Raw genomic sequence first — 144,179 nt, 5'->3', positions numbered from 1 at the left:
GGTCACAAGAATATGCTTCTGCTTTAGCAATAATGAAGCTGGATGACAGAGAGAAGATTGTGCTTGATATGGTGAAGAAGCTCCGAGCTTATGCAGATGCCATGCATGGCCCAACACCTGCCAGAATTGTAGCTGTAGAAATATGTCTGCAGAAATTAGAAGATAAGATAGAGGAGAATCACAAGAAACTCAGGGAGGAAATTAAAGAGGACTTTCTCCAAATCTCGGCTGTACAGATCAAAAGTTCTGATCCCAAATGTAGACATTCTCCAGATGGGGAGAGAAGACAGATCCCACAAGCTGAGCTGTTTTTCCTGCGTGATTCTGCAGAAAACATGAAGAAGTGGAATGGGAAATCTACTGTTGCTCTGGCAAAATGGCTACTTGAATTGCAGGACAGCAAGATGTAGAGAGGAAGTTCCACCAAAAAGGAAGCAGCTCCAGTAGCCCGTAGCCAAACTACCAGGTATGATGATGATAACATATCTGATCCCCTTGAAGGAACATCCAAGACATATGCTCAGGGAAAGAAGAATGACCACGCTTAGAGGGGCCCTGCCTCTAGCCAGGTAGAGGCTGGGGAAAACTATAATTCTTGAACTGTGTGGATTTGTTGACCTAGCACATCTGAACCACAAGAATATGAGGCCTTGGTCGACACTGGTTCACAATGCACACTACCCCCATCAAGATGTGGGGACAGAATCTGATTCTATTGCTGGTGTGACAGGGGGATCAGATTTGACTTTGGTGGAAGCTGAGGTAAGCCTCATTGGAAATGAGTGGAAGAAGTCACAGAATTCACAGAATCACTAGGTTGGAAGAGACCTTCAAGATCATCGAGTCCAACCCATGCACTAACATCTCTACTAGACCATGTCACTGAGTGCCACATCCAGTCTTTTTTTAAACACATCCAGAGATAGTGACTCCACCATCTCCCTGGGCAGATCATTCCAGTACTTTATTATTCTTTCCACAAAAAAACTTCTTCCTAATATCCAACCTGTATCTCCCCTGGAGCAGCTTGAGACGGTGTCCTCTCATTCTGTCAGCTGCTGCCTGGAGAAAGAGACCAACCCCCACCTGCCTACAAACACCTTTCAGGGAGTTGCACAGGGTGATAAGGTCACCCCTGAGTCTCCTTTATTCCAGGCTAAACAACCCCAGCTCCCTCAGCCGTTCCTCACAGGGTTTGTGTTCCAAGTCCCTCCCCAGCCTTGTTCCCTCCTCTGGATGTGCTCAAGGGTCTCAACGTCCTTCCTAAACTGAGGGGCCCAGAACTGGACACAGCACTCAAGGTGTGGCCTCACCAGTGCCAAGTACAGGGGAAGAATGACCTCCCTGCTCCTGCTGGACACACTATTCCTAATACAGGCCAGGATGCCATTGGCCTTCTTGGCCACCAGGGCACACTGCTGGCTCATGTTCAGTCAGCTGTCAACCAGTGTCGGATCTTCCTCCTGTACCCCCAGATCCCTTTCTGCCTAAGCACTGTCCAGCCACACCACCCCCAGCCTATAATGATGCAGGGGGTTATTGTGGCCAAAATGCAGGACTTGACACTTGGAGTTATTAAACTTCATCTTACTGCACTCTGTCCATCCATCCAATCATTCCAGGTCTCTGCAGAGCTCTCCTCCCTTCCAACAAATCAACACACGCTTCCAGCTTAGTGTCAGCCGCAAATTTACTAATGAAGGACTCAGTGCCCTCATCCATGTCATCAATAAAAATACTGAACAGAACAGGCTGCACAGACCCCTGGGGGACGCCACTGGTGACTGGTCCCCAGCTGGATACAGCACCATTCACCACCCCTCTCTGTTCCCAGCCATCCATCCAGTTCTTAACCCAGCAAAGAGTGCTCCTGTCCAAGCCACGGGCTGCCAGCTTTTCCAGGAGTGTGCTGTGGGAGACAGTGTCAAAGGCCTTGCTGAAATCCAGGTACACAACATCCACAGCCTTTCCTACATCCACTAGGCGGGTCACTTGGTCATAAAAGGAGAGCAGGTTTGTCAAACATGACCTTTCCCTCCTAAACCCATGCTGGATGGGTCTGATACTCTGGCCATCCTGTAAATGCACTCAGTATAAACTGCTCCCTTACCTTACCAGGTGCTGAGGTCAGGCTAACTGGCCTGTAGTTACCATGATCCTCCTTGCCTCCCCTTTTATGAATGGGTGTCACACTGGCCAGTTTCCAGCCATCTGGAACCTCATTAATGTCCCAGGACTGATGGTAAATGATGGAGAGAGGCTTCACAAGCTCATCTTCCAGCTCCCTCATCACCCTGGGATGGATCCCATCTGGCCCATAGATTTATGAACATCTAAGCTGCTTTGCAGTTCTCTGACTGCCTCCCCATGGATAACAGGGGGACCATTCTGCTCCCTGACACCATCTACTATCCCAGGATGATAGTTGTTCTGGGGACAAGCCATCTTCCCATTAAAGACTGAGGCAAAGAAGGCATTAAGCACTTCTGCCTTCTCCTCATATGTAGTTACTAATTTTCCTCCCTCATCCAGTAAGGAACAAAGGCTGGACCTACCCTTCCTTTCACCATTAACATATTTGTAAAACCATGTCTTATTATCTTTTACAGAAGTCACCATTTTTAGTTCAAACAGAGCTTTGACCTCCCTAACTTTTTTCCTACATGCTCTAGCAGCTCCCTTAAGTACTTCTTGAGAGACCAGACCCACCTTCCAAAGATGATACATCCTCTTTTTATTCCTAATTTCCTTCAAAACCTTGTTGCCCATCCAGGCTGGACGTTTGCCTTGTCGACTTGCTTTGCGGCACACAGGGACCGTTTGTTCCTGTGCCCTCAAGACCTCTGTTTTGAAGCACTCCCACCTTTCCTGAACTCCTTTGTTTTTAAGGGCTGCTTCCCAAGTAACTCTCTGAATAAGTCTCCTGAATAGGCCAACGTCTGCCCTCTAGAAGTCCAGTGTAAAAGTCTAATTTATATTCCTCCTCGTTTCACCAAATACCGAGACCTCCATAATTTCATGATCACTATGCCCCAAGTGACCTCCAACCACCACATCTCCCACCAGTCCATCTCTATTTGCAAACAGCAGATGTAACATAGCCATTCCCCTGGTGGGTTCACCCACTAGCTGCATCAAAAAGTTGTCCTCCACACACTTCCTGGACTGCCTTTTTTCAGCTGTATTAACTTCCCAGCAGATATCTGGCAAGTTGAAGTCTCCTACAAGAACAAGGGCTGAAGATCCTGAAACATTCTCTGGCTGCTTAAAGAAGAAGTTGTCCACCTCTTCTTCCTGGCTGGGTGGATGATAACTGACTCCCAGCAGGATGTCAGCCTTATTAGCCTTGCCCTTAATTCTTACCCACAGGCATTCAACTTCATCGTCATTGGTTTCAACATGCATGGCATCAAAAGCCTCCCTAACATAAAGGGCCACCCCTCCACCTCTTCTCCCTTTCCTGCCCCTTCTGAAGAGCTTGTAGCTATCCAAGCAGTGCTCCAGCTGTGAGTCATCCCACCATGTTTCTGCAATGATAACTACATCATAGCTCGGCTGTTGCACCATGGCTTTCAGCTCCTCTTGTTTATTACCCATGCTGTGTGCATTGGTATACATGCACCTCAGCTGGGCTACTGATTTCACCCCTACCTCACGCTTACCACCCTTGGGCCTGCTTCCAGAGAGCCCAGCTGCATCCCCTTCCCCCTTCAAACTTAGTTTAAAGTTCTCTCAACAGTGTCTGCCAGTTCATGAACTAAAAACCTTTCGCCCTTAATGGAGAGATGAATCTTATCTGATTCCAGCAGGGCAGGTACCATGAAAGTTGCCCCAAGATCAAAAAATCTGAAATTTTGCTGATGACACCAACCCTTGAGACACTTGTTAATGATATGAGTTCTCCTATTCCTTTCACCGTTTATCTCAGCCACCAAGGGGACTGAAGAAAAGACTACCTGTGCCCCTGTCCTATCAACCACCTGACCCAGTGCCCTAAGGTCCCTTTTAATTGCCCTGACACTCCTCAATCTCATCACTGCCAGACTAGAGTATAAGCAGTGGGTAATAATCAGAGGGCTGGATCAGCACAGGGAGTCTCTCAGTGATGTCCTATTGTGACTGTTGTTGTGAAACACCCTGTTGTGACTGGCCCAGAGCCCCACACATTTTTGGCATAGACTTCCTCTGAAATGGGTATTGCAAAGATCCATTTTTGTGCTGGGAAGTGCTTTGCTTGTTAAATAAACAGGTTTTTTCCTACTTCTTTCTGAGGAAATATTTTCCTGAACCAGGTGGGTGAGGGACTGCTTGAATCTGTTTCCTAGAGGGACCTCATTCAGATGTTTCCTCCCAAATTTGCCCTAAACCAGGACAGTGACTCAATTACCCTTCTAAAGTACTTAACAGAAGAAAAGTTGCTCCGGTATTTACCACAAATTCAATGTTATCTTTACACAGCTTAGCTGTAACCAAAGACTCTGTGGGGTGAGAGGCCCTAGGTTCTCCTCATTTTGATTCCTGTTCCACAGTCTTTTGGGGTGTTTATTTTTCAACACTGGACAATTATTTTTCCAATGTCCTTTTTATTTGCAATAGGCACACTGATCTTTGTCCAGAGGGGAAGAAGCTCTCTTGGGTGACTTCTCCTGCTTAACCCGCTTACTATTATGGTGTGATGGTGTCTAACCTTGCTCCCTCATGTTCCTCTCCAGAGGAGCCACCTGAACTAATACTACTGTCCATTTCTGCTTGACAGGATCTACAACACCATGGAAACCAATCAGCCTCAGCCCGACTCCCTCAACCAGGCAAGACATCATCTCTTGAGCCCATCCGCAGGTGAGTGGTGTTTCCATGGAAACTGAAGCACACCTTTTTACCTCTGAGAGTGGCAGAAGTGCTGCCCCCTTGGTGGAAGGTCCCCTCTCTGCCCTCTCAATGGGAGGCTCTGAGCCCACTGTAAGAGACAGTCTGAAGTTTGCTTCATTTGTCCCACGACCATCACAAGAAGATCCCGATGTACCCTACTTGCTTCTTACCTGGTCGGCTTTGAACAGGAGCTCTGACCCGGCCGAGGTAGATGCTTGCCAGGTGACTGTCGCAGGTGCACTGTACCATGCTGTGCTGTGCTGTGCTGTCACAAGTGCCAGTCCAGACATATCGGCGCCTTCTTCTCTGGACACACAATGGTTCATAAATCTCCCTACCTCATGGCCAGATGTCATTCACTTTGACAAAAGACTATAAGAAGGGGACTCTTTGAAGAAGCCCCTTGAGATCTCCCCACAGAGGGAAGACTCGTCCATTGGCAGAAATCCACGAGGACACCCATCTACTGGCTGACGACCACAAGGATGCTGTCCCATCCATTGGTAGCTATCTCCCTTCCCTTCTTTCCCCCTCTTATTCTCTATCTCTTTGTTTCCTTAAACTCTACCGTCTATCGCATAACTATGTCGTTAGCACAAAATAAAAGTGCTCTGCTGTGAGTATTCTGAAGTATACTGTTGTCCTCTGCTGTGTTTTTTGTACCTTGAGATCAAAACGAAGCATCATGACCCCCGCCTGTATTGGCAGAGGTGGGTGGGTGACACCACCCTCTCGATGGGAAGCTCTATGCCCAGCCTCTAGAAGCTCCCATATGGTGGGCTCTGTGCCCACCTGTTGGAACCCAGAAGCCTGAGAGTTTTGAACTTTCTGTGCTTTCTGACACTGACCCCCAGGAGAACACTGCTTTTGACCTGAGGCCTTGGAGAAGGCTTCAAAATTTGAGTGATAGAGTTAGAATAATGGGTTTGTAGTTAGAATAGAAGTGTGTAATTTCACATTGTGAAGGGTTTGGAATTTGGGGGTTTTTAGAATATAGTAATAGGTACGGAACAAGATGGAAGATTTTGGGTGGTGTCTGTTTTTGTTCTTTCTCCTTCTTCTTCAGGTAGTAGTTTTGAGTAGGACAGTTAGTGTTGCACTGCAGGTCACAGGAGTTTGGTTATTGGGTCAAAAATATAAATAGTATAGGTGTTAATTCTCTATTGGACTGTTTATCTTTAAGAGACCTTGTAGCTAGCTAGGTTCACCTCCATTTTGCTTGCTTCTAGCTGGTAGCTATAAGTGTTGTTGAACTTTCTCTACTTTAGATAAAATTTAAGAAACAACCAAGCCTGAACACAAGAAAATTAGTTTCCTTCGTGTTTTTTAACTCTGGCTCTGAGTGAAGACAGAATATACTTAAGACAAACCACTAATTAAGTGGTGCAAATACCACACAGTTACAGTGGTGGACTGAGAGCAGGCTCTTTCTTTTCATCCTTTTTTCCCTTTTTTCTTAAAAGCATCGCATGATATTCTTTCTTAGGTCTTAGTAGCCTTTCCTGATGTGATAAAATCATAAAAAGCCTAGCATACTCTAATTCTCCGAAATACGGCTCTTGGCATATGCAACACATCAAATTTGAAATTAATTCCTCATCTAAATTGCCAAATTCAGGCCATGGTTCATTGTTTGCCAATTTATAAGTTGGCCACATTAGTTCTGAGAGTCTGATAATTCAGATTTTGAAAGCAATGAATTTTTGCCTGTTAATCGCTGACAGTTTTTCAACATTAAGTGTAAGGGAGAGTGTGAGTATTTGATCCATATCTTCACATGAGAAGATACACTCTATGTCTACTTATAAACAGGAAAGACCACAGAAATAAATCAAAACCACCTCACTACACACTAATAAGCAGGGAGTGAGAGAGAACAAGAAAAGGAACATATGGGACCTGAACTTACAACCTCCGTACCAGCAATGTGGGACCTAATTCATTATGCCACCCATGGCCCCAGGCCAAAACTAGCCACTGCAGTGATAAAACACCACTCTTTTGGAGTGCATCCCCTCCTAAAAACAGAGAATGGGGGTAACAACAAATGAATGAGAAACCACTCCAGACTCTCTTGTATCCTTACACACAACAAACAAAACTATAAGAGATCTCTTAACACAAAACCTAAGTGCTATATGTGGGCTTATTGTTCCCATGACACAATGTTATGCAGGGATTCTTTGTTTTTCTGAATAAGGCAGAGAGATAGGACTTCCAGTGTCCTTAGAAAGGACACTTATTTTTCTTATCTTCTACAGAAAACATGAGTTCTTGTTCCAGGTATTGAGAGCATGGCTAGAAGTCACAAGATTTATGGTTATAAGGTCTCTTAAGGATTTATTAACCAATAAAACACAGCCAACAGAGATATTTACATTATTAGGCCAATACTAAGAATCTTCGTCTAATTACAGTGTGACTTTTCTGAGCCAAACCTCTTCTGACACACAGACCTATTCTAAGACTTCTTGTCACCTTTGCAACTACTTTCATTCTTTCTATATCTTAAACTCTATAGCTAAACTTTTTTCAACTTAACATGTCTCTGCTTTAAGCTTTAAGTCTACGTTCTTTCTTCTAGCACCTAAGCTTGGAAGCTTTTCCCAAGGCCTCAGGTCAAATCCTGTGTTCTTTTCTAAACTTTGATTTACAGGCCCAATGTTCTGAGAATTCCTTACATTTTGAATTCCAACATCTCCTCCTTCTCTTTCCACCAAAAACACTCCTTGGATGGATTTGTCAATCATCCTTCACATGCATTGGAGCACTGTTAGAAGTTTAACTATGATGACCATCAATATATACATGCCTATCTTTAAAATCTCTTTCATCCCTGGTGCAAGGTTCAATTTATCAGCCATGTCCCATCATTAACTGAGCTTAGCTACACTTTCCTTCAGTTGCTGTATACTTTTATGAATGGATTCTGAATGATCAGATAGGTTCATGGAACAAATTCTATCAAAATCTTCACACCCATGTCCATGCACTAGTGAAAGGAATTCTATTGCTGCTCTGTTTCGTAGAGTTGAATGTCTTACCTATTTGACATCGGATAACAAACCACTCAGTGTGAGAGAAGTAGCATTGGTCTGCTTACTTAACCAGCAACCTAACCAATCCAATTACTTTAGGGCTACTGCCAAGGCAAGTTGAGGTAAAAGTACAGATGCTGAAAATATTTTTCCAAAGCCCAAGGATTCAAAATCATCTTTACAGTCTGATTTATACACATGGATAAACCTTTTTCCTGCGTGTCTATATTCTTTATTCATATTTACACTAGGTGTCAGCAAAGTAAGCCTTCCAATGCTACATGGTGTTTGATGGAATGGCTGACCAAGCTCTATCCTCACAGATGAAAAACATTCCCCATGGTAATTGTAAAGGGGTACAACTAGGTGCTGAAAACATAACTGAGATATAATTACACTAAGAATCCATATTTTTGTACATATCTTTGTGCTTTCATGGTCATGGGTGTGTTGCTGTGCTCGATGCATTCTTTGCTGGAACCCACTTTGGTCCTAAACCTGTGGAAACACAAGCATACTCTTTGCCCAGGTTATTTGTGGAAATGGACCTTCAGTTTGTCTTGTTTCTGGGTTTCTGGTCAGTTCTGCAAAAAAAAATTAAATAAGACACTGTTTAAACACATCTGAAGCGCTATTTAACACCAACAGAACAGACAGTTGGGGATACAAGCATCATAAAGTCACTCTAAGACACCTCTGTCTCCCCCTTTCTTTTGATTTCAAAAACAGCACATATGAGTCTCAACAAAAATATGAAAGGAACAACAATACAAAATGATATATGTAGTGAAGCCAGGTACAACAGTAAACAACATCTCAAATGATAGACACATATATATGAAATTAGGCAACCAGCAATCTTTGAAACACTGTGTCATCACCCCAGAGTCTGCAAAAAGCTGAAAAGCCTCAATTCAGTGAGGAATTAGATTACTATCTCCAGATAATGAACATCAAATTCACCCTAAAATTAGGTTCAGCTGTCATACTGTCAAATTGCCAAGTCAAAGTGACTCAGATATTGTTTTTATGCAGAAAACACCTGGGTCTGTTGACAGTTTCCCATCCAGGTAGAGCTAAGGCCTGGCCACAGCCTAAACTCTAATTGGAAGGGAATTCCCTGTCACATTTTTTAGAACAAAACTTAAGAACAGAAACTGTGAGGAAAGGTCTTGAGGTGAAAAAATTATCAAATCCATTTAACAAGTGGTTCCCTCGGAAGTTTTTCTCAAGATAGAGATGCTTCAAACATAGCAAGCTTCTGGAGTGCTTCTGTAATAACAACTGAGAAAAATCACAAGACTAGCAGTTCAGAGGCATCTTACAATGAAGCTCAGATAACTTTTCTTGGAACTCTGAAAAATACTTAAAATTATGAGACAGCACTGGGTCAAGTAATAGGAAACCTGCTGAAACAAGAAAAGGGACCAAAGAATGAGAAAAACCAATGCAGGGACCAGCTAGAGAGTCAGCCTGGTTGAGGAGATGATTTGCAGCTAGAGAACAAAAAGGAAGGATCCTGAAATGACACATCTTTTAGACAATTACACAAAGATATCTTAAAGTACATAAGAAGCTGGCTATAAATACAGTAATATCATCTTATGTTTAATGCCTTTTATAAACTCTGTGAATTCACATTATATAATCAATATATCAGTGTTGGAACCCTGAAACCTGGGAGTTTTGAACTTTCTGTGCTTTCTAAAACTGACCATAAAAGGAGCACTGCTTTTGACTTGAGGCCTTGGAGAAGGCTTCCAAAATTGAGTAACGGAGTTACAATCACTAGTGTGTAGTTTGAATGAAGTCTGTAATGACCTAGTGAAGGGTTTGGAATTTTGCGTTTTAAAAAAAAGTAATAGGTATGGAACAAGATGGAGGATTTTGGGGACGTGGCTCTTTGTTGTATTGCACTAAGTAGTTTGTTTTGTATTACATGATCTCTGGGTATTGTATTGCACTAAATAGTTTGTTCTGTACTCCCCCAAGTTTGTGGTGGTGTTTGAGTCCTCCCCTCACCCCTCCCCATCGGTTGTATCCCATTGGTTATGGTTCTGTTCCTCTCCTCCCCTTCCCCTGGGTTCAAAATCACCCACCACCTTCTGTTTGCTCTCTCTTTTCCCTTGGAAGTTGGTCTTCAATAAAGTGGGACTGTGGTCCCAGGAGAATGAGCCTCCTTGTCAGTTACCTTTGTCCTTGTCAGCATTTTTCATCTCCCACAGTCCAGAGCTAGCTGAGCAGACCCAGGGAGAAAAGAAACTGACAGCTCTTCTTCCTTCTTGTTCCTTCTTCTTCTTCTTGTTTTTAGATAGCATTTCTTGGTTAGATAGAGCTATGTAGATAGAACTAGATAGAACTAGATATGACCTTCTGATTGTGAGACTGATAATAATTAAATTATTATTAATTTTATTAATTATTATTAACGTTAATAATTAAATTATTAACCTTATAACTGCATACATACTGCCTCAACAATCTTAACATGTTCCCAGATTCACAATACATGCTATGGAAGGTCAAATGGAAAAGAGCTCTCACTAAACTGAGAGAGACCTATGCTAGAGGTCCAAATGCAATCCTCACATTAGCAGAATTAGCAGGAGGTGATTCTCATGATTAATCAGAATATCAAGCAGTGGTCCTGCCTCAAGAACTAATCACAGATATCAATAAAGCAGCTCAAAAAACCATTCTGCAAATCCAACTGCTGGAGTTCTAGAGGGCATTCATACAGAAGTCAAGCAAGGAGTATTGGAGCCATTCACCTCTTGCCTAGATCACTTGACTCAAGTAGTAACAATCATTTCTCCCTTTGTTGTGCAGAAATCTATCAGAGGATGGGGAAGAGACATCCTATCACAATGGAGAACAAGAATAGAAGTAGATTTTTAATAGGGGTCGCTGAGGCACTCACCACCCTGAAATTAACCTGGAAGACAGACAATCCTGTCTAGGTGGACCAGTGGCCCCCAGAAAAAGAAAAAAGTGGAAACTTAGTGGAAGAACAGTTGCAGAAAGGCCACATCAAATCAACAAGTAGTCCCTGGAATTCCCTAGTGTTCGTCATCCATAAGAAAACTTGAAATTCATGGAGACTGCTCCATGACCTTAGAAAAATCAACAAGGTCATTGAAGAAATGGGACCACTTCAGCTTGGACTTCCATCTCTCTTGATGATACTGAGAGACTGGCCACTTGTAATTATTGATTTTAAAGACTGTTTTTTCCACATTCTACTTCATCCAGACAATGGTCCTCAGTTTACATTTTCTGTCCCAAGCATCAAAAAGGAAAAACCTTTGCAAAGATATCATTGGGTGGTCCTTGCTCAAGGACTCAAAAATTCACCAATGATTTGCCAATGGTTTGTGGCACAAGCCTTGTCTCCAGCACAAGAGAAACATCCGCAAGCAATGTTCATACATTCCATGGATGATCTGCTCATTGCAACGCCAATGCAGAAAGAAGTGAAAGAAGCTCGTGACAGCGTAATTGCAGGAGTTCAAAAGACAGGACTGGAAGTCTCTACATCAAAAATCCAAGAAGTCTTGCCATGGAAATTCTTGGGATGGAGAATCACAGAGCTAGCAACCAGGCCACAGAAGTTACAACTGAGAACCAAAGTCCAAAATTTGCAAGATCTACAGCAGCTTTTGGGAGAAATCAATTGGATCAGACCAATTCTGGGAATCACCAACAATTAACTTGTGCCACTTTTCGACTTACTGAAAGGAGACTGTAACACCAAGTCTCCAAGAACCCTCCAACCTGAAGCTCAAAAGGCCCTCGACAAAGTTGCTGAAGCCCTCCAACAAAGACAGGCACATTGTTGTGCAATGTCACAACCATACTTTCCTGCAATGCTAGGAGAAAGAATGCAACTTTATGGTCTCATATTTCAATGGGACACCTTAAAAAAAGATCCTTTGTTAATCATTGAATGTGTTTTCTTATCCTGCAGATCCCCAAAAAAAATTTTCACAACATTAGAAATGACAGCCCAAATCATAATCAGAGCCAGAGCAAGACTGTTAGCAATGACAGGCAACGATTTTAAAACAACTTATCTGCCATTGAAAAAAAGAATATTTTGATTGGGCATTGCAAAAATCAGAGGAATTACAAATTGCATTGCTAGATTATTCAGATGTTTGTTCAATTCATTTTCCAAGTCACAAATTGCTACAAGCAAAATTAAGTTTTAGAGAAAAACCCATATTGAGTGAAGTTCCATTGGACACATAACTCTATTTACTGACAGTTCAGGAAAAACACATATATCAGTCATAACATGGCAAAATGCAAAAACAAAGTCATGGGAGTCAGATATTGAAGAAGTAGAAGGTTCTCCTCAGATTGTGGAATTGGCAGCAGTGGTCAGAGCATATCAGTGATTTCAGGAGCCCCTCAGTTTAATTACAGATTCAGCTTATGTAGCCAATGCAGTCAAAAGAATCAAAGGGTCATTTTTAAAGAACGTTGATAATGATGATTTGTATCATTATATGTCATGTATGCAGCAAATTTTACAACACAGAAAGATCAAACACTTTATATCTCACATCAGGGCACATTCTTCTTTCCCAGGATTTTTGGTGGAAGGGAATGCAGAAACAGACAAATTAATGATGTCAATTGCAGACACCTTGCCAAACATTTTTGAGCAGGCAAAATTGAGTCATGCATTTTTTCATCAAAATGCACAGGCACTTATGCGAGCATTTCAAATTTCCAGAGTTCATTTGAGAGCAATCATTAAGTGCTTGTCTGGATTGTCAACTCATGTAACCTCCTGTATCCACTGGAGAAGTGAATCCAAGAGGATTGCAGAGTCTGCAGTTGTGGTGAACAAACATCACAAAATACTCACCTTTTGGGAGATTAAAAAATATTCATGTATCAATAGACACCTTTTCAGGTGCAGTCTTTGCCTCCTTGCATACAGGAGAAACAGCGAAACATGCATGTTAACATTTTTACAAGCAATTGCTTCATTAGGTGTGCCTCAAGACAGCAAAACAGAAAATGGGTCAGCCTACACAGTCCAAAGGCTCGAGACATTCTTAATGAATTGGGGTGGGGGTCACTCCTTTGGCATCCTTCATTCTCCCACAGGCCAGGCAATCATTGAGAGAACACACCAAACTTTAAAATCCCCTTTGGAAAAACAAAAAAAGGTGGGGAGGCACAGGCTACACCTCAAATGTGCTTGAACAAAGCGTTGTATGTTTTACATTTTTTTTACAGTTCTTTTGCAGAACCAAATCCACCAATCATCATATAGTAGGACCCACATCTGATCTGTAAGTTAGAAAGGGTTAATGAATAAGGATTGTTTTGAGAAGTAGTCTCTGACCAAGGTTGTTGGCATGGAGACTGAGAAGAGAGGAAGGAGAAGAGAACTAGAAAAAAATCCCCACAGATGTGGAAAGTATTTTTAGAAAGACTTTGGGAAGAATAGGGGCATAAAACTCTCTGCCAATGATTGCTATGTTGACTAATTGTGATCAATAAGAAATTTTAAACCATATAGAGGGTATAAAAAGATGGTGCATAGTTGTAATAAATAGGTGTTAGCGTCCTGAAGTATAGTGTTCCTTTTGTGTGTCACGCCTGCCTATACAGTGACATTATCAGACATTTTCCCAACAAGATACAGGCAAAATTAAAGGAAAATCCTTTAGTTTTGATCAAAAATCCAGAGATGGGAAAGATTGAAGGTCCATTTCCACTAATAACCTGGGAGAAAGGCCATGCTTGTGTCTCCACAGGTTCTGGTCCGAAGTGGATTCCTTTGAAGAACATGAAACCCTATCGACTGTAGACACATGCAGACGACACCAGAAGCAAAGAAATGAGCACGCAGATGTGAACTGCAGTCTCAGCGACAAACATCTTTTATCCCACATGCAGAAGCTGTGAATTTTGGGTTTTATGCTAATGCAAAAGGTGTGGGAATCCTTGGTATTGTAGAGCCTTGTTGCCAAGAGCGTGGTTTGGATCATGTTGCAATTCAGAATTTTATGCAAAGTATAAGGCCTTTCAAAAAGAAATAACTTAGTGCCCTTCATTCGGCCTTGAATCAGAAAGAAAACCAAAGAGAAATATGAAACTAAATCAAACATCATACTTGTGCCTTATTAGTTCATTATTTTCCTTAAGTAACGTGACCATGCCCGTGAGTCAACCAGAAAGTAACTCCTGTGGGAATTACTGCATGACTTTCATCCATAAAATATAATAATTTTGGAGCTGCTAATTCATACTGTGTCCCTGGGGGTAACAATTCTGGGTCACTGGGGAAGTGGCTGATGATTTTGCTGATAGGATCTGACTCAGGTTCTGCAAGCATTCTACCTTCAGAGGGGTTTTGAGTGATTGAGTCACTGCCACTACTTGTGTCTTCATGTGGTGATCTTACACGTTCTTCTTGGCATTTCTTGAGAGGGGTTTTCCATCTATATCTGTCTTGGAGTGACATTGACTTGCATAATGTCTCCCTCTCCTGCATCTGGAGCACCGACCCAGTGGCTTTATGTTTTCTGGGGATTCTGAACAAAATTTGCTTATATGTCCAGGCTTTCCACATCTAGAGCATGTTTTGGTGACTCTTGTTTGCATTACAGCTGTGGAATTGTTCATTTGAACAGCTGCATTCATAGAACCAAGGGCTTTTATAAGTCTTTGGTCTGCCGCTTCGCTAAGAGCTGCAAAAGCTTTTTCAAGCCTCTCTCCTAATGCATTTGCTAGTAACGTTGCAATATGCTGTGGAGTACCTATCTTGCAGCAAGCTTCTATCATTTGAGGCAAAGTTGGTTGTTCATCAGGTAAAGCTCTAATAACCTGTTTGCATTCTTCATTGGCATTTTCCAAGGCAAGGATTTGAAGGAGATGAGGATAAGCTACATCATGACTACACTGCCTTTTGATGGCTTGTGTGAGACGGTCTATGAATGAAGTGTACGGCTCTAATGTTCGTTGTCTTATTTCTGTGAATATACTTTCTGGGCTTACTGCTGGCTGGATTTGTAGGATTGCTTTCTGAGCTGCATCTTTGATGTCAGTGATCACTGCTCGAGGTAGGTCAGCTGCTTGATCTTCAGGCCTATCATATGGTGCATCTCCTGCCAAATGTGCTATTGTAAGAGCAGCATTTGGACCTCCAGCATAGGTTTCCAACAACTTATTGAGAAGCCTTCGCCATTTTATGTCCCACAGAATATACTGTGACTCTGTTAAAATCACGGAAGCAAAGTATCTGCAGTCATATGGAACTAATTCATAATTATAAAAGGTCCCCTCCAATAGTTGTTTAAAGTAGGGAGACCCTAGGCCACTGTCTTTAATTGCTTTTCTTAAATCTTTGATCTCATCATATGTCATAGGTTCCCCTGTTGGATTTGCATTCTGTTTTCCATATCTGACTGGCATGACTGTAAGTTGTTTGGCCATTTCAAAATCCCTATCCTTCAATGCTTTCCTCCTTATTTCTAGCCAATTGATTGTATTTATGCTGTCTTCTAAATGAACTCTTGATTTAAAATTTGAGGACTCCCTCATATCTGAAGAAGGTAAATTTGGCTCTTTCTTCAGAGACAGTTGAGCTATATTCTGTAAATCTGCTTCGCCTGTCTGTGTTTCTTTGAAAATCTGCAAAATTGTCTCTTCTCCCTCCTCCATTGCAATAATAGAAGTGGCCAGAGGTGGTGCTGCAGCAGGAGGCCTTTGGTCTCTTTGGTCACAAAATGGCATCTGCGACAATGCGCATGTGTAGCACTGGGGGCCGCCATCTTGTACAGAACATGTGTGCAGGGTGCCGCCATTTTGCTGTATGGAACACGCGTGCAGGGCGTTGCCATTTTGCTGTACAGCACTTCTGTGCAAGGCATTGCCATCTTGGTGTAAGGAAGCAAGTACACATGCCCTGGAAAGCAAGGAATTTTTCTTGCCAGGACCATGTTTAAAATTCGGGCTTATGGGACTTTCTGCCGAATTTTCAGGTTGGAATTCAGAAAAACTGGTGGCTATTTCATGATCATTGTCCCCATTGCCATGAATTTCACGCATGAGGTCGGGGCGGCCGCCTGTGGGCTTGGTGTTGCTGGTCATGGGTGTGGCGGGGCCAGATGTTGGAGGGGGGCAGGAAACTGCGGCAACAACAGAGGGGGTGTCCCCGGATACTTCTAAAACCCTTTCCGAAATAGAATGGCTGTTCATATCTTCATTAAATTCAGCATCCAGCATAACAGATGTCTTAATTTGTTCTTTGGGTACAGCTCTATGATTAGATTTGAACATGTTTCTGTCTCTTTGAAATTAAATCCCCATTTTAAAAACCACCATGAGCTCACCAGAATCTGATGATCCCTTGGCTCCTTGCCGAACTGCCCACAGCACGTGTTTGGAATGTCAGGGTTGTCCTGGAGTATGCATTTTCTTTCAACTACCTCTCTTCCTGCAGTTCTTCAGGGTCTCCGATACTTCACGCAATTACTGGCTAGTAAACTAGCCAGTTTACTTTGCAACTGTTCCGTTTGTCTTCAGCCTATGTTGTGGCTGCTTTATAATCAAAGGGGTAAGCTTACCCAAGTTTGGGCACCAGCTGTGGGCTTATTGTTCCCATGATACAATGTTCCACAGAGATTCTTTCTTTTTCCAAATAAGGCAGAGAGATGAGACTTCTAGTTGCTTTAGAAAGTGTTTTATTTTTCTTATCTTCTACGGAAAATGTGAGTTCTTGTTCCAGGTATTGAGAGCATGGCTAGAAGTCACAAGATTTATGGTTATAAGGTCTCTTAAGGATTTATTAACCAATAAAACACAGCCAACAGAGATATTTACATTATTAGGCCAATACTAAGAATCTTCGTCTAATTACAGTGTGACTTTTCTGAGCCAAACCTCTTCTGACACACAGACCTATTCTAAGACTTCTTGTCACCTTTGCAACTACTTTCATTCTTTCTATATCTTAAACTCTATAGCTAAACTTTTTTCAACTTAACATGTCTCTGCTTTAAGCTTTAAGTCTACGTTCTTGCCTCTAGCACCTAAGCTTGGAAGCTTTTCCCAAGGCCTCAGGTCAAATCCTGTGTTCTTTTCTAAACTTTGATTTACAGGCCCAATGTTCTGAGAACTCCTTACATATTGAATTCCAGCAGCTAACAACAAAATACCGCTTTTAACTTATTTACTCACGTGCCTCAGTGATGGATTTGGAGGATTCTTGGACTCCAATGCTACCCGGACCGTAGCCACACCCTCAAAAATTCCAGTGGTGTCGTAGCTGGGTCTTATTCAGTCCAGAGAATTCTACAGAGGCCCTGCTAAACCTTCACAGTTGCCAGAAACTGATGCCTTTTTTGGGACTACCTGAAAACAGAGGCCAGACAAAATGAAGAGAATAAAACCGGGTATATCTCGGGCAGACGAAGCACCCCCAGGGGCTACACCCCAAATAGACAATGGATCTCAAGTTTTCCCATTTTTATAAGTTTGTTCCATTTGCATATTAGCGTTCAATCTTACAATTACAGCTTCAGGTAATATAGACATTTTACCCCCAGTTTTCCCTGCCCCAACTCACTTTTGTTTCCACTTGCCCTTGGTTACAATGTAAAGATGAGCCCAAAAGTATGTATTCTATCACCATCTCCATAAATTATTGAAATCAAAAGGGGCAGCATTTTTCTTGCCTCCTTCCCCCAGACTATCTCCTGTTAATAGGCTCATCAATGTCTTGCCCCATGACTCATAGATAACTCCCTCCAGGAGCCATTTCTGTTTAATGGGCAAAGACCCACCATATGACTTCATAGAATGGCATCAGCCCATTGTGAGATGCTCTGCCCAGGGGGGAGGAGCCAAGCATCTCCACCTGCATATAATGTGGGTTTTGGGACAGAACGAGCAGCCCTTACCCACTGGTTTCCAGAGGACAAGAGCTACCAAGACCTTTCTACGAGATCTTCAGCAAGAACACTTCATCTGGACTCCTACCACCACCCTAATTAGCTGAGTGTCAGGTTGCATTCTGACTCTGTCAGTGGTTTTCTTTTGTATTATTGAATGTATTTTATTTTTAATTTCCTTTACCTGTTAAATTGTATTTCTGACTTGGAGTCTCTCCCTGGTTTTGCTTTCAAACTAGTAAGCTTGTAGAAAATGGGACACATGTTTCAGGATCACTAGCCCTTATTCTTATAGGTGACTTCAACCTACCAAACATCTGCTAGGAAGTTAGTGCAGCAGGAAAGAAGTAGTTGAGGAAGTCTTAGAGTGTGTGGAGGACAACTTTTTGTTGCAGCTGATGACTGAGGCCCGCAGGGGAGGGACTGTGTTAGACCTGTTGTTTGCAAATAGGGATGGGCTGGTGGGAGATGTGGTTGGAGGCCACTTGGGGCATAGCAATCATGAAATTATCATAGTGATCTGCTGTAGTTAGTGTTTGTGTTACCCCAGTTTTCAGTTTCATAATCAGGGTTCTCTGATAAAGCTTGCTTCCAAAGCCCTTCCTATGTTGTTCCAAGTTGGTTTGTCCATAAGTTGTATCCACCCCGATGTAAACCACTCCCTTTCTCCTCCCCTTTGCTCTTATTGCAACTGGCTATGTAAACCACTCTCCTCATCCCCCCCCCCAAGGTAATCCCATTGGCTGGCTGTTTGTACCCATCCACTGGTTTTGGCCTGTTTATAAACCACTGCAGAGCTGCTCTCTTGCTCTTTTGCTTATGAGTCTCTGAATTAAAAGACCTTCTTGAATATCAGGTGGAGAGCATCCACTGACTCTTTTACTTTTCTCCCTGCTGCTGGTAAAGTTATTCCCACTGTAGATCCACAGCTCTGAAGTTTAGCCCCTGGTGAATTTATCCTGGAGTTTTCCCACACATCTTAGCATGGCTGCTGATGTTCTAAAAGAGCTAGCTAAAGACTCCAGTGGTTGCATCAGTGATCATGAAAATATTGAGAGTTCTTAATATTTGGTGAAATCAGGAGGAACATTAATAAGACTTTTACAGTGGACTTCTGGAAGGCAGATTTTGGCCTATTTAGGAGACTTATTCAGAGAGTTACTTGGGAAGCAAGTAAAAATAAAAGTCTTAAAATAAGAGTCCTGGAAAGGTGGGCATGCTTCAAAACAGAGATCTTGAGGACACAGGAACAGACTGTCCCTGTGTGCCAAAAGATGAGTTGATGATGCAAACGTCCAGCCTGGATGGGCAACAATGTTTTGAAGGAAATTAGGAATAAAAAGAGGATGTATCATCTTTGGAAGGAGGGTCAGGTATCTCAGGAAATATTTAAGGAGGCTGCTAGGGTATGTAGAAAAACAACTAGGGAGGCCAAAGCTCAGTATGAACTTAAAATGGCGACTTCTGTAAAGGATAATAAAAAATGTTTCTACAAATATATTTATGGCAAAAGGAAGGATAAGACCAACCTTTGTGCTTTATTGGATGAGGGACGAAACTTAATAACTGCAGATGAGGAGAAGGCAGAAGTGCTTAATGCCTTATTTGCCTCAGTCTTTAGTGGGAAGATGGCTTGTCCTCAGGACAACTGTCCTCCTGGGTTGGTAGATTGTGCCAGGCCTGATCCTTCAGTTCCAACTAACACTGAGTCAGGCTCGAGCATTGTGGCTATCTGTCCCAGTTGCCAGTTCCAAGCCATGCCATCACTGGATACTGGGGTTAACCCCCGAGGCCTTGGAAGCTGCAAAGCATGGCAAACAGACATTACATACATTCCCAGTTTTCGTTGTCTTAAGTTTGTACACATAAGCATTGACACATATTCAGCTGCAGTTTATGCCTCTGCCCATGCAGGAGAAAGAGCTGTGCATGCCAAAAAACACCCAATGCAAGCCTTTTCAGTGCTGGCGATCCCTAGGGAAATTAAAACTGACAACGGCCCAGCGTATGCATCCAAGGAGTTCCTAGAGTTTGTCCAGTAGTGGGGAGTGGAACATAAAACTGTTGTCAACAAGCTTAGGAACTACAAGAGTATGATCAATGGTCCGATGCAGACTCATGTCTCTGCAGTAATTAAAAGCTTCCAAGAAGAGATGAGGGACATGAGGAAGCAGGTGAGGAGGAACAGTTCCCATACAGCACCAGTGCTAGTCACAGGCCCCAAAATCAAAGCCCAATGTCCCCCACTAGGGAGAGAGGGTACAACCCATGAGCTGACCTGTGGTTCTTTCTGTGTGACCATGGGGAAGAAATGAGAAGGTGGGATGGGAAACCCCTTCTGTCCTGGCAACACAGGTATGTTGATTCAGAGAGGGAAACACTAACTGAGGGAGTTCCACTAAAGTGAAGGTAGCCTCAACCTCCCATAACCACGGTGCAGGGTATTACAGAAGGGAGGGTGATCTATCATATCCCCTTGAGGGAACCTCCGTATGTCTGCCCAGGAAGGAAATAATAACCAGGGCTAGAGGGGCCCTGCCTCTAGCCAGGGATAGGCACGGGAAAACTGGATCTTTTGGATGGTGTGGATCCGATGGCCTGGCACATCAGAGCCATAGAAACATAGAGCATTAGTTGATACTGGTTCACAGTGTACCCTAATACCATTGGGACACCTGGGGGAAGAACCTGTTTCCATTGCTGGGGTGACAGGGGGATCACAGGAACTGACTTTGCTGGAGGCTGAGGTGAGCCTGACTGGGAAGGAGTGGCAGAAACATCCAATTGTGACTGGCCCAGAGGCACCGTGTATTCTAGTGTCCTGGTTTACAATACAACATACATATTCTATTACCATCTGAGAAGGGTGATCATCCTTATCTCTGTGGGAAATGTCTTCTGTTGATGGGCCATAACTGATAAGGGTGATCATCCTTATCTCTGTGGGAAGTATCTTCTGTTAATGGGCCATTGAGTCCTGCTGTATAACTGATAAGATTACATCATCCCACTGGGAGATGCTCCAGCCGGGAGGAGGAGCCAAGCCTTTCCTACCTAGATAAAAACTGAGGTTTAGAACGCCAAAGGCAGCCTTTTTCCACTGGATTCCAGAGGAAGAACCAGGTTCTTTTATCCTCATCATCGCTGGATCCTTTGGAGGAAAGCTGCACCAGCACCCTGACTGGCAGGCTATCAGGTTGTATTCTGACTCTGTCAGTGGTTTTATTTTTATTATTGCATGTATTTGGGTTTTTTCTCTTTTTTTTTTCCTCTTCCCTATTAAAAATTGTATTACTGACTTGAAGTCTCACTGGTTTTGCTTTTCAAACCAGTACATTTATTGGCGCCCAATGTGGGGCACGAAGGTACTGAGAAAAAAGTCAGCATTACAATTTTGAATTGTGCCAGCCACCTATTCACCATGATTCTCAACATGCTTACGTGGGTTTTATATCTTACTCTCTATATTTTTCCGCACATGGGGAACTATCTGCCGGTTGTAATGCTCCTGTGTAGACCAGGATATGGTATAAAAATTGCTTTATTGGTCTATTATGTCTATTGCATGATAACCTCTGAGGCAATGAACATCATTCGGAATATATACTCAACTTTGTTTGTTTGTCCTAGTCTAGGCTGCTACAACTGGGGTCTCAACAACCGCTCCCAGCCCCTGGGAGGAGGGGAAAAGGATGATTTTTTTCCAATCTTTCAGGCCTGGCACAGCAGTTTTTGGAAATGTTGAGTTCTCTCTGGATGCCAAGGACAGCATAATATTGTTGTTAGTTCTGCTTTGTCTTCTCTGCACAGCCTTCACAGCCTGCAACATGCTTAGAAACAAAACACTACATGGTATAGTGCAGCGTATTCTTGAGGAAGAGAAAAAAAGAAACTAATTTACTGTGTCCATGTCTGCACAGACTGTCACAAAGGAGAAAAGAGCCAAAAGAAAAGCAACAGCATCCGTCTCTACGCAGACTTTTATCCAGGAAGAAGGAACCAAAAGTGCCATCAGCATCTCCACACAAACTGTCACCGAACCAGAACAGCCCAGACCAGTAGCAGTTGCCCCCGTTCAGAAGAAGAAATCAAAGAGCAAATCAGTTCGCATAGTCACTGATGAGGACATGGCAGGACCTTCGCACCCAGCAGAAGAGACAGAGCCAGAAATCATCACTCGCTCTCTATCCCTGGGTGAGCTGCGTGACCTGCGGAGGGAATTCACCCGCCAGGCAAACGAATCCATCCTGACCTGGCTGCTCCGCATCTGGGACACTGCAGCCAATGACACTGTTCTGGATGGAAGTGAGGCCAGGCAACTGGGATCTCTGTCCCGAGATGTGGTCATTGACCAGGGGATCGGGAAAACCCAAGAAACCCTCAGCCTCTGGCGGCGACTGCTGACAAGTGTGAAGGACAGATACCTTTGTAAAGAAGATCTCCAGGTGCACCAAGGAAAATGGAGCACAATGGAACAAGGTATCCGATGCCTGAGGGAATTGGCTGTGCTGGAGATCATTTTCTCAGAAGATGAGAGATTTCCTAAGAGCCCAGACTGTGTCCGGTGCACGTCACAGATGTGGTTGAGATTCACACGGCTTGGACCAGAGATATACTCCCGTTACCTGGCAACACTGCAATGGAGGGAAGGTGAGGACATGGTAGGCGTCTTGGCCAATAAACTAAGAATTTATGAGGACACTGTCACTGCCCCATTTCGTACCCATGTCTCAACCATGGAAACAAGGCTGGTTGAGCAAGTCCAGAGCTTGATTGAAGAGGGCCATCAGAAGCTTAAAAAAGAACTTAAGGCAGAAAACTACCAGATCTCACCAGAACCAACAAGAGTCTCTGCCATTAGGAGCCAGCGTTTCCCAGCCAGGGAGAAAGGACACACTCCACGAAGTAACCTCTGGTTTTTCCTTCAGGAGCATGGAGAAGACATGAGGAAGTGGGATAGAAAACCCACCTCCTCCTTAGCAGCCCGGGTACGTGAACTGAAAAGAGGGACACCGAACACAAGAAGCTCATCTAGAGTCAATGCTGCTCCAGTCTCTCGTGCACAGAACTCCAAACAGTATCAGAACGATGATATGACTGATCCTCTTGAAGGGACCTCAAGAACCTATCTACAGGAAGAGAGCAACGTGTACCAAGACCAGGAATAGAGGAGCCCTGCCTCTAGCCAGGTAGAGGAGAGGGACAATCGGATCTACTGGACTTTGTGGATCCGATGGCCTGGTACATCCGACCCAAAAAAACATAAGGCTTTGGTTGACACCGGCGCCCAATGTACCCTGATGCCATCAAGGTATGTAGGAGAAGAGTCAATCTCTATTTCTGGGGTAACAGGAGGATCCCAGCAGCTGACTGTAGTAGAGGCCGAAGTGAGTTTAACTGGGAAAGGGTGGCAGAAACACCCCATCATGACTGGCCCAGAGGCCCCATGCATCCTCGGCATAGACTATCTTCAAAATGGGTATTTCAAAGACCCAAAGGGATATCGCTGGGCTTTTGGGATAGCTGCTGTAGAGACAGAAGACATCAGAAAACTGAATACCTTACCTAGTCTCTCAGATGACCCCTCTGCTGTGGGACTACTGAGAGTTGAAGAGCAACAGGTACCAATCGCCACAACAACACTACACCGTCGGCAATACCGTACTGACAGAGACTCTGTGACTCCCATCCATGAGATGATTCGTAAACTGGAAAGCCAAGGGGTGATCAGCAAAACCCACTCACCCTTCAACAGCCCCATCTGGCCTGTGCGCAAGTCTGACGGAGAATGGAGATTGACTGTGGACTATCGTGCATTGAATGAAGTGACTCCACCGCTGAGCGCTGCTGTGCCGGACATGCTGGAACTCCAGTACGAGCTGGAGTCCAAGGCAGCAAAGTGGTACACCACCATTGACATTGCCAATGCATTTTTCTCCATTCCTCTGGCAGCAGAGTGCAGGCCTCAGTTTGCTTTCACCTGGAGGGGCGTGCAGTACACCTGGAACCGACTGCCCCAGGGGTGGAAACACAGTCCCACCATCTGCCATGGACTGATCCAGGCTGCACTGGAAAAGGGTGAGGCTCCTGAACATCTACAGTATATCGATGACATCATTGTATGGGGGAGCACAGCAGGGGAAGTCTTCGAGAAAGGAGAGAAGATTATTCAGATTCTGCTGAAGGCTGGTTTTGCCATTAAGCGAAGTAAGGTCAAGGGACCAGCTCAGGAAATTCAGTTTCTAGGAGTCAAATGGCAAGATGGACATCGTCAGATCCCAACAGAGGTAATTAACAAGATCACCGCTATGTCTCCACCAACCAACAAGAAGGAAACACAAGCTTTCCTAGGTGCCATAGGCTTTTGGAGAATGCACATCCCTGAGTACAGCCAGATTGTGAGCCCTCTCTACATGGTTACCCGCAAGAAGAATGATTTCCACTGGGGCCCTGAACAACAGCAAGCCTTCACCCAGATCAAGCAAGAGATCGCTCATGCGGTAGCCCTCGGCCCAGTCAGGACAGGACCAGAGGTAAAGAACGTGCTCTACTCTGCAGCTGGAAATCATGGTCTATCCTGGAGCCTTTGGCAGAAGGTACCTGGTGAGACTCGGGGTCGACCACTGGGATTCTGGAGCAGAAGCTATAAAGGGTCTGAAAACAACTACACTCCCACAGAGAAAGAAATTTTGGCTGCCTATGAAGGAGTTCAAGCAGCCTCTGAAGTAATTGGCACTGAAACACAGCTGCTTCTAGCACCTCGACTACCAGTACTGGGCTGGATGTTCAAGGGAAAGGTTCCTTCCACACATCATGCCACTGACACCACATGGAGCAAATGGATTGCCCTCCTCACTCAGCGCGCCCGTATTGGAAATCCGAATCGCCCTGGGATTCTGGAAATAATTACAAACTGGCCTGAAGGTGAGACTTTTGGGTTATCTTCTGAAGAAGAGGAGCAAGTGGCACGTGCCAAGGAAGCCCCACCATACAATGAGCTACCGGAGACTGAAAGACGATATGCCATCTTCACTGATGGTTCCTGCCGAGTTGTAGGCACTAACCGAAAATGGAAAGCTGCAGTATGGAGCCCCACACGACAAGTTGCACAAGCTACCGAGGGACAAGGTGGATCGAGTCAGGTTGCAGAGTTAAAAGCTGTCCAGCTGGCTTTAGATATTGCCGAACGGGAGAAGTGGTCAAAGCTCTATCTCTACACTGACTCATGGATGATAGCTAATGCTCTGTGGGGATGGTTGGATCGCTGGAAAAAGGCCAACCGGCAGCGCAGAGGGAAACCCATCTGGGCTGCTGAGATTTGGCAGGACATTGCCACCCGAGTAAAGAAGCTAACCGTGAAGGTTCGACACGTGGATGCGCACGTACCTAAGAGTCGAGCTAATGAAGAGCATCACAACAATGAGCAGGTGGACCGAGCTGCCAAGGTAAAAATATCACAGGTGGATCTAGACTGGCAGCACAAGGGAGAATTATTCCTAGCTCGTTGGGCCCATGATGCCTCTGGTCATCAGGGGAGAGATGCAACATACTGATGGGCCTGTGACCGAGGGGTGGACCTTACTATGGACAGCATCTCACAGGTCATCCAGAACTGTGAGATCTGTGCCACAATCAAACAGGCCAAGCGGGTGAAGCCTCTGTGGTACGGTGGACGATGGTCAAAGTACAGGTATGGGGAAGCCTGGCAAATTGACTACATCACCCTTCCCCAAACCCGCCAAGGCAAGTGCTACGTACTGACCATGGTGGAAGCAACCACAGGATGGTTGGAAACCTACCCTGTGCCTCATGCTACTGCCTGGAACACTATCTTGGGCCTAGAAAAACAAGTCCTTTGGAGGCATGGTACCCCTGAAAGAATTGAGTCAGACAATGGAACCCATTTCAAGAACAGCCTTATCAACACCTGGGCCAGAGAACATGGTATTGAATGGATATATCATATCCCTTACCACGCACCAGCTGCCAGGAAAGTTGAACGGTGCAATGGACTCCTTAAAACTACCCTGAAGGCACTCGGTGGGGGAACCTTCAGAAATTGGGAAATGAACTTGGCAAAAGCCACCTGGATGGTCAACACCCGAGGGTCCATCAATCGAGCCGGTCCTGCCCAATCTGAAACCCTGCACACAGTGGACAAAATCCCTGTGGTACACATGAAAGGTATTTTAGGAAAGACTGTTTGGATCAATCCCACCACAGGCAAAGGCAAACCAATCAGTGGGATTATTTTTGCTCAAGGACCTGGTTACACTTGGTGGGTAATGCAGAAAGATGGGGAAACCTGCTGTGTACCGCAAGGAGACCTTATTTTAAGAGAGAACTGTGTGTAGGGTTTCATTCTGTATTATATGTATATATATATATAGGGTATTGGTTTGAGTATAATGTAGATGGTAATAGAATAAGGGGTGGATTATGTCCTGGTTTACAATACAACATACATATTCTATTACCATCTGAGAAGGGTGATCATCCTTATCTCTGTGGGAAATGTCTTCTGTTGATGGGCCATAACTGATAAGGGTGATCATCCTTATCTCTGTGGGAAGTATCTTCTGTTAATGGGCCATTGAGTCCTACTGTATAACTGATAAAATTACATCATCCCACTGGGAGATGCTCCAGCCGGGAGGACGAGCCAAGCCTTTCCTACCTAGATAAAAACTGAGGTTTAGAACGCCAAAGGCAGCCTTTTTCCACTGGATTCCAGAGGAAGAACCAGGTTCTTTTATCCACATCATCGCTGGACCCTTTGGAGGAAAGCTGCACCAGCACCCTGACTGACAGGCTATCAGGTTGTATTCTGACTCTGTCAGTGGTTTTATTTTTATTATTGCATGTATTTGGGTTTTTTCTCTTTTTTTTTTCTCTTCCCTATTAAAAATTGTATTACTGACTTGAAATCTCACTGGTTTTGCTTTTCAAACCAGTACATCTAGGCATAGACTTCCTCAGGAATGGCTATTACAAAGACTCAAAGGGACTCAGGTGGGCTTTTGAAATAGCTGCTGTAGAGGCAGAGAGCATTAAGAAATTGAACACCTTGCTTGGACTATCAGAAAAACCATCTGCAGTAGGACTCCTGAAGGTGAAGGAGCAGCAAGTGCCAACTACCACCTCGACAGTGCACCACCGGCAGTACTGGGCAAATCGAGATCCCCATCCCCAAAATGATCCATGAGCTGGAGAGCCAAGGGATGATCAGCAAAACCCACTCACCCTTCAACAGCCCCATCTGACCTGTGTGCAAGTCTGACAAAGAATGGAGATTGACTGTGGACTATCGTGCATTGAATGAAGTGACTCCACTGCTGAGCGCAGCCATGCCGGACATGCTGGAACTCTAATGATGCCTTAAGTTTTAAGTGTTTCTGTTCTGCTTGAGTGTACAGCTTTTAGTTTTATATTAAGGGTTACTAGGATCTTTTCACAGGGTGATGAAGACAAAACTGCCCTATTCCAGTTGGGACTCAAGGATAATCTCATCAAACTTCAGGCCCTAAGCATCAACAACATGAAAAGAGGACGGTGGGCAAGCAAGCAAGCAAGCAAGAAGGATGAAACTTCATGATTTGAGGCTATTAACTGGACTTCTGCATGCAAATGGAATAAAGCCTATAAAAATATGAAATCTTATGACCAAACCCTCTTTTGCTTCCATCTTGTGTGGAGAGCTAGGCTGAAAGTATAGTGCAGGAGGGAATCTTTCCCAATGACTTGCAGCTGTACTGATGGTTACCAAGGAGTGGAAACATCTGTGTCTGGCTAATTGGTTTTTGAGGATATAAAGGAGTGGGTTAACTGGCCACCAATTATAGTCATTTGCAGTTGGATGTTGAGACCAGGCGTCTGCTAGAGGAAGAGAGGGAGTCTGCTGGCTGTGCTGTGAGGAGATAAGGGACATGCAGCCATGTAAGGGACAGATTTGATAAGATGTTGTGTGAGGGAGAGTTAGGGTTAGGCAGCTGGGAATGGGACATCTTGGGTTCAGCCAGTCATGCAGAATGAAAGAAGGATCAGAGATATGTGGAACTGCCTATAAGAAAATGAATCAGTACAGTGTGAAGATGCCAGTAAGAGGAGAAGTCAGAGTTATCAAAGAGTGGTCTATAAAAGAAGTCAGAGTTGTGTAAGAAAAAGCTCTGTAAAAGAAAGCGTGTAGAGTTTGCAAATAAAGGACTGGTGGGAATGCCAGTTAAAGGGTTGGTGGTGATACCAGCCCTGTCCATCTCGATTTAACTGTGACAATCTTGGAGCCATCACAACAAGGCCATGACTGTGGCACTGGTACTGCCAGGGTGTAGCCTTTGAAGGTCCCTCAATAAATATTCATTTATTCCTCTTAACTCTGTCTAGCCTCTGTTCCAGCTCCTCTAGGCATCACCAATGTGAGCTGGAGTCCAGGGCAGCAAAGTGGTACACCACTAAGGACATTGCCAATGCAATGTTTTGCTCCATTTCTCCGGCACCAGAGTGCAGATCTCAGTTTGCTTTCACCTGAAGGGGTGTGCAGTACACCTGGAACTGACTGCCCCAGGGGTGGAAACACAGCCCCACCATTTGCCATGGACTGATCCAGGCTGCACTGGAAAAGGGTGAAGCTCCTGTACATCTGCAATACATTGATGACATCATTGTGTGGGGGAACATGGCAATGGCAGTATTTGAGAAAGGAGAGAAGACCATCCAGATTCTGCTGGAAGCCGGTTTCGCCATCAAGAAAAGCAAAGTCAATGGTCCTGCCTGAGAGATCCAGTTCCTGAGAGTAAAGTGGCAAAACTGACAATGCCAGATCCCCACTGAGGTCATCAACAAGATTAACACAGTGTCTCCACTGATGCAAGAAGGAAACACAAGCTTTCCTAGGTGCCATAGTTTTTTTGAGAATGCACATTCCTGAGTACAGCCAGATTGTGTCTACCTGGTCACCCGCAAGAAGAACGATTTCCACTGGGGCCCTGAGCAGCAGCAAGCCTTTGCCCAGATCAAGCAGGAGATCGCTCATGCTGTAGCCCTCAGCCGAGTCAGGACAGGACCAGAGGTGAAGAATGTGCTCTACTCTGCAGCTGGGAAAAATGGCCTGTCCTGGAGCCTTTGGCAGAAGGTGCCTGGTGAGACTCAAGACTGACCATTGGGATTCTGGAGCCGAAGTTACAGAGGGTCCGAAGCCAACTACACTCCTACAGAGAAGGAAATCTTGGCTACCTATGAAGGAGTTCAAGCTGCCTCAGAGGTGATTGTCACAGAAGCACAGCTCCTCCTGGCACCCTGACTATCGGTGCTGGGGTGGATGTTTAAAGGAAAAGCTCCCTCTACCCACCACGCCACTGATGCTACATGGAGCAAGTAGACTGCCCTCAATACACAGCACACCTGTATTGGAAACCCAAATCGCCCTGGGATTTTGGAAATAATTACTGACTGGCCGGAAGGTGAAAACTTTGGTCTCATGGAAGAAGAAGAACAAGAGCAAGTGACAAGGGCTGAAGAAGCTCCACCGTACAACCAGCTGACAGCTGAAGAAACACGCTATGCTCTTTTCACTGACAGTTCCTGTCGCATCATAGGGATGAACCGGAAATGGAAAGCAGCCATATGGAGCCCTACATGACAGGTCTCCCAAGCCACTGAAGGAGAAGGTGGATCGAGTCAACTTGCTGAACTCAAAGCCCTTCAATTGGCCCTGGACATTGCTGAAAGAGAGAAGTGGCTGAAGCTCTACCTCTACACTGATTTGTGGATGGTAACTAATGCTCTGTGGGGTTGGCCGGAAAGGTGGGAGAAGGTCAACTGGCAGCATAGGGGAAAACCAATCTGGGCTGCTGGTGAGTGGAGAGACATTGCCACTCGGGTAAAGAAGCTACCTGTGAGAGTCCGTTATGTAGATGCCCATGTCCCCAAGAGTCAGGCTAATGAAGAGCACCAAAACGAAGAGCAAGTAGATCAGGCTGCAAGGATAGAGGTGTCACAGATAAACTTAGACTGGCAACACAAGGGAGAGTTGTTCCTGGTTCGATGGGCCCATGATGCCTCAGGTCATCAGGGCGGAGATGCTACCTATAAGTGGGCACGAGACCGAGGGGTGGATCTAACCATGGACAGCATTTCTCAGGTTGTCCATGACTGTGAGACATGTGCTGCCATCAAGCAGACCAAGCAGAAGAAACCTGTATGGTATGGGGGGCGGTGGTCCAAATATAAGTATGGGGAAGCCTGGCAGATTGACTACATCACCCTGCCCCAAACCTGCCAAGGCAAGTGCTATGTGCTGACCATGGTGGAAACCACCACAGGATGATTGGACACCTACCCTGTGTCTCATGCCACTGCCTGCAACAGCATCCTGGGCCTGGAAAAGCAAGTCCTTTGGAGGCATGGTGCCCCTGAGAGAATTGAGTCAGACAATGGAACCCATTTCAGTAACAGCCTTATCAACACCTGGGCTAGGGAACATGGCATCGAGTGGGTGTACCACATTCCTTATCACACACCAGCGGCTGGGAAAGTTGAACGGTGCAATGGGCTGCTTAAAACCATCTTGAAGGCACTGGGTGGGGGGACTTTCAAGAACTGGGAGATTAATTTAGCAAAGGCCACATGGTTAGCAAATACCTGAGGTTCCACCAACCAAGCAGGCCCTGCCCAATCGGAGCCTTTACAAACAGCGGATGCAGATAAGGTTCCAGTGGTACACATGAGAGGATTGTTGGGAAAAACTGTTTGGGTTAATTCTGCCTCCATGTCCTGGTTTACAGTACAAGATATATATTCTATTACCATCTGAGAAGGGTGATTATCCTTATCTCTGTGGGAAATATCTTCTGTTAATGGGCCACTGAGTCCTACTGTATAACTGATACCATTACATCGTCCCATTGGGAGATGCTCCAGCCAGGAGGATGAGCCAAGCCTTTCCTACCTAGATAAAAACTGAGGTTTAGAATGTCAAAAGCAGCCTTTTTCCACTGGATTCCAGAGGAAGAACCAGGCTTTTCCCACATCATTGATGAACCCTTTGGAGGAAAACTGCACCTTCTACAATACCCCTGCTTCAACTGAACCACATCTGTAATCCAGGAGGACTGTAGCCACCATTTACTTGGACTGCACCAACACCCTGACAGACAGAGTGTCAGGTTGTATTCTGACTCTGTCAGTGGTTTTATTTTGTATTAATGCATGTATTTTTTTTTTCCTTTTTCTTTTCCCTATTAAAAATTGTATTACTGACTTGAAGTCTCACTGGTTTTGCTTTTCAAACCAGTACACTCCAGCAAAGACAATCCCATCTGTGGGGTTGTCTTTGCCAAGGGACCAGGATGCACCTGGTGGGTGATGAAAAAGTATGGAGTGACCCAATGTGTAACTCAAGGAGACCTAATTTTAAGTGAGAACTGGGTGTAAGGTTTCATTCTGTATGTATGTGTGTATATATATATATATATATATATGTATTTGTAATAGTGTGTGATGTAGATGGTGATAGAATAAGGGGTGTATTATGTCCTAGGTTACAGTCCAGGATGTGCCGAAAATCTGTTCTATCACCACCTTCATGAACTGTTAATGGGCCCATCATTTCCTTACCATGACTCATAGATAACTCCCTCCCGGAGCTATCTCTGTTAATGGACAATCAAGGACCTACTGCAGGACATATAGAGTGATATTATCCCATTGTGATATGCTCTGCCCAGAGGGAGGAGCCAAGGATTCTCACCTGGATATAATGTGGGATTTAGGCCTTTACCCAGTAGATTTTTCACAGAGGACAAAGGCTACCAGACCTTCTCTACAAGATCACTGCTTCAACTAGAATGTTTTATCTGGACTGCTACCACCACCCTAACTAACAGGGTGTCAGGAGGAGTTAATCGTCACCATGGGGCCTGGTGCTAAGGAATCTGCCATCATCTCCTTGTGTGCCTCGGAACTCTGAGCTGCCTCCTCCTGCCCTGCTGGAGCTTGGATGGCGCTGTCCCACTGTTGCTGCTTCCTCAGCACTGCTTTGGGGCTTTTCACTACATTGTGGCCCTGCACTGACCTGCCCGTCCAGGACATCCCTGCTTTTCCAGCTACAGCTTCTCATCTCACCCACCAGCCCAGGATTTTCCATTGTTCCAGCTTGGTGCTCTCTGAGTTCCACACTGGAATCTGACTGCCCCAGGTTTTGTAAAGCAAAGCCCCTCAAGCTCCCTAGTTCTGTTTGCTTTTAATGCTGTAGTTATTATTGTTGTTTGTTTGTCTTGTTATACATATTAGTAAAGAACTGTTATTCCTATCCCCATACCTCTGCCTGAAAGCCCTTTTAATTTTCTAAATTATAATAATTTGGAGGGAGGGGATTTGAATACTCCATTCCAAAGGGTGGCTCTGCCCTCCCTAGCAGATACCTGTCTTTCAAACCAAGACACAGAGAAACTGACCAAAGAAATGTTTGAGCACCTGCTCCTGAGCAATGCCAACCTGCATTATCTCTGGATAGCTACAGTAGGCAAATATCAGTCCACGCCCCATCTCACAAACTGTTTAATAAGGAATTCCACCTCATTCCTTGTGAGAAAAGGAGCCGTAGGCCACTCAAAGCTCTCATGGTGTTCACTGATGCATCTGGAGCATCCCACAAATCGGTGATGACTTGGAGAAATCCACAAACTCAAAATTGGGAAGCTGAGGTTGAGTTTGTAGAGGGATCGCCCCAGATAGCTGAACTGGCCCCAGTTGTGAGAACCTTTGAGAAATTCTCAGAGCCAATTAACTTGGTAACCGACTCAGCCTATGTAGCAGGGGTGGTATCTAGAGCAGAGCAGGCAGTTTTCTAAGACATTGAGAACGAGCAGCTCTTCAGGTTGCTCTCCAAACTATTCTATTTAGTTTCACATAGAGAACACCCATTCTATGTGATGCATGGAAGGTCACACACCAATCTGCCAGGCAAAATCACAGAAGGGAATCATAAGGCAGACTCCCTTGCTGCCCCAGCTGATATAGCACGTCTCCCTGACATTTTCCAACAAGCAAAGCTGAGCCACCAGCAATTGTTGGGGGTTGGTTCTTTCCCTTTTCCCTCTGTGGAATTTTCCCCATTGTCATGCTAAGATACCCGTTGACTAGGCCCTGGTAGCAAGGGGGAGGGGAGAGAAGAGAGAAACCCCATGAGATTCAAACATCCAGAAGAGGAAACAGAAGGCTCTGGCTCAGCCCATTTCGGACGAGAAGGACAATCGCCGCCTCAGTCCCCTCACTGCCATCCCAGCACCGGGATCCATCCTCACTGCTGTTGGACCCTGCACTTCCATTTTTCTCACCTTAACCTGCCATCATCCAGCACCCTGCTGAGCACTGGGACTGACACCGTGAGCAGAGGGCTCTCTCTCCATCTCTCTCCATCTCTCTCCCCCCCGTGGCACAGCGCTACCCTCACCCCCAGCCCTCCTGCAGCTCTGCGGGACTTGCCTGCCCCCAGCACCGGGAACTGCAGCTCAGGGAAAAGGTGCCTGCAGCCAGAAAGGACTGGGACTGAGTTACTGTTCTGTTTGTGGGTAATTTCATAGCTGTTGTTCTTGTTTGTCTTGTTAGTGATACTAGTAAAGAACTTATTCTTATCCCCATATCTTTGCCTGAGAGCTCCCTTAATTTCAAAATCATAATAATCTGTAGGAAGGAAGGATCACATTTTTCAGTTCAAAGGGAGGCTTCTGCTTTCCTTAGCAAACACCTGTCTTTCAAACTAGGACAGCAATACCATCAAAATGTACCAGGTTTGATCCATCAACTCCAGCTAACACGGAGTCAGGCTCGAGCCATTTTGGCCACCTCTCCCAGCTGCCAGCTCCAGGCCATGCCTTTGTTGGGTGTAGGGGTTAACCCCCGAGGCCTTGGCAGCTGTGAGGTGTGACAGACAGACATAACACACATTCCCAGTTTTGGCTGCATCAAATATGTATATGTAAACAATGATACATATTCGGGTGCAGTTTATGCCTCTGCCCATGCAGTAGAAAGGGCTGTGCATGCCAAACAACACCTAGTGCAAGCCTTTTCAGTGCTGGGGATCCCTAGGGAAATCAAAACAGATAATGGCCCAGCATATGCATCCAAGGAGTTCCTAGAGTTTGTCCAGCAGTGGGGAGTGGAACACAAAACTGGCATCCCCCACTCCCCCACAGGCCAAGGTGTGATCGAGCATCCCCAGCAGATGCTCAAGCTAGTCCTGGCTAGACAGAGCAATTCAACTGTGTGGATGTCTCCACAGCAGAAGCTCTGTAAAGCCATGCTTACTATCAATTTTCTGAACTATTCCTTTGAAAATATGAGTCCACCTGTGGTTTGTCACTTTAACAGTGGCAATCAATTCAAACTGTCCCAATGTCCACCAGTTTTGATTAAGGATCCAGAAACTTGGGAAACCAAAGGTCCCTATGAGCTTGTTACCTGGGGGCGTGGTTATGCATGTGTATCCACCCCCTCAGGCCCTCGGTGGATTCCCCAGAAGTGGATGAAACCTTTTGTCCTGAAACAGCCAGCTCCAGCAGAAGGGGATGAGAAGCAAGTTTCAATTGCTTCAAAAAGAAGACGCCACCAGGAAGAAGAAAAAACATCTCCTTGAAATTTGGTTAACCTCCAGCAGACACACTAACTTTTAATATGCTTTAAAAAACGTTTGTTCTTTTTCTTTTAGAGAAAACCTACCTCCCACTCAACCCAGTGATGAACCTCATCCAAGTAGTCATATTCTGAATCAGAATGAAACCGATGTCTTTCTTTTAACTTATTAAACAAAAAAGGGGGAGATGTTGTAATGCACATTCATGATTTTATATTGCACTGAAAATGGTTTGTTCTGTTTCCCCCTCTCAGTCTGTCGCGTGATTCTTCCCTTCCCTTAACGCCTCCCTTTTCCCCCTGGCCAGCCCTGAGTGGTTGTGACCCAGGGTTCCTCTGCCCCTTACCGAGGTTCGAAAAAGTCCTGCGTTTCCCATGCTCTCTCTCCCTCTCTCTTCCTGGAACCCTTCAGGTTAACAAACTTGGATTATCCCAGGAAGGAGAGCCTCCTCTGATCTTTTGCCTATGTTCATGCTGGAAAAACCTCTCTCTCTGACCCGGAACTAGCCAAGGCAGGTCAGAGAGACCTAAGGGGACTCTAGCAGGAAGGCTCTGCAGAGAGACCTGGAATGTTTGGATGGATGGACAGAGTGCAATAAGAAGAGGTTTAATAAGTCCAAGTGCCTAGACCTGCATTTTGGCCACAATAACCCAACGTCATAACCCAACACAATAACGATGTTATAGCCTAGGGATGGTGTGGCTGGACAGTGCTCAGGCAGAAAGGGATTTGGGGCTACTGGTTGACAGCTGACTGAACATGAGCCAGCAGTGTGCCCTGGTGGCCAAGAAGGCCAGTGGCATCCTGGCCTGTATTAGGAATAGTGTGTCCATGTTGTGGGTTGGTTTCTTTCCCTTTTTCCCTCTGTGGAATTTTCCCCATTGTCATGCTAAGATACCTGTTGACTGGGCCCTGGTGACAAGGGGGAGGGGACGGGAGGGAAGAGAGAAACCCCACGAGATTCAAACAGCCAGAAGAGGAAGCGGAAGGCTGGGCCTCGGCCCATTTCCCCCGCGGAGTTCAGACGAGAAGGACGATCGCCGCCTGTGTCCCATCCCAGCGTCAGGAAACCACCATCGGACCCTGCCCGGCTGTCTTCTCGCTGTGAACTACCACCATCCAGCACTTTTCTGAGCACCGGGACCCACACCGTGAGCGGAGAGCTCTCTCTCCATCTCTCTCTCCCCCTGGGACAGCTCTGCCATCACCCCCAGCCCTCCTGCGGCTCTGCGGGACCCGCCCGCCCCCAGCACCGGGAACTGCAGCTCAGGGAAAAGGTGCCTGCAGCCAAAAAACACTGGGACTGAGTTACTGTTCTGTTTGTGGGTAATTTCATAGCTGTTGTTGTTCTTGTTTGTCGTGTTAGATATACTAGTAAAGAACTGTTATTCCTACCCCCATATCTTTGCCTGAGAGCTCTCTTAATTCCAAAATTATAATAATCGGAAGAATCACATTTTCTTTCAGTCCAAGGGGAAGCTTCTGCTTTCCTTGGCAAACACCTGTCTTTCAAACCAAGACAGTCCAGCAGGAGCAGGGAGGTCATTCTTCCCCTGTACTTGGCACTGGTGAGGCCACACCTTGAGTGCTGTGTCCAGTTCTGGGCCCCTCAGTTTAGGAAGGACGTTGAGACCCTTGAGCACATCCAGAGGAGGGAACAAGGCTGGGGAGGGACTTGGAACACAAACCCTGTGAGGAACGGCTGAGGGAGCTGGGGTTGTTTAGCCTGGAATAAAGGAGACTCAGGGGTGACCTTATCACCCTGTGCAACTCCCTGAAAGGTGTTTGTAGGCAGGTGGGGGTTGGTCTCTTTCTCCAGGCAGCAGCTGACAGAATGAGAGGACACCGTCTCAAGCTGCTCCAGGGGAGATACAGGTTGGATATTAGGAAGAAGTTTTTTTGTGGAAAGAATAATAAAGTACTGGAATGATCTGCCCAGGGAGATGGTGGAGTCACCATCTCTGGATGTGTTTAAAAAAAAGACTGGATGTGGCACTCAGTGACATGGTTTAGTGGAGGTGTTAGTGCATGGGTTGGACGCGATGATCTTGAAGGTCTCTTCCAACCTAGTGATTCTGTGATTACCCCATCAAGTGGCTGGGAGTGGGAGAGATCCTGGGAGGGGTTATAACCATGTCAGCTGACCCAAATTAACTGAAGGGATATTCCATACCATATGGCATCAACTCAGATAAAAAAAGCTAAGGGAGAGAGAAGTATGGGGGGGCATTTGTGATTTTTCAGTGTTTGTCTTCTGGAACAACCACTAGATATGCTGAAGTCCTGCTTCCCAGGAAGTGTCTGAACATCACTCACTGATGGGAAGTAGAGAATGACTCTTGCATGTGCAGACTCTTTCCCTTCACTGTAATAAAACTTCCTTATCTTACCCACTGGTTGTTTTCCATCTTATGCTTTCCCCTGTCCCCCTGGGAAGGAGAGTGATAGAGCAGCTTAGTGGGCTCCTGGCACCCAGCCAAAGTCAAACCACTACAGGCTTTTTTGGGGTAATAATCAGGGGGCTGAATTAATTCAGGGATTCTCCTGTAGACTTAGGAAATGTTTAAGGATGTTGGCAGGTCATGTAGGAAAAAATTAGAGTGGTAAAAAACTCAATTGGAATTTATTCTGGCCACTTCTGTGAAGGGTAATAAAATATATATTTATTAATACATTAATGGCAAAAGGAGGGCCAAGGACAAACTCCATCCTTAACTGGATGCAGGGGGCTGTGGGAGAGTAGGAATGGGGCTGTGGCTGAGCCTGATCCCTAATGGGGTACAGCTGTATAAGACAGGTGACCAACATTGAAGAAACAAGGGATTCTGATGTGTCTTGACTAATCACAAAAGAGTAAAAGGGCATACATGTGAGACAAAAAAGTATAAAAAGTCATACTAGGGACTAATAATGGCCTGATGCTTGCCATTTTTGGTGTCAGTTCAGTGTCCACAGTCAGGGGGATAGAGTAACTAAAGATGAGGAAAAGGCAGAGGTACTTAACATTTTCTTTGCCTCTATTTTCAACAGTAAGACAGGTTGTCTGTAGGACAGCTGTCCTCCTGGGCTGGTAGATGGGGTCAGGGAGCAGAACAGCCCTCCAGATATCCAGCAGAAAGTGGTTAGAGACCTGCTGAGCTACTTGCATGCTCACAACTCTATGGGACTGGATGGGATCCATGCTAGGGTGATGATGGAGCTGGCAGGTGAACTTTTGAAGCTGCTGTCCATAATTTTTCATCAGTGTTTGCTCACTGAGAAGGCCATGACTGGAAGCTGGCCAATGTGACACCCATCCAGAAGAAGGACCAGAAGGAGGATCCAGTAAACTACAGGCCAGACGTGACCTTGGTGCCCAGCAAGGTTATGGAGCAGATCATCTTGAGTGCCATCACACAGCACCTACAAGGTGGCCAAGGGCTCATGGCCAAGCCAGCATGGGTTTACAAGGGGCAGGTCCTGCCTGATCAACCTGAGCTCTTTTTATGGCCAGGTGACCCACCTGGTAGATGCAGGGAAGGCTGTGGATGTTGTGTACCTGGATTTCAGCAAGGCCTTTGACACTGTCTCCCACAGCACACTCCTGGAAAAGCTGGCAGCCCGTGGCTTGGACAGGAGCACTCTTTGCTGGGTTAAGAACTGGATGGATGGCTGGGAACAGAGAGGGGTGGTGAATGGTGCTGTATCCAGCTGGGGATCAGTCACCAGTGGCGTCCCCCAGGGGTCTGTGCTGGGGCCTGTGCTGTGTAATATCTTTATTGATAAACTGGATGAGGGGAATGAGTCCACCATGACCAAATTTGCAGATGAGACCGAGCTGTGAGTGAGTGTTGATCTGCTGGAGGGTAGGAGGGCTTGGCAGAAGGACTTGAACAGGCTGAATAGGTAGGCAGAATCCAGCAGTATGAGGTTTAACAAGTTCAAGTGCCAAGTCGAGTCCTGCACTTTGACTACAACAACCCCATGAAGCACCACATGCTGGGGACAGATTGGCTGGGCAGTGGCCAGGCAGAAAGGGACCTGGGGATGCTGATTGACAGTCACCTAAACATGAGATAGCAGTTTGTCCACGTGGCCAAGGCTAATGACATCCTGGCCTGTATGAGGAATATTGTGGCCAGTAAGACCAGGGAAGTAATTCTTCCCTGTACTTGGCACTGCTGATGCTGCACCTTGAGTGCTGTGTCCAGTTTTGGGCCCCTAATTTAGGAAGGAAGGATGTAAAGATGCTGGAGTGTGTCCAGAGAAAAGCAACAGAGCTGGGGACGGGTTTGGAGCACAAGTCCTATGAAGAGTGCCTGAGGGAGCTGGGGGTGTATAGCCTGGAGAGGAGGAGGATCGGAGTATTGCTCTCTACAACTGCCTGAAAGGAGGGTGGAGCCGGGAGAGGTTTGATATTTTCTCCCAGGCAAACAGTGACAGGACAAGAGGACACAGATTTAAGCTGTGCCAGGGGAGGTTTAGGCTGGACATTAGGAAGAAGTTCTTCCCAGAGAGGGGGATTAGGCATTGGAATACACTGCCCAGGGAGGTGTTGGAGTCACCTGGAGGTGTTTAAGAAATTACTGGATGTGGCACTCAGTGCCATGGTGTGGTTGACAAGGTGGTGTTAGGTCATGGGTTGAACTTGGTGATGTCAGAGGTCTTTTCCAGCCTAGTTGATTCTGTGATTCTGAATGTAGTCACACCATCACTGAGTGCTGCAGTGACAGACATGTTGGAACTTCGGTATGAGGTGGAGTTCAAGGCAGGAAAATGCATTTTCCTCTATTCTTTCAGCAGCAGAGTGCAGGCCACAGTTTGCTGTTGCCTGGAGGAGTGTGCAGTATACTTAGAATTGACTGCATCAGGGATGGAAACACAGTCCCTCCATCTGCCATGGACTGATCTAGACTGTGCTGAAGAGTGAAGTTCCAGAACACTTGCAGTTTATCAATGACCTCATTGTATGGTACAACACAGCAGAAGACATTTTTGAGAAAGGGGAGAAAATAATTCATATTGTCCTGAAAGCTGTTTTTGTCATTATACAAAATAAGATCAAGGGATCTGCCCAGGGAATTCAGTTCCTAGGAGTGAAGTGGCAAGACAGCTGTCAACAGATTCCAGGAGAGGTGATAAATAAGATAGCTGCCATATCCTCACTGACCAGAAGGAAAAAAAAACACAGGCTTTCCTAGGCTCTGTGGGTTTTTGGAGGATGCACATCTCAGTACAGAACCGGATTGTAAACCCTCTCTACCTTTGTGACACAGAAGAAAAACTGTTTCAAGTGGGGCCCTGAACAACAGCAAGCCTTTCAACAGACCAAACAAGAAATTACTCACACAGTAGCCCTTGGGCCAGGCAGGACAGGATATGAATCGTGCTGTACACCACAGCCTGGAGCCTCTGGCAGAAGGTACCTGGATAGACTTAAAATGACCTCTTGGGTTTTGGAGTCAGGTACACAGAGGATCTAAGGCCAGCTGTACCCCAGCTGCAGAACAGATTCTTGCAGCCTGGAAGGGGTTCGAGCTGCCTCAGAAGTGACTGGCACTGAAGCACAGCTTCCTCTGGCACCCTGCTTACCAGAACTGGGCTGCATGTTTAAAGGAAAGATCCCTGCAATGTCATGCTACCAATGCTACCTGGAGTACATGGTCCGCCCTCATTGCACAACGAGCTCAAATACGAAATGCAAATTGCCCTGGGATCCTGGAAGTTATCACAAACTCGCCTGAAGGTGACAACAACCGGCCCACCTTTCCCAAAGATTAATACAATTCAGATATGTTCATATATATTCTCCTATCAGGGGAGAAAACACATTCCAGAGTGTTCCTAGGAAAAGACAAATATAACCCCCATTTTTAAAAACAGGAAAGCCGAAGGCCCAGGGAACTACAGACCAGTCAGTCTCACCTCTGCGCCAGGCAAGATCATAGAACAGATTCCCCTGGAAATTATCCTAAAGCATATGAAAAACAAAGAGGTGATCGGTAACAGCCGCCATGGCTTTACTAGGGACAAATCGTGCCTTGACATATTTGGTGACTTTCTCTGCCATTGTTGGTGGATGAGGCAGAGCGACAGGCGTCGTCTGCCTGGATTTACGCAAAGCGTTTGACACTGCCCAGCATGACATCCTTGCCTACGACCCCTCCAAACACCTTCGTATTTGTCCGCTCATTCTTGGGGTAGTGGGGTGAGGTTCTACGCACCGGGGTTGCCCCTGTCCCGCCGCCCGGCACAGCAATGACCCGTGGCATACCCTGCCATCCCCCGGGTGTCTCCAGCGGAGCGGAGCCGGTCCCTGCGCCGCGCCCCGAGCGGGCGGCGATCGCTCGGGCCCGGCCCGGCCGGGGGCAGAGGCGGTGGCGGGGCAGGAGCATCTTCCCGGCGGGGAAGGGCCCGGGCACCCCTCCGCCAGGGTATCACCAGCTGCTGGACCCCTCCGCCTCCTCTCGGCCCCCGCAGCCGCCGCGGTGCCCGGGCCGGGCCGGACCGTCCCGCTCTCTGCCCGCCGGCTGCTCGGGACGGCCCCGCTTCACACACGAGCAAACGCGGGGCGGGCGTCTCCCGGCTTTCCCTTCCCCTGCCCCGTCCCTGCTGCGACACCCCAGTACTTCAGCCGGGGGAGGCGTCCGGACAGCCCCTTCTTGCTCTCCCTGGCCACCGCCGGAGCTACCGGGGCGGCTCGCCTTGCAGCCCGCCCGCCGCTGCACCCTGGGCAGTCGCACACGCACCCTCCCGGGCTCCCCTTCCTCCAGGATCCTGTCTCCAGAGAGGCGTTTCTAACTGGAACCTGCCGGCTGCAACAAGGGTTTGCATCCCAGTAAGGGATCCCGTAATCCCGGGGTTACGATCCCAGTAGGAAGGGCCCCTGGATTCTGTAAAGCGTAATTGAAAATAAGATTTATAAAAGCTAACAGTATAAAGAAGGAAAACTGGAGAGTTAAACTTACGTCCCTTTAGATGCTGAGAACTCCGTGTTGAGCAGCACTGGAGAGTATAGCAGCATGCCCTGCAGACTCCATCAGAAGGAAGGAGTACTCTGTTCTGGTCATTCAAGCTTTTATAGGATTTTCTTACAAGAAAAACAACTCCATTCATCATTTCTACTGTCAAACAGAGGATGTTCTCATGAGAACTTTGTGGTGCACTGTGAGATAGAGGCAAGGCCACGCAGGTGTGCTATCTCTGGTATGGATTGGGAGCTGACCACAGGCTCCTCTGTTATCATCACCCGACTGAAGCTGCCTTTCACCGAGGCAGAAGTGCAACATGGCACAGGCCTGAAGGTGATGCTGTTGGTGTGCAGCACAGCATGGCCTTGCGCCTTACCAGATTCACTGTTACATGGATCACTAATCCTCACTGTGCAATGGTCTAAGTCAGAATCACTGCAGGAACCCATAAAAGCAGCTTGAGATCTCCATCAGTCTGGATACAGTTTGAAAGACGCTGAAGTTAAAAGCAATTGTTCTCTGAAGCAGGAGATTTAGGATATTAGCATGGAGTGTGTTGCTTATGCTGATAAGGTAGCAGTCTATACAGAGTCCCTACACTGGCATTTTGACAGTATAATTTATTATTTAAGAGATAAGGACTGTACAGAGATAGGCTGAGTGTAAACCAGTCAGCAAGTTTTAATGTTTAGAATGTTAGCTGGAGCTCAACTGGAACATGATCAATAGTTGTCATGAAGGAGACTTTGGCCTAGCAGGCTGCATCCAGCTTCAAAATGAAAGAACCACTGAGATGTATCTGTCACGCATGATATCTTCTCCCAGAGGTTCTTAGTTACAAGACATTCTTTGATAATAAGACTGCTGTAGTCTGACTACTAATTCCACTAAAGACTGTAATAAACTCCAGAATGATACTGAAGTTTATTGAAATTCTCTGCTGGCTATATAATAATTTTCTTTACTTATTGACAGCAAATATGTCACCAGCTCTTTTAGTTTCTCTTCCATGCATATTCCTCATTTTATTGTCCTTGCCTTTTCACTAGTTGCTTTGTAAATTTAATTTCTCTAATGAATGGAGCTACAGCGAAGAGTCATTTGTGTAATGTTTGGACTAACTTAAAGCTCCAGTGAGGTGGCCAGGGGTTATCTCACAGACCTTGCTGCAAAGCAGACCTCTCTGAGAACTACCCAATATCTTCCATCTCCTCCTGTTCCCCACAGCACCCTGGGATTGGTGCTTATTTGGCTCACACAAAGTTCTTCTGCAAACACAGCAAGCAAGCTAATGTCTTTACCAAATAGCAGAAATAAAAAATGGAAACCAAGCATACTTTTCATGTGAAGTTCCTGCACCATGCTTATTTCATATAGCAACACTTAAAGCTTTCTGAGGACAGCAAATGTAACCTCTTATATTATCGGTGTTGTAGTCTAAGAAGGATCTTTTTGGCTGTTCTGCTACCCTTGAAGTAAACATGACAGAGATTGTCATTCCCCTTGTAAGTCAGAAGGACCATCTGGCACTACATTAGAACCGTATTCTATTAAATTCATCAGCATGCTAATTATAGGATGACTAGTGAATGGTTAAACTACCAGATGCTATGAAGATATATCACTGTCTGTTTACGCAGTTAGACAAACGTTTAATTAATCCTCCAGCTGCTGTGTCTGCTTTACCTATCTAAATTGCATTCACCTGTGCAAAAGGCAGGCCAGTCATTGCCTTTCAATAAGAAAAGAAGCTTAAACACAACTTTTGTGCAACATACAGCATGCACATATATGACTTAACTATGCATACTTGTAATTACATCAAAACCAATTACAGACTTCCACTTCAGTTCCTGGATTGTGCTCCCTGATTCTTGAGTAATCTTTTAGCTGTCTTGCTAATGTTGAAAGCTGAGTTCTGCAGAAGACTTCTGCAATGCCATGTTAGAAAACTCAATATATAGCCTCACTTAATAGGATGTCTACAAGTGATCCTACAGCCTTTCACTTTTCCCCATTTTAAGGAGTCTTTCATTCAGAAAATACTGAGGATGGTAAATGACCTTCCAATATCACACAATATATGATATTGGTCCCAGGATGTTTAGCATTCCCATGAGGCTGCTGCTTTACTGAAACGCTGAAAAATAGAGCCCATTTGGGATGTGGCCTTGGCTAAAGATGATTTGCAAAGAGAGTGTAATGCCTTTATAATTGAAAGTACTTGTGCTTGGCTCTATAATTGAAAGTGTTTGTACTTGGCTCTATTTGAAATTGTAAGGTCTAGAGGTGAGATCTGGAAAAATGGGACTTAATGATCTAGCTAAGGTCTAGCCTCCATCCACTCAAGTTTTCATTATGCTTCCCTTTTTGTGTTTAGGAACCAGATTACAGAAAGGTGCTTTATTTTCACTCAGTACTGGGCCCGTAGTCAGCCTGGACTTTTCATAGAATCCATCCCAAGGCACAGACATTGTGGAGACCAAAGATGCACATGGAAAACAGGCTGAGACCCAGCTGCATACCTCGAGTCCCCTGAGTCAAGAGCTCTTTTGGATGGGCAGCATCCTTGGCTGGACATGGTCTGTTGATTTCTGCTAATTGCAGAACGCGCTTCATGCAACTGAAATTGCCAAAATTGTGTTGCATTTTTGCAAAAAGTTCTTGGCCTGATTTTGGAATGGGCCCACAAGCATTTTTCCAGACAATTCACGAGCACAGGAGTTACTACATAACAAGCAGCAGTGCCAAGAGGTAGGCTAGATGCAGCCAAGCATTTTGGAGGCTAAAGGAATTTAATAGTATTTTGTGACAGTTACCCTTTTTGCCACAGTACTGACAAGAGTAGGAAGAAATAGGATAAACTGGGAAATTGTTCAGGAGACCACCGGGTACATAGGCTTTAGGGAAAAAAGTGGGAGTTTAGAGCTCTTACAGTAAAAATAATAGTTTAAGTATTTTCATTATTTTTAAGCCTACTTTACTTATCATTTTCTTATTCCTTTGCTAGCATTCCTCTTAGTCAGTTTTCATAGTAATATGTCTTGTGAGACACACACAGCCTTCCCTCTTGGGCACAAACACTGACAACATGATCCACGTGATGGCTAGCTCAGGGTTAGATGCTGGTAAACAAGCTTCATGCAGCTCAACAACTAAAATCCAGACAGAATATTTGGGAGTATGTGGTGGCTTAACCCTGGCTGGGCACCAGGTGCCTACTGAAACAGCTCCGTCACTCTCCTACTGAACTGGGCAGGGGAGAGAAAATATAAAGAAAGGGTTGTGGGAGGAGATAAGGGCAATAATGTTAAAAATTACCATCGCAGGCAAGAAAGGCTCGACTTGGGGAAATTAGTTCAGTTTATTGCCAATTAAATCAAGTAGGAAAATGAGAAATAGAACCAAACCTTACAACCACTTCCCTCCACTCCTGTCTTCTTGGGTTTAATTTGCTTCCTGAACTCTCTACCTTTTCCCTGCCAGCAGCGCAGGAAGACAGGGAATGGGGGTTGCAGACAGTTCATCCCACATCTCTGTGGGCTCCAGGGGGATACTTGCTCTGCTGTGGACCTTTGTGGGCTGCAGGACCACAACTACCTCACCATGGTCTTCGTTAGGGGCCACAGGGGAATCTCTGCTCTGGCACCTGGAGCACCTCCTCCCTCTCCTTCTCCACTGACCTTGGTGTCTGCAGGGCTGTTTCTCTCACATATTCTCCCTCCTCTGTCCAGCTGAAGTTGCTGTGTTTTTTTCCCTTTCTTAACACTGTTATTCCAGAGGCACTATTTGGTGACCTTGGCCTTGGCCAGCAGTGGGGCCGTCTTGGAGCCAGCTGGCATCAGCTCTGTCGGACATGGGGAAGCGCCTGGCAGCTACTCACAGTCACCACCTGTGTAGCACCTCCCACCAAAACCTTGTCACGCAGACTCAGTACAGAGATAAGATACTGGTATCTCAGGAGCTTCAGAGCCTTCTTGGAGTTTATGGTGTTTTCCTGGGAAAGTAGAATGTATCTATGGTCATCCCTTGCAGTTTTCCTTACTCTCTGTGTTTGGATTAAGAGTCTCTCATCCTCTCACACTCTGTTTTCTGTGCACAGTAAAGTCCTCTGTGGATTGGGTCTGCAGCACCAAGAAATGGCCTTTCCTTGGAAGTGCCCAGTAATTGGGAAAAGCACAGTGCTTGCAAAGTGTTATATTTGATGGCTGTGGAAATTTTTCTCAGTTTCTTTTAAAGAAACCAAATTTTCTGACTTTCCAGGCACACTGCAAAAGGCATTTATGTAAGAGCATTTTCAGAGGAGGCAGAGACATGCATTCCAGCTGACAGTGGAGGTAGATAGTTGGCTGAACTGCTGAGGCTTAACTTGACAGTATTTTTGCATAATTTATTATGGCAGTTCCATAGGGCCTTGGGAACTGATCTTGATTATTTTAGATTTAAATAAATAAAGGATGGATCGTGGGACAAACTGGCACTTCATTCCAGGAGATGAACCTGAGACACATCAAAAGCAGGCTCCCAGAGCCAGAATCAACTGCAGTTTTACATCTGTGCTAAGCTATGCAATTATCTTAAACCGCAACGATCCTGTTGGATTTGTAGGGGTAAATTTAGCATCAATCTCCTTATACAAAACAAATAAACAAAATCAGCACTGCATTTTCATATTAACACAGCACAGCATACTGCCAGAATGAATTATCATCGATGTTCAGAAGCACTGCTGCTGTGCTGGTTGCCTCACAAATAAATTGTAATGTATAACTCTTTGTCTGAGAAGCTCGTGACTACAAAGCACAGCAGCAATGACCTGTAGAGATTGTGACCCAGAAGGTAACTGGGAAGAAACTATGATTGTCTAAAGCAGTGCTGGTTAAGTCAGCATTTCACCCTGCTGGGGTGTGCAGCCCTGCTGCTTTCATTCATTGTTGGCTCCATTTGTCTATCCATTCCCTCACCTCCAGCAGGAGAACAAACTCAGAGGCAGCTTTCATTTAAAAGAAAATTTGTTCATTAGCCAGGAAGAAAATCCCATTAAAAAGTGAGGGATTTCCATGACTGTGCTGCAGTATTAATTTTCAAATATTCTGCCAAAAAATTTTGGGTATTTTTCATAAGATGAAACTATAATTCTGAATGGGACCTTGAGTGGGGGCATGAGTTGACTTTCCTGGGAGAAGTCCCAGAATGCAGTTTGAGACACTTCAGATTCCTTCTCTGACAGATTTATAAATATATTTCCAGCATGGATTAAACTATTTGATGGTAGTATTTGCTTCCTGGCAGGGAGTGAGTGTGTGCAGTGTTGAATTTGACTCATGTTGTTCCTTTTCTGCTTGTTTGGTAATACTGGTTTGGTGTAAATAAGGGGCTGACTCCTGGTATGTTAGTACAGCTAAACAGATGTGGGGCAGGGGGGTGGGGCTGAGCACTGGCCCCCAACTGTTTGCTGCTGAATTTTCAGTTTGCCCAAGGGCTGACCAGACCACTTCAATGAATGTTTTCCAGGACAGAGCCCAGAAGTGCTTCTGGAGAGAGTCTTTCCTCAGCAACTCCTGCCAGAAGGCACCATGAGTGAACCTGACCCTCCATCCCTGGTGTATGTCCTCATGCCACACACTAGTGTGACTAAAATGTCCACTTACAGGTTCTTGAAGTTCAGAGTTGCAGAGCAAACTGTAGATTATTTCAGAAAAAGAAAACAAGGTGAAGTTTCCTGGCCCTTCTAATCATAATTCCTGTTGCTGAAGAGGAACTAACAGGGTGCCAGAGGACATCCAGAGAGAGGGTGGGATGGAATAGGACCATGTCCTGGGCTGTGTGGATGTGGGACAGTCCATGTCATTCAGGGGTAGGGACCAAACTCTTTTTTTTTTTCTATTTTAAATAGAGTGTACATAGTCTTTGCCATCCAGCCTTTCAACATGAGATACTGGAGTTTAGACCCTCCTCCAGCTGCCCAGAGAAAACAGCAAATTTTAATTTTTTATTTTTTTTTTTCCCATAGAGAGCATTAGGCAGGTGAAAATCAGGGCTATGGCCAGAAGCTGCACTTCTCAGGTCAGAACCAACTTGCGGGTGGGTTTTGCAAGAAAAACAGCTAATAGATCTATTGGGTCCTTGCCTTCACAATGCAGTGGGTGGGAGATCTTTTCTGGAAACTCTCCCACAGAGAAGCTGTCTATATTGTGACATGTAACATTCACCCAAGCTGAAGAAGGGGTTAGTTTTGCAATGTTAATGGATCAAAACTTTTTCCCCTTGAGCTCCATGCATGGTGCCATAGCATGGCAGAACCCCTAAAAAGGCATTCCTACACAAGCTGTTAGCACCTCCAGTTAAAATTTGTTCCTTCCTTTGCCCCAGGCATGCTGTCAGTTACCGCATCTTAGCTTCTGGCTTGAAAATTTTAGCCAAAGGGAATCTTCTATAAATTGCTGAATTCAGTCATAAAGCACTCATATGACCATTTCACAAGATATTTTAACTGGAACAAACCCAACAAGAATAGTCATGTAGAGATGATGAGGCTTTAACTCTGCAGTGTCATGATCTTTTACTGATGGGAAAGTGCCCAGAAGGATTTTCTTGGAAATTGATTTTTCTCTTTAATGTTGCTAATAAGAGATATTGATAATAAAGATTAACCTAGGTATCTCTAAATAAAAATGGCATGCCTCTGCTGTGGTTCGCTTGCAGGAAAATGGGTCCAAATCCCTTTCTAATGCTAAGGACTAAAAAGTACAATATGCAAAATAATTATTATAATCCGTCATTTTCACTGAAACAAAGTAGAAAAACAAACAATTATGATAGTAGACTGAATCATAAAATGGCAATATGCCAAGGTATGTATCAGCTGAGTCTTCTTCTTACTTGTCTGTTAGCAAAATAAAGAGGATTAGGGGAATGACTCATCTGTTGATTGGAAAATCTACTTTAAAGTTGCAAAGAAATTCAATAACATTTAATAAGCAATAATTCGCTGAGCAAAAAGCTTCTGTTCACTTACAGCTGCACTCCTCAGCTTGTAAACTGTGGATGCTCTGGAGCAGCAGAAGCAACCCAACTCTGATGTCAATCCCTCATCACCAGGTTTTATCTTCTTGTGTTTGTTATGGTCCTAGTAAGTGGGGTCATATTAGCAACAACAAAATATGTGATGTATTTGCTTAGGGGGAAATCCTACTTTTGCTGTAGCTGTCAGTGACAATTTCATTCTTGATTTCAGTGCAGTCAATGTTTTAACCTTTCCTACAAGTTTTGTTTCCTCTATATAAAATCTGGGTTCCTCCTACACCAAGCTAAGATTCATAACGCAACTGAAGTTGTGAGTTTAAAACTATTTGTGGCCACCAAAGCGATGCCTGAGCTGTTGTAAAAGGGAAAAAAATCACGCTGTTCAAGCTCAGACTTCAACATCCCCTCCTCCCCATCCCCTGTTATCAGAGCAGCCAGCAGCTCCCTGCGCTGCGGGCGCCGGTGAGGATTCCAAACGGTGCAGCAGTTCTGGGCAAAGCCACCAGTGCTGGGGAGGTCCTGGCAAACTGCCCGTCCCTCGTCTTATCTGCAGCCTGGGCTCATTCAGCCCGAGATGCTGCTTTGTCTTCATCTCACAAAACCCCGATGTCACCTCAGCAAAACTCCAGCTTCACTCTGCTCAGCAGCCTGGTGAGGATCTAGGTAACAGGTTTGTCCAAGTGCTACGTGGCTGTGCCTCCACTCTGCATAACTGCCCTGTGTTGGTGTTTGGCAAGTGCCATCTGGTTTTCATTTTCTTTCACAGTATAATTCATCACCTCCACCCCCACAGATTCACAGTGCAACTGCCTTTCTGTTTTTAAGACAATTTCAGCTGAATGTGTTTTAATTTACTTTAGCTAAAACCCAGCAGACACTACCATCAAATCATTCGCTTTTAAATTAAAAGTTACTTGATTTGCAAATTTTAACAAGATAGGACTACTCATAAAATCTTAATTGATAAAGTAAGAAGATGCTTGGAAGACAAGGACCAACCATATAACAACTCTGCTTGCCATAATCTAGGATAGTACTCTGGAGAAGCATCTTAAGCACATTAAGACCCATGATGATATGTAAGCACTAAGAATAATAGTGAGCAATTAGAAGAGGTGTAGAGATGAAAACACCTATTGTAGCTCAGTACAGGAAATTGTTTAATAGTCCTTGTTGTAACTCCAATTACTATAAAAAAATAGTTTGGAAGTATCTTCCATTAAAAACTAGTTTTTGAATCTTGCACTTTGAAAGAGGAGACTGGCTTTTTCTATTTGTGGACCTGTGTACAGGCAAGGTCAGCTGAATAAAATGTAAAGCTAAGAAGGAGTAAAAGATATAGCTGATCACAGAGGGAACAAAGACAAGTAACTGATAAACCACGAATAATGTTTTTGTTGCATGTTCTTGAGGCTTCTGGTGAACAGTTTTCTCCCCTCTACTTAGACACAACACTGTTAACACCATCGGACACAGCTGTAAGGAAAACTGTGAAGAGAGAATAAGACCTGAAGCAGCAGCCCACCTCTGGTGACATGGATTATTTCCTTTCTCAGAAACACGGAAAGCCCACTTCGCACTGTAATTTTATATTCTCCTCAGCTGTGTCTTAGGGAATCACTTCACACATCAGTTATTTTCATTGAATGGCATTGTGTGTCAAGGTGTTGTCAATTGCAGACATGTTTACCAGGTTAAAGGCATATTGTCAGAAACAATACTGTACGTGCACATATGCACGTTTAATAACCTTATTAAATCTATTAAAGCATGCAAAAGCCTAGGAAGTGTCAGAGGTAATGCCATCTGTGCAACTCTAAATCTGCCCTTTCCCCACATGTATCATGACTACAATCTTTCATGACATGACCACCAATTTATTTTCTCCCCAGGGGCGCCTGTCTCATTTAGTGTCCTTTGCTGGGTGGTCCTCCTTCAGCTTCCCATTCCTTGGACATCTCCAGGCTCACTGCACAGACAAACATCCACATATTTTCCACGGGAAAAACAAGTGGAAATTCTCATGCAGAGGGCATGACCTTTGCTTAATTTAAAGCCATATTTAGTAGGAAGATGTTAGAGCTTCTGCCTGCTTTAAAATTCTTCTAAATAAGTGGAAAACAACATACCTTCTTAGGAGTCACTGATTTAAGAAGATAAAGAAATCCATTGCATGGATGACTTCAGCCTGAATAGTTTAAATTCAGAGGTCAAAAGTAAACAAAAACAACGTCTAATGAAGGTGAATGTTGGAAGGTTTTGGCTGGGTGATATGACTTGCTTTACTGATCATTCAGCTTGTATTTTGATAAGCCCACTGCAGTCCTGGGAGTTTCCTACAGAGCCTTGTTGAAGAAGAGGAACAGGACACCAGAGTTGGGGACTGAGATGGGGCTTCAAGTGAAACATCTTCAGAAAAAATGGGAGAAGCAATGTCCAGGGCTGGTTCTGTTCTCTCTTCCCTTCTATCCCCTCAGGTTGATCTGTGGGTGAGGGCATTGCTGCAAAACAAGCCTTGATGGGCACCTGGAAACCTCTCCAGGCTGGAGGAGGTCAGCTTCCCCTTTTGTTTCATTCCCTTTCTTTGTGGAGCAAACAAGAAAGCAAAAAATAAGGGACCAACAAAATGCTTCAGGTTTGCTTTCACCCACTTCAAAAACTAAGACCAGGAAATTAAACCAACAGCAGCAGTTAAAATAGTCATATCCCAGAACAGGAATGAAGCAACCCAATCCCATTTGCCCACAATTTCCAGGTTGCAATACTGGGAAGCCAGTATTGCTTCAATTTTACCATTCAGCCCTCCCCCACTGCATCTGATTATCTGTACAAAAGGCTAATAAATTCTCTGCTGAATTTAAAAAAGCAGCAGTATTTGCATTTTGAACACCCAGACACACGGGATTCAGCCCATTTAATTATTACGCTTCAGAGGATGTACCTGGTGTTGTCACTCACCCTCAGTGGAGGCACAGGATAGCAAGGGATGGGCAGTGGGATTATGTCACTTGGCCTACTGGTGTTTATTTAAATGTTACCAATTGCCACTCCTGGTTTGGAGCCTAATTTACACTTCAGATTCGAGACTGCTATCCTAGGAATAGCTCTGTCCTGGTTCTAGCTCGTTAAATGTGTGCACCAGGAATCACTTTCAATTTGACTAGGCTTGCATAAATCTTTGCCTAACAAAAAGGATACATTTCCAGCCTGTGTCATTAACTTGTACTTCCATGAAATGCTACTGTGTTCCTTAATTTTTTTGAATGTTTTGTTTACTTGAATTCACCTCTAAACACATTGCAGTGAAAAAGAAATTCTTCCACGGGCTACCAGGTATGTTTATAATAAAACTTTTTAGAAGGTGCTCATAATTTTCTCTATTAGTTCTCCCACTGTTTCAATAGCTGCAGTGTTCTTATGTCAAGACCTCTTGGCAATGTGCAGCCTTTTATCTTGGGTATTGTGTGGTGCCAAGTGCTGGTTTTTTTTTTTCCTTTTGAAATAACATAGGGTTTGAGATTTTTAGATCAAGATGCAAATGTTTCTTCTCAGATAAAGATTTTGGGTCAAGCAGCTCTTATTCCTTTCTTATCTAGCTGAAATTTCTGCCAAGCAGAAGAGTGAGAACTAAGGATGCCAAAAGATCCATTAAAACTTGTACACTGTAACTATTGCAGTGAGTTGGACTGGTGCAAAGTATTCCTTGGTATACCTGCGGTGGTCTAATGGATCCCTCACACCACATCAGACCTTCTTTGGAAAGGTTGGAAATTTCAGATTGTCTTGCTGAATTATAAATTGATTTTCTTTAACACCAGCCTATTTCCTTGGGGAAAGCCTCTTGGGCAAGGGAGGGCTGTCTCTGTACAGAGCAAACACAGCAGGGAGCTACTGCTGATGCTGGGTGGCTTAGGAAGTTTCATTATAGAAGCATTTGCTACCACTCTCCTCTCCCAGCATGCCTTGGACCCAGACTAGATCAATAAAATTAAATTAAAATAGCCTACATATGAATCTATGAATGTTAGATTATATATACTGCATCTGCTGCACACATCTCCTGATATATTATCTGTATAACTGAGTGTGTGTGTGTTTGTGTTAAGGATACATACAGTATGCAATCCATACAATCTGGAATTTTTTACATCATCTTCAGCAAGTCGAAATTTGCTGGGGAAGTTGATATTCTTTATTATACCTAGTGAGAAATTTGATTTAAAAAGGAAGAAAGTTACATAAGGCCTTGCATACCCAAATGCTTTTAAACTGCCACAAATGCGCTAACAAGAGATAATATTTCTCCTTGCAAAAGTTGTGCCTGCAGATCATGATAGGTTTTATATCAGGAGGGTGATTTCTTCCTGTGCTGGAGGAGGAAGGTGCTGCTCACAGAGCAGGCATTGTGACTGGAAGGCGCTCTGGTTCTCTGCAGAATAGGAAGGGCTCAGGGTGAAGCAGATGGGACACACCGGACTTACATGAGAGCTTTGCAGAGCTGCATGGATTTCACAGCACCTGGCAAACTTCCTAGGACTCCTAGTGGTCAGCTCTGCTTTAGAGGTGGCCTCTCCTAGACTGCCAGCAAATCTACCTTTTTTAGGTAAGCTGCAATGCTTGGTTAAAAAAAAAAAAAAAAAGAGACTTTTATAACATAAGCTCCTCCAGTGCTGTCAGGGCTTCCTGATATGCAATCCGTCCTCCTCTTCTGTGCACTGCTGGGGAGTTGTGTGCAGGGAATAAGACCTGTGCACTGCCAAAACCTGTGTGAGGATGGAGAAACTGTGACTGGAAAGCAGCAGGCCAGAGAGAAGGTAAGTACATGATGGGAGCTGTCTGTGACAGCCCTTTGCAGCTGGGTGAGCTCTGAAAGTAGATTTTCATGGGTCAGACCATCTTACATGTAAAGAAAATAGAAAATTTACTCTATTAATATTAACTGTTTAATAATAAAATATGTTTGCGAAATATTGTCTGTGGCCTGTATTTCCTCCTGACAAAAGTGTCTATGAGAAAGAAGGACATCTATGACATGGAGGTTGGGCAGAATGAAATTCAGGAACTGTCTGCTGCACCATGCATCCCTGTTACAACACTGGCAAGCATTTTCAAATCAATTGAAAGGTACCACCTGTAAAGTCATCCCAAATATTTTTACCTCCTCCAGCTCATTGTCTGTCTTATATATGATTCAGACTTTCTTTCTATTTTCATCTGGTAGCATCATCCATCACAAAGCCCTGTTAAGGCAACAGCTTGGAGGCAAATCATGGCAATCCTTAGTTACAATAAAATCTCCTGCTCTTAAAACAATTTTCTAGTTTTCATTAATAAAAGCTCTGAAATTAGACTGGGCATTAAGTAAGATGGAGCAAGCCTTATTACAGAGCTAGTGTGTGGACTCTGCTGGGGTAAAATCCCTCCCCCCTCCTTGCCCCTGACAGCCAGGTCTCCTCTTTAATTGATTAAAGACTTTTTTCCACTGTAAGATTTATGCACCTTGAAGCATATGCCTCTAGAATGATTCCTTTATCTTTTACAGCATTCCTGTAGAGACAGTTACAGGTATTTGCTTGCAGACCAGTCACCCACTGTCATGAACATTGCAGTGGGAGGCCTCATCTGGGAGCCAAGAGTCATCTTCTGCCTGCTTGTTCCAGCTAAACCAATGCATGAGATAAACCAGCACAACCATCAGCATTGTGTCTTGGCTGGAAATCATTATTACATTCAAAGAGCACCTTCATTTGAATTCCAACATTTTTCAAGGGCTCCAATCTTTGAAGAAAAATTGGCTTGTGCTACCTTGTGCTTGTGTCAGACCATGGGTGATGATGTGTTACTAAAAAATTTAGTATTTTTTAACATTTAGCACCTGATACAGAGAGTATAGTGTTTTTCATCTTTGGGAGAGTGGACAGGTGACACAGGCAGCCACAGCATGACCCATAGGAGGAACATCAAAGATGATCAAACTGGAATGAGGGCAACTCTGATCCCTTTGCTGAAAATTTTGATTTTCAGTAAGACAAATTAAATGATTTTGAGACTGTATGTCCTATTCATAAAGTACCTTTACTACTAAAAGCTTAGATATTTGCAAAATCTTATCTTCCTTTCAAGCTAACTCCTCCTGCATAATAGACACCACATGTCTCTGCCTATCTGTATCCTCCACTCCACCATGGCATGCCAGCTGTCTGTACATCCACACCAAGTTCTGAAGCCAAAACAGTTCACAGCAGCAGCTATAGGGGAAAGGCATGTTCATGCAGAGGCCTTACGTGATGAAATGCTGATGATATCCCACACAGTAACTGCATACAGCCAAGGATTTTTAAAAGACTTTTCTTCCCCTGCTCTATCATTTCTATTTCTGCTTTAGCCTTCCTGAGATTAGAAGGGGGAAGAAGAGGCAGAATTGCCTACCCTGTTCTAAATGAGCATGCACTAGGAATTCACATAACTGCATTGCAAAGCTTTCTGTTCGATCAGCTGGTGCTTTTCTAGTACCACTCATTCTTCTCTTTGTTTCCTGACTGCTGCTCAGTTTGGAAGCTGATATTTTCATAGAATCATCTTTCATGAGCTGGAATAATTTGCTGAATAGCAGTATCTATTAAAGCTATCACACTCTATAACTGGACTTCTTTTTTTCTAATTGTGCCTGATTTTATATTTATCAGTGTTATATTTCTTTTGCTAATTTATTGCCCATTCAGTCCCATGACATCCTTCTGCAACTTTTTGCAGCTTTTGTCTTTATTCTCATGCCTCAGTGGCTTAGTATTGTCAGTAAGTTCTGTCCCTGACTTCCCAAATTAATTTCCAGAACATTTATCAATAGATTGACCAGCACAGAACCAGTTTTTAACTTCACTTTTAATATTTTAATTTGTCTTCCATAATTAGCCCCTTTTCATTTCACACAATTGGACATTTGGCATGAGACGTTGCTAAAAGCCCTTTTAAGATTTAAGCAAATTTTATTAGCCACATCATTCTGTCATACATGCGCAGGGATTCTTCCAAAGACCTGTAATAGATTTAATGGTTGAATATCCAGTATCTCTCTTTCTTTATAGTTTATGTCAATTGGCAAGGTACAATCATCAATTCTTTCGAAGCTCTACAGAAATTTCACACACCAGTGTGGAGGGGGCTTTTGTTTGTGTGTGGTGGATTTTTTGAATCATATTTGCCATTTTTTCTCTCCTGTGATACTAATGCAGTTCTAAGCACAAGTTAGTATTTCAGAAATCTCCTGAAAATATATAATGACCTTAATGAACTGATCACCTGCTAATGACTTACCTGATTGTTTCAATAAGCCATTTATTGACACTTAAATTCAGCCATAACTTCTGATTAAGACCCTGTAAAAAATGCCAACAGCATGAAAATTTTGCCAAGCATTTCAACAGCAAATACTGATAAAAAGCACTGTATCCATTCTAGTCTATTCTTCCACCTTTGTACCTTAACAACATAGTCTCCCAAATTCTCTGACAACTGTCAGAGACAGTACAGTGTACTGAGAGCTAATAGCAGGAATAAATTCAGCCTCCTCAAATCATGGGGAGATAGTGCTACTTCTGTACAGCACACAGATAGGTTTAGTGCTGGCAATCCAATATCCAGACTTCCTGTAGCACAGTAAACATTCTACTGCATTTGTTTTTATTAAAAAGTGCTATGAAAACATTTTGAAATTAAAGTCTTATCTTAAAAGTTTTCTATTGCAAGTCAAGTTTTCCAATCTATACAGTTTAGATAAGCAGAGCAAGAGATGACTCAGTCATCATCTGTAAATGACTCCACGGGTGATAAGAAAAAAAAAAATAGCCATATTAAATCTCTACGCTACCTGGAAACAGAACACAGGGTATTGAAGAAAAATTAATCCAGACTAAATATAAAGCCTCCCCTTCATAATGTTTATTGATTACTAGGAAGAATTTAAGTATACAGACTCTAATTATTCAAGAGATTTCTCAAATCTTAATTTGTTTGTAAGAGATCCCACCACAGCTGAGACTGAATTACCAGTCTTATTCCTGTTGTAACTGGGCAGTATTTTTCATCTCTGCTTTGCAGATCCAGTTACAAAATTACATGTGGCTTCCTCAGACTCAAAACATATGATACTATGATAAAGGATGTCTATTCAATACCTCATTTGTATCAGTGTTACTTTGGCTTTAATGCAGTAACAAATCATTCTGTGTGGATAAATTAATATGCTCCTACTTTAAAACTTCATGTAAACAGCATGACTGATGTTTTATGAACCCTGAAAGACAGAATGATTCAAATATATCAAATAATTTCCCTGAAGAAAAGTTTGTGTTCTAACCTTTTAATGGCAGCTACTGGGAAATACGATTTTTGCAGATGCAATCTTCCAAAGGAGTAGAATAAAATAGTAATACAAAACCAGAGCAATACTTTTTAAAACAAAGCCTGAGAAAGGAGAGGTAGAATAAAATTGGTGAATGAGATTAAATAAGATTAGCTCTAATCTCACTCAGGATCACCTCTGTAGGGAAATACACTGGCATCGCTATCTTGATGTAATTATGCTGCTGCAGTTATAGTTTTATAAATTATTATGTTTCCAAAGCAACATAGCAGTATTAATTCCATTGAAACCAAGGATGTAAGGACTACAAGAATCAATTTATGATATCCAGTTGTCTCTGGACGCTGAATTAGGGATTTCTTTTCCTAGGAAAACCATGGAAATAAAAGATAGACATAAATCCAGTAATAATAGACCAAAATTACTATGATTCTATGATCAGCTTATGCTTAAAGCAGTCAATTTCAAAGAGAGAAGGGAAGTCTGGAGCAATTAATTAATTATCTTTGTAGACTCTCTGAAAACGTTCAGGATGCACCAGCTGTTATGTCAGTCCTCACACTGAGCACCCCCCAAGCATCAGCAGGGGTTTGGTGCCCTCTTACGATGGATACAGGCAATCTGAGTGATTGCAAACACACTTCTGGCTTCTCAAGATCGCTTGAGAAGGCTTCTGGAGACACAAATTGTTAAGAAAGCAAGTGGTGACTGAGATAAGTGACTACTTAATGCTTCAAAAAGGTTAATAACCACTGTAAGGCAGCGAACTTACCCAAAGAGGCAGTGAACTTCCAGCAACAAACAGACCCATGAACATACTTTAGTACCCTCCCCTTCAGCTCTTATTGAGGTGCTCAGCCTCACTAACCTGATCTTGCACAGCACTAATCTGGCTCAGGCTTTTTCTGCTTTGGCCAAATACTGTTAATAAATTCCTGGCTATGAGAAAACACACACACACACACACACACACACACACACAAAGGTTGTTGAGCATCACAAAATAAACATGAATAATGGGGCACTGGCACAGGTTCCCCAGTGAAGTGGTGGGTGCCCCATCTCTGGAAGTGCTCAAGGTATGGTTGAATGATCTGAGCAACCTGATCTAGTGCAAAGTTCCCTGCTCATGGCAGAGGGGCTGGAACCAGGTGATCTTGAAGATTTTTTCCAACACAAACTATTTTATGATTCCGTGAAGAGAGAGGACTATGTGATCTGGTCTTACCTCCAAGAAACATAATCCAGTTAACAACCTAGGTACTTAAACAAAAGGATCAAAGAAAAAAAAAAAAAGACTAGCAGAATTTGAGACACCAAGATAGAAAAAAAATCCCCAACCCCTACATTGCCTAAAATTAGATTTCTGGACAGTTTTAGCAATCACCTTAGGTTTCTCTCTCATCTAGTTAACACTGCAGTATGTTACTGTTTTTCTTGTGCAAGTATTTCTAATCCATAGAGAACCTTTCTTGGTCTTCTAAACCCTAGACAGATTGCTCAGTAAATTTTTTTCTGGAAATAAAACCTGATTTGGTATAAGAAATATTTTGCTAGTTTCTTTTTAATTTCCCTATTAGCATAATAAGGGTATACACTTTAAATGTTTTTTTTCTTTTAACTTGGCACTTATGAAACTCATCATTCCATTTTACTAATTACTCAGAGGGAAACATATGAGAGCTATTTACGTCTCTGTGTTGATACATAAGTTAGTATGCAACAGAGATTGGCCACAGAAATAGTGATGTATAAAGACAACATGGAATTTTAGATTACCTTTAAATGTTGGTATCAGAAATTATTAAATAACTTATTTAAGTGCTGAGGCCCCTGTATTTTGAAGAGTAATCCATTACAATAGAATGCATTTATATTAGTACATAAATAAATCACCCAAGACTTTAATAATGGGAAATTTTCAATTTATTTTATCAAATTCTCCTACTATGCATTTCTTCAGAAATCGGTTTCAAGGTGATACATAAGAAAGTATTCAGAGAATGAGCAAGTTAGTGCACAAAATAATTTTCTCAGTCTGGTCATAGACACAGATAAAATAGAGTCTAAGCATTTCTTAATTATTATTAATAAGCATCCCTTGTCCCTTGTTATCACAGATACCCAAATGCCTAAATGGCAAGGCACATTTTGGTACCTTGGCCTATTTCAGTAAAGCCACACAAAACTGGATGGATGCTCCCCATTTCTTGGGGCTGCAAAAGGTCATGAAAAAGAGCTGAGAGCAGATCTGCACAGCAAACAGAAACCTGTACAAGTAAGTTATTTGTCAACATCCGAAAGTGCACTATATTGCTTTACTGAACACAAAACCATGTTCCCAAAGGGCTTGGAGTTCTATTTTCAAATGGATGTGACAAAGGAAAAAATAAATAAGGAGAAGATGTAGTGAAGAAAGATGGGTATGCCTGGACCCCTTACACCACCAAGATATGCTCAAATATCATTATTTTACAGTAAAATTTTATAAAGTAAACCCACCTTGTATAGACAAGAAATAGCTAAATTGCACACAGAGCAGAGATCCCTGAGCTAGTCAAAAACTAGTTAGAAAAGCCACATAACACACTTTATGGACATATTCACATAGGTCTAGGGGAAGTACTGCTACTACTTCAGCAAATAAATGTTGTTTACTAACTCCCATTCAAGACCACAGGAGTGATGGACCATATTTGCTAGTGTGTAACCTTGAAGTTCTGGTTCTAAGGCTTGAGTGACGGCAGCCCCAGGTGGGATTTGGTCTTACTGTTGTAGGTGTAGCCAACAACAAAGCATTCACATTTAGTGCATTAATCTCAGACAGTGCTGAAATCAGGCAGTCATACTTTTCAGAGAAAGTATGAATCTGACTTTTCTGAACAGCTTTTCCATCTTCTGATTCACAAATTTGTGATCATAGGTTGAAACCTACTAAATTAAGTAGCATTTGCTTTTGATAATGTTCATTGAAGTAGGCATTTACTATATTCCCTTTCTAAGAAAGTATAAAAAAAATTACCTCTCTTAGCTGGTGATTAGCATTAAAATAATCCACATAGTAGAATAAGTGTGTGGAAACAGCAAAAATCCTCTCAAATGTTTAAAGAGCTAGAAAATATGGAATGTGGATGCACAGTTTTACCATGTTCATCAGTTATCCACGATCTCATTTCTGCCATGCCATCTCTCCCATCCCATTTTTTCCATACCTGGTTTCCTCTATGCTATAAAGTGAACTTAAAATCTTGTAGCAAAATGCAAAGAAACCAGAACAACTTTGTTCTGGGAATGGAGAGGTAGGACTTTTTAGGACAGAGATTAGAGACATTGCTATAATATAGTGTAAGAAACTTAACTCTACACATTAATGGAGTTGATGAAGTCTGAGTTCTGGAAATAAATTAAAACAGATGCTTTGCTGTTAACTGACAGAGCTTAAATTGAATCAGAAGAAAATCATATGTCTCCCAGTCCCTGCTGCTGATTAACACTTGCTTAGCAAATTGCAATTTGTTTTTCTTGAGGACCTTACATGACTTGAACCTCAATATGTTCCACTATGAAATCTTACAGAACAGAAAACTCATGCTGAAATAAATCAAATAAGGTTAAGAACTAATTCAGTCAAGAATCAGTACTTGGCTGCTGTGCAGATACTTTTAATTTAGTTTGAAGTGTCTAATATCAATTTAGCTGAAGCTTATTACAGACTTCATGGCTTTAGCTAGAGCTGAAAACAGATTTCAATACTTATGTCATTAACCACCTAAGGCAGATGCCAATATCAGTACTGACACCAATATTCAGCAGCATCTAATTTAACACTGTGACACATCCTTATATTTTCTGTTGGACAGTATCAGCACAACCATTCCAAAAAAAAAAAAAAGTGAAAAAACATTGAAATAAAGTGCTCTTCTCCAAGGAAATAATTTATAAATCTTCTTTCAGACATTTCTGACCATATAAACACACAGCCTAAGTAGAGTCCCAAGTTGACCCCATATATTTAAGATCAACAGTTGTGTTTGTAAAGTTTTATAGAATAAAATTAAAATGCTTATCATTTTACAATTGCAACAAAAGTAAAAACTACCATATCATTAGTTAAACAAGTAACAGCTCAAGACCAAGTATTACTTCAGAACTCCAGAACAGCTAGGACAGAGTCTTAGCTCTAGAGTTCTGGGAGCCCTTGTGCATTCTGTACTTGTCTAAGGAAACACAAGCTATAAAGAACTCAAGGAAATATGGTCATAGGTCTTAAATGTCACACAGCTTGTGCCATGGCAGTTGTGGGAAACCATCAGCTTAAGGGTACATATTTTTGTACTTGCTGGGCTCCAATCTCTGCAACATAGACTGCTCCACTCTCCATGTCTACATCCACAAGGTGTGGTTTGGTTTCATCAGCCAGCTGGACACTGTGGACCATGACACATTCTCCAATGGAGCCAACTGAAGGTGCTGCCAAGATTGCCAACCGGTTGATATTCAGCTGAGCTACAATCAGGTATTTGTAATCAGCAGTAAACCTGTGAAAGATAAACGTATTTTTGAACTATGAACTCCATATGACATCTCATTTTAACACAAACAAAACCTCTTTAACAGTTACAGTTTTGAAGGCTATGACCAACAAAATACAATGTAACATTGGGAATTAAGTTGTAAGCCTCGCTCTTCATATGGCTGTTCATTGTGACACATTATGCTACAGAAAATTGGTTCAAGAAAATCTTTCTTCCTGTAAAAGCTGCAACAGTAAAGTTAATAATGTAACAAATGTAAACTGAAGCTCCCAATCCTGCACTCAAATCCACAGGACTTGCTATAAAGCCAGGATTTCCCTGTCAAGATGCAACTGTACAGATCTTTGCATACATTAGGGCACCCAGCAACTCATTACACTGGTTAACTCCTTGTCAGCAGGCATTAAATATCAACATTTTAATTCACCAGTAAGAGTACACCTTATTTACATAATTGTGTGCTTCTAGAACTGTTCAACAACACCTGACAGAATAGGGTCCATCTTCTGAAAAACAGCCACTCCAAGACCCTAGCCATTCTCCTGTGACTTTATCAAAAACTTGGATTCTCTTGTTGCCTCTGTCTGCAACCCATACCTGTTAAAAAGAAAAATCATGGCTATCAACAAATAGAACAAATTAAATTCATTTGTTTTTTACAAGAGCAAAGTTCTCTGTAGTAAAAATGGAAGAATGTATACTTTTTCCCATTCAAAACTAAATCAGATCTGACTTCCAGATATAAACCAAAAGTGACCTGTAGTTAACAAATGCAAATTATTTTATACTAGTTTTACAGAGAAATCAGTGCCTTCTCTTCTTTTTTTGTGGATATATGGATATATTTGGTAGGATTTTTATTCCCACAATGAAGACATATTTCTACCTATTAAATTCTGAAGATCTGTCTAACAGTCTGTCACCTGCATTTTTTTTTTCCAATGGTATTCTCATTTCATGATCATGATCTGCAAACACTTCTGATATGACTAATACTACTATAAATACTGAGCCATTTAAACACTTAGAACATGTTTAGCTGGTTTTGTCTAACCAATTTTGTCTCTGTCCCACCCTGTGTTAACTGGGCTCACAAATATTGCAAGCCAGCAATACCACTAGATAGTTCCAATGAAACCATTTTTTGTACAAAAGTCATTGAAGTTTTAGCTATTGACAAGTCATCAGACTGGTAGGTAAATTTCATTACTTTCCTGGGGTATCACCATAAAGGGAGCAATAAACACAACCTTAGTCCTTTCATCACTATTTTTAAATGAAGCACTACTACAGCATTCTCTTAAATTTCTTATGAATTAACCATTAATTCTCAACCTAAAGTGATGATCAACACTGCCTTGGCAGTAAAATGTAGCTCATCCCAGTCACTGTCTTTGAATGAATAAACTCTGCAGGTTACCCTGCAGCATAAAGTGACCATGTTCCTCCTTCTTTTTTCTCCCGCTCTGCCAAGTTTCTGCAGAGAATAAATTTTTATATACCCTTCTTATTCTGATTCAGACAGCATCAGCAGAATTAGCTTCAACCAGTGGTGTTTTAGTGAAGCAATCTTATTTTTCTTGAAACAGATTAAGAAGCAACTGTATAATTCCTCTCTAGGACTGGCAGACCAAAAGCCAGACTACAATTAACACCTGGCAGAAGCAGACTTTTGGAATGCCTTGCACTGCATGTAAAAGAAAATAATGTCCACAACCTAGCCAGAGCCTCACTACACCTAAAACTCATTTGGAATTTCCAAATATGAAATTAAAGCCCCCTGAAGTGTAGCAACAGAGGATAACAGACCACCACTTCATCATCTAGCAGGATCGCCTTTAATAAACACACCTGAATATTTATATGTTTCTTCTGTGCACAAGTTTTAGGATCAACTACACAGCCAGCCAGCAGGAAAGAGAAAGTAACCACAAAAAAATCCAGGAAGAATACAGCCCATGTTTCTAGCTCTTTTCATTCATCGCACACACAGTCACAGCCCAGTTTTCTGGGCTGTACATCAAAGCACAGGTGTTTATTGCCAGACTTGATCCTTTCATATTCACTTTCCCATGGCAGAAGAGCTGTTAATCAAGGTCAGGATGGCCCAAGAAGGCCACTGCTTCTACATGAAGAAACAAAGTGCTTTTATTTATTACAGAACACACTTCTTCTGTAGTCTCACAATGGCAACCTTTTACAAACTACAGGAGGAACACTCCGTTGTTGCAGGGACACTGACAGTGTAAGTGGTCAGCATTCTGGTGTTAACCTTGGAACAGAACCTGCAGTATAAAACTTCAGCTCAGGACTATCACACCAAAAATGGTTACCCCATAAAGCAACACAGATCACAACAGTTTAAAAAAAAAAAGAAATAAGTTTTGTTTTGTTCAAATACCAATAATTAAATCTGTTGAAAAATTAAATTAAAAAATTCCCTTAATTCTTTACCCGTCCAAAAGCATCCACTGTTACACTGTGAGGAATCTTGAACTGACCAATGCCGCTCCCATTTGTTCCAGTCAGCCATATCTCTTTGTAGTCTTAGCAGTGATCACCATGAAAAATAGAAGTAAAAAAAGTTACAGGGAGAAAACAACAAATAAACCAGCTGTTAAGTCATTCCCTTGCTAAGTTACTTTGGGTAATTTGTAAATGTGAGATTTCTAAACTGTTTAAATACCGTACTCCTAATACATAAATCTGACAGAAAACATGACTACTACAGTTACTACTGGATTGTTATTAGTGGTTACAGGATTATGGTTACAAAATTGTAGCCAGTAATACACAAGAGCTATAATCCAAGGTTCTGTTACGAAGTGAATTAAAAAAAAAAAGAGAAAAAGAAAAAGAAAAAAAAATGTTGGCTGATTGGCTGATTACACACTTTATTTATTTTCTAAATTGATTTTTAATACTTGTTACCTGGAAGTTTTTTACTTTTAACAATTTTGCAAATTAGGTAATAGTAAACTATCTGCTTTATGATAGCACAATGAAGAAACAGTAGCTCCTCCACTTATTCCACCTGTGGGCATGTGCAGACTCTTTAGTCACTCCCTAACTGAGGAGTATGAACAAGCTAATTAGAATCACAACAATTTAAGTATAAAATCCTCTAGACACTGCCTGGTCCAACCTGCTCCTCAAAGCAGGATTAGCCTTGATAAAAACTTCAACTCTGAATTTGGATCAAGTTCCCCACAACTCATCAGCTTTTGAGCATCTACACGAATGGAGAGTGCAAATCATCTTTGGGCCACCCTGTCATTCACAGTCTGACCCCCTTATTCTGAATGTTTTTTAACAAAAATCAAACTGAAATTCACCCCTCTTGAATCTTTTGCTCTGTGTTCCTCATTCTTCACTGTATATCTCCAAGAAACATGAGTCTCTGTCTTCTCTATAGCCTCCTTCTATAACCTCCTTTTACTGGCTTGAAGACAGCAATAAGAATCCCCATTAGCTTTCTTTCTTGGAGACTGAACAAAGTCAGTCTCAGCCTTTTCTCATGAATGACTAGAAGATTTCTCCTGAAGTGACAAGCAATAAAACAGGGTCTGATTCAATAAGGTCTTCAAACTAAAGTTAAATGGCTAATACTCGCTTAAAAGTATTCCCAAGCATGTTATTTAAAATCCAGTTTTCAGTGGTGAACTACTGCAACAGTTCCTTTTTCCATACCATCTGATAATTTGAGCAATCTGTTGTTCATTCCTCCGTCTCCATCAACAACATAGAGTTCTCCAGTTTCCTCCACAAAGATCTCTGCTGGTTGATCAAACTGCAGGGGAATCAAACTTGAACCAGCATTACCTGGTGTGCCCAAGACCTGCAGAAGCTTACCCAAAGGGCTATACTGTTTCACTGTGTGTCCATATTCCCCTGAATCAAGGAAAAAAGAAAGTGCAAAAACATCTTAACAAAACAAAATGTAAGTATTAAAATTGACTGCAGAGATCAAAAATCTGATACTCAAAAGTGATATTAATATATCTAATAGACAAAAGTGTATAATGAGATTATGATAGTGGGTTAGTACATCCATAGGCTTTAACAATATTCATCCACTGTATTAGGATCACTAAACCTAAGCCAGGCTAAACCTAGGTCTATCAGGCTTTTTCCCTGATACTTCTGGGCAGCAAGGAAGAGTGCTGACCAAGCTCATCAGCTGTAAGCAGACACACGGCACGACTTGTGAAACTTCAGACTATTTTGTGCAGAACCTGAGAAGCTTGTTCATGGCAAGAAAAGCACAAATCTATCTCAGAATTGCTTGAGAGACTTAAATAAATGAGTTGTTTAAAGCAGTATTAAATTTTCTTCCCCACCGAATATTTCTCAGATCACCACCATGCATACCTGTTCCAACATCTGTGATCCAAACTGAACTTCCTGTTGCAGTGTTCCATACAAAGATACCATGAGGCATTTCAACTGTATCATTCCAGGAGTGAAGAAAATAGCCTTCTTTTGAGAATACAAGTACCTTTGGCACATTTTCTCCCCGCTGAAAAGGCAAAAAAAGAGTTCTACAGAAGACATATTAAGTAAGTAATCTTATATTTTAAAATTCCTCTTTGTGAAGTTTTAGCAATGTTTCATGAATTGAAAGAATCTCCTGACAAAACTATCTGCTAGAACACTTTCCAGCCAATCTAGACTTTCATCTTACATTACACAGAGTCCAGCTTTCAGAGCAGCCAAGTGCCTGCAGATATCCTGGTCTTCAGCCTGAATTGGGATTTTGTATTCCTGCTGAAAAGCATGCCCAGTGTAATGGGTGTGAAAAACTGCAACAGTGCTTATTAGCTGCATGGCACTCAAGTACTCATAGTGTGCTTTACAAGAAATTCCCAACACATCCCATGGAGAGACTGTCTTATCCATGGCCTACAGATACTCACACATGGACCTAGGTAGAAGAAATTTAACTTCAATTACTCTAAGTGGTTGAAAGAGCTGTGTGGTTTTGATTTCATGGGACAAGGCCTCAAAGAACAGAAGATTCAGCTGCCCCAGAATTACATTTTATCTTACAGCTGAGGGAATAAGCTGCTGTAACTCAGTTAAGTTGGATCATGCGTGTATAACACAGAGATGTAGCACTTAAAAAAACCCCCACAAACGTTGTGCCAGAACTGCTTTCAAAAATAGATATAGCAGAGACATCTCTGCTTATATTTTCTCTTAGTTTGATAAAATAATTATTAACACATATATAAACATGTAAATATATGTAAGTAAAAATACACATATATATCCTAATCTTAACCAGATGCTTTAAAGGCAAAACACCACAAAAACAGCACAGAGAGAAATACAATATTCCCACTCACTTGTCCTACATAGACCAAACCATGGAGAGAATCAACAGCAACACAAAATGTTTGGCCAGTGAAGTGTTCTGGAGTTTTAGGCCAGCCTATGTCCAGCTTGTACATCTGCTGCTCTCCCTTCCAAGGAAAGAAGTACTCTGCTTTCAAAAGCTGAGAATACAAAATAAATATATAGCAGTCAAATTCCAAGAGGGTGGGATCAAAGGAAACAGCAGCTGAAAGTAACTGTGTGCTGAAGCATCATAAATTCATTTATTCAATTTAAATAAACAAGACAGATAAACAGAAGCAGGTTTGCAGCCAGGGGTTTGGATTGCAAGTGGGAAAGCTTCAACAGTCTGAAAAATAGGTAATCAAGTCTTTTGGACTGGGGAGCCCTGGAATGTCAAGGCAAAACACCCAGCCTGAAATTTCTTACACCACAGTTGCTGTTAATATCTGTAAGTCACTCTCCAAAATGAGGTAAATATGCAAATGCACCAGATTCAGTAGCCACTTCAAGATGTGAAAAAAAATAAAAAATACAGGTCAAGAAAGAAAACTAGACCTTTCAAAATGAAGAAGTGTAAAATGCCAGGAACAGTCAGACTCGGGTTAATGTATACATTTTAAACGATAATGGAAATAAATAATCTTCCACCTTCTTGTTCCATTTTTTTCCAGCGGAAGAGTGGAAGCTAACCACTGCTGCCAGGAGAGCATTCGAGAGCAGTCAGCACAGAGCTAGGAAGCAACACGGGAGACCTTGAAGGCCCAAGGGCACCTGGCATTTCTGTTCCTCGGGACCACGGGACACACTGATGACACAGAGCTACAACCAGACAGGCTGGGCCACCATGAAGGAAAGCCGCGAGCAATCAAGCAAGCAGACCACTTGTCAGTATCAAGTGGGAAGTTGAAGTGGGAACCGGGGAACCCACAGACTCCTTTTCCTCCGCTGGGGCGCTGCTCAGCGCCTGGCACCCCCTGGAAGGGGCCGCCCCGCGCAGGCATTGCCTCGGCGGGGCTGCGAAGCCGCCCAGTGCCGCAGCCTCCGCCTGGAACCCACAAGCCGCAAGCGGAGCAGGAGGCACCGAGAGCGAACGGGTCCCAGGGCGCCGCCCGCAGCCCCCGCCCCGCCGGCCCCGGCCCCGGCACCCCGGGCCCTCCCCGTTGTCCGCCCTAACCCTGCATCCAAGCCCGGGCGGCCCACCTGCGAGCCGCCGAGCAGGGCCAGCAGCAGGGTCAGCACCGTCCTGGCCATGGCAGCCCCGACCCCGCGGCCGCTCCCGTCTCCCGGGGGCCGGGCCGGTTGCCATGGCAGCCACGAGGCCACCGCCCCTCCCACATGGCCCCGGTGGCCGCTGCTCCGCTCGCCGTGCCGGGCCCGGGCCCCGGCCCGGGGGATCGCGGCGGTGCGGGGGCGGTACGGGGAGGGCGTGGCGGTGTCCTGGGGCAGCGCTCAGCGCTTCGGCTCGGCGCCGGGAGCTGGGCGAGGGGCGAGTTCGCCCCGAATTTCCCCCGCTCCTGCGCAGGCATCGCAATCGTCGCCCAGCGTAGAAAAGGGCCTGCGCTCCGCGCTGTGATGCCATAGGGGCGCGACGGCGCGGAGGCGGGACCGGCGGAGGGGTTGCGCTGTCCGTGGGTTCACGCGGCTCCCGGGCCGCCTTCCTCACCTGCCCCGGGGGCCGCCCGCGTCCGCCCCGGCTCTGCGCGCTGGGATCGCAGGGCGGCGGCGGCGGCGCCGCGAACGATGCTCAGCGGGGGCGCCCCGGGCCGGCCGGGCCGCGGTGCCGCGTGCTGAGTGGGGCTGCCGCCGCTGCCGCCCTTCCCTTCCGTTCTCTTCCGTTCCCTTCCTTTCCCTCCCTGCCGCTGCCGCGACCCCTGCGCCCCGCGCCCGCCGGAGCGCCCGCGGGACGCGCGGGGAGCGGGCGTACCGGGCCGCTCCCGGAGGGCGCCTTTGTCTCCGTGTCTGCCACTGCAGAGGCGGCAGCGCTCCATCCCCAGGGCCGAGGACACCCACGGCCGCCTTCCGTGCCCGGCAGTTGTTTTTTATTATTTTTTTTTAAATCCTTTTTTTCCTGTATGCTCAAAGAGACTTAGGATTTTTTTATCACTAGTATTATTTCCTCCACTTCTAAGTGCCGGCATTGCGTTCAGTAATCAAGATGGATAAGAAATCATTTGAAACCGTGCTGGATGAAATTAGGAAGGTAAATTCTCGTTTTGTGTGTCAGTTTAATCCTCTGGTGATGGACTGTAGGACAAGGAGTAATGGCTACAAATTGAGAGGGGGAGGGACATTTAAATAAGATGACAAGATGATCTAGACAAGAAATTCTTTACTGTGGAGGTGATGAGGCAGTGGAACAGGTTGCCCAGGGAGGCTGTGGATGCCTCAATCCTGGCAGTGGTCAAGGCCACGTTGGATAAGGCCTTGGGCAACCCTGTCTGGTGGGAGATGTCCCTGCTCATAGCAGGGGTGGTTGGGACTGGATGATCTTGAGCCCTCATTTGAAATAAGCACCCGGATAAGGTTACTGCAGCATTTTCACTTTCAAGGATGATGAGGAAGAAAAACAAAGTAGCTGAGCATGTCTTTTTTAGGGGAAAGGGCTGTGTTTGCTTGGCCTGTCTGGAGTCAGTGTGAAGTAGTCACCTTTAAATACTGGTTTAGGAGGTAAAATGTACAGGTAGGACGTGAAAACACCGACAGCTGAGCTGCACTCGCTTGTCCTTGTTGGAAGTCCTGTCTCCCACAGCTCAGGAGTGTGCATATATGCCTTCTGCCTCTGGGATGTGAATCCTGTGTTTTGATGTGTGCTCTGAGCTGTGCTTCTCCTGTTTAAAAACTCTGAGCAAAAATCCTGTTGGTTGTGGGAAGCAGGGATACAAACCTGGGTTTCCTTGTGTGGCAGGGCTCTGGTTTCTCTCTGGACAGGGGCCTGCTTTTAACTGGAAAGCTCGAGGTTACTGGTTGACACGCTTCCCTGAGTGCTGGAAGGAGAAAAGGAGAGAGAAAAAATCAGAACCTTGGAGTTTAATGTTTCTTGTTTTGCTTGGGATGCAGAAGCCTGTGAGGATGTATGTTGTTGCAGATAAACAGGTTATTTAAGTGTCACACAGAACATTTTACCTGCAGAAGCTGTCTCGGTGTGACAATGAAGGGCTTGTTTCAAATGAGATTTGCTTGTGGCCGAATAGCGATCCATAGCATTTTTGTATTATGCAGAGTTTTTTTGTTCTGTTGGTTTGTCTAGGAGACATGAATTTCCTTATCTGGACTCGGGTACTGGAGTTGAGTTTCAGTTCAGTTCCTCTTTGGCATGAGGCAGTGATGGCTGCAATTGCAGTATTATTCTTTTATAAAGTATCGAGGTATAAAACCATACTGAGGTGTAAAACTGTTCAACAGAAGCCCCAGGGGTGTCTTCTTTATCACAATTACATTTGAGCATAAGGTTGTGGTCATAAAGTCTCCTTTATAAAACAGCTAAAAACATGACAGTTAATATATTTCAGGGTGTGGACTTCCCTCCCAACTTATGAATTTGTGTGGAAAATCTGGGAATCTCAAAAAATCAAGAAATGACTAGCACATGAATGCTTTCTTTGATGATTGATGGTGGGAGGGAGTAATGTTTCTGTTATATTACTGCAGTGCAGTCCTTCAGAATATGCTCTGTGATTACTAAAGTCTTCAGACAAAATGGTTTAGACATTTGATTTCAGGCAATTGTGTTTCCTCTGTGCTATCTGCCTGTATTCCAACTTGCTGTTGATCTAAGGATCAGTGGTGTGCTGTGTTAATAACAGTTCAGCTGTTGTGGTGTGACATTAATTATCCAAATGCTGTTTTTGTGTCTTTGTTGCTGTTTTTGTTTAGGCTTCATTTCTAGCTCTGAGGTAGAACCTTCTTTATTATGTGATTTACAAGTTTGTTGTGTTGGCATGTTCCATTTTCAGTCCTGCAGTTAGCAGGAACAATTATTTAAATGTCTTCATGTATAGCTTACTTCTGTTTTTCCCTGTATGAATGTACAAGCACTAGAAATATAAACTCTGGGGGTTTTGTTTGTTTGTTCCTTCCTTATAAATATGCATAGCAGTGCTTTCTATTTGTACTCTTGTTATAAAGTCATTCAGTTGTTTATTTAAGAAGGAAAAGTAACATTTGTTTCAGTAAAAAAAAAAAGACATACCCTTCTTTCTTCCAAAATGCATGAAGAGGAGGAAGGGATAGGAGAAAACATGAGCATGAAGACAGAAATTCATTCTCCCTTGTGACTTTAGTGTGTCTGGTAGTGTTTGTGTCTTAATGAGGTACAGAAAGGAAGAGGGCTGCCTCAAACGGTGTCCATGTGGGTTTCTGTGCACCTGTGCTACTTATTCACAGTCAGGCTGCTGTGTTGGAGACCTTCGTGTCTGTCTGCGTGGAGAGACAGGAACAAAAAAGCAAGGCATAGGGGTAGATTCTAGGAGGAAGATAGAAGTGAGTAAAGCTTAAGGTGGTTTGAAAATACACAAGATTTGTATTAGAAAAGGACTTAGAAATTATAGAAGAAAGGTGAATTCACCTGTTTGGGGCAGCTGTTAGCTGTCTTCTTTACATCTTGTAGCTGTCACAGAGGGCTGGGTACAGGGGAGGGAGGAAGTCCTGGCTGTTAGACAGCTCGCGTGGTTATCAACACAACTGTCTTGCCATAAAGTCTAAAGGCTGGTGCTGCATTAAAGCCCTGTGCAAGCAAAAGTTGTTTGTTTGGTATGACTGCATGTTAAAATTTGAGGAGTGTAGGGATAATGATAAAACAGTATCCATCTCTGGACCACGCTTTGTTTTGTATTTAATTCTGTCTGTATAGACTTATTATCCAATTTCTTCATAAATTCACTGAAAATACTTTGTCAGTGAGTTTAAGGGGCCATACAGATTGACTGACCAATCAACTGTATTATCTTGTTTAATTTAAAGTTGATGCAAATCATTGGAGCAAAAAGAAGACTGGTGATGTTCTCTCAGCACAGTTATAAGCAACAACAAAAAAGCAAAACAAAGTAAATTTAAAAATGAATATTTTTAAACAGAAGAATTAAATCACATCTTCCTGCTTTTCACTGTTCTCAGTTACCTAAGAAATATGCTGTTACTTTGAAATGCTGCAGTGTAATTGATACAAATGTCACTTTGTAGGGGTAGATTTTAGATTAATAGATTAGCAGATGGTTGTGCTCTAATTATACTTTTTGAGTCATTAATTATGCATCCTTTTTCTTCTATGTCTTTTAGGCTGTATTGACTGAGTACAAATTAAAAGCTATTGAATATGTTCATGGATACTTTTCCAGTGAACAGGTAAAGTCAACACTGTTAACAGGTTTAATGGGAGCTACTGTTTTTTTGTATTCAGTAATACAAACTGATTGTCTCCAGTCATGCTGAGGCTGATCATATTAGCTTTTCATATTTATTAACTGAGGTGATTTAATTCCTTATTATTGTATCAGCATGACACCTTTAAAAAGAGTTCCAAGTTGCTTTGTCATCAAAATCACTACATTTTCATTTTTATTGTGTCTGGAAAATGGTGTAAATTTTTCGTAATGGAATTTAGGATTGTTTTGCATGTATTGTCTAAATAGAGAAGTAGTAGTAATGTATAATATGATAATATGTAGATTTTCTTTTTCCTCTTTTTTTTTTCCTTCTGGCTTTTTTTTGTGTATGTTTGGGAATATGCTGTTTGGGATCCTGATTGTTGATAAGCTTTTCCAGAAATACTTGATTTTGTTTTTTTTTTAACTTATTTTAATACAGTGGTGTTATTATTCATATAGGCAAATATATTTTAAAATATTTTAAATATTTCCATAGAAAATCTTCATCTCATAAAATAGAATTTTTAGGTGCCTACTTAGAAATAAAAAGAAGGTTAGATACTGGTAGGCACCGATCGTCAGATGTCACAGACAAATGTTTTTTAGCAGTATACCAGTGTGCTACAAAAGTGGTAAGGTCATACTGATGCTGTTAGCATACATTTTTAATATGTCTGAAAGATTAAGTGAAGGCCTTACTGTTGCAGGTTGTTGAATTACTGAGATACTTCTCCTGGGCAGAACCACAGCTTAAGGCAATAAAGGCTTTACAACATGTAAGTTCTTGTGACATGATCTTGTGGAATAAATTTGCTTTCTTATTGTCATTTTAATTCTATGACACCTACTTTTCAACTGATGAGTCAATATACCCTTAAAAATTCTCAGTTTCTTTTTTTATCTCCTTCAGTGGTATCATGCTATGAAATGTCAAACTTCTAATTGGGGTATCTTTTCTGACTAAAGTGACTTCTACTTTCCTGTGTATCACAGGAAGAGATGTAACCCTTTAACTCTTGTTAAGTCTCCTGATTTCTTTGCTTTTGGTGAGTGCTTTTTGGAGCTGCTTTTTCATAATTTAGCATATAGAGTCTCCTTCCCAATGGAAGGGAGAAGCTATTAAAATTTTACTGAAATGCACCATATGAAGCTGTAACTGAATTGTATTCTGAGTTTAAAATACTTGTACTGCTTTATTTTATACACCCTTTTTTCTTTCTTTCTTATCAGAAAATAGTGGCAGTTCCAGCATCAAAAATGGTTAATATTCTCAACTGTTTCACATTCAGTAAAGATAAACTTATTGCCCTTGAAATCTTAGCTTCGTAAGTATCTCTTCTGCTGTGTTCCTTAAGTTATATTGGTTTTGCTCATGTTTGAGGATATAAAATTTTTAGATACTCCTAGAAGGAAGCACTGTGTCTGGTAAAGGTAAAGCACAAATCCATTACTGATGGTGCTGTTTAAAAGAATAATTAGAAGCAGGCTTTTTAGAAGTAGACATAAGACTGAGAAAACTTGGTTTGTGCTGTCTGGAATGAGTTGGGGTGACCTAATTGCAGCAGAACCTGAAGGGAGCCTCAAGAGATGTAGTGACATGACAAGGGGAATGGTTTCACACTGAAAGAGAGTAGGTTTAAAATGGATATTAGGAAAAAAATCTGTACTATGAGGGCAGTGAGGCACGGGCACAGGTTGCCCATAGAAGTTATGGGTGCCCCATCCCTGGAAGCATTCAAGGTCAGGCTGTATGGGACTCGGAGCAACCTGGTCTAGTAAAAGGTGCCTCTGCTCACCTGAAGGGGCTTTGTAGCTAGATGATATTTAAGGTGCTTCCAACCAATGATTCTATGATTGTGGAAAATTCCATGGTTCATTTGAGTCTTGCGCTTGCTGCTATTTGGGCTTCTGCCTGCTGGAAGACTGCCACTTTGATGGTGTTTTTACTGTGGTCTTCAAATGCTGTAGAGAACAAAGAGGGCCTTAAACTTATTTCTCTGCTCACTGAAATCTGGAAGACTTGAGAACAGGAAATTCTGGGAATTGGCCTTTTTTTTTTTTTTTTTTTTTAAAGTCCTCTAAATATTACATATGTAGAAATGAGTTAAGTAAATGGAACTCTCAAGCTGACAAATCTACTGCCTATAAAAAAATATAGGTATTCTAAATCTATATTTACAGAGAAAGTTGGGGTTTTCCTAGTGATCAGAGCTGCTTCAGAGGATCTATTAGACGTATTTAAAATGGAATTCTTCTGCTTGGTTCAAGGGGTTTGTTTTATAAAGTATTGTTCTTTTTTGGGTTGTCCGGGGGGGGGGGGTTTGCTTTAAGTGAAAAAATATCTATTTTTCTCTTCCCTGGGAAAGCTGTATTACAGCTTGCTTGAACTTCCTGGGGCATATAGATTCATGATAAAAATATCCGTAAAACAATTCAGACTGAGGATACAGACATGATTTTGCTTTTGGAGTTGAGCTTAAGGAAGCCAGGTCAGTGTTCCTAGTCTGTTTCAGACCAAAACAAAACAAAGTAACCAAAGGAAAGTTAGTGGTGCATGAGACTGACTCGTTACCTTCTTGTGATGGCACTGGAGCTCTTGGACTCCTCAGCTGATACACTTAAGCTGATGGGGAGGGAAAGCACAATAACTTCCTTAGCTGTTGAATTTCTACAATAAAAGAGCAGAGTAAGGGAGTCATGATTACAAATCCTAACCCAAATCTATGTTCTGCTTACTTCATTAATCAGTAATAGTGAACAAAGATGAAAGCTCATTCACATTTTAATCTTTGAGGTGTTTTTCATGTCTGCATTCGATGTTCTGCTGATTTAATTTCTATCTAATACCCCTATTGAGGAGTCCTCCTTTTTGGTGCTATATTTTATTTCCAGTAGTTTGGATGGCCTAGGTAATATTTGACTGAAAAGTGCTGGTAAAAAATTGGTCATAATTTTGAAAAAAGTGGGTAGAAGCAGGCATTGGTTTCCTTGTAGTCACATATTTTGTTCTCTGTGGTGTGACTAGTGTTGTTTTGGGGAGAAGAGAAAGGAGGAGTCTAGTTTGGAACTATGTGAAGGCTTTCACATCTCTCTTAAGTTCTAAGGCAGAGCTTAGGGAGATTTACCAGGAATTCTTTTTCATTCTGAAGCAAATTAGATGAAAACTTGTTTTTCTATCAGACTGGCAAGAAACAGTGGCAAATTGAGTAGCTGCTGTTTTTCTGTTGTGCTAGGAATTGTGTGTTAGTAGTAATTAAAGCTTTTTACTGAACTGCTGTGATGCAAAATTAGTATTTTCAACATAGTTCTTTTGCAATAAAGTTTAGCCATTGTCACCCATTGTTCTGTATTGATATTTAATTCTATACCATGTTGTACTTACAGGTGTCAAGTCCATATTTAAGCCTGAGATTTTTACTTCAATAATAATAAAAGCAATATGATCTGATCTCATTATGGTTTTTTTAATGTACTTTTCAGTAGTGGCTAACTAGGCATGGGTCACTTTTCAGTGGTGCATTATTTCAGCTTATGCAAATGGAATGGCAGTAATTGTCTGTCACTGTCTTTACAGCAACATTGTTGATGCTCAGAATTATCGCCTTATTGAAGATCTGTTCAGAATTAATATGTCAGAGAAGAAAAGATGCAGAAGAATTCTCGAACAGGTAATCAAGATAAATATCCTTGGTTCTGTTAGGATTCTGTTTGCATCCTTGTGGTCATTATGGGGGTAGGGCTTAGCATAAGGACTTCTGGGAGCTACTGGTGTAAGACAAGCTGAAACAAGCAACTGCAAAAAAGGTAAGAGCATGTACAACAAAAGGAGAAGTTTTTGTCAGGCATTAGGAACATATGGAAAAAGGGACACAGAATTACAACTACTGCTGGAAGAAACAGTTTGTGTTTGTTCTAGAGAGCGCCAAGTGCTTAAGGCTAAGTTCAATATAAGCAGAGGTGGACTCTGGGAGAAGTTTGCACTGTCTGGATTATTTGGAGTAAGACTTGAGACACAGACTTCAATTGTTCTGTATCGGTTGATTCATGCAGTCCAAATGTCATTAAATAGTAACTAGTTTCTTTAGAACATTGAATTTGATAGAAAATAATACTCTTGATTATTTTGCAGGCTTCAAAAACAGGTTGTAAGGCTCCTCATGCTATGATATCATCCTGTGGCATGATTCCTGGCAATCCTTATCCCAAGGGCAAACCAAGCCGCATAAACGGAATTTTTCCAGTAAGCATAATCCTATGCTTTTGCTTTTCACAAATGAACCCTTGATTTAAGATTCATTGTAGTATAACCAAGCCCAGAATTCATATACATGGAAGGAGTGGAATCAAAACTAAAGTGTGTTTGTTGGGTGGGTTTGTTTATTTTATCCCATTCCAGATTTATAGGGAATTGCATTGCATTGGTTTTATTTGCCCATTCTTTCTATGCTGCTTTAGATAAAGATTACTTCATAAATAAGACATTGTTCATATCAGGAAAACACTGTAAACTCCAGCAGTATTTGGCAGAATCAGTAGGGGTGTCAAGAGGCTTCCTGGTAGGTTGATAAGTTGGCCTAATAGAGTCACGACAGTACTACTGCTAATCTTAGTGTGGCTCTTAAGCATGTTAAGCATTTCCTGTAAACACTTAAGGGACAGCAAAACATGGGTACTTTCAGAATGTTCAAAAACTCAAGTGTAGTTCAGAAAAAAAAGAACATATGGCAAAATTGCACAGCAAGGTTTGCTTCTAAATTAATGCTTGGTTTAATTTTCGTTTGTTTCAGGGAACTCCTATCAAAAAGGACACAGAAGAATGTACTAATGAAGGAAAGGGAATAGCAGCCCGTATACTTGGACCATCCAAACCAGTATGTCTAAAAAATTAATAAGTAAATGAAACTTCAAAAAACTCGGAAACAACCACCACCCAACTCAACAAGGCTTTGTTATAAAATGCTGTTATGTTCCAAAATGACTGTAGAGCAGAAATTTAATTAAAGCTAAACTTCTGTAATGAATATGAGCTAGTATTTTCTTTTTATTTAACTTGAAAAAGTTCTAGTTTTTATCTGTAGAGGGGGAGGATTCTGTACTGGATATAATTGATGTGCATTTGAAGGCAAGAATTTAACTTACAGTAGCAGAGGAAAACTAAAAGCATTTTTTGTAGTCCATCATGAGCTACTCTGTAAGGATTTCTCACATGAACACAGAAAATGCCTCCATCTTTGACACTTGAGTTATAGCAGTGCCTTAGAAAGAGGTTCTTGTTTCTTGACAGCATACCTGATGTGCATTTCAAAATTTTTAAGCATGTGGGACAAACTTCCTGCTACTACTTTGTGAACCTGTTACTACTTTGAATTATTGTCCAAATGTTTCATTATCACTCTTATTATGAGATGTTTCCCACAAAGCTGTATTATTTTAAAGGCATAGATATCTTCAGAAATATTTGCTAGTTTTCAATGTGCTAAACCTTTAAAATGAGAAATCATTCCAAGACTGCAGAGTGTGAGAACTACAAGGCAGAAAGGAGTTCCCTTTCCCTCTTGTGCTCAGTTTTCTATTAAAATTTAAAGGTATACTAGTGATGTTTCACTTTTTTTTGGAAAGAGTGAAATACTTGCAGTCACTGTGGAAATTATGAAAAAATTTCATATCACATATATATGCAGTGAAGAATGCCTGTCTGTAGTAGTATCTGAATGTTAGCTTTTTGTTTGAGAAACATTAGGTAATGTTTTCACTATTGCTTTTTCCATTCTTTTCTTTTTTTTTGTTTGTTTGTTTTTTGTTTATGTAGGCCCCATCAACGTACAATCCACACAAACCAGTTCCATACCCCATCCCACCATGTCGGCCACATGCAACTATTGCACCAAGTAAGGTTTCTATGTGTTCTAGCTTGATGCTGTTGTTCATGTGCTTGCCTTTTAAGTAATGTGTCAAGTGTTGGTTTCTCTGACCATGGTCATATCTGAAATTGGCTTCTGCTCCCTGAGCATGCTCTGGATACTGGTTTCTACCTTTTCTTTCATGACAGCAGAATTGATAAAAAGAAGAATATACTGATTTCTTTTTCCAACATCCATAAGAAAAATTCACAAACCTGTTCTGATGACAAAATATTGAAATTACAGAAGGCATTGTTAGACAAGACAAGGGCTTTGGCTTTGTTGTAACTTTGGCCAAGGCTTGGGCTTGGGCTTTGGCTTGGCAAGTCTGACTTGCTACTCTAGAGCCCAACTTGGGATATGGTCAGCCACAGCCCTGAATTGGGTGGGACTATGTAAGAGCTTGCTGAAGGGCTGTGGCTGTAATCTGTTTCTCAGCTGCCTTCAGCTTTACCTTCTCTCCATCATAATGGAGAGTAAACAGTTTCTTAAAATAAATGTAGATTTCAGTCTCAGAAGGGAAGTAGTGATTGCCTTTTCCTGCCATTGCTCTCTTTCTAGCCTAGTGGCTTAGGTAAGATTGAGCCTTTATTCATAGGCTCTTCTCTTTTCTCTGCTGCATCAATTCTTAGACTCAAGACATTTTTGTAAGGGAGCAAGGCAATTGCCCTTTTTTCTTTTTTTTTGAAGAAATCTTAGAATATTTAAAGAAGTCAGATTCAGGTCTGGCAGCTGAAAGCATTTTTGCATCTTGAAATTCTGTACTGCAAAACAAGAACTTTTCTGGTTAGGACACTTGCTTTTCACTGATGTTGGGAATTTCATGGAGTTCATAAGAAAGTGAAGCAGAGCTCCTAGCAAGCATGCTGAAGGCTGAGTCATCTAATCAACTTGATGTCTGCAAGTCTTTTTATAGCCATTTTAGAAAAATGGGCACTACTAGTGGCTAAACTAAGACTGATTGATTATTTATGCCCAGGAAATTACTTGTTCCTAAGAAACTGTACAGGAAACTTGCAGACTAACTCAAATTTACATTGAATAAATCCTATCCAAAGTATCTTAAAGCACAAAATTTGGCCTGTGGCAGGATAGAAATATTAGTACAGTTTTAGGATATGAAAGTGCTTCTGAGGTTTCAGGTCCTTACTAGACTGTAATATGTTTTTTAAGAAAGTTCTTGTGACTACAGAACTCATAACTGGTGAAATTATATGTGTGTGTGTATGTGTATGTGTTTAATGAGATTGCAGATGCTGACCTGAAACTATTGAATGTAGTTGTTTTCAGTCAGTGGTTAGAACAATGAATTGTTTTCTGCCTCTTGAACATTTCCTTCCTGAGTGATGCAGTGATTGTTAGTTGCTTTTCTGATTTTCGGGCAAGAGTTGTTGTGTAAGAAATCTTAACGTCAGGTGGAATTACTTTGAAAGTATGAAATCAGAAATATGACAAATTAGTGCACTTTGAGTATTGTTCAAGTGCTGCCTTTTCCTGTGAAGCCAACGTTCTTAAGTTCTTAAACTATTAATTCAGGCCACTGTGAAATGTGTTTGTGTTCCTGCAATTTAAATTCAGATATGTTTCATCAGAACTGTATACCACAGCAATACAACAGTTCGAGTTGCTTCAAAAAATAACAGGGGAAAAAAGGTATATTTAATCTATTAATTGAGGTGATAATTTTGTATTAAAATACTTTGCTAACCCGCTTGAATTTCTTAACATTTAAAGAACTATTGAAGTATTTGAGAAGGGAGGTTTTTCTCAGAATTTTCTGGTGGTGTTAAAGGGTCATGGTTACTGATCTGTGTTTGGTTCCTTTGTTTAACTGGCTTTAATGTTGAAGAAGGAGTTGCAACAGCCTTTAAATTTGGAATAGGACAGGAACCAATGATGCTGCAGACACTCTTTATCACTCCTTCCCTTTGAGTTTTTTTCAGGCAAAATGGAACTGAAAGGAATTGACCTGACTTTTTCAGACTCTCTTAAGAGAATTGCCCTTAGTAAAATTTGGATCACAATGCATGCCAGTTCAGGCAGACTTTGGCAAAAGCCAACATCCATCCTGGATAATTGACGGGTCTAGCTTTTTGATGAAGGAATGCCTTACAGTCTTGAAAATGTTCTTTTAAAGGAGAAGATGCTTACTGGTTTATATAGATACAGGTTCTTCTGACAATAGGAATGTGTATTGCCTTTGTTATTTTAGGTGCTTACAACAATGCAGGCTTAGTTCCAATGGCCAATGTCATAGCTCCAGGCTTACCAGCTCCTCCACCATACACTGCTAATCAAGTGGTATCAGGTAAAGCATGCATATCTTTAAAAATATTCATGCTGTTTTTCCTGGTTCATTGCTGGGAGGGGATCATTCACTGCTGGAGTTTCATTTGCCTTTCAATAATAAGCTGCTGTTCTCTGTTTAGAAAATGAGGACCTTTCCAGCCAGACTAAACCTTCCCAAAATCAAGGTAAATCAAAAATCCACAGGGGAATTTTTTTGTGTTGTTTGTATCTTTGTTATTTGTTCGGAAAATGTTAACGACTTGTTTAGCGGGATCTTCATAAGCTTTTAAGTATGCAGTACTAAGTAGTGGTATAGCATCTCTTGAGAGTAGAGGGGAAAAAAACCATCAGACATTTGTACTTAGAAGCATCGAAACATTAAAATTCATTCTTTTGTGTTAGCTTATCAAAGTTTTTTATATTCTTCACTGTATGTGAGAAATCATGCTAAATCAGAGTACTCTTTGCAATGTCATGCACTTAAATACTTCAGTAAATCTTTGCAGTTTTTGAAACTCTATACATCTATTGGAAAACTCGTTGACATTTTAATTTCATAGATCAGTTGCAATAAGAAGGTAGGAATGCAACAGAAATGTAGAGATTTTTGAATGTCTTATCCCAGAGTGTTAGATCCAATTATGTCTACCTGCACTGTTGTCTTACCCTGTAAGGTCCTATTCTTTTTACCAAGACAGTTTTGCATTTTATATTGTTTTTATTTGTGTGGTGCTTTTTACACTTAGTATAAAGCATGATAATAAATCCTATTAGGAACTACTTATAGAAAGGATTTGATAACACTGTTAGATTTGACAAATACAAACGGAGAACTTAGTAACCATGGAGTCAAACATATTAACAAATACTGCAAAGAGATAAAATGACTGTGATAAGTTTAGCTACTGTAAATATTCCTAGGGACAAAAAAAAAAAGTTTTTGTCTTTTCTATGTCCAGGGATGGTTCTACAGAAGTGTTTTGAAGAATCACTACATTCTTATATACCCCTCTTTAAGTGTGCATGTAATTTTACCAAGTTAGTTCATACAGCTAAATGAATACGGTGTAAGGAATGAAATATTCTTAGGAAGAGAAATTCAGCAACAACTCTGGGTTCTGTACGGCTGTATTTCATTAGTGATTGTCTTGGCTGTAACAGAGCAGAAATTACTATTTCTGTCTTGGAAATAGAATGAGAAAAGAACAAAATACAGAGCTGGACAGTCTGGGTGTTTTTGAAAAGAGTGTGTCAAAGGAAATAGTTGGTTTTTTTAAGAATTGCTCATTTTAGAGTTTCAACATACACAAAATGGGAGTTTGTCATATTAACTTGGGTCTAAGATTTTAAGAATAATTTTCTGGATTTGTGTGTAGAATTATATGCAGAAATCAGGCAAGAGAGACATGTAGGCTACTAGAGAGTTATGGGTGGTGAGTTTGACTGGTTGGATGAGTGTCTTGCTTACATTTGAACAGATTATTCCAAAAGTAAAATGAAGCACAAGGGTTGTTTGAGAGGAATTATTTATTAACATATTCATGTTCCACAGGAAACTAGAGGCAGGCATACCAAGATTCTTGACATGCCAGTGTTTATAAATGCAGCTCCTTTCCATTAACCTCCACCTCCCCATTCACAGTGTGCCTGCCTGTTTTCCTGCAGCTTGACTGATGGCTCTAACTTACTTTGTAGGATTGACACAAGCTGATACTTTTAGTGGCAGGTGCTTGCCTTTATTGCAGACACCTGACTAAAGACTCCTATAAATACTTGTTGATAAAGTCAAGCACCAATGTTAGTTTAATACTGTAGTGTGATACATGAATTTAAAAGTGTACCTTCTTAGAATCAAAATCTGAAGGAAGCACAGTGAAGAGAATGACCTGATTTTGAAGGAAAGAAAACTACCAGCACCTGAAATCAGCTTTCTGCAGTTGTTGACTAAACTTCTCTGAAATCATGATACATTGAATTAACTGGTTCTGAAGGAAATTCTGACCTTCAGTGAGAGTGGATGCAGAGGAGCCCAGGTGATCTGATGCTGATGGAATATTAGATCTGGTTTGGGTACTGCCAAGTGCTAGGGACCAGAGGGAGGGTGTTTACCTGTATCACTTAGATGTTCTTACAGAGTGTATTTGAGTTTCTAACTGTTTTGCATGAGATCATGAAGAGATAGCAGGTGTCAGAGTGTTTTAAAAAGGAGTGTTAGCCCATATGGTGTACAATTTGTGTGATGTGTTTGTGTGTACCTTTTTGGTTTATTTTCATAGGCCCCACTGTTCATTGTTTATATGTAGACATTGTGTGTTAACTATTGCCTGCGTATCATATTTTAAAATGCTGTATAAAATGTTTTTGTGTTGATTTCAAACATTTCTGACAGTTTCAAGTATTCTTACTGGTTTTGTTTCTTTGCAGCTTTTTCTGCACAAGCGAATCAGCTCTTTACTCCTCATGGTTCTAATCCTTCAACACCTGCTGCTACTCCAGTCCCTACCCCATCACCTGTCAAGGCAATAAGCCATCCATTAGCACCTGCAACTCCACTCATCTCTGGGATGAACATGTCTGCCCCTGTCCTTCCTGTTTTCGCAGGACAGGTCTCCTCTTCCATCCATACATCTCAGCCATCCACCCCAACCCCTACTGTCATCAAATCCCTCTCATTGCCTGGTGTTCCTGTCACATCTGTTCACAGTGCAACCTCTACCCCTATCCCCTCAGTTTTTTCTGGGCTGGCTTCTATCCCTGCTGCTATGCCCACTCCGCAAGGTTCTTCCACTCCATGTGCCACACCTGCACCCACTGAAGCTTTTGCATCTGCTGCTACACCATTTGCTGGCCTCCCCTTCTCTGCAACCTCTTCAGTTGCTTCTGCTAATAATCCTGCTCCACTGTCATCAGTCTTTGCTGGCCTCCCTTTGTCCTTGCCACCCAATGCCCAAGGGATTTCTAGTCCTGTTCCATCTACGATTGCTAATTCTCCTGCTGCTACCGTTCCTGGCTCGCTTAGCTTGCCTAACCCAATTTTGTCTGTCTTAAAGGGATTTCTGACATCAAATGACACTTCATTAATCAATTCATCTGCTTTACCTTCTGCTGTGACAAGTGAGCTTGCTTCTTTATCTGCTCTTGCTAATCAAAACTCTGACCCTCCCACTTCCTCTGTCAACAAATGTTTCACTCCATCAGCCACCCCCAACACACAGCGTTCCTCCACACCTGGGCTGGCTATTTTTCCAGGTCTTCCATCCCCATCTGTAGCCAATTCGAGTTCCACTCCCCCCACATTGCCTGCACAGTCACCTCTAACCACTTCACCATCGATTATGCCAGTCAACTGTGGCTCATCAGCCTCCCTCTTGCATGGCACAAGTCCTACTAATCCCGACCAGCAGCTCTCATCAGCCCCAGTTGCCACAAGTATCCCAGTTCTGGTCAAAACAGAACCCATGAGTCCTACCCTGTCGGCCTTCAAAGGCCCTTCTCATTCAGCCAGCCCTTCTCATGGCACTCTAGGACTGTCAGGGCTCGGGCGTGCTTACACCTCAGCAGCTTCGGTGCCCGTCAGCTTACCCAGTTCCCTGAATCCAGCACTGTCAGGGCTCTCCTCTTTGAGTGCTCCACTGAACAACTCCAGTTCTCTGGCTTCCATTTCCCTCGCCCCACATGGCTCCTCTGCCCCCATTGCTCCCGTGTTCAATGGGCTTCCACCTTTCACGTCTCTAACCAGTAACTTTGCTTTTACTGGTAACCCGGCGCTGACCCCGCCCGTCACTCTCCCAGGCTCTCTGTTGGCCACTGTGGCTACAAGCGCTTCGGCCGTGTCCGCCCCCCATGTCAGTTCCACCGCTGCCGTACTCTCAGGACTCGCCTCCGCAGCAGTCTCCGCTCCACCCTTCTCACTTAACTTGTCCAGTGCTGTCCCTTCCCTTTTTTCCGTTGCCCAGGGACCTCTGGGATCATCAAACCCATCCTTCCCTGGTTTTCCTGTCTCTAACACACCCTCTGTCACTCCTGCTCTCCCTTCTTTCCCTGGCCTCCAGGCATCTTCTGCAGTAGCAGCAGTTGCACCGTTGCCAGCAGCTGCCACAGCCCCATCTCCAGCTCCGGTCCTGCCAGGGTTTGCCTCGGCCTTTAGCTCAAACTTCAACTCTGCACTTGTGGCACAGGCTGGGTATGTTACTGTTTCTGAAGGAGGTCAGAACTATTTCTCTGGAACAAAACACTGATTTTATTCTAGGTGTGTAGACAATACTTTCACTCGTAGTTACTAATTGCAGATGATTTTTAAACCTGGCTCGCTACTAGATTTCCACTTGTCTTTAGAAGGGTAGTGGCTAAATAGGTTGGTCTCAATAGTCCCTGTCACAACAGTCTAATCCAGTGAGGTGCTCAGTGATTTTATTTCCCAGATGATGATACTTGGCACCTCCTAGGTTTTTACAAGAATGGATTCCACTTGGGCATCCATTGACACACACAGGTAATAGCAGACAATATCATTTAAGGAAGTAGTCAGCATAAATTCTTGTCTGTGAAGTTTTTTGTGTGTTCCAGATAATCTTGGTGCATGTATGTATGAATAATTTTTAGGTGGATAAAGACTGGACTTCAGTTTGGGAATTCTGGCCTTTATGAGATTTAGAAAAATAACTGCTTTTGTAATTTAAGTAGACTTAAGCTTATAGAGAGGGAAACAGAATAAAACATGGTGCAGATGTTCCTAATAATAACCTCATTTTGACCTTCTTTCAGCTTGACTTCTGGACTACAGACACCAGGAAATGCAGTTTTTCCTGGTCTTTTATCTCTCCCTGGTATCCCTGGCTTTCCCCAAAGTGCCACACAATCTTCCTTACAGGAATTGCAGCAGAGTGCAGCTGCACAGTCAGCACTACTACAGGTAATGTGCCTATTTGTTAATACTGTTCTGCTTCCAGTGAACTCCTGAGAATGTACTTGCTTGTTAACTCCTTGGGATTAGTTTTAAGTTAGTAAATGATTAAAGCTCCTAAATTGTGTGAGAGTTGATTACAAGGATGATGATAAAAAAAAAACTTGTACTAACTTCTTACTCAAGGCCAGTGTACAATGCTTCATAAGTGGGATTAAAACATCTAAAACTCTTTGCAAAATGGAGAGAAGTAAAAGAAAAGGTAATGCAAATTAATTTATTTGCTGGGTTTGTGTTAAATCTAATGAGCTGACCATACCATTGCAAAGTTTGTGATCAGTTCCAGTCTGACATTTGAGTAACTTAGAGATTTCTGTGGACTGTTTGTCGTGAGTTATGTGCCTCTGCACATGTAATCAGGTTGTCTTGAATTTGTGTCTTTGTGATTGTGCCCTTCTCTTGATAGTTCCCACAAATAGAATTGTAATATAAGCTTGAAGTGGTTTTGGGTAATGTGTAATTTCATCATTTCTTGTCTATGAAACAGCTTGTTTCACCCATCAACCTACATAAGTTAACTGAAAATATCATCACACTTTGTGTTTATATATTTAGCTTGTCTTTTGTTAAAAACAGCCTTTGTACAGATTCTTGTAAGAAATTTGTCCTTCTCTACATAATACCAAAAGAGAGCTGAATGTCTTGACTTAATGTTTTCTTTCTTCTGTGACACATCAGTTTTTGAAATGGAGCCTGTGTCTAAGTACTGTTTAGAGTGCAGCATATTGTCAGATATCTTCTGAATATCAGGGGTTTGGAAGAAGCAAGTTACTTCATCTAGGCCGTGCTGCTTTTGCAGCTCAGGAATCTGTTTGTTCTGTAGAAATATATGCAGATTGCATTGAGGGAATATAATTGTTCTTATTTATAAGATCCAGTCACTAAAATTAACACTTATTTACTTGAGCGATGAAGAGAAGGAAAGTTCAGTCACTAAAATATTGCATCTCCTGATTGAGCTATGCCTTCCAAATCAGCTGGTGCTTACTTCACTGGAAAGTAAATGCCATTAACTCTTCTTTGTTTTTCCCCTTAATCCAACTGCTTTTTTCACTCTCTGGTATTTCAGAGCAATAGTTGCACTACAGTTTAACATCTTTGTATAGATGCCTTGCTTATCTCTATTCTTTGCACACTTCAGATTATAATCCATTTGTTTTGGTTTGAGTAGGACTGGTATTGTGGCTGAATTTTTGCTTTATTTAGATTTTTGTTGCCTTGTTTTTATCAGTGTTGTATCCTAACTTCTTATCTTCCTTAAAGGCGCATTCTGCTTCTGCTCTGGAGAACTATACAGCTCAGCCTGAAGGTTTTGCTAACTATCCATCAACACCAGGAACACCATTTTCATTGCAGACAAGTCTGCCCCAGAGTGGATGGCAGTAAATACCAGGCATTTCTAAAGACTGCTGTGTTTGCTTGACAGAGCCTGATCCTATTCACTTTAAAGGCTGTCTCTGCGATAGTGGGAGCATGGTCTGAGTTGGGGAAGGAAAGGGAAAACATGAGGGTAAAATGTTTCCAGGAGGCTGTGTTGGATGTCAACCTTAATTTTTGAATTGCTTTCTATTTGATTCAGGGTCTGATCCTGTGAATTGCTGAGCATCCTTGACTCTCCTTTAATTTTAAGAGGTCAAGATGTGGTATCTTACAGGATTAGGAACAATCAAACAGATGCTTGTGTAAATAGGGCAGTTGACTGTCAAACTGAATAGGGAGACCAAGTATACTTAATAGTGTAAAGAAGCACCTATCCTTCTGTTATGTTTTGTATGGTATATGTGGTTAATATAGACTGAGATCTAGACTGAAACTAGATAATTAAAACTGTAGACGACCTTTTGCCTAGATGCACACTTCTTGCGTGTGCACAAGTCAAGGTCAGTTTATGGTTTTTCAGATTTTTTTTTTTTTCCTATGTATGAGGATCTCCTGTTAGCATCAGCAGTATGTTAAGGGGAGGGTAGGTCAGAGGTGTGTGGGGGTTTTCTTATGCTTCGAATATTGTCATGGGCTGCTGAATTGAGTACTCCTTCATCTGAACAAGAAAGCTAGGAAGTGATGCAGTACTGTATTTGGGTAGAAGTGGATTATGTTTGCTGGAGTATGGTTTAGCTAGCTGAGAATATGTCTTTCCAAAGTACATAAAAAAACTTCCCTCTATAATAATGTTTCATAATATTCTCCTTGCCCCCAGCACCCTTCTGAATGAGATAATTGTCCTGTGATAGGCTGCCTATCTGGCACTTTTGACTGCAGACTTATGTGAATGTTTACAGACATGGGCCAAGTTCTTCTCTCCCTTATAATCATAAACAAACTGGTTGTCTATATGCTTTTCAGCTATAAACTACAACTTGATGGTGCTTATCTTGTCCTGTGAATATAAGTGGGAGCAGAATTTGGACCATGGATTTTTTTAGTATTTTTTCCTTGGAAAACGTACATGATTTTAAAGGCATATAGCTAAATTAACTGTTACAATGCAGCATATAGAAAGGTCTTGCTTTGTTAGTGAAATTGAGTTGTGCACTCTTCTAATAATGTTAGTATCTGTGGCAATGTGTAACACATCATTGAATATCATCTGTTTAAGAAAGGCTCTTGATCATGGTCTAGAGACAATAGAGGTGAATGATATTCAATCATGTGATTAAATTAAAATGTAGAGATACTACACTGTAGAAATGTTCTGCACCTAGAGTTTTACTTTTTTAAAGATTGAGTCTGCTGGGAAATGTTGCTAATGTATTTTCTTTCAAGATGTGAACAAACTTTTTTAGAACATTAATGGAAATTGCTGTATTGGTTTTTAACATAATTTTTTAAAATAAAAAGTTTACAGTCATGGCAAAAAGGCTTTGCTGACTATTTGCATATTCACCTAAAATATGAATGAATAAACTTGTTTTTACTAAGATACTTCTACTGATTGATTTTGCTTATGCTGTTTCTTTTTGATGCAGAATTCTGTCCAAAATTATGAAATTGACTTCCTAAGGAGTGACATTAGAAATATCCTATTTATTTTTTAGATTAAAATCTTAAATTCTTTGACATTTTAATAATCAAACTTACATATTATGTTAAATCTAAAAAACCCTATTGTGTTCTTACATTTTTTTATTTTGTGTAACCAGGTAAAATCTCATGATTCTCTACTCTGAACTGCTCTTAAAATTGGTATCTTTGATAATGACATCTTGATTTAAGAAATTTGTGGAAGAGTTCTCTACCATATTACATTTTACACTGCTTTGTCATTCTCTCCATAACTTGTTTGTAGATTTTCAGATCAGTTGGAGAAAGTAAAGATACAGGTATCTTATCAAGAGCAAATTGGCTTTTCTCCTCTAGATGTGAGTCTAAAGCAGTTCCAAGTCAGCATTTTTGTAACCTTACTGAGGTGCTGAGTCTGATATGCTATTTTAATCCTGGTTTCCCTATCAAGCAGTGGAAGTTTGAACTAGTCAACCTGTAGCCAAAAATAAGTAATACTGTTTTGTCACAAAGCAAGCACTTTGTGCCTCTGTTTCTAAAAGTATCTGTTGAATGGTCATGGGCTATGGGGTCCCTGTTTGAGCACTGGACAACTCAGAGATGGCGAAGAGACTCAATCCTTGTTTCTCCAAATGAAAACAGGTGAGAAGTAGTGAAATCCACTTCACTGAATGCTCTTCTCCTGAAGCAATGTAGTTACTGGGTGGTATCCAGCCACTTAACCAGAGAAGAGTGTTTTATGCTCCCATCAGTGTTAGGCAAGTAAATAGGTTAAGAAGTGTTCAGCTGTAAAGTTCTTATGTCTGGAATGGGCTCTCTGGTTCTTACTGAATCTTACTGATTCTTACTAAATCGTACTGAGCTGGGTTTTGTAAATGGACTTCTCCAGTGGTTAGGATTAAAATTCAGTTTTTAAAATATTTCTCCTGATGTAAAATTGTTTTTAATTAATTTTTTTTCCTCTTCAGGAATAAAGTGTGTTCTGCATTGCAGCAAACTGCTGTGACTCAGCCTTGGAATTTCTGAAGGGAGTGATTTGTCCTGAGCTCTTTCATGCTTACTTGAGCGCCGTTTTTAGACAGCCAAGGAAGTGTCTTCTCCTGAGTCAAACGACCTTAAAGTGAGCCTATGCCGGGAAAGTGCTCTTGCTGCATTACTTTAATTCTGGACTAACTGATTTTTTTCACTGTTCAAGTTGCCTGTTACTGCTCTGTGTGTACTGACAGACTGCAAAGATGTGGTATAGTGAAGTGTTCCTTGAAATAAAACCCTTTTTTGCAACAACTAAGAACATACAAGGATTGTGTTTGCAAACAAGTTTCAATGTTTCTTTCAAGTGCTTTAATTGTAGGTGCAGTGAATAGGAGAGAAACAGCATTTTTCTGTCCTTTTCCTCTGGTTTGCAAATGAGTGTTGGGAGTTTCCATGGGCCTGAAAGGAAATTTGCCATGGTATGAATGTTCTGACTTGCGAAATGCCTTCCTTTCTGAATTGATAGAGGAGCAATACCTTTGACTCTCTCATATTTACTCTAGTGGCTAAAGGGGAGGCTTCAGTCATCTCCAGATCTTCAGCTGTGGAAAGCCGATGCCATTTTAATGAGGAGGACCAGCAAGATGGGGTTGTTCCTACAAGGACAGTACTGTTAATCTGCTCTGTCCTGTCCTGTCTCCTTGATTTTGACCTGGGGTAAAGGAATGCCAAGCCTGAAGCAAGTAGGAGGAACTCGGGGTCGTGAAAAGACTGAGAAATCTATAGGGACTGGCCAAAGCCCAGTGCATGGGCAGGAAAGTAGTATGGGCCTAAGAAGGTCAAAAAATGACAAACCTACAGCTTCGCAAATCTCACGTGGGGGTTGCCTGACAATTCTTTTTTGTACTTTTGGGATTGGCACTGTTTACAGATGGCTGTGGATTAAGTCTCTACAAGTGGATGATGAGGTAAGCTGGAGAAAGTGGATGTTGTAGAGACCTTGTAAAGGACTGGTGCCTTTTGTAAATGTAGCAGTTGGTGCAGAGGAATGGTGGAGAATGATATGCTGTCAGGTAAGGACCTGATAGGTCAGGTGTGATCAGAGCCCTCATGCTGCTTTTGGAATAGAAGTTGAAGGTTTATCTATATCACAAATATGAAACTCAGCAGAAATAGCTGAACTGCAAGCAGCCCAAACCATGGTTGTCTGATGTTGCTTCTAAGTCAGTAAGTTCTGCTGAAGCAGCTTTGAGCTTAGTCTTTGTGGCTGTGCCCTGTGTCACAGGAGTGCACCAGGCTGTTCAGCACCAGTGAATTTGCAGCTTGTAACCTGCTTTGCCCCAGAGCTCTCATGTGTTTAAACCTGAGTGTTCTGTAGTACTCTGGGACATGAGTTATCCACATGCCCCAGGGATGAAGCATTAAGATTGCCCTGACTTTGATTTCAAAATTTTGAAAAGGGAATAAAAGTGCAGCTTAAGTTAAAATGAAAAGATCTAATAGAGTGATGTTCCTGAACACAAATAAAAAACACCATCTGCTTTACTCACTTGTATTTACAGTCACCTCAGGGAGTTGTAAATAAACAGGGAGCAATTATGTCTGTTAACTTCTAGTATGTGTTGCTCATTTATCTGATGGTATGAACAGCTGTTTAAATTGTGGCATTCAAATGGTTCAGAATTAAGCTATTTTCAATAAATTTGGTTTGCTCTAAAATGAAAAAAAAAAAAAAAGTTGGGATAGTTTTGCATATGTTTTTGCTTTTGAAATAATTAAACCACAATTCTCTTGTCGCCATTCACACATTCTATGCTGATAGTAAGCATCTGTCCTGAAGAGGTGTGATCATACAGCTCAGTGTTTAGAAATCAAATAATGAAGAAAATGCTACAAATGGCCTAAAATGAATATTGTCACATGTTTGGGAGCATATTGCAATAAGCATGTCAATCCTGATTTTTCAAACTGTGCTTATGACTTTCAGTGGGATTTAAAATGTCAGTTCAGGGATGTAGTCTCCTCTCTGAGACTGAAAAAGGATTCTCTGGGGAACAATCAGCTTTGAATGACTGATCTGGGGTCAGGGTGATTGATGGCAGGGAGGAAGTCTTGGGTGAAGTGAAGCTGGAGCCAGATCTTCACAGACATTCTAGATAGCAGGTGCCCACAAAAAACAGCCCTGTAATTAATGCAGCTATATGTCAAACTCATAAATTACATATTAAAAAAAAAAACACCTCTCATATTTTATTCAAATAAGCAACGACCTTGTCCTTTGAGATGGTTCCCCTCTGCTGCTACAGTCTTTAGAAATGGCTTTGTCTGAAATGTGCTTAGTTTGATTGTCAAAATATTTTGTGAAAAATACTCTTACTTGGGGGACCATTTTAAGGCTTGGGTGCTGGAATGCTTCTGCTGTGGTTTTGAGGTTATCCAGCTCAACAGGGCTCAACCTGTACTGATGGACAGTGTGAAGAAGGGTGTGGTGAGCTATTCTACACAGTCTGGAGACCTCACCTGGAGTTTTCTTTATTTATTATGCTGGTGTTTGCGATCTGGTCAGTAGCTGAGCCCCAAAACAGCAGAGGAACAGCACAGAATCTATGCATTCTGATTTTATAGCATCATAGGTTGGGAAAGACCTCTTAAGATCAAGAACAACCATTACCCAGCACTGCAAAGTCCACCACTAAACCACATCCTTAAATGCCACATCCTACATGTTCTTGAAATGCCACCAGGTAGGGGGACTCCACCCCTTCCCTGGGTAGCCTGTTCCAGTGTTTGGCAACTCTTTCTGTGAAGTAAGTCTTTCCTCATATTTAATCTAAGCCTCCCCTGGCACAACATAGGCCATTTATTCTTATACTGTTCCTTGTTTCTTGATAGAAGAGACCAATCCTCACTTTGCTACAACCTCTTTCAGGCAGGTGTAGAGAGTGTTGAGATCTCCCCTGAGCCTCATGTTCTTCAGGCTCTACCTCAGCTGCTCCTCACAGGACTTACTTTATCTTCCTGTCTTGTTTGTGGGTTTTTTCATCTCTGGTTATGGATTGACAGAAATAATTTCCAGTTTATATTTTGTGGGGCCTAAGACCAGCTGGGCCAAGAGCACCCCAGACAGAGGCAGCCACAGAATACCATCCAATTCCATCAGAGACACAAGGCTTGCTGTTTGTAAACATCCTCTCCTCACCAGGGTAACTAACTCCCAGAAGACTCTTGTACAGGGGATTTCTCCTCTCATCTTGCCTCCCTCTTCAGCATTTTGCACAAGCCCTGCAGTTTCAAGGTACGCTGCTGTCTCATCTGTGAGGGGATCAGAGCTTCCCTCCAAGGGGATGGATCCCCAGAGAGAGAGACCCAAGAAAATGAACACAGAACATCTAATTGGTAAGCCTTGTTTTGCGTGTGAGAGTGGGTTTTTTCTCAATAATACTAAAAAGGAGCAAAACTAACCAAACAAAAAAGAGTACATTTGATCTGTATTTGATATCCTATGTAGACTGAAGGTGAAAACTCAATCTGCCACTGTGGGAGACACAGCAAGTTGCCTTATGCTGCCCTACCAGGATGCATCAGCATCTACCTTTTGCCAACATGGCCCCATGGATGAAAAAGAATGATTCATCTATCAATACATTTCTGTATAGAGGGATGGGCTGGGGAGAGGAAAATAGGATCTAGTTAGGGAAGACAGAAGAATTTTTCCACACCTAGTAGAAAGCAGGAAGGTAAATGGTGGTTAAAGAACCTGAGTCTACTCTACCTTTTGTTGCTGTAGGAGACTTAGGAGATTTTTGTCCACACCAAATTTTTAATTTGTTTTCCAAGTGTGAAACCCACATCAGGAGTTTGTTTACCAACTGTGTTTATGATGAGTGTATCAAGAAAAAATGAAGTGAATCTTATTCCAGCACCCTGGAGTTTTTCCACAACTTCTGAGTAATGAGCTCTCATATTTTGTGGTGCATTGCAGCTCCTGGTTTGCTCTGGACTAATAAGTCAAGAGATGGTGGTGGTTATGACTATTATAATCCATATACAGGGATGGCAAACCCAGGTCAATGACACATGGGGTTGTGACTAGTTCTTTACTGTTGTTTTTTTAATGGAGTCTTTCATTTGTTGTGTGGTTAAATGGTTTGAAACTTTGGGGTAATTGGGGAAGATCTGTGGTGTTTTGGGGGAGCTAGGAGTTTTATTCAAAGGCATATTTTCATTTCATATTTTCTCCTTTTCTAATTGCAACCTACATTATTAGCTGGCATCAGGAACTCTAGAATAGTTCTTGTGAAGAAGGATTCAATTGTACTTTGTCAAGTTTTGGATGCTTGTTTTTTGCCCATGGTGGTTAGGGGTGATATCTTGACCCTTTGCTCTTATCAGCAGCTTGAGTATCAATCTGCTGAGTGCTCACATTTTTTTTCCATCTATTCCCCCTGTCTGTGGATTTTGTCATTCCTACCAGGCACCTTCGCAGTGGGCTCAGGTGGGATGATGGTAGATGATGCTACAAACCAAAATTGCTTTTGAGCCAAAATTGTCACTGGAAAAAAAAAAATCTTCAGGCATTTTCTGTAAACTGCTCATTTATGTGAAATTAGGAGAGAGAGTAAAAATGTTGAGTTCTGCTGAACAAAACATCCCTTTGTGATTTATTTGCTCAGATTTCAGGTTAAGAATTATGAATGATGTCTATTCCGGGACTTTCCTTGATCTCTTTCCAATGATTAGAAGACACTTGACTGCTGGTACTTTATGTACCTGTTGTAGCCTAACACACCACTAGTATAATGTAAAGTACACTGTGTGGAGAACAGATAGCAGTGAAAGGGTTTAATATTTTCACACTAAATCCTAATAATCCTGTTTTTATACACATGGCCTTAAGGCCAGCACAGCAATTTCTTCAGGGAAGTTCCTCTAATCAATTTTACCACTGATTGCAAAGTGCCTGATGATACCTCATAAAACAGCCAGGGATTTACAATTGCTGTTTTTTGGGAAGGGTGAGGAGGAAAACTGGGCTCTTGGTGCACCACTTCTGTGCCCAGCTCTCTGGGACACCTGAACCTTGACTCTTCTGAATGCAAATGTGTTTACATGTGAGTAATTTCATCTGCATCAGGGGCCTCGGAAGCAGAATGGGCAAAGCTGTGAGCAGAGTGGGGGTGGGGAAGCTGGATGTAAGAGCCAGGTGTGCAGGCAACACTGCAGCAGGCAGAGGGACCCGGCCATGCCCAAAGGATCCAGCCATGCACGGGCACCCAGCGATGCACAGGGGCTTCAGGGGGACTGTGCTGTGTCCCTTCCTTCCTGGGGAAGAGAATGTTGCTGGGAATGTTCTGACAAACCTGCCAATCCTTCTCTGCTGGTCTGCTGGCTTGTGACTTACAGATCAGGGAGACTGATTGAGGGTCGTGACATGCTGGGGTTTTTTTCTGACACAGTATAAATTGAATTGTTTCCTATATAATATTTCTGTCTTTACGTGATTTTTATTTGCTATCAGAAATTTCCCGTGCTGCCCTACACCTTTGAAATAACTTACCTTACTACTGCCTTCCCTTCAGGCACTAAAATAATGAAATTAATTTTATATTTGTTTTATTTCATTAGAATGAAATCTTGGGATGAGATGAACTTAAAATACTGAGACAAACTGCTTAAAATGCATGGACATGTGTTTTGACAAGCAGTAGTTTTGAAGTTTACGGTCCAGTGTATGGACTGGCCCATCAATATTCCTCAAAATATTCATTAAAGAAAGCAGGAGTTCCCCTCATTTACCTTGTTACCTGTTTCACACAAACAAAACCCTTTGCCCCACCCAACAGTTTCATACTCATGGTTACTCCACCCATTCATTTATTTCTCCTTCACAGCCCCCAGCTTTGGTATTATCTTCCATTTTCCTCCCTTTTCCTGTTGCAAAATGTGTTTTATGAACCTTTTTAAACTTTCTGTTCAGAAGGCCCATTAAGTTGAATGTTTGATTAGGTCCTTTATGGCTTTGAGCAATGGGGGGAAGGAAGAGAAGTTATTTTCTATGGACTTTGTAGTCCCATATGATTGCACTGAGCTAGATATAGATCCCTGGGATAAAACCTAAAATTTGCATTCATTGCTCTTCTTCCTTATATAGCTGACAGGCAGGATGGAATTGGTGTCTGTGGCTGGATCCTGGTTTCCCTTTCGTTCCTCCTGGTGCTTATTACCTTTCCTGTTTCCATCTGGACCTGTATTAAGGTAAGTTAGCAGGATCTGAGGCACATGAAGAATGTTCTATTATCATTGCTGTTAATTTTTTGCTGGTTTAGGTAGGATAAGGGCAATGCACATTCACATTTTGGGAGTCATAACGGTTTGTTGAAAAGATGTACTCTGGAAACTTGATGCACACAGGTTCTTTCACAAATGTTCTGTGTTGCCACAACTTCTTCATTTAATTTCTTCCAGTCTCAACATTCATCATCAGTTAAACTTCTAGTTAAACATCAGTTGAATACCAGGCCTTCAGTAGTCATGATGCACTAAGTGAAGTAGTAGATTAGCTGAGGTGAGAGCCCTTTGCCTACAACTCCTCTGAGTGTGTTGCTGATGTTGAGAGAGCTCTGGGTGTCATTTTTTAGATCACTGTTATTTATTTTTTTTCATTTGGGATCTGTTTTGTAACCTGTTTCCAAGGGCAGGGGTTGAGTTTTTCCAGCAAATCATGAATCAAGTAGAAAATGTGAAGAAAATTATTTGCAGCTTTGTTCCTTCCTATATTATTTGTACTTCACATTTAATATGGGTGCCAAAGATTAAGGGGCCAGGGAGTGAGAATAGAATTAGTTGTAAAATTCTAAATTTAAAATATTTTCCTAGGTTGTCAGAGAATATGAACGTGCTGTTGTATTTCGTCTGGGACATATACTGTCTAAGAAAGCAAAGGGACCAGGTGAATACATGCAGTTTTACTCTATTAAAGTCCTCTGGGTTTGTTTATGTTATTACATTGCACTCAGACCACATAGAGAATTGCAGAGGTTCCATGAAATCCTTCTTCACAGCATAGAGGGAAACGAGGAGGTCCCCTCTACTGCAGATCCTTTACCTGCAGACTGTTTACTTTTCTGAAAAGAGGATACAGCCACCCTCCTGTCATAGCACAGAAATTTGAGTAACTTGAAACCAGGTATGACTTTGCTGCTGGGTAATTTGGACAAGAGAAGGATGAGTTCATGCTGCAGACACTGGCAGGGGCCTGCAGGGAGGTTTAAATGCAGTGTTCAGGTCTGCCATGGTCTTCTTTGAGCGACTGTGGCCTCTCTCCCTGCTCCTCACTGCCAACACAGCTTGTTGCTGCCAGCTCCATAGCTGTTCTCTGCTCTGAAAATGGTAAATGTGTCAGGGCAGGGACACTCAGCAACTACACTGAGTCTGCTGCAAACCCCTAGGACCAGCTTACAAATCACAAACCAAACCCAGCTACAGGAGGAGTTTGCATTGGCGGGGTTACCACCTCTGGGCAATGAAATGGGCAACCTGGAAGTTGAAATAACAGGAAAAATCGTTTTCAGGTACTGTCCTTCCTCTTGAATAGTAGTCACGTGGTCCAAATTGCAGCTAGGCCAGGGCCAGGATTCTTCTGTGTGGCTCTGGGTACAAAGAAAATGTGCTAAGATTACAACAGAAGATTAGAAGTTTTGTCCAGTCTCCCTCTCCAGTGAAGGATTTCACTCCTTCACGGGATTTGTCACATCTTTGTCACATGAAAATGTTCATGTGGTGCAGGAATCTGGACCTGGGTGATGTCTTTTATGAGGACACATACTGAACCATACATGGATTGTGATTTAAAAAGGGAAAATTAAAGGCATGGGAAGGAATTTCTGCCAAAAGTTGGTGGCAGATTTCAGACAAGAGCTTCAAGCTGCCCATTTACAGACCAGAGTCCTAGGTCATTAAGCTCTAATACATTCACCTTATTTGGAGATACTTGCACTTCCCTCTGTTATTTGAAAATGTAAAACACCACTGTTGTCATGTCTTGTAAGCAGAAAGGACAGCTGCAGTGATAAGGCAGGGTGTTATTCCCCATCCTGTGGGTTATTTTCTGTGTTTATTTTCTCTAGCATACCTGGACTTCAGTTTCAGAGGTGTTTCATCTAATAATTTTTATTTTTCAGGAATGATCCTTGTCCTTCCATGTACAGATACATTTGTCAAGGTTGATCTTAGGATGGTTACCTGTAAGATTCCTCCACAAGAGGTAACTTCTCTAGTGGCCATCTAAGACAGGAACAAAAGATGTAGCAGATTCATGGCACAATCAAAAACAATGAACATGTTTTGTAATTTTACTACACTGAGCTACCATATGGAATTTATCTTCTGGATTTCAAACTGCTTACAAAACAACTTCTTGCCCAAAGAAGTTATGAGTTCCCCATCCCTGGAAGTGTTCAAAGCCAGGTTGGAGGGGGCTCTGAGCAACCCAGTCTAGGGGAAGGTGTGCCTGCCCATGGGAGGGGAGTTGGAACTTTAAGGTCCCTTGCGACCCAAACCATTCTATGATTCTCCTAATGAAAATCTGAAGATGCATCATTGCAGGTCAAGCTGGTGTTCAGAACTGTGATTTCAAGAATAAGGGAAGGGAGTTACAAGTGTAAATGAGAGACAGGGAGGACAAGAGAGGAATGGGCTACGAAATTCCCAGCTGTAAAATAATGTCCTAATAAAATTGGATCTGACATGGAGCTCACCATTCAAAAGAGCCTTCTACATGTGTCTGAAAAGGCAAATTACCCATGGATAACAAATTCCATTAAATTAACAGCAATTAGCAGACAAGCTTCCACAAAACTCAGGTCCAAGCAGGAACTGATGGAGGAAGAAAGATACATCCAAGCAGGGTACATCTTCAGGCATTTTATTGGCAAATTTTGACTGAAAAATTTAAACTGAAGAATCAGTTATTGAACAATCCAGTTCTGATTAAGTTTTGTTTCCATGTGACCTCAGCCCCATTGCATAAAAATTCTTCTGCTTATGGAATTGGCACTGCTGTTCCCTTCTTTAAACATAAAGCAGAAGGAGAAGAGGCAGTTCCAAGACCCTTTGGGCCCTCAGAATTTCCTGCTGTGTTCCCCAGGAGTTATTTTTTTTTTTTTTTGCTATTATCTTCCTGTAAACAGAAAGAACCTTTTCTCAAAGTACAGGGTGCAAGGGGGTGTGGTGTGAAATGAAAAATATCTCTCCCAAAATGTGAGGCTGGAAGGAAGCAACAAAACAAATTCTGGTTGCAGAATTTGTGTTGTATAAGGCTTAACAGCTTTTGGCCAGACTTCTGCAGCAGTTGGCAGGGTTTTTGTGAAGCATACACTTACAGGCAAAAGATGCTGAGGAGGGAATTGATAGTGGAGCATCATCAGTTTTCCACTGAGGCCAGCTGCCTTCTGAGGCACAGGGAACTTGTCTGGCAAAAGATGACAACTCTTCTATGAATGCTTAAATATTTCTTTCAGCTTCTTCTCACAGTTTCTCGCACTTTTTATTTTTGTTTTAATTTGTTGGTGTTTCTTACAAATACATTGTTTAGGGTAATTAGCACAGATCTTCCAAGCTGCATGAAATATATAAACTCATTAATGGACCTTTCTACAAGAAAGGAAGAAGATAGCTGTCATTTATTATTGCAAAAGAAATTAGTTCAAAGTATGAGATTCACTTACTACTGAAGCAGTCATTTAAAGTGTATGTAAAGCTCTTTACCCCAGTTTAAACTTTGCTGATGCTGGACAGCTTTCTTGAAGTAATTTCTTGGGGGAATGACAAAGAAATCAAAAGAAATTCTTTGAATTATCAATGCCTTTTGCTCACTAAGTGTTAAAAAAAAGAGAGTTCCCCCTTCCTAGGCAAAAGATGTGGTGTTGGATCTTTCTGTGACTGTGTGCATTTCTCAAATGCAGATTCTCACAAGAGATGCTGTTACTGCCCAGGTGGACGGGGTAGTGTGCTACAGGATCCACAGAGCTGTCAGTGCTGTTGCCAATGTCACTGATGTCCACTCTGCGACCTTGCTTCTGGCACAGACAACCCTGAGAAACGTTCTGGGTACACAGAACTTGGCTCAGATGCTGGCAGGTCGTGAGGAGATTGCACACAGTATCCAGGTAAATCTGGCACTCAAAATTCACAAGCACAGAGATGTCTTCTGGGGAGTAGCAAATTAGAAATAATATTTCATTCTTCAACAAGGAAAACAAAATCTTCCTTTATGGTTTCTTTTCAATTATACATCTCATTGCTTAGAGTAAGAAAGAGCTATTCTAAAGGTATTTCCCCAGGCTCTTCTAGCAGAGTTATCTCTATCAAAAAGCAATTGAAATTCTGAAATTACCCAGTGACTAAAAAGTCGGCTTAGCCCTTGCACAGAGGCAGCTGCAAACATAAAGAGGTCTGCTGCTCATGGGAAGCTGTCTTGAGCAGACCCTTGATTGAGGCAAGACTTGCATTTCTGGTCATTACAACTAAGAGTGCAAAACAGAGTTGTTGTATGCTTCAAAATGCCATCTTTCTTCTTTTTTTATTTGGCAGACAAGGAAGGAGTAGAGGAAAAATCCAACACCTGATTTACTATTTTTGGTCAGAGACAAGGCATAGTCAGACCAAAGAGAAACTGTACCCTCTGCAGCCAGGAGAGTGGCCATGGGCAGAGACAGGGTCTTGGTGGTAGTGTGGATTGCAGGAGTGCCCAGGAGCCAGAGCACAGATGAGTTTGCCAGTGCTGCAGTGCTGTCTTGTGTCCCACCCATAGTGTACTTTTACCTTGTTGTGCTGTTTAAGGAAGTTGTTGTAGTATTTCTTTGTAAAAGGGAGAAATTTAGTAAGTGCCCGCCTGTGGAAAGGATGGGGCTCATAATTTACGAAGCAGGAGAGAAGTCACACAGGAGACACTGGTGTTGACCAGCAAGTATTTCATGAGTCTGTGGTACCCACACATCATGCTGGGCACTGGTGCCCCTGGAGTGTCCCTGTTTCTACTGTGAAGGTGTGCCCTGTCCTTCTGTCCAAGCAGAGTACACCACATGGCTTTCTCTCTGCTAACACTGTGCTCTTCCTGGCGTGTTGTTTGTCCCCAAGGCTACCCTCGACAGTGCCACGGAGCAGTGGGGAGTCAAAGTGGCCCATGTGGAGGTCAAAGACATCCGCATCCCCATGGCCATGCAGAGGGCAATGGCAGCTGAAGCAGAGGCTGCTCGAGAGACAAAAGCAAAGGTGAGACCCATGACAGTGTCCACCTCCAGGCTTTCATTTCCTTGTCATAGAGCCACAGAATTGTTTAGGATGGACAAGACCTCTCAGATCACCAAGTCCAACCCTTAAACCCCATACTACCAAGTCCACCACTAAACCATGTCCCTGAGCACATCTCATACCTTTTAAATGACCACCAGGGTTAGGGACTCCGCTACTTCCCTGGGCATCCTCTTCCAATGCTTGACAACTTAATTTTTTCCCTAATATCCAATGTGAACCTCCGCTGGGGCAACTTAAAGGGCTCTTGTCCTATGGTTTCAGGAATCCAAGCTAGTTTCTTTTCTTCTCATTATAAAGCTGGATTTACACCACTATGGGCAGCATTTCCATGCTATTTCCATTTCTGTTCCTTTGCAGGTTGTGGCAGCTGAAGGAGAAATGAATGCTTCCAAAGCTCTCCAGCAGGCCTCCCTGGTGCTGACCAAGTCTCCAGCAGCTCTGCCACTGCGTTACCTGCAAACTTTAACAGCTGTGGCAGCACAGAATAATTCCACCATTGTCTTCCCTCTCCCGATAAATCTGTTTGGGAGTTTGGGGAAGAAAAGTACAGGGGCATAGAGACTGCTCTATGCTAGCTCCTAGGCCAGAGATATTTAAAGGTTTTCCTAGGAAGCAAGGAAGTCCCAATTGGCAGAGTTAAAGTAGAAGCATGTTTGGTTCTTCTGTCCCCAAAATAAGAGTAAAATAAGTTTAATAATCACAAAGAGCTCCCACATTGAGACTGCATTTGCAATGTTCGGACACTAAGCAATTCCAGCTTAGACTCACTTGCAAGTAAAATGGAAGAAAATATGTAAAATGTATGCTAGACTTAATATAAAATTTTAATGATGCTTTCACTACACTTCACAGAGTCTTGGGTGTTGCAATTATTTGGTGATTTGTCTGCTAGGCAAGAATCTCTGAGCTGTTGATGTACTCCACACAGCAGAAAGGTCAGACATTGGTATTTAACTCAAGTCCCATGGAGTGAAAAGGAAGGATCTGGCTCTTAACCTTAGAGGTTATTTTTTCATAAATATTGGCAGAATTACGGGATAATGGGTATGTCAGTGGAACAGCCTATTCATATTCTATTAAAAGAAATTAGTGCTTGCTTTACTGACCTCAGCTCCATTTTGCCATATTACTGACATTTATATAAGCTGTGTAATAAAGAGAATGCATGACCAGGCATTACAATCACATTGCATTAATGTGAAAGTTGGGGCGAACCTCGAGGTCCTCTGACAATTTAAGTGTCTGTCTTAGACCTTCAGTAGCTTTCTTATCTTCCTTTACATATGTCATGAAGCAGTCATGCAGGTTTTCCTGAAATGAGCCTTCCCTACCCTCCATCCATGCAACGCTTGGCAGCTGAGAGGAAGATGTTGCTGATATCCAGGTTCAGCTGATGCTAAATTTGAGTTTGCAGCCTTCGGAGATAGCTGTTCAGTTCACAGTTCAGGCACACAGCAATGAACTCTCTTCTATGTATCTGAAGTTTCTTGTGATGGAGCTGTTTTAGTAGGTGCTGCTGCAGTGTAATGTCTTGGTCACATGAGCATCACTGTTGCCCTTTCTATCAATAGGGTCATTTGACTCCAAATTAACCATCTCAGCATGGACCTATTAATTATCATATCATTGTCACAGGCCCTTCTTATTTTTACTGCAGTGTAGCAGAAGCAGTCCAGGTGGCAAATGTTTGTGCTCAGTAACTGCTGGCACAAATAGTGATGTGAGCACCTGAGGTTGGTGACCTAACCAGTTCTTCTCGACTTCAGACATGACTGCTAAATGGCATTTTGCTGGCAAGCTAAAGAAGCAAAACCTGCAGTTGAAAATCAACTGCTTATCAGTGTTACCAAAACATTTTCCACAGACTTTTTCTTATCCTAACAAAGGAGCGGGTTTGAGTTAAACTCTAGAAAAGGAAAAGCTTGAAAAACATGTGGCTACAGAGTGCAATTAAAAGCATTTCTGTGCCCTCAGTGAACTACCAGCCTTACAAACCTGTGGAAGACTCTTGAGTCCAGCACAGGACATACTCCTAGTTCCAGCTTTAAAAGTGTATGAAATTCAGCCTGGGGTCAGCAGGACTCACAATTACAACCACAAACCAGCTGATGTGTCGAAGCATGAGTGTTGGTATCACTTCTCTTTCAGCAGCAGTGTAACACAGGTAAGCCTATGAATGCCAAGGTTTCTTTTTCACCCATGAAAATGTCTTGTCCTTTTTTAAAATATTTTTTTAATTGCCCAGGACTGCAAGAATTGATCAGGTAATTCACAATGTGTTTTACTTTTGACTCTCCACAAGATAAGTGCACTGTTGTAAAATAGCTCAAGGAGACAAAAACTCTTGGTCTCTATTCCACAGTTCTAGGTACAATAAACACATTAACTACTAGAGGAAGTGCATTTTTGTCGTATTACCCATACACACATCCACAAAAGGATACCCCAATCAGCAAAACAGCAATGGAAGCAGCCCTGCAATGTTTTGGACGCCACTGGGATGCACAGGCTTTGCAGGAAGAATTCTAGCAGAAGGCAAGATGCAGTCCAACAGAGAGATGTGGGGGTCAGAGCCATCATTCAGACATGGCACAGACTGTCAGAGGTGCTCAGGAAGTCCTGCAGGTGAGCACAGCTCTGCCGGCGCAGAGTGCTGCGGCACTCACTGTTCTCTGGAATTTTCTCCACCCAGGCTTGTGCATCAAGTAAGTATTGCATCCTGAGTGAAGATGGGACAGGTAAAGAAGGTTAGTCATTACACCTGACATGGAGCTATGGGAAAATGTAATCCCTGAGCTGCTGCATCGCTCCACAGAGGCATCTCTGGAATCAAGAGATGATAGCCAAGAAACTTTCCTGAAACTTGTTTTCACCAGCAGGTTAACTGAACTTTGAGCAAAGTCTGGGAAGTGTCAATGCCAAGCTGGGACAGACCTAGCTGTACTTGTGTTTTGTGTATGTCAGGTAAGATTGGGCTGAGTTTCTGTTAGAATTTCCAGACTGACACAAAAGGCCCAAGTGCACACCAGTGGGACAGTGAGGGGAAGTTTAGTTCCAACAGAGTATCCCAAAATGTTTCCTAACTTTTTGTGATGAGAAGCCATGTAACTTCCAGGACTTCATGCCTTCTCTTCATGGAGAAGATGTTGGAGATTAAACCTCTGCTGGCATACCCCAGTCTGTATCAGGCTTCTTTTGAATGTCACTGACCTAGGCACTCACTTTGCTGTCATATAGAGATGGGAATGGGTGTTTTTAAGGTTTTAGGAAGTGGTGTTCACAGCTTGATGGAGATCTCCCTAGAAACTTTCGGAGGCATTACCTTTCTCCAGTTCTGTGCAGGGAAATTAAACATTTAGGATGTCTTCCCCCCTGAATATTTGATAGTGTCATACTAAATTCCTACTTAGATAAATTCCCTTTTTTCATTGAAGTGTGACAATGAGAAATGAGAAAAATATGCTTCTCGCATGCATGATGTAACAGCAACCTTGGGAGCTGCTCTTAGTCATGACATCAGACATTTCTTCCGCAAACACAGAAGCTGTTTAAGACATCTGCAGTGGATGGAGTGGGTAGTTTTTCCCTTTTTCCTTTTCTAGCTGTGAGGTTTTTAGCCCAGGGGAACCAGAGCAAGATTTGATTCTGAGAAGTCTGGGAACCACAAGTCTGGGAGCCACAGATCCATGAGCCAATAGATTTGGGTGGCTCAGCTCTTCCCCATATCTCCCCTTTTGCCTATGGAGTGGAACTCTTGGCATTTTAGTAAATCCAGCAGAATCAGTCTCTGAGAGATTTGGTGCTGCCTTTACTTTTTGGAGGTACCCTAAAAGATTGGGTATTCTCTGGGTAATGGTCCATGATAGCAGCTGCTGCTGCCCAGACACCATTTTGCACTTACTTGTTGTTGCAATCAACTGTTTGGCCATCTCTCCCCATGAGGAGGTAGCGTTTGCCAGGGACAATGTTTAACTTGCACATGGAGCGTGATAGGAACTGTCGGTGCTCACGCACTTGGATGCTTTCATCCGCAGCTGTGGGACAAGAAGAGAAAACCCCATGAACTTTTCTAACAAAGAGAAGAACTGTAGCCCACAGCACACAACCCCCTGTGATCATTTGCCCCACTGCTAATTCAAGGTAATATTTCACTTGGGAACTGGGGCTTGACATGTGAATAAACGGCCATGCTATGGTAGGATATATATGCCTTAGTGTGACCTGACAAGAAGTAGGACACTTTTGCCTTAGCTGGTTGTCTTGGCCTTTGCAATAATTATTGAAGGAGAGGTTTTCCTATAGACCATAGACCTTTCAGACCTTATGGAGTTTGCTTAAATCTGAGAGACTGAAGGAAAGCCAAGGAAAACAGAAAACATGCTATCTTCCATTCAGAATGCTCAGGTTCAGGGTAGTCTTAAAGCTAACAAACTAAATTCAAACATTTTGAGGCCCAACAATGCAGCAGACAGTATCAAATTCTCACTCTCCTTAGTACACCTGACACGAACTTTAGTGATGTAGCCTTTATGCTATTCCCTCTGAATCTGATACACAGGACAATCTCCTGGTGATCTCCATGTTTAAGTAACTTAGAAGATTCAGGTCTGGATTCTGGCCCAGAAGTGTATTCATTCAGAACTCCACTGCCCACTATGGAAGTGGGCTTCCAAGGCAGATGAGGTGGCTACTCAGATACTGCAATGACATGAGAGCTGAAAAGATGCTTATTCATCAGACCAGCCTCAGGTCATGAGGACACCATGCTGTCTAACTAGAACAACAGTTTTAAAAGTCCATTTAAAAAAAATAATTTAAAAAAAGAAACAAAACTACTAACTGCAATACTCTAATTTCTTATTCTATTTCTCATTATAATTTGAAATTTCCTGTACAAGTTCAGTATTAAATGAGTATAAATTACAGGTAAATTACACCATGGTCTTTTTATCAGTTAACAGAATCTTGTGCATCATCTGATCTATTACAGAGTATTATATTACAAGTATGGAAAGACTAGCCATCAAAATCCTAAAAACAGAATAAAAACTTGAGGTAGAATATTCTAACATTAATTAGATTTAAGAGAATTTTACATAGACTGCTAATCTGTGAAACCTATCTTTAAGAACCTTATATATCACCTAGCTAAAACTTGCATCAATTTAATATATGTTACTTTGATGTCTATATTTTTAGAGAGACTACAAGTCATATAGGTTCTCTCATATAACCCAAGACCTTTTTGCTGTTCCTATGCTACATGGTGTTCTGAATTTCCATTTTGTTCATGGAATGCAGAGATGCATCAGAACTATTTGAGAAAATGATGATGTTATGCCTCATTTGGCTTAAATTACCAAGATGTTTCTCGGTTCACATGCTTCACAAATGGCCCAATATTATTCAGACAGTGGGATCATAAACATTTCAGTCATTACCTTAAGTGGTTATTATGTAATTTTCAATTTTATATCTCCAATTAAAAAACAAAAGTTGAAATTTAATGTTTCAAAGCATCCAAGCAGAATATAAGAAAAACAATTACTTCAAGTTTTAGAATCTGTAATGAGAAACAATGTTTAAAAAAGGGGGGAAGGAGGAAAAAGAGGAAAAAAAATTATTCTGTGCTACATTGGATGGGCTATACTGTTCCCCTAAAGCACTTCTGAGGACTCATAAAACAGCATAAATATTAGCCATCCAGAACATATACACTAATTCTATTAATAACCAAATTAATCTGAGAAGCACACATCTGGAAAAGTCTCTTTTGCTGACTCCCAAACAAAAATAAGTGTTTCCATCTGTCTTTAGAACCAACCCTTTACTTCAAAAACTGTTAAGGAAATAATGACAGGCTCCAGAGAATAAGATTTTACCCTACTAATTCTCATCTAAACTTGGTGGTGGCAACAGAGGCCAACCTCACTCAAAAGAGCCACAGAGAATACAAGAGATAAGAATACTAGTTCAGTAACAGGCTGATTTGAGTGCAACACCTAGCTTTTTCTTCATCCTCATATGGCTTCATGCCTCCTGCCAGACTTTCCCAAGCCTGTAGAAAGCTTCCTGATGCTGAGAAGCTGCATCTGACAGCACAAACAACAACAAAAAAAATATGAAGTATGTGTGAATAGAAGACGTCCTTTCCCTTCAGCTCAGATGTTTCTCTCAGCTACCAAGACCCAAAATGTTTCCAGTGCTTTCTTGCAAATTGTGAGTACAAATCCATTTGGACCCAGAGGCCTAAAGCTTTTAAATTCTGTAGGTATTCTCAAGAGATTAATAAAACTTTCCATCAGGATACCACAATCTCATATAGTCAGTATTTTGACCACTAGGTACATTATCATTTCCCTCCATATGGAAAGGACATTGTCTAAGAGCTGTACAAACCTTTACACTGCACCTAACAACAAAGAAGCCTCTCTATTTCTTTAGCACAGTTATTAAATTGAAGTTCCAGAAGTTTTCCTGTCTTCATTGACCTCAGGCAAGTCACTGTGGACAGCCCCTAGCCTGTTCCACAAGGGTTGCAATTGCTTAATAATTAGTTGAGTAATAAACACTTCAAATCTTCATTCGGTATCAGAACAGAGGTCAGTGGATATGTCCACACAAGAAAAAATGAGGATCTGTCAATAGTCTAGAAAATGAAATAGTTGATGCAGAAGACATAATATCCACAGTATGCATGGTTTTTTTGAGGGTTTTATCTTAGACTAGCTCCAGTTTGTAACCATGGACTCAATGAATCTGGAATGTGTCTTCTGCTTTATTTTCATCTAAAATGATTGAAGCTCATGTGCTCTGGGATTGCACAATGTGAACCAAAAAAACTACCCCAGGGTTGAAATGAACAGCAAGGCAGCTACACCAAACAAGCCTTACAACAAATAAGCCTTCTTGAAAGCCTACCGCAATAATATATCTGACCCAACCTCTCCAGGGCAGAAGAAGGCATCTGCATGGCTCATGCTGGCTAACATTTAGTCAACCTAGTTTTCCTACAGGTGAATGAAAGGAGTCAACCATTTTGATACTTACACGCTTTAAGGATTTTGTGGATTTTGGCCTCATAGTAATCAAAAACATTCTTCTTTGTACTGTTGAGGATCTCCACCTCGTACGCTGCAACAGACAACAACTCTGATGGCAGATGGCAGCTTGAAATTGCATCCAAAGACTGAATAATAGGTGTGCTTTTATCAAGTGTCTGAACATAGGCCAGTATACCATCTACTCACAAACCATGGAATTATTAATCAAGAGACTCTAGATTTGTATTTCTTTCTTTGTATTTTTTCAAGGAAGCTCCTATATGGTTGGTTTTCACTCGTTTTTCTTTCCTTCTGTTAGCATCTTACCAATGGTACCCAACCAGTTTTCGTTCAGTTGTTTATCCAACTTTGTATCCAAAGAGGAGGCCAGAAAGACAAATTAACAACGGGAAATATATTAATCTAGCTCTGCAGAAGGAGCTACTGAACTATGGTATGCCATGGAAACCCTATTCTTTGTTTATATTCTGTAACATGAGGGACTGTGGTACTGCACCATGGGTTTTTTCTAAACCCTGCAACATAATATTCACCTCTCCTTCCTCCAGCTTCCTGCTGCATCTTTCCAAGACCTTTACTTCCCATTTCACTGCCCCAATGACTACAACTACACATGCCTTCATTTATTGTTTCTCAGCCGCATACAGAAACCCTGCTCAATTCAGGAGAGGTCTGGGCACATTAAACTACAAGTTTATACTTACTAAAATGAATGATACTGAAATCAACAGTTGTCTTTCATGCCTTACCATAATCTGCAGTAGGCTGGTAGCAGGCAAAACTAACACGCGTGATTTGTGTTAATGCTTTATTGAAAGTTGATTTTTGTCTTGGGCAGGGACCTGGAGGGAAGAAGATAAGTGATACACACTTATAGGCATGGATATGTAGACAAATGTAGTTTACACATTCTTATTCACACAACAATATAACAGAGAACAAAATGGCAGAACAATTTTCTTAGTGTGTAATTGAGGGTTTTTACATACACATACACATCTGTATATATATAGCATCTAGCTATTAAAAGATCCTGGATATCTTAGAAAAAAAATTGATTTGATACTGAACATCCTAGAGGATGAATGTGTCCTGTATTACACATTAGGATAATTCTAATGGTCCTTTCTGCTTAACAATTCCCATGTAAATTGTTCCTAGAAGTAACTATCTTCTTTTAGACCAGCCTATGGGGTCATTCCTTACCTTCTGCACACTGGCAGACGTCGGCATGGCACAGCTTTGAAAGCATGGCACTGTGCTTGGGAGCGCTGTAGAACACGCTGCACCTTCTCTCTGTGGACAAGGAACAAAACAGCCTGTGTGGGAGAGCTCAGGTGGAAAAGCCCGTACAGCACAGTACAAACTACGTTTGCAGCCCAGCTTTTCCCTGCTCCAGAGAAAGCAGAGCACTGAGGGATCAGATGCACATCAGCAGTTCCCAAAGACCTACAGCTCGGGCACCTAGAGTACAGTGCTGCTTTTCAGCTGGGCAACAGTTTCATGTTGTTTTGTTCAGTTGGATAATTTTTGTTTGGGCATTTTGTTGTTGGTGTTGAGGTTTTGTATTTTTTTTTAATGTGTTTTTTAAAGTTGTACTCTTCCCTCCCTGCATCTGACCCCTCCCCCCGCCTTTTTTTTTGTTCCCTCTGGAAACCATGCATCTTAAAAGCCTCTTCAGACCACAGAACAACAGTGAGCACTGCACTGTTTCAGAAGAAAAAAATAGGATCAACCAATTGTTAGTGGTTTAAACCCAGTGTAAACTGTCTTGGATCCCTCCATTAAGGAAAAGCAGAGATTTGACCTAATGTTTGAGTATTGTTTGCATAACTTTGGCAAATGGGGATGATTTGCATTTAACCTTTCTTTGAATGAGGAACAAGATTGTTTTCCCTGGCAAGCACACTACAAAAGTCAAACCTCCAAGATTTTGCCTATTTTAGATGTATAAAGATACAGCCTGACAAAACAAAATGTGAGTGAAATATGCTTAAAAGCAATATGAGAAACAGGAACTCAGAATCTGATTTAAAAATCCATAGTCTTCTCAGTCCATTTGCAATACCAGACCATTCCGGAGATCTCTGTTTGGATGATCTCAAGTAAATAGAAAACAGTTATGCAAAGCTGGTGATTTTATCACTCAACAAAATTATGTGGTTTCACACACCACATCAAAATAAAATTTTTGTAGACTGGAGAATTTTTTTGAGAGTCTCTCTTTCAAGAAGTTATATATTATTTTCTGTGCCCTTACCAGGGTTGTAAAAATCATAAAGGATGGCATTTGCTGGCTGAACCAAGCCCATGGGATTGATTTGCTTTGCCCCAAATGAAATACAATCTGGGTCCGGTCCACTTGGGAGCTGGAGAAAAAAGGAAGAATAGTTTTGATGAGAAAACTAACTCTCTCTCCTGAGTCAATTCCTCAGTGTTTGTGCCTGTACTAGCTGCTGAACTCTTGTTCTGATGGCATAGCTCAGTTAATACTGATATCAGTTTTGTCTGTAGAGGTGAAGCAATTCAAGTGGGTGTGGGGTGGAGTAATTATCCAAAATATTGGGAAACATACACAGAGACTAGGGGTCCTGAAATTTACATTTGTTTGTCACTATGTGGATCTTGGTCTTGACATGCAAGATGTCCATGTGGAATTTACAGGACCACCAGTTAACACTTTTGTTATCATGTATGAAAAGCATCCCTTCTAGCTAGAGAGGGAGAGAACTTCTCTTTTTTTTCTTGAGCCAAAGGCCAAATCATGATTATGAACTACATCTCCTTGGACATAGAAAGGTGGAAGATGAAGGTGTGTGTTTCTCTTCTTCCCTTCCTCTATTCTTTCCACTGAGCTGTTCAATAATAAGAAATGACTAAAAATTACAGAAAGGTAATGGAGAGTGAAAAATACAATAATTAGATTTTTAAAAAGTCTATTTGTTATCTGAAATGACAGGGATTTGTAAATCATTTGGTTTGTTTACCTCACCAAAGTAGAGCAAAACCTTCCCTTCCTTGTACTCAAAGTGCTGAATGTACCTGTCTGAAGCTGTCACCAGCTGCAGGAAAACAAAGAAACAAACAAATCAGAACAAACCCCTCACAGAGGAAGGAATACCTTTGCTTCCACCTTCCATATTCTGCTTTGCTTTGTTCAGCCCTTCCTCCCTAAAGGAGACAGTCCCTGAGAGCATGAGACTGAGCAAACCTCCTTCAAACCAAGCAGGTTCCAGAACCCCAAACTGTAGCCACATTTTGAAAGCACTGTGCCCTGCCACTAACCACCACTGAAAGACTACTTGCCTTCTGCTCTGCAAGTACAGGATGCACTGTCCTGGCATGTCACAGGACAGCAGTATATGGTCAGGAGAGGCACATTACTGCCCTGCTGAGCTTCATCCTAATTTCTTTTACAAGGCACTAAGAAATCCGAACTCTGTTCACCACAAGCTTTGCAACTTTTGTGTATATTCCACAAGTATTTCTATTAGAATGAGAATAGTGAAAAACTAGCTACCTAGCTATCCAAAATCTGTTTTTCCATGCTCTTCTATAGATTTTTTAAAAGATTTTGAAAGAAAAATTTTATAAAGGTTCTATAAAAATCTGCATAGAAAAGTGTGTTTCTAACCTGTTCAAGCTCCTTTGTGTCAGGCTCCAACCCACTCAGCAGAGTTAGATCAACCAGGGACATCTTTGGTACTTTGGGACCTGTGGACCTTTATAAGGGAGATGGTCAGCAGTGAACACCTGCACTGAATAGCCAGGTTGCTTTCCAGGCTTGCTAAAGCTGAAGGAAAACATTCCGCTCCATTTGACTTTCCTAATTCGATTTTAATTTGAAAATTAACTGCCTAATTAATTAAGAGTTACAAGGTAAAACGAGTCATCTAAACTAGAAAAATAGTCATCCAAAATCCTGGTGCCTTGCCTGAGCTTTTCATATAGGCTTTCCTCAGAGCTGATAGGCAGAAAAAAAATCACCTGTAAATGACAGTTCATCCCACCTTAAGAGCACTCTTGAAGCAAGGGAAGTAAACAGCACTGACAAAGTATCTGTCCTCTATCGCTTATGATGTGGCGATAGGAAATTAATTTATCCAAATCTTTCATGGACTAAGTCAAATTTACATCACCTTCACTGTCCAAAGCAAAAATCCTCGTTGCTGTAATTATCCACTAAATATGTGTGTTAGATTTCCAATCTTTGAGCTTTACCATCTCAAAAATCAGATAGTTGTGTCATTGCTGGAAAATGATGCTGTACTGAACTCACACAGGATGCCTTGATATGAGATATTTTTCATACACTTATTGGTACTTCAGAAATTTTTATTTTGGCACTCTCCCATAAAAGATGCACCAGAGTGTACAGAAGAAGAATGGTGATGTAATTCATGTCTTCACTTTTTTTCCCATATCTTAACCACAAGGAATTCCACATTACTGTCTAAGACTCGGCCTAACACTCGGCAGAACAGGGATGCAGAACAGTGGATCTGGTAGCTGATAAATGTTACATAGCCATTAATGGGGAAGATGATGATTTGGCCACTGCACAGTTCACTGAATATGTGAATATGCTTAATGAGGAAGAGTGAAAATTGGGAATTAGGGTAGCTTCAGTCCTCCCCTGACATTGTTCATGCCATTGTTTAGAAGAGGCGATAAAACCACTGTCTGTAAGGTTTTGGCAAAAGTCAGTGGAAAAACAAAATTCTGCTGGGAAGCAAAACCTGCTTCTTCTACCCTGCTCCTCACAAGAAAGGGAATCCTGGATTGCAACAAATTTGTGCTTCTAAGACCAATACCAAACTACAAATGGGAGCAAAGACAGGTGTTTCAGTGTTATGCTGCATAGGAAGGTTTCTTTTTTTCCTGTGTCTGCCCTTGCCAACTTCTTGTCACCACAGAATATCCCATCTGCTTCCTCTCCTAGATAGTATTAGTCATCCTTCCTTTTTTTATGAGGTCAGAATGTAACCACAAAGGAAGTAACAGCATCTCTCCAGAAAGCAAAAGAAGTCTACAAATGTGCTATTACTGTATTCCAGCTGTATTTACCTTTTTTTAAAATAAAAGGTCTCTTTCAAATCATTAGTCTGCCAAGTGCTTCAGAATCTCCCCAGAGTTTGATGGGGTAGAATCTGCAGTGGACATCTGAAGCCTATATAAGCCATGTAAATAAATCTAATCCATCGTTTGGAAACCTTTTCTCCTGCCAGTGAGAGAGGAGACACACACACAGTGTATGCAGACTCACAGAAGATCACTAGATTGGGTGCTGAGTTTGTGTACATGAAGAGGGTGACAAAGGAGAATTACAAACAAATGAAGAGCTGATCTTGCAGACCTACCCAACACAGACTTTGTATTGCAGGGATTCTGTTTTGCTGTGAGTGGTCAAATCCCTTTTTCTTCTGCTGCGGATATCAAACCAATCCATTTTAGACAGTGCCTCAAACGAGCTGTTGCCTGCAGTAGCCAAGTCCTCATAATCATCATCTTCATCAGAGTATTCAGCTTCTGGAGGTGAGAGACATAGTCAGCCATGCCCAAATTTGCCTGCAGTTTGGCTGCTTTTGGTATAAAGATAAATACCAGTGGGTGGTCATGCCGCCACTGTGAGTTTTATAACAGCTCACTGTACGCTGACTCAGTGTTTCCAATTCATTCAGAGTTAGAGTTTTAGGGATAACTGTAGTAAGAATAACTAACAAACCTAGCTATGAGTGGGGTTTAGGCTATGCATAAATATGTAAAGGACAACCCCCCCCTCCAAAAGTGAACAATTCAAACAGAAAAAACAATGCAGACACAGGCAGAGATGATGATGACGACACACTTCAGGGGATGGAAAACACATCCTTGCTCATATGAAAACCTATGACAGATCTGCTTTAAAGAATTTTAAACCAACGTGGTAGGTCCCTTATTATCCAGGGAACTGAGCAGGGCTTTCCCCTCTGTGAAGGGAGTCCACCTCCCCTTTCTCAAGAAGAGTTTCTAATGGTATCTGTGTAACTGTTAAGTACCTGCTGCACCTACAGTTACTCAGATAGTTATTGCACTTTTTAAGAATAAGAATAACAAGCTAAATGAAACAATAACTGGGTAGAGCTCAGGGGCTTCTCTTTTTCCTTGTTTCATTCATTTGTTCCCACTTTCCAAGGCTGGAAAGCTATGAAGTATCATTAGTAGTTGGCCAAACGTGTCACCTTTGAGACCCAGCTGCTGCCCTTTTCACTCACCAGAGTACTTAAGGCTCCCTTCCACTTCCACTGTCAAAAACAAATCACTGCAGGTGTTGTTCTTCAGCTCAGGTGACCAGTACATTTTTAATATCTAAGATGAACACAAACAACAAGGCACTAAAAATATCATTTAAATGATGAGGAATTTACCCATTCAGGACTCCAACACATGGTGATGGCACATGGGAGTGTAGAGAGAAAGACCAGTCCCCCAGTTGCACAGACTGGTCACAGAGGACTGTCACAGATATAAGCATGTGCAATTCAAAAATGGTGTGTGACTCCTTTGAGATAACTCTCCATTCCCAAACACAAAGAGGTCTTTCAAACTCTGGTCACCTCTATAACCCTTGACATTTTATGGATTTAATAAAGTTAAAGTCAGGAAAAATTGACTGTCCATAAGGGCAGGCTTTAAGCCCCAACGTTTAGAACTTTGGAAGCAGGAACACAAACTTTGAGGCCATGGCAAGTAAATTTTCAATTTTCAAAAAGTGAAAACTTTAAAAGTTTCAAAAAAGCAATTAAAAGAAGTCCAGCTTGGATTTTGAATTTACAGCTTACACTCATTGTCCCATTTCCTTTGCCGCGCACGGATACTTCAAGTTTTCTCCCAAGTTCAAACTGCAAACCAAGGGGAAAAAAGGACATTTAGTATGTGGTCAGCATTTAATCTATTTTTTTCCTGATATCTTGACAGTCTGCTATGCTTTTACTCCCCCAAACCTGGGAAGGGAAAACTTTCAGCTATGGAAGGAATTATGAGACCTCATGTCTCAAGATTTTAAATGTGCTGAGCTAATGCATCTTACTCTGCTGTTTTAGGGCCCAGAGGATGCATTTTACCAACTTCAGTCCTTCCTTTGTATCTTGGATTTCACATTTTCACAGTTCTAGGCACAATGAAGATCAGAATATTCCCCTTCTTCCTCATTCCCTAGAAGGACTTGGGTTCCTGGCTGCTCTTGACTTTTGGGAGAGATTCATCCCACAAAAGTCCTCCAAGAAGCAGGAAAGCACCTCTAAAGTGGATTGCTAAGCATATGCTGGTTTCTTTCTGTTGTTTGTTTTGTTTAGTTTTGTTTTTTTTTTTAACTTTAATACAATTCTGTTGTTTTACAGATCAAATTATTTCAAGGTAAAATGATTCAGCTATATCATTGCTGCTTAGCATGACAAAACCTAGGATAGCAGATTTGACTTCTCCTTTTTGAGGGAAAGAAACCCTTTGAAACAACCAACGGTTGTATACCTCTAGCTGCTTCTGAAATTCTTCATGGGCATCAGTCAGAACAATGCTGTAGTAATTTTGTCTTCCACGTGTTCCCAGTCTGACAGTCAGGTGAGTGGAAGCAGTGTTCAGTGTCTGTATGCTGTAGGCTGACAGAGCTTCTAAGGCCACCACTGTGTCCTAGGTGAGGAAGCAAAAAAAAAAAAAAAAAGCAAAAAAACAAACAAATTAAAAAAAAAACTAGCAGCTATGCCAGGTAACAGCAATGTGAGATGACATTATCAGTCACCTTGAATTCAATTTTATACTTCTTGCTGTTTTGAAGTTCTCCTGCATTTGTCTATTCCTACTTCCACAGACTAATAATTTAATTTCCCAGCTTCTATAGCACTAAAATTGTGAACACATTGGAGCCCTGACCTTAGACTATCCTACTTCTTCAGGAGGACAAAGATTTTTCTTTGCTGGCTTTTAGCTATTTTATTTTGACCCATTGTTAATTAACTAGCCAAAACCTTTACTCCTTCATACAGGAAAGAAGTTGAAATTTAACTGTTATAATGCTTTCAAATCTAAATGAAAAAGTTTTTAGGGGGCTTTTATTTCCTTCCCTCCCCTTAAGACTCCCCATGACCTGGTGGTCAGGCACCTGTGTAGAGCAGTACCCTCCGCCGTAGTTCCTTCTTTCTGTCAGCCACGTGGCAATAGGCCTTGCATATTCCAGGTCTTCCAGGAGCAAGGTTTGAAGCAGGGCATAGGCAGTGGTTTCCACTGAGACTGCGTTGTTGCCATTTCCCCAGTAGCGCTGCTGCTTTGCTGCAAGAATAACTCAGTCCTAAATCCCCTTGGCAGAGACATTTGCCAAAAATCACTATTGTTCTACACAGCGGATGCTCCATGTCATGGCACTGTGGAACCACAAGACACAGATGCTGCTGTGAGAGCAACAAGTCAGCTGAGAAGTAAAGAGAATGGAAAAGAAAACCCACAATTTTCAGTTTTAATTTCTCCAACCATCACAGTCTAATGATCCCACTGTAAGTTGATGTCCATGTGATGGAGTGGTAGCATTGTGTCAGGTGGTCCCTCAGACATAATAGTATTCCTTGTGGCCACAAATCCAGCCTTGATTAAGGAGAAGCATATTCCCTATGCTTAAACAGGGGCTGTTGAACTGCACTGTATTCACAAAAGGCATTGGGAGGAATAACCAGGATGGTGGTGCAACCACGCCGCTGACTGACTCAGCATCACCACAGCCACTCGCTGCGGTACCGGGTAAGGGGAGACATCCATGGGGGGCTGGGACAAAGCACTCAGAAATGGGGGGGCTCTGAAAGCAGCTGGGCTGGAAGAGACACCTTCCTTCTTAACCACAAATCCAGTCTGAACTACCCCTGTATATTGCTATTTTCTCATAGGAAGTTTCTTCTTTCTCATTTGGCTTGGACTTTTTTTTCTTCCCAAGGGAAGCAGAGAACATAAATTAATATTTACAGTGGTTTTGTTGCAGTTCCAAAATCAGAGAAAGTCACGATCCAAGTTTCACTATGCTGTGACTTTATAGTGATAATAATTGTTAAAATTACATATTCAATGTAATTTAACTTAATTATAATTTTTAATTTAAAAATGTCAACTATAGAAATATTTAACTATACAATATAAATAATTAAATATATTACACATGTACATACATGGTTCTATAAAAATTAATTTCATTTACTTCAATTTCCTTTGTTCATGTAAGTGTGCTCTGAATGTTTCCATTAGGAAAAGTGCTTTCTAAAGGGATTTTTAAGAAAGGATACCTGTACCTTCATCAAAAGAAGAACAGCTCCTTAACTTTTCTTTCACAAACAAAGCTTCTGCACTATCAGATTGCACAAGTGTCAGAGCATAAGCAGTGATGACTGTAGAATAGCAGTCAATATTTCTTGAAAATTGATTTTTCATGTAAGCCACTGTTCTTGTAATCACTTGTGCCTGTGAAAACAGAATGGATTCAGTTGTAAAGATCACTGAGACCTACTAATTGTTACTTCTGGCACTAGGAAACTAGTACTAGGAAATTAGAATACTTCACTGTAGTAATTTTTAAGACAATTATAATAATATTTGCTTAGTGATTAAAGCCATTACTGATGGAGCATGTAGCTCGAAACACCTTGTTGTACATTAGGCCATGACATCTTTTCCTATCCACCACAGATGTAGGCAGATTTTAAACTCCTCATTTGCAGTTCTCCAAGACATGCTAGGGTGGATATGTCATTGTGCAAGAGACTGCAGACTCGGAGTCAAGTTTCCTACCACATCCGGTGACGGGTAGGCACGTAGGGTCTGTTGCAATGCTATGGTTACAAAGGCTGTCATGGCCAAATCCTCTTCTGTCGACTCAATGCCACCCTGGAAGATGAAATAGGAAAAGTTAAATGTGCACACATACACTTATGATTACATCTAGAAAATTACTTCCATAAAGTCAAGGATCTTCTCTGCAAACCCTCTCATGCACCATGTAGTTGTTGCCTTAATTTTTTCTCAATATTATGTGTCCATCTAAAGAATATATTCTATGGTGACAGCCAGCTCGCATTAAACAGTGTAAGAACTCAGGAACCTACCACATCCTTCAGTTGGTAACCAAACATTTAGTTATTTATCTTATAATTAAAAAGCTAAAATTTCTCATTGAAGCATTCATGGTTTCAGTTTTCAATCACTAGAAGGGTGGGGTTATTTTCAATTCTCTGCTACTCTACACACACTAGGGAGCCCTCTACCTTGCAGACAGAATTTCTCTCCTGTAAAGGCATTTATATACCAACACTAGATAATTTCTTATCCCTCTTCTTGATAAAGTAAGCACAGTGCTCTCATTAGATTTTCTCCCCTGAAACTCTTGAAGTACATGTAAGATAGAAGATTATCTCAGTTTGAACACAGGTCAAAAAAACCCCAAACCCTTTGACCAATGCTTGAGCTATTTGTTTCTTTTACTCCTGTAGTATTATATCAACTGTGAAACTAGCTTTGAGGGTGACAGCCTCACTAGTTATTTGATCAGATCACTACAGATCATTAAAAATATCAATGCATGTTTTTTCATATATATATATATGGTTGCTACATTGCATTTTCAGTGAGTTTTGGAAGATGCATAATAATTTCCTACACTGAATTCATGGACAATATAACAATTTTGTGTTTCTGGACAGTTATAGAGGATGTGTAAACCAAGAAATGCAACTGGAAATTCTGATTGAGTGTTAACAACTTATTTTTTCACCATGGGTGTGGTGAAATACTGAAACAGGTTACCCAGACAGACTGGGAGGTACTGAGACTCAGTTGGACATGGCCTTTTGCAGTCTGATCGAACCAGAATGATTTTGAGCAGGGTTTGGGCTAGATGAGCTCTGAATGCCCCTTCAAAACAAAGTTACAACTCTACACTCTATTGCTTTTGGCCATAAAAGGCTTACATTTTTATCAAACAGATGACCCCCTAGAAACAATTTTTAAAGTGCTCTACAGGCATAACTGAAAAAAGTATCTAAGACTATGTATAAAAGATAAAGGTGGTGAAGTGCTAGCTATGCATCTGACATAACAGACCAGCTAACAAATTAATTTTACATTATAAATTTTGTACTTACATTACAGATTTATTCTCTTTAGATACATTTCTTGTTATTCAGCAACTCACAGTATTCCTTTCAATCCCTAATAGCCCTAAATGTGCAACAAATTCTTCTAAATGTGGATGACCTACCTGCATTGACCTGTCCATTACAGGGTGGTGGTCATGGAATGAACCGTCTGCCTGCTGTTGATTAACCAAGTAGGAAATCGAGTTGGTTATGTGACTGTCTTGGACACTGAAGTATTCTCTGCTCCTTGTGAGCACTTTAACAATGAATGCAGTTAACCTGCACAAAAGAAAATTTTCCAAACTTGTGCTGACAGATATTTATAGAAGACTATATTGACAGGAAGAGAAACATACTAATTTTATGCACAGACTCATATTCAATACAGTGCATTCACTGCAACTTAGTGAGTTACTGTTCAACATCAACTTGAATATTTCTGCTCTGTGGCAAATGCAAAATAATCAGTGGCTCAGTATAAATCTCTTTCACCAAGGACTGAATATGCTCAGAGAATTTGCTGGCTGATTATTCATGACAAAACTACATAGACAATCACCAGATTTTCAAAATCCATTGCCAAGGAAAAACTTTTGATGTGTCAAATGATAATAGAGGTAAATTGGAGAAAATCCCAACCAAATAAACATAAATAAAACCCCAAAAATAAAGCCTCAGGAAAAGAAAATCACTTACCATACACTACTGGGGGTTGTTTTAAATGCTCCATAGGAGCCATCCTCCTTCTGAAACTCAAGCAGTCTAGTGTAACCTGAATGAACAGGAGGGCATGCAACTGTTCAGAGAACACCCATATTTATTGAGCATTTTCCTACATCGCTTGTATTACAATGGACATGTTTTGTATTCACTGGTGGAAGAACTCATGGAGGTGTTCACTGGGGCATTAAGGAGAAAATGACTGCATCAGCAGAATTTGACACAGAAAAATCACTAGGGTTAGAAGGTCCTCACTTGTTTGACTTCATTGAGCCATGAAAATAATCTGAAAACTGCAGATACCTGTGGTTACAAAACATTTCATGTGTAGTTAATACTGGGAAATTATTTCCCAGTATTGACAACTTTTCAAGCTGTTGATTTTATGGTGCATTGAATCAAAAAATATACAAAACATCATCTATTGAGTCAGACAAAGTTTTAGAAATCATGAGTTGTAATATTCATGGTTATTATTTTGACAAAGTTTGTATCACAGCCACACAACTCATTTTTTACACTGATGAACTTCAATAAGAATCAATAAAAGCATAATGTAGGGACTAAATGATGCTGATAATACCAAACACTGATTAGCAGGATCTCAAGTCAGTTTTGGCAGTCTTGGATAAATAGGCAAAGATCTCCATGCAGCAACTGCTAGCATGCTTTTAATCTCTATTCATATGCTTGTTTTTCATTGATGGAATGTGTTTATAATATCTGAAGATCACAATAAGAGGTGCATTGTATTGTTTTATGTCATAAGCACATCACTAGATTTAGAAAGATCAGCTGTACCTGCTCCAATACTGACAACCCTCTCTCTATGTTAGCTCCTGTGAGCTGGAACATCTCCACATACTGTGGTCCTGGCTTGGCTGTATGCTTAAGGCCAGCTTTGGATGACATCTTAGAGTGGAGTCTTCCAGAAGCAGACCAGCAGGTGTTCTCTCCCTAAGGAAACTCCCTTCCTGGCTTGGCCCAAGGTTGCTGAAGTCCTTCTGGCTTGTGTAATGATGAATACAGGAGTGGGGAAGGGAAGGTGTCAATATCATGATTAGCACTGGGAATTTCCTTTGTCATACTCCTCTTGACAGCCACAGAAAGAGATGTCTACGTACCAGCTGGCTACCCTAAACAGTGTCTGTGAACCATGGGGAGAAATAAACATTTTCAGGATGTGATTAGTCTCCTAAGGATCTCTTAGGATGCAATTAAGCCCTCCTCACAAATTCTGTCCCTGGTGTCTGTCAGCTGACTGCCAGGGGCATTTCTCTGAGGCTGTGTTAAGATAGTGGGCACTTCTTCAGGAGGCAGCTGCAGCCAGTGTGCAGTGCAAACAGGTAACAGGGATCCCATCCTTTGGCTTCTGGTTGGTTTGTCTTGTTTTGTTTCTTCCTGCCTACCTTTTTCAACCATACCGATGGCTTCCTGCTTCCGTTCAGGGTTGAAGTTCAGCCACTGCTCGCTGGCATCCAGGTACTCAATGGCATAGACTGCAGGGGCCATCTTCACCATCGTTTGCTCTGCACAACCTTTGGGCACCTGAATCAGCTTCTCAACTCCGCTGGGACTCAGACAGTTTTCAACAGACTCATCCATAATGTTCCCTGTTGCAAAAAATACAAACCAAAGTATGTGTCTTATTTAAAACTGATTGCTGTTATATGAAGAAAGGGGATCCTAACTATTGGCTGATGTTCCAGCATGGCCTGATACTCCTCACTACTCGAGACTGTTCTTAGCTACCTGAGACTTCATAAAGCTCTTTGAAGAAGGGCAAAAATGAAGGGCCAGGCACCCAGGAAAGCTGGAGAAATGAGGCTGGCTCAGTGAAGGAATATGAAATGAAGGAGAAGGAGTCCTCAGGCTACTGGAGGCAGGGAAGAAAGGAAAGGGGGAAAGACTGGTGTATCAAGTTTTAGCTGGAAAAGCCTTGTCAAACCAGCCCTGATCCTCCTACAGAGGGATAAAAAAGATTGTGCATTAATCATGGAAAACACTGTATGTGGCTTTTCTTTCCTCTCTGCAATTTGGTAACTTCAAAAATTCAATGATCCCTTTATTTTTTGAACAGGGATTTGAAATGGAAGCCAATACCCTCTGTGTCACAAATGCATTATTTTACATCTCCAGGATGGAGGGGAAGTATTTATCACTAATAAAAGTGCTTGCTATTAGGTGTTTTTAAAATATGTATGCATGAGTATATATATATATACATACATACATATATATATATATACACACAACTACATTTGATTAAATTAATATATGATTGTACATATCTCCTCTTTGGAAAAACAGAACTCTCCAGAACCTATATATCAGAGTCTGGCATCTTTATTTCTGAAATCTAAAGCAGGTTTCTACAGCCCTACAGGCAGTGTGGGGTTATTAGAGAAAATGAACTCTTTCCTTCACCTCTGCCTGTCCCATAATGTTAGTCCAAGCACAGCGAGGAGGGATGAGTCTCTTAAAACTATTACATCCACTACAAGTAATTAAGAGTAATTATAAAGAGGAAAAGGTACTGGTTCAGCCCTGGGGATGTTTTGTTTTATGCTCTGGTCATGTAGCACACACCATTAGAGTCATAGCAGAAAAACCAGGAGAGAATGGAGATTTTCCATGCAGGAATGAGCAGCACAGCGGGGCCTGTCTCTTGTCACCAATGGAGAAGTTGTTGACAAAAAAATTACATTTACCTTTCAGGCTAACTAGCACATGGCTATCAGAACCCGGTACCATATTAGCTGGTCTGTTCAGGTCCACTGTATGGGACTTCACTGAAAATAAATAATAAAAAGATAACTACATCCAGACTTTAAAAAAATAAACAGCATACTGTAATTATAGAAAAAATATATACTTATCTTTCTTATAGTGATTTAATTTTCAACCTTTAGCAATATTTTAGACTTGAAAAAAGCCTTGTTTTTAGTACCTTTTAAGACCCATTAGAGAATTAAATAGATGCCCAGTTAATATATAAAGTATGATACCTTGGAAAACAAAAGTAAAATAAATCAATTCTAAAAATTTAGAAGTTTTTTTTCTTTCATGAGTCTTTTGCTATGTATTAGATGGAGAGATTTCTGACAAATTCTGGTTAACCAAAGGAACATCTGTGCATTAAGAAGTATTTCACTGCACCCATAATTCACTCATCATTCTTACTCCAAACTTCATCTGTATCTAACCCTTATAGGTAACTTACAGCCACTATTAATGCAAATGGTCTCTTCTTCTCTCTGTAAAACACCTTCAGCCTGCACAATTAAAGAAAGAAAAGTAAAAGCGATTGCAAGCACTCACACTTGAAATTAATCTGCAAGAAACCTGCAAGCTCCACCCAAGCACTAGCCCAGCAGGTGGCACAAATAAGTGATTTTGAAGGGAGATTTCTTTCTAGGTAAAACTCAACCTTTAAATCAGAACTGCAGTTTCCCAATAGAAATACTAATAAACTTTGCTGAATTTTTTGTGTTACTATTGATGCATTTTCCTGGATGAATTTCCTTTAACCAAAATCAACTGCCAAAAATTAAACTTCATTTATTTTATTTATTATTTTATTCTCAGCTTTGTAACCCATCAAATTAAATTCACAGAGGTACTAATTTTTGTAAACCTCTCATGTATGAAACCATGAAAATCTGAGTATATATTGGGTGTTATAATTAAATATTTTTTTCCTTCTGATTCCTAACATCCTTCTCCCTACAATTTCAGCCTTAATAAACTATTGTTATAGCTATTTTTAGTGTTTTGGTGTAAGACTGAACTGTGACACAGTGTCTATATCTATAAAAGCTATAGCCTTTAACAACAGAAGGTTCCCAGCATCCTGTGCCTTATCCTTACTTACATGGCTATGCCCTGGCATGAGGGGTGCAAGGATTCATATTTTGCAGTTTTGTGTGGATGGAAAAAAATCCCTCCATGGATGACTTGGTACTATAACAAGTCTGTGTTGGCGCATGAAAAGTAATTTTTTTCTAAAAGGTTCCTCCTTTTTATAATTTTGAAAGAGAGCTAAGGTATTAAATAGTCAATATAGCATCTTTGTTTGTATGTTTTATATATGTTTTACCTATGCAATTGTTAAGAGTGAAGATTGATCCATTGGCAAGAAGGAATAAAATAGGGTTTAACTTTTTTACTAGCAGAGAGCATTTCCTTCTGAAAAGTTTGCTAGATAGACATCTTCAATCTTGGTTTCACAAGGAAAAAAAAAAATTCATACATGTTGATGAAGCAGAGAGAAATTAAAGATTTTACGATGGGCACCAGCTGAAGAAGTTGTTGCTGTGTCATGGGTAAAGGACTTTTTTTGCCATAGAGAACAAACCTTCCCATATACAATACACACAGAGGCTTAATTTTTTTCCCTGAGTCCTTACTGAAAATAAGATTTCCCAAATTGCTTCCAGCCTCATATTTGTACCATTTCACTCCCTCCACGAGAGCTCCACACATAGTGAGTGTTGTATTTGAGGACAATTTGTGAAGTGCCTGCTCTCAATTAGTTATACATACCACAACTCTGAGATTCTTCCTAATGCTATCACTGTGCCCAGAATCCTGGTCGAAAGCAATGATGGTAATTGGAATTTCTCCCACAATCAGAGGGACAACTGAGAAGAAGGCTGGTGTTGCTGAATTGCCCTTAGCCAGCAGTGACAGCTGCACAGCCCTCGCCGTTGTCTCTGCCGTGCACAGCCCCTTCACTGCATCCATCTTCACTACCACCTGTGGGGACAAGGTGAGGCACAAGAGCAGTCTTAGTGCCTCACTACTCAGGGAAAATACCTCTGGAGAATACCCCTTCCAATGTAAATTGTTCTGTGACCCCATGGTCTGTTAATATTCAGCTATATTGATTAGGGCTCTTCAGAGCCCTAAATCAATGAATCAGCTAGAATTTCTTCATTACACTGAACTTGAAACAGAGTTTTGGCCTATCCCTGAACCACAGTGAAGTAAGAAGGATAGCACATTTTTATACATGCCAGCTCTACACAACTCAATGAAGTTCAGAGGATGCTGGTTGAACAGCTGGTTGGGAGATGGGAAGAAGTGAAAAAAGAGTATCAGCCTTAGGATGATGGAGGCCCTAAGCCCAGTGACAACTGTAGCCATATGCAGGACTGCCTAGGAGTCACATGAAGAGAAAAAGTGGCTCTGTGTTGTATGCTCTATGGGTTTTGTGGCTAACATTGGACGGTGCACTCATACTCATTTACCTCTGTCCCTTGTGTACTTGTGAAGTGGCAGCAAATATCACTGCCAGCAGCTGGGTATTGTGCAGATCAGCAGGCAGCAAAAAAAGGAACAGATTGCTTCAGTGAAGAGGAAGAGGTACCCAAAGACAAATGATATGGCTATGAAGCATGGTGAATAAAATCTGCTTTATATGGTAAGTTTGATTAGCAAGTAGAACTAGATCCTGTCCTTAGGAAAGCTTTCAAGACAGGAGCATTATGTCTGGGCTGTAGGGAGACACTGAAGGGTGGGCATGTCATTCACCTTAAATTTTACAAAACTATAGATCTAGCTAGCTAGGCATGAGGTACAGCAGTTGTTGATAACACTACCTGGAGGTCGTTGGGCAGGTAGTTGTAAACCACTGCTTTTATTTCCAGTTGCTCGTGTCGTCTGACTGAGTATGGTAATCTCAGGGACACAAAAAAGTCTTTGAAAACTGTAAAGGTGTGGGGCTCAGCTACGCAGAACCCTGGGGGGAGAAAAACAAAAACAACTAAAATTGAGAATTACACACTCAACATCAGCTGATTGAAAGTTAAATATCCAATAAAAACTCAGTGCCTGGGCTCCCCTAAGGTCATGAGCAGGAGAAGAAAATAGAAAATAGGCATACTCAGAACTCATTTAAACTCATCTGCACTAGAGACTTATCTAGTTTGACCCCTGGAGTCACTGCCATGGTTTTTGATAGGTAAAATTCGACAAAAGTGTTTGTATGTTTTGTGACTGAAATGTGGCCCAGTTCTCTTTTATTTTTTTTCTTTTGTTTATGTTTTTGTTTTGTTTTGTTTAAAACGCAGTGACCTTTCCTTGCTTGCTAAAAATAAACTCTGTGGCCATCACTGCACCCGTGGATGATCCTCCCCTTCCAAAAGGGAGTAGGCAGTAAAAGACAGACCCTTTGTCTATCCTGCATGGTTCTCATCAACTCCTAGGAGCTCCCAGAGGGCAGCACCTGGGAACCTGGCTCTCTGGTGTCCAGCCCTTGCTTGTCCTTTGCTGGTTTCTTGGTGCTCTTTTCTGCCTTAGAGGCCACAGACTTTCATGTTTTGAGATGGCCAGAGCCTGGTCCCAAAATTATTCAAAGAAAAGTGGTGTTACTACTGCTACCTTTCTTGTGGCTTCCTGGCAATGTGGAAGCTCAAACGAGGTGGTTTATAGAGTGGAAAGAATAAAGGACAGTTTTGATTGTATGATCCGTCATCCTTGAGACCCTACTTCATGTTGCTTTTACAGATATAAATCTATACCTTAACTTCTAGTTGGGCTTTTACATGGCATAAAAGAGAGAAGTAAATATGACCAAATACTTTGTGTTTTTTCAGTACAGAATGTTCTACTCTGTCGACGTAACATTTTATATTTCTTTTAAAAAGTACACATTCTCTATTCATCCATACAAAGAAACAAACAAAAATTACTCAGTACTTATACCTTTTTCAGGAGATATACTTATTGCCTGAATTTCCCAGGTAGTTATAGAGTCAGGAGCAAAGTTTTTTACACTGAAAACCAAAAAAACCCCCATATTAGAAGGCATGTATAAAATGTAAACATTGTCATTTGATGAAGTTTGATTATTGTAAGCGAAAATCTTATTCCCTCTGTTGTGGGGACAAAATATTTGTAAATATTTTGAAGTCTTCTCCATCAGATACTACAAAAACTGATATTTATGTACTTTTGACAGTACAAATCTAAACATATTCATCTAGTCAGGCAATACAGTACCTGTGTTTTCCAGGGCTTTCTACTTCTTCAAAACTCCACCACCAGCTCTCAGGAAAATAACTGCGCAAGCTGACAGAGGTTTCATCAATAAATTCTTCCTGTTCATTGTATTCTGCAAAACAGGAGTGAGGCTTCTTTTTAGAAGTCTTTAACTGCTGAGCTTAAAATTGTCTTGCAGGGAGTCAGCTTGTCAGAGCACCAATAATGCTCTTAATGAAAAGATTTAACCTGTGTTTCATCTTGTACATTAAATAAAAATGTTGAAAAAGGAAAAGCAATGACCATAGCTTGTGACTGAACAAAGAGATAGTTCCTGTTTCCAACTTCAATAACTATATGCTACCAAATGACAAATCAGTCCCCTGTAGTAAGGTTAGCAGAGATGTTCCCACTGTCTCATACTTGTGACTGACAGAGGATGAAAGGTGAAATCTGCAAGAAATGGTAGTAGAAGTTACACACAGAATGGGACCATTTTAGATGCAAACAATTTTCTTTTTTTTTCTTCTTTTTTTTTTCTGTTTTTTTTTTTTTTTTGGTAACATGAGTTGATACATAATGTATAGTCAGAGATAGACTTTAGGGAGAAGAAAAGAAGGAAGAGACAAAATTATTCTGGCTAAAGTGAACCTTTCTCTTGACAGCATTTGGAGGTATTTGGGTGTTATAATAGTAGTACCACTAAAAAGAGTCAGAAATCTGAGACCACTTAGAAACCTGAATGCAGACAACCACCCCCTCACTTGCTCTGCTGCCTATGACCTCTCTGTGGTGTGGGCAGGGGCCCCCCATAACACTGGAGGGGCTAGTAGTGATTGAAGTGATTCCTGCCTTTTCTCATCCCAAGAAGTTATCCCATCCCACTCCCACCTCCCAGGTGCACAGGTGTGAAGATGCAACGCTGCGTGGCTGCTGCACTGTACTGGGGATCTCTGAAATGCTGATGTGAAAACTTCCTCCTCAGCCCCACAGCACAAAAATGCCCCTTAACCCTCCCTGGCCACTGCAAGAAGGGTGAAAGTGGCAGAGCTGTGTGCCACTGCTCCTTACGTCGTGCCAAGCCCACTCTGGTCCTCTGCTTGGCATGCTTCCTGAGGGCTGTGGCTTTCTCACAGCAGTCCTGGAACGCATTCCTGCATTCCCAGGAGCCAGACACCTTTGCCAGCCTCTTTGCACAAGAAAACCTCATGGGATTTAATTTCATTCCATCTTGGCAGCATTTTAGTAGAGCAGTGTTTTGGTATCTGCTGGCTGCAATAGAATTAAAGCCCAGAATTAGTGCTGTATAAGTAGAGATCAATGTAAAGTGTTCATTGTGCTCATTCCTGTCATTCTCTGCCATTAACATTAGTTTCTATTGCAACAGCCAAGCTTCAGCCTGGGACCCTGAAAACAGCTCAGCCTAAAAACAATCCACAAATACAGGAGGAAAGCACAGGCTCTATGGCATCCTAGACATTCTGTTCTAAGTCCTCTCTTCACAGTCAAACTGAATTAAAAATTGAATCCTCTTTGCAGGCTGGAATTCTTAATAGAAATAGCAATACCAGTGTTCTCTTTCTTGAATAAAGAGTCTGATCTCAAAAGTAATGAAGAATCCAATTCCAAGCCTTCGTGCCTTCTGGCAAGAAAATGAGAAAAAAAATTTGCACAAATTGACATTTTATACCAAATACTATACTAACCTTTCTCTTAATTGAAGCACAAAGTACTAAAGTTGGCACAGCTTCAAAGCAGAATGCCAAGAAAAAGTCAGGATTTATAAAATATCTTCTAAGCATATAAATAATTTTGAAAACCTTAAAGCCATGACTGATTACACGGTATGTTGTCTACTAGAAGTGTTTTGCATTTGGGATTATAAAGTGGTGAGCTAGTTTCCATTTATAGGCATCATTTGGTTTTGTTTTTTGAGCTGTTTTGGTGAATGATGCATCACACAGCACAGTACACACACTTGTGCTAGGTTATGTCACATAATGCAAGAACTGGAACTAACTTGGCATCCTTCACTATGCCATCCCTTCTTGCCCCCTAGATCCCAGACACATCCTTTTACCTCCCCCTGCTAAGATTTTCAGGCCACCCAGAGGAGCAGACATACCAATTCCTGACATTTTTTTCTGAAAATCCAAGGATCTCTTCTGCCTTCTGGTGCTCTGAAGGCATTTATATCCTGGAAGGCAGATCAGAAGTGCTTGGTCACGATGATATGACAGGAACAGCCTGATCATTCACATCATTCATCAAGACCTGTCTTAGGACCCATCTCATTGACAGAAGACCCACAATTTGAGGGAGAGTCCCACAAATCTTCCAGCCTAGCCAACTGCTGCCTGCCCCAGCTGAGGTGGTCACCAAAAGACCACCACCCACCCATATATGAGCTGCCAGCATCTGGTGGAAGAGCAGAAGAACTCAAAGGCAAAGGAGATTTTGCAACATCACAGTAAAAATGTTTCTGATTTTTTAAGCAATCAGTCTCCCCAGATCTGTAGTGGTCTTACCCAAATTTCTAAAGGGCAGATTGCACTTACCCTCCCGAATGCTGGATTGAATTGTGTCTGATATAAAAGCCAGACCAACATCAGTAAAAACTTGAATGCTATTTGCACCACCACCCGCAGAACAGCCAAGATCATATGAATTCATAGCATTAAATACCTGCCAAATGAAATGGAACAGATGGATTGTACATGCTTGTAAAGGATTTATACATATATCAAAAAAATTCCTGTAGCTTTTGACTTGCAGAAACAAGACAAACTGGTGGTGCAAGCTACATCTGGAAGCAGATTAAAGCTGAGGGATGTTTTAGTTAGGGAGTGCTTTAAAGCCATGCTTTTTTAAATTTACAAACTTTTATTCCATAAGATAGATATCTCCATCTTAAATATACCATACATCTTAAACATGCCAATCATCTTATATAGTTCCTAAATTGCAAAAGAAAAAAACATTTTCAAGTTTAGCAAAACATTCTCTAAGCAATTAATAGAGATTAATTACATTTTGATCCTCTTATTAGTCATGGAAAAATTTGCTTGATTAGTAGATGTGATATATTCTTCTTGCAAATATCTTACTTTTTTGGCTGTAAGCTTATTTTTCTTATTCAGAATAAAAACTGCCTTATCAACCGCAGCTAAGGCAACTTTTCCCGCATGGTCCATTTCAATCTGTAAATTGATGGGGTCTGTTGGTTCATACGTGTCTTGTTCAGTTGTCACTTTAATCTAAATAGAAAAGATTGAAACAATAGTATCATATTTGTTAATAAGAAGTGAAGACTCTTTGGGCCAGGAATGCTGTCAGCTGTGACTGTCAGCAGTCAGAGGCTGGGAAATGTTCCTGTTTTGTGGAGTTTCTGACTGTCATGCTGTGTTTTGAAACACATAGGTGCAGATATTTCACACTGAAGGAAATCATGGGGAACTGAAAGATGTGTCTCGCAGAATACTGGATGTTGGCTTTCAATGGCATTTGAGCACCAAGGGAAGTTAAAAGTTTGTGCTAGGCATTTGTGGAACTGGTGTCTTCAATAAAATGTTGTTATTTTCCAATGGAAACAAAATTACCATGAAAGATATTAAAAGACTAATGTACAAAGGTAACCAACTTAAACCAGCCTGTAATATTGCCTGCTTTCTATCACACACTTGAATAAGTTTTAGCATGACTGAGTAAACACAGATCTGGCTCTGATGCACACACTTCTGTGGGTTAGGAGGAAGTAGACATGTCGATTATAAAATAATAGGGAATTATTACTAGAAATGCCTGTGAACATTCCTGAATTTTGTCCTTGTAAAAATGAAGGATTGGCTTGTCTGTTTATGATGGATGATTTTTTCTTGAAAACATTTTTTCTCCCAATAGATTATCATATTATTTTTCAAAAACAAACATTTTCTGTGGAAAAAAGAATTTTAGGCAGCTGACAATTTTCAGCAACTGTGTTTCATGCTATTGGGAGAAATTTCTGTGTCTCGTTTTTTTTTTTCATTTTACCTTAGGGTCCCAAAATGAGGAGAAGGAAGAGGAGGAAGAAGGTAAAAGAAGTGCTTAGCTGGTCTCCTATTTTATCCACATTTCATTTTGTAATATAAACTGCTTTTTAAAGCGCTTTTTAAGTGCTACCAAATCTCAGAAAATTACTTTTCATCTAAATTAAAAAGCTTGAAATATTACTTCAAACTCATATTTTTTCTCCCCAATAAACCGCTTCACTTTCTTTCATGTGCTATATCTACAAAAAGACAAAGTTACAAAGAGATTGATTCTTCCCCCTCAACAATTCTATTGGTGTTTTCTTGAGGATTTCCAAAATATAGATGCTTACAGGGGGTGACTTTTTTCTGTGAGAAATTTTATATTTCATCTCTTTGAGGCACAACCTGGGAGCCTTTCCGAGATATTCCTTTTGGCACAACTCCTGATGACTCCATTTCAATACAAATGATTTATAATCACAGGCCTGCACTTGCTCTGCAAGTACCCTATTAAAAAAAAAATAAAAATTGGAATGTAACAACAAAAGCCATGAGCTTTGAAAGCACCTTTCCTTCGCAGACATCCATGACATCCACCCGCACAGAATCAGCAACAATCTCTTGCCGACCCTCATTCCCAATGAAGTAGTAGGCTAAAAATCGAAAGGCAGGCACCATCTTCTGGGTGATTTTAAGGTTTATTACTTTGTTTGAGGATGGGACCCTTCCCAGAAGCTCAGCTTGTCCCTTTGCCACAACCTGCAAGGCAGAAATAAAGAGCAATCAAATACTGTGACCATGCCCCAGCAAGGGCATTATGTTGCATAATTTTACTTTTTTTTCTTTTCCTGAGGCAATTTCTGCTTAAAATACATTTTCTTCTAATGGCATTAACAGTTTTGATTGCCAAGCTGCATGCCAGTAGTCGGGTACAGGAGGAGGAGACCTGCACACTGTGGTGGTGAAACTCTGCTACACTGGTCTTGTGGCTCAGGTATGAACACAAATCTGTCACCCTCCACTCAATCTTACAGCTTGAGAAGGGGTACCCAGATAGTAGTATAAATTTTGGCTTCCACAGTGATTGGCCATCACACTCAGCATTATTCAATCTGTAATCAGTATACTGAATCTTTCAGATGGTGGGAAAGAGTTGGAGCAGGAAGTTTCAGTACCAAGTACCAAAGACTGCTCTTTAGCTGATTTCAGCCCATCTCTCACTATTTAACTCCTTCCTTCTTACATGATGTTAACTATATTCATGGGTGGCCACAGGAATGCAAACAGGCACAGTGGCAGGACTGAGAGTGCTCTTCCGTGAGAAAAGCTTTCCTAAACACACAAATAATGGGTTTCAGGAAGAAACAAAGGCATGCTACAGCCTGTCCTGAAATCCTCACTGCCTTTGTTTGGGCAACCAAAGTTTGGGAGAGACCCTCACTGCTGAGCTCCAGCAGTGCCTACCACCATCCCTCCCACATGTCCTGCCTGCCCAGCACTACACCTTCTCAAAACCTGGCAGCACCAATTCCAGCCCTGTGATACCTCATCCAGAGAAAACAATCCCCAAACTTAAACTTAGCTCCTAGGGATACAATTATTCCAATATATCAGAGTCCTACTAAAAATAAATGGCAACTGATATCTTGGCACTCCTCCTGTGAGATTTGGGCTGCCAAGGGAAATTAGGGCAAAGAGAGGGAGAAGGGGATTGAACACATTTCACATTCAACAGATCCACTTCTGGAATGTATGTACCCATGAGCACATTTGTATCATTCAGCAAAAATAAATAATATGCATTTTTCATGCCCCAAAAATATGTGCAAACACATAAAAAATATCGGGATCATAGAAATAATTTCTTGAAGGGACCTATGGCGATCTCTAGTCCAGCTGCTTGCTCTAAGACTAGGTGAGACTCATAAAGTTTTCTCTTGTTGAGTGCTGAATTTTTCTAAGGCTGGAAAATCCCTCAACTCTCTCGGGAACCTCTTCCAATATTGCACTCATCACTACTAAACATAGTTTTCCAAAATTAATCTTCCAGGTGCTAATCCTTAATTCTTGGTCCCAATAGAATGCTTATGGTTATATGGTGTGACATCACCAAGGACATCTTGTCTCCATAAGCCTTAATTCCTCTTCAAGTAGTTTTAGTTTCCTATTAACTCACTCTTAGGCTCATTACCAAACTGAACAAACCCAGTTCTATCAGCCTGTTTTGGTGGGTCTTGTGTGCCAGAACACTGATCAATCATCCCACCTGCCCTTTGCTGGACCTCCTTGGTTTTCCCTTGTATCAATAACCAGGTGAATGTTCCAGGTTGAACAATTTCTAAAAGAAATTACCATATAATAGAAATAGCCAATGTTTCCACCGCCAGACTGATGAATATCATTCAAGGTGATGGGTAAGGTATCTCCAGGTGCCACAATGGTGTGTGGGATGCTGATGCTGAGGTAATTTGGGGAAGCAGACTGGTATCTTTCAGCTCTGATACTGGCTTCAGGTGATTCTAACCTTTCTTTACCCTCTTCCGCCTTCACCTGTATGGCAAGAAAAGGACAGAGTTAGTAAAGCATCCCACAGGAGATAGTGTATAGTGTCACCAATAATTCATATTTTGCCAGGTTATTTGGAAAAATGCTGTGAAGTAAGAGGAATAATTGCTGAGTCCTCATTAGCAGAACTTGGCACCAAACCCCATGATCTTAATTATTTTATTCTCTCACCCCATTTACTTCTTGCTGTATTTGCATTGGGTATTTTTCATCCTTGTCTCTTTCTAAATGAGAATCAATGGGTCAAAAATCACAGTGATTTTGTACTCAGACGAGTTTTTTCCCATTTTATATTGTGCACATAATTGAACTTTCTGAGTGGGCAGGTATCAATGACTCTTCATTGCTCAGGACTTTTTCTTTCACTTTCTTCTCAAAATTTTCTATCACTTTGTATGATGATATTCCTTACAGACCCATTTCTGTCCTTCATGCTAGGCAAATGCACATCCAGAACACAAAAATGCACGGATATAACCAAATCATGCATTCCCAAGGCTCTGATGTACAAGAGTGTCCTTCCCTTGACACATCCCTCATCCCTGCTCTCTCTAACATATCTTGCACTATCTGGACAAGGATCTGCAGGTGGTGTAAGAAATCATGTTCCACCCTCTGTGCTAAGTCGATTAAAACTGATCATCTTCACAGTCATTTATAACTGTCCGGTGAGCAGTTCTCAGTGGGATACTTTTAAACATGGATGTTTGCATTTTCTTTACCTTTACTTCAAGCATTTGAGCATCTCTGGGGATGTCGAATGTTATGGAGACCAGACCCTCTCTATTACAGGAAGCAGTCTTCTTCACTGGAGGTTTTCCAGGCAAAGTAACAGTGGCAGAGATAAATAGGAAGGCAGCAGGAGAACCATCAACCGAAGTGGCAGATACCTATTTAAAAAAGAAAGAAAAAATTCTGTAATTCAAAGGATATGCTATGTTTAAAATTGCCACAAACAAGAAACAATTATAATTAAAATTTTTTATAAACAGAAAAAAATATAAAACTATACACACCAGCATTCAAAAATTTGAGCTTTGAGAAAAGGGAATAGCAATTGATTCAGTCTGGTTTTCAGTTAAGGTAAAAATCTGTTAGCACAGATAACAAAATGCCTCAGATTTTCACTTAGCGTCCTTTTGTCCTAGAAATATTTGTCATTAACTATTATAAGGTAAATTTCTGACTTTAACTCTTTGTTAAAAAGAGTTAGAAAACCCTAGAAAAACGAAGGGGTGAAGTTTCAAGTCACATAAACTTAAATGCATTTTTTTTAAAGGCAACACCCTGTTTTACTTTTCAGAATTTTAATTTGTTCTGGGATTAATTTGCTACAATATTCTTGTTTCAATCTTTTGATATGGAAGTGAGGAAGAGATTATGTTTTATAAAACTCTGTAGTGCAACAGTGCACATTGACTTCTAGAACAGAAAACCGGGGTTTTCTGGGTGTTTAGGCTCTGAGCATACAGAAATGAGACAAACCAGACACACAAACAGTAGCTCTGCGTTGGGCCTATTCTTGAAGGTCTCTGTCCTACAGGGTTCACAGAAGATCAGACAAGGAAAGAGGGCAGATATAAATACACTGCTGTGGAGGCAGACAGATAGTCAGAACACTACCTACCATAACAGAAAAGGGGGCTCCAGGCACAAAATACTTTTTGGTGTTAGACAGATCAACAGCATAAGGAGATCTTACAAACTTCACACTGTTGAGTTCCTCTTCCCTCATCTCGCCACCTGTTAATATCAAACAGTATGCGTTGCTGTGGTTGCACTAACTATGGACTTGCATACCTTGGATACCTAATTTTCTGGAAGATTTTATTTCCATTTTCAGCTGCTGCTGAGAGTTAATGTTACCTAATGTCATATTCTGCAACTTGGAGCTTGAGCAACCGCTTTCCATTCAAGATTCTTCTAGTTAATTCCCTACAGCATGAGAAAGTTTTGCAGCAAAGATGGATCCAGTGAGACCAGATTCCCCACATAACAGGCTACACCAGAGAAAGATCAGTGTGAATCATACAGACTGCATCAGCTGAGCCATACTGTACTCACTTGCAGTTTCTACAGCGGTAACAGCGACATATAAATGAAACCCTTCCAGAGTGGAAATACTCTTTTTCAATTTCTCTTCCAAAAGTGGTGTATTTAGTGTAACTCTTCCTTTTCCATTTTGGATCTAAAACAAAAGTGAAAAAAAAAAAGAAGAAAAAATAAAAAAAAGAGACAGTCCTTACTGGCTTATTGCCATGAGAAATAAAATAGTGTTGCTTATATTGCTTTTATCACGACTACAATATTATGGACTTCTAAGTTTCCAGAATTTCTGACAATATTCAGCTTAGGTAGGACAAATCAGAGTAGTTCTACAGAATACTTACTGATAGCTGTTGCTCCAGGCCTGGAATGAATATTTTGTTCTCATTTTCATCAATTATGCCAAATCGTACATATGCAGCACCTTGAATCTCTTTCCCATAAGAGTGTCTTTGGAAGGAAGAAAAGTGAGGAGAGGGATCATTATTATAATAAAAAGCAGGTGTAAGGCAGACTAATAATTTTATATGGAAAAAATGGAATATTTGTAGGCATCTCATTTGTAACTAATAATTTGAAAATAAAATTTAGTCCCACTCTCTCGTAAACCAAACATGAAAACTTCTACTGATCTTTGTGCCAAGTGGTGATTTCAAATGCATAGATATTTATAGCAAAAGCCACACTGGTAGAATCACTGGGGAGACATTATCTGATAAAATTTGCACGAGAGTAATTGGGGGTTTTTTAGACAAACTAACGAGGACTTCAGTTGCACAGAGAGGTCTTACACAACTCATCCCATTTATCTTGGATCAACAGCTAATTCCTTTGTATGACACACCACATGAGCAGAGAATAGAAAATAAGGGATCAGATAATAATTTCAGGGACTGATATGAAATATATGGTACCTCTGAAGACCTACAGGAGGAAGATCCTACCTGCTGATATTTTAACACCTGCACTGGGTAGAGTGGACCTCCTCTGCCCCATGTTGCTCCTACAGATTTAGGCAGTATGGCATAAAGGTCCTCTTGTAAGTGAAACATTTGCCAGATCTGGCCAGAACACCCCTGAATATTTGATAAAGGTTATAGGAGAGAGAGGATAGGGCATGTTGCACCTGGCTCTGTACTCAAGAAAGCCCTGGCAGATGGCATCTTCCAGCAGCACAGTGTGCAATGGGCTACATAAGACCTGCCATTGCCACGGTTTTCTCATTTGCTTGTGGAAATCCTGCTTCACCTCAGTCCTGTAATGGCTTATTTTTGTTTAAACAAAGCTGCTTTCAAATTGACCTGATCAGCAGCACTGATCTATACCAATAAAGCCAATGGAGAGGCAGCTCTTATGAAAACTGCATTAAATGCCAGAGCTAATAAATGGGAAACAATAGTCAATGACACCAAGTAACTTCATTACATGCATGGCCAGTTCAGAGAAATAAGTTCAATTATCAGGAATTCCATATACTGATTTTGATGAAAGTCATGCAGGCCTGTGTAGCAGCACTGGGACTTTGTCCAATACGGAAAGAAATGGTATCCAGTTATTGAACACCAATTTTTCTTCTTAAATAATTATGATATTAACGAGAAGTCAAATATATATGAAGTCTATAAACTCAAAATAGAGTGCTGCAATAGCACAGAAAAAAAATTAGAAAGGACTAAAGTACTAAAGCAAATTATTCAAAATCATATCACAATATCAAGTGATCATGATTAAAGCTAGGGATTATTCAATAGAACCAAATAAAGAGTTGAAAGTGATCAAGAGGAGATAAGAAGAGTTGAGTTTGTTCAGGTAAGCACAAGGAAATGGATACAGGCTCTGTCTGCCCTCTCAAGGTGTGCTGGGGAATGGAGGGATCAGCAGAGTCAAGGACAGCAGGCAGAAGTCCAACAGTCTTCACTCCTTTAAAACTGAATAGATTTCTCCCAGCTATAAAAGAAAGCCTGTGGCTTCCACCTGCCTGGTCTCATTTAATAACATTTATTTCTCTTTAGAAAAAGAAAAAAATGCAAAGGTATCAAGTTCTGATTTAGTCATTCTCCTAGAAGGCAGTTTCTTAGCATTTCCACGCTTATGAAACCTGAAAATTCAACAGCCAAAAAAATATTTTTATTAAAAATATTTTGATGAGTTAAATTTGCATTGCCCACCTTCCTTAGTTACTCTGTGTTTGATGCCATTCTAATTTGGTATGGGACCAGTTGTAATACATTTTCCATTGAGCCCTGCCCTGTGGTCTGGCCAGTCTGAGAGCTCTGTAGCCATGGCACACCCAGATCAGTGCACTGCTGTGCAGCAATGCACATGTGATGCTGTAGTGATGGTCATTGAAACTCCTCTGATTAATCGTGTTTATCTACCTGGAAGAGTTTCTGCTTAATCATTATTCACAAACACTAGCTTACTACTTACAGACCTCACTGTGTTTTGAGAAAATGCCATACCCAAACCTGAATTCAACTCTACTTAAATTATGTTCCATAGCACATTGGAGGCTTTAGAACATTTCTAAATGCTTAAACTAAAAAGTATACAGAAAACCAAGTGATCAGTTTGCCTGGAACCTCGCTTAGCGACACAGAGGAGAATCCTAAATAGCCACCTTTGCCAACAAACTGAAATATTCAGAAAATCTTGCTCCAGATTGATCACCAGGTAGCACTTGGCACTGATAAAAGTTCAATGTTCAGTGGTGGAAACAGAGAGTATATAAGATTAGGCAAATCCAAATAAAGCCAGAAGCTAGTTAACCATTAATCACAAGAGAAAGGAAGATGTCACAAAACTCATATTGGCTTATCTGACTCCTAAAGCAGTCTGGCTCTGAGCACACCTACCTTGCCTCGATATCAAACACAAAGCTTTCATTCCAGATGTGGTAGTACGGATGAAGTGGGATGAGTTTGACTTCAAAACTTGGAAGTTCTGCGTGAGCAAGAGAAGACAAAAAGTCATGACATGCAAGTTTCAAACATACCTTAAACTCCTGTTGTGGCAACACCCATTGACACAATGCAGTTGCACTAAGGGGAGGTTTTAGTCTGAATTAACAGTCCTCTTTTGAAGAAAATCTACTGATCATTTTCCCTAATTCTTCTTTGCTTCACATAGTGGAGCAGTCTTCCAAGCACACAATTTTTTTTTTTTTAATTTACAATGAAAATAAGGCAGAAGATAGACCGACTGCTCATGAAGTGCCCTGGACTAGGAGCAGGCTGAATTAAACCCACCCTGAAATGGGTAGAGTGTGGATATGAGCTCCTCAGCATCAGCTGTGTCACACTGAATTTGCTCCTACAAAGCCAACCTATTTGCTCCTGCAGGTATATCAGAGTGATTTTCTTCTTCTTACAGCTGCTTGGAGAGAAGGCAGTAACCTCCATTATTCTGCTACCTTCACCAGCTGAGACAAAATCAGTTTTGTTAAACTGAGATTTTCATACAATCTCAAGGTTTTCTTTTGTCTTTAAAAGAAAAAAAAAACCAAAAAAAACCAGAACAATGAAACAACAAACCCACGTTAATTTTACTAGAAGGTATAATTTCAGTGTAAATAAATCAAGCCACTTCTTATCCCAAATTGTTACATTTTTACATTTTTACTTTACCAAAGGTCCCTTATTTTCCCTAAAAGAAGGTTCTTTGAGGATAGGAAAAACTAATAAACTTCCAGATTGAATTTGACTGTTGCAAAATGGGCAGCTGTTTATTTCCCTTTTTTCCACACTAGCCTTCACTGCAAACTTTAGCCAGAATTGCAATGACTTCAAATTAGAGCTCATCTCATCTTTCTTCCTTGTGGTAGGAGAGCCCTTCCAATGTTTTGTTACAAAATGTTAAAAAAAGTCTTTAAAAAGTTACTAAATCTTCATAAAAATAGAGGTGTTTCTTTTTTAAAATGTGAGTGGAAGCCACACAAATCCTGAGGGGTATTTTGTACATCAGAGATAGCAATGATGAAATGAAACATCATGAAAGTTGTCCCTAGTGCCTAACTACAGCCAGATTTAACTACTGCAGTATATTTTTAAAACACAGTGATAACTTCTTATATTTATAATGCAAATTTTATAATATCTCACCATATCTTTTAACTTCAAATTCAGTGGAAACATTAGACATTTCATGTTGATGAAACCAGGCTTTGATTTTCCAAGTTCCAGGCCTAAAATCCAGATTCAGCAGAAAATAGTTAATTACAATTCCTCAGATATTTTATCATGCCAACATATAAATTATCATTGAATTATAATATTTCCCTTGCTTTATCTCATTATCTAATTAATTAATGGCTTTATTTTTGCTGGGAGGAGCCAGTAACATATTTTGAAATGTCTTAGGAAACACTCAAAATAAGTATGAGGAAGTAAGATAACGTATTTGCAAACCACTACCTTTGAAAGGTCTGCAGAAACAGAGAATTCATCAAATATTTCCGATAGCTTATCTTCACTGAGATATCAAAATCAACCTAGCATGCCAGAAGACCCTGAATATTAAGTAAAAGCTTGGCTGTTTGAAATCAGAGATAATGAATGGCACTTTGCAGACTGGCCCTTTTAGAAGCGCTCTCTTGAATGAAGCCATACTTTTGAGCAGATATTAAAACAGTTTGTTAAAGTTTTCTTTACCAGGATATGTGTTGCTAATTGCTGCATATTAACAGTAAATTCTGGACTCATCTCTCCAAGATGAGGTGCTTAAAGGTAAAAAGATATTGATCATAGGTTCAATATGTGCCCCGTGGTGAAAGACAATTTTGAAGGATAATGCAAGCAATTCAGTGGTTAAAAATCTTAATCTACAGGTTTTGATGCAAAAGGCACAGCAATAACATACTCAGCAATGTCAGGTATATCAAAGTGTTCACCAAACACCGTGTTTATTTTCTGGTCTGACTTTTTAACCACCATTCCCTTGGAATTCTGTTGAGACAGAAGAAGAAAACATGAAATTACGCACCAAGTGTCAAACATTTACAAAAGCTCAGGGTCGTATCCTAGTCCTATGGGAGAGAAAATGCTTTGCTCACTTTTGTACTTTAATATTCACATGTCTCCATGTTTCTGACACGATATGATATATGATATATGAATCATATCATATGTTCCTGAAAAATAACTACAGCTATTTCTCTATGGGCAAATGCAGATTTCTGGAGAGGAATACCAGTTATAGTTCTGCTCTTGGATGTTTTGTACAAGTTTCCCATAGCTCCTGTGCTGAAGAAGAACTCATCAACTCATCAGTGTTTTTGCATACTTACTAGCACAGCAACCGTAACCGTGTCATGTGTCGGCCTCATAGCATTGTCCAGAATGAAGATCCTGTATCTGACTGTTTAACAGAAGAATAAATACATTCACAAATTTCTTTCTGGCCTTTCTAGATACTAATCATTGCAATCTGTAAACTGAGTTACTAAATTTAAGATAAAACATTTTCTTTTAGTGAAAAGAAATCTGAGAAATTTAAAAAAATAATTGCTTTCTTCTGTAGCCTTCCCATGTTACAGGACTAGACAAGTTTTTGAAGCAAATTCAGAAAATTACTCATGAAACTTCACTCACTTTTGTATTCCTTCTGCAACTGAGGCCTGAAACCAAACTCAAACACATTTTTTACTTCTATCTTTTGTTAATTAATTAAATTGGTAAGCAACAAAGCAGTAGTGATTGTAAAGAGTAAAGGTAACTTATTGCTGGTGTTACAAGCAGAAGCCGTAAGAGTTTGTTTTGGCTGATTTCTCATGATTTTTTTTTCCCAAAGGAATGTCACCATTAATATTTTTGAACAAAAAGGAGCAGCTTTTGTCTGTCTCCTTTAGAAGTGACTGTGGCTCCAGAGGCACTTCTACAGGGGCTGCTGCAATGTGCAGAGCAGACCCTACAGAAGTCCTGGCTGACAAACAACCGGGTCGTTATTACTTTTTCTAATCCTGCCCTTGTAACATCCATATTCAACACCTGAAGAGCAGCATTTGTATTTTAACCTTGGGAACTCGGTGTGTATATGGGCTTATCTGTCTGGATAAAAATGTAGCCTTTCTTGGAGGAGAGGAGGATGCGAGTGCTCTTGGCAGTCGAATAAAGCTCCTTGCTCTCAGTGACCAGTAGAACATATGGCAGATTACTCTTCTTGAACAGGTTCTGCTGCAGAGCCCCTGGCTGGACCTGAAGAGAATAAAAGGGAAAACCCCATGGAGTCAGAGATGAACCTGGTAACTTTGGGACCACACAGCCAAGGCCCCACTAAAGCTGAAATGCTTAAAGAATCTTACTGGCACCACTGAACAGAAGATTCATTATTATATCTTTCTTACTAGGTGTTATATCTTTCATACTAGGTGAATATTTCTTTTAAAGTAGAAATACACTCTAATCCTCCATTTTCCACCACAGAAATACTTTTTCTTCTGTCCAGTGTCAATAACTCCAGGTGGGAGAATTCAGTCTACATGCCTGTTGATTTCCATTTATCATGTATCGTGTAATCCCTATTTATGTTAAAAACTCGGTTTTGAGATTCCTGGTTTACTTCATAAAGTTTAATGTGGTATTTCTAAACATCACCCTCAACAGGAGCCTGATTGAAAGCTCAGCTGTTAGCTTTGGGAGTAACCAACCAGAGCTAAATTACATATTGCTGCATGCTTTTTTCCCAACCCAATAGCCCAAACTAGTGCTACTGAATCCTGCCAGACTTCAAAGAATGGTGCCAGAAGCAAATGATGCAATATAGGATGTAAAGAATTAATCACCTAAAATAGCTGCAGAAAGAACACAGGCTTTGGTCTGAGAGACTACGCATTTTTAAAGGTTTTTCCTGTATTGTAAAATGGCCAATGGTTAGCCAAAGGCATTAATGCGGTCATATTTTAAGTGAGGCAGAAAACCCAACAGAGATAAAACAATTGGATGTGTTCAAATTAAATTTCATTTATCACCATGTGAGAAAACCTTGAGCTTGTTATATGGGCACAAAAGAATATTCACCATCACCCCTGAAATGACATTAGGCATTGTTTTATTAGCTGGTTGGGTGAATAGGTTGCTGCTGAGACTGGAATTGGTTTTGTCACGTGTCTCTCGGGATCAGTGTTGTCTCGGTTCCATCCTATTCCAAGTAGAGATTATGTGCTTTTATCACCAAATAAAAAAAGTTTTAAACCACTGTGATGACAGACTCACCATAATTTTTTTCATCTCTTGATAGCCATTATCTTGATTAAGGTTAAAGTAGATCCTCTCTGACAGGAGCTGATTTTTTGTCTCATCTTTGAAGTATGCAGTAACTTGCACAGGGCTCTGTGCCCCGTGGACTTGGACTGCTATTGTCTCATGTGTGCCCAAATGCACCACATTTGGGGCAGTAATAAGAAATCTAAAACAGCAGAAAAACAGATTGTCCAGTATGTTCAATGAATGTACAAACAATATGAATTTTAAAGATAAAAGAGGCTCTCACAAAATAGCTGAGCTTGGGACTTGTGGAGATCACCTAATCCATTGCCATTGTCAGTCAGAGTGGAGGTTAAAAGAAAATAATTTTCTCTGACTGATCGCCAAATTCTGAACTGTTCCATTTAAGTCCTATAAAACATCAATCACTATACACAGATGAGAAAAAACCCTGCAGTTTTTCTCTGCAGGGGCTACCAATGGAATTTATAACCTGGTGTAATTCAGAGAAAGCTCTATAAACTCAAATTTCTGAAACAGAATGAGGTCATGCATTGAAAGATGGCGAATACATAAATTCATAAATACACAAAGAATGCTACAAAGTCACATATCTTCATGTATTAGCACTCACATTATGACAGTTTATACTTTAATGTGTCAGAAGGTATCAATTCCCTATATAACCATATGAATGGGGTTACAAGTAGTTGATCCTCCTTACAACATCACTGTGAAAAGTTGGAAGTGAGAGATCCCAGAAGGTAAAATCACATCCCTGGGAAGGGCTGAGTTGGAGGCTAAACTGCTTGGGATTTATTTATTTTTTTTTCCTCTTATTTTCCTTCATTCTTAACCCTACTCTGGTGCTCCCTAGTAATTGATTTCATGACGTTTAAAATGTAGATCATTATCCTTGCTTTCATTTTTTTCAAGTCTATTTTACACAAAATGATTTGCAAAAATTAGAGAACAGTGTGAGGAGCCAAGTCCTGTCTCTTCATCTATGATATCACACAGACAAAGAACAGTTCTGAGCTCAAGACAGGTGCTTTCGGAAAATAATTATTCTGCAGAAGACTTCTAAAATGAAAGGTGAATGATTTTGCTATTATCAGAATGGGTTGGCTGAAGTCTCTTTTTTTACTTTTTGAAAAAAAGTTTCTTCTTTCTTAAGTGTATAAATTGAAAGGTGGGGTATAGAAATCAGGGAATAAAGCTGATATTTAATTTCATTCACTTGGAATCTGTTGGCTTGAGCAAAAGGTGACAATAGGCCTGGCTTACATGTAAATCTCCACTGAAATAGAGGATAAATACAGAATACCGAAGGTCTCCCAGAAGTAAAACCTTTGCTTTCTGCAATGTATAAATCAATTATAGAGTCTTTTTCCCCAAGATTTTTCAATCTAGTAAGTGCGACAAACAGTAGATGAGCAAACAGCAACAAGAGAGTGAACAACATGCTTTAGTAGTACATTTTCAATTAATGGTTCCTGAGAGAAGATTTTTCCTTAAAAGGGTAATTTTAAGCTTTTTACTTCTTACCTATTTAAGGTTACACAAATTTTCAGTTGTCCAAGAAACTTGTTTTTTTTTATTCTCTAGCGAGAGGGAGAGAATATTTCCTACCTTCACTTTCAAGGGATTTGTTAGGACTGAAGAATTTGTAATAAAATATACTTACGATGGTGCTTGCTGTGTATTGGACAACAGCAAACAAAAGCTCAGCAACAGTACCAGCCTTTCCATTGGAAAACGCTACAACATCTGCAAAACAGAAGTACCAAAGAGCCACCATCAGTCCAGGTGCTGGCTGTAGGAAATGGGCTGACAGCACACTGGAGCAAATAATGTAGCCTACCCTGGTTATTTATTAATAGCTTGCAAAACTGTGCAAGCAATAGTGATGGACATGCTGGTGGTGCACACAGTAATACTCTAGGGAGAAACATCATGGACGAAGTCACAATTTTA

The 144,179-nt window shown here is 41.5% G+C and overlaps 4 protein-coding genes across 5 annotated transcripts; 2 read left to right on the top strand and 2 right to left on the bottom strand.

Annotated features, from left to right (window-relative positions):
* Window positions 1–59,801: 59,801 nt before the first annotated feature.
* Window positions 59,802–67,998, bottom strand: NHLRC3 (NHL repeat containing 3). Its single transcript, XM_062487655.1, has 7 exons — window positions 67,868–67,998; window positions 66,676–66,825; window positions 65,699–65,846; window positions 65,018–65,218; window positions 63,782–63,873; window positions 61,812–61,924; window positions 59,802–61,330 (listed from the first exon to the last, which is right to left on the bottom strand). Exons 1-7 carry the CDS (start codon window positions 67,916–67,918, stop codon window positions 61,102–61,104), a joined length of 984 nt encoding a protein of 327 aa, XP_062343639.1. The 5' UTR covers window positions 67,919–67,998; the 3' UTR covers window positions 59,802–61,101.
* An 812-nt stretch (window positions 67,999–68,810) lies between these two features.
* PROSER1 (proline and serine rich 1) lies at window positions 68,811–87,878 on the top strand. 2 transcript variants are annotated; one of them, XM_062487653.1, is made up of 14 exons: window positions 68,811–68,867; window positions 71,942–72,007; window positions 72,738–72,806; window positions 73,261–73,355; window positions 75,605–75,698; window positions 76,160–76,270; window positions 76,818–76,901; window positions 77,840–77,918; window positions 80,143–80,238; window positions 80,360–80,404; window positions 82,644–84,402; window positions 84,984–85,131; window positions 85,947–85,949; window positions 86,446–87,878. In XM_062487653.1, the coding sequence occupies exons 1-14, from the start codon at window positions 68,823–68,825 to the stop codon at window positions 86,566–86,568; spliced, it is 2,817 nt and encodes a 938-aa protein (XP_062343637.1). In that variant the 5' UTR covers window positions 68,811–68,822; the 3' UTR covers window positions 86,569–87,878. The 2 variants fall into 2 exon arrangements, with proteins under 2 accessions (XP_062343637.1, XP_062343638.1); XM_062487654.1 differs by lacking the exon at window positions 71,942–72,007.
* Window positions 87,879–92,474: 4,596 nt separating this feature from the next.
* On the top strand, window positions 92,475–101,025 carry STOML3 (stomatin like 3). The gene is made up of 7 exons (XM_062514923.1): window positions 92,475–92,550; window positions 95,306–95,409; window positions 96,031–96,103; window positions 97,335–97,417; window positions 99,117–99,320; window positions 100,291–100,425; window positions 100,825–101,025. Exons 1-7 carry the CDS (start codon window positions 92,499–92,501, stop codon window positions 101,023–101,025), a joined length of 852 nt encoding a protein of 283 aa, XP_062370907.1. The 5' UTR covers window positions 92,475–92,498.
* A 2,022-nt stretch (window positions 101,026–103,047) lies between these two features.
* Window positions 103,048–143,954, bottom strand: LOC134057727 (complement C4-like). Its single transcript, XM_062514725.1, has 41 exons — window positions 143,890–143,954; window positions 142,212–142,404; window positions 141,014–141,194; window positions 140,288–140,358; window positions 139,861–139,946; window positions 139,104–139,186; window positions 137,859–137,946; window positions 135,348–135,453; window positions 135,022–135,145; window positions 134,585–134,700; window positions 133,680–133,847; window positions 132,745–132,942; window positions 130,960–131,151; window positions 129,487–129,636; window positions 128,938–129,064; window positions 128,505–128,576; window positions 127,451–127,651; window positions 126,401–126,512; window positions 126,104–126,174; window positions 124,999–125,138; window positions 123,941–124,153; window positions 122,619–122,670; window positions 122,107–122,187; window positions 120,805–121,008; window positions 119,372–119,447; window positions 118,798–118,954; window positions 117,333–117,428; window positions 116,837–117,005; window positions 115,669–115,835; window positions 115,041–115,199; window positions 114,353–114,412; window positions 113,786–113,879; window positions 112,892–113,060; window positions 111,166–111,253; window positions 110,519–110,593; window positions 109,792–109,900; window positions 108,738–108,827; window positions 108,281–108,373; window positions 107,518–107,601; window positions 104,369–104,501; window positions 103,048–103,186 (listed from the first exon to the last, which is right to left on the bottom strand). Exons 1-41 carry the CDS (start codon window positions 143,952–143,954, stop codon window positions 103,048–103,050), a joined length of 5,052 nt encoding a protein of 1,683 aa, XP_062370709.1.
* Between the last annotated feature and the right edge of the window lie 225 nt (window positions 143,955–144,179).

Source organism: Cinclus cinclus, chromosome 2 (genome assembly GCF_963662255.1).
Source record: "Cinclus cinclus chromosome 2, bCinCin1.1, whole genome shotgun sequence".
Lineage (NCBI taxonomy): Eukaryota > Metazoa > Chordata > Aves > Passeriformes > Cinclidae > Cinclus > Cinclus cinclus.
This window is presented reverse-complemented; position numbering and strand designations above follow the sequence as displayed.

Bases quoted from the DNA above. Each gene is read 5' to 3' on its own strand.
- NHLRC3 (XM_062487655.1), bottom strand. From the start codon at position 67,918: ATGGCCAGGACGGTGCTGACCCTGCTGCTGGCCCTGCTCGGCGGCTCG. The intron at 63,874-65,017 runs GTATGGAAAAAG...ATCACTGCTAAG, and splicing joins ATTGCTCAAATTATCAGATG to ACTACAAAGAGATATGGCTG. The intron at 61,331-61,811 runs GTGTTGTTGAAC...TATCTTTCACAG, and splicing joins GATGGACCCTATTCTGTCAG to GTTTACTGCTGATTACAAAT.
- PROSER1 (XM_062487653.1), top strand. From the start codon at position 68,823: ATGGATAAGAAATCATTTGAAACCGTGCTGGATGAAATTAGGAAG. The intron at 76,271-76,817 runs GTAAGCATAATC...CGTTTGTTTCAG, and splicing joins GCATAAACGGAATTTTTCCA to GGAACTCCTATCAAAAAGGA. The intron at 76,902-77,839 runs GTATGTCTAAAA...TTGTTTATGTAG, and splicing joins TACTTGGACCATCCAAACCA to GCCCCATCAACGTACAATCC.
- STOML3 (XM_062514923.1), top strand. From the start codon at position 92,499: ATGGATCCCCAGAGAGAGAGACCCAAGAAAATGAACACAGAACATCTA. The intron at 92,551-95,305 runs GTAAGCCTTGTT...TTCCTTATATAG, and splicing joins GAACACAGAACATCTAATTG to CTGACAGGCAGGATGGAATT. The intron at 97,418-99,116 runs GTAACTTCTCTA...TCTCAAATGCAG, and splicing joins GTAAGATTCCTCCACAAGAG to ATTCTCACAAGAGATGCTGT.
- LOC134057727 (XM_062514725.1), bottom strand. From the start codon at position 143,954: ATGGAAAGGCTGGTACTGTTGCTGAGCTTTTGTTTGCTGTTGTCCAAT. The intron at 129,065-129,486 runs GTAAGATATTTG...TTCATTTGGCAG, and splicing joins ATAAGCTTACAGCCAAAAAA to GTATTTAATGCTATGAATTC. The intron at 114,413-115,040 runs GTATACAACCGT...CTTGGTTTGCAG, and splicing joins AATTTCAGAAGCAGCTAGAG to TTTGAACTTGGGAGAAAACT.